This window comes from Seriola aureovittata, chromosome 13 (assembly GCF_021018895.1).
Source record: "Seriola aureovittata isolate HTS-2021-v1 ecotype China chromosome 13, ASM2101889v1, whole genome shotgun sequence".
Lineage (NCBI taxonomy): Eukaryota > Metazoa > Chordata > Actinopteri > Carangiformes > Carangidae > Seriola > Seriola aureovittata.
In genome coordinates this window covers 13,755,169-13,883,295 of record NC_079376.1, presented here as the reverse complement: position 1 = coordinate 13,883,295, position 128,127 = coordinate 13,755,169, and the positions used below count along the sequence as shown (strand labels likewise).

Genomic DNA, 128,127 nt, shown 5'->3' with positions numbered 1-128,127 from the left:
AAGTCATAGTATAGTAAGGCATAAAAAGTCAAAAAAACGACATAGTATAGTAAGGCATAAAAAGTAAAAAAAACAACATAGTATAGTAAGGCCCAAAAAGTCATAGTATAGTAAGGCATAAAAAGTCAAAAAAACGACATAGTATAGTAAGGCATAAAAACGACATAGTATAGTAAGGCCCAAAAAGTCATAGTATAGTAAGGCATAAAAAGCCAAAAAAAAGTAATGGAATAGTAAGGCATAAAAAGTCAAAAAAACGACAGAATAGTAAGGCATAAAAAGTCAAAAAAAGGTCATAGTATAGTACATTAACTTTTTTACATGCATATAACCATGACTTTAGAATATATTTTTTCTTTGATTGTATAAATTTGAAGGACTGGGAGATATTTAGGACACATGTGGAGGTCCTTGTTAGATTGATTGTTTATGTTTGCTATAAATATGGTGAAATCCCCATGGATGGAGAATGATCTCAGGAGCTCTGAAGAAGGAAGCGTAACAGCTAAGAGGCCCCACGGACGTGACGATCTCCATATCAACATCAGCTTGTCACACACATTGGAGAGCGAAAGACCAAACAAGCAGTCAGATTGCTGTTACTCAGAGAGAGACACCTTGGTGTGCCTTGTACCAGATCTGTCCTTCATGCATGAATAAAACCAGCCACATTGAATGGTTGACTTGTTGGTCTGATTGTGTTCACTTTTTAATCTTTCTATCATGAAATCAACTTTTCAATATGGCATAAAAAGTCGAAAAAAAGGACATAGTATAGTAAGGCATAAAAACGACATAGTATAGTAAGGCACAAAAATGACATGTTATATTAAGGCATAAAAAGTCAAAAAAACAACATGGTATGGTAAGGCATAAAAAGTCAAAAAAACGACATAGTATAATAAGGCATAAAAACGACATAGTACAGTAAGGCCCAAAAAGTCATAGTATAGTAAGGAATAAAAAGTCACAAAAACGTCATAGTATAGTGGGCATAAAAAGTCAAAAAAAGGTCATAGTATAGTAAGGCATAAAAACGACATAGTATAGTAAGGCCCAAAAAGTCACAAAAAAAGTTATAGTATAGTAAGACCCAAAAAGTCATAGTATAGTAAGCCATAAAAAGTCACAAAAAAGTCATAGTATAGTAAGGCATAAAAAGCCAAAAAAACAACATAGTATAGTAAGGCATAAAAAGCCAAAAAAACAACATAGTATAGTAAGGCATAAAAAGTAAAAAAAAACGAAATAGTATAGTAAGGCATAAAAAGTCAAAAAGACGACATAGTATAATAAGGCATAAAGAGCCAAAATAACAAGATAGTATAGTAAGGCATAAAAACGACATAGTATAGTAAGGCATAAAAAGTCACAAAAAAGTCATAGTATAGTAAGGCATAAAAAGTCACAAAAAAGTCATAGTATAGTAAGGCATAAAAAGTAAAAAAAACGACATAGTATAGTAAGGCATAAAAACGACATAGTATAGTAAGGCATAAAAAGTAAAAAAAACGACATAGTATAGTAAGGCATAAAAAGTCAAAAAAACGACATAGTATAATAAGGCATAAAAACGACATAGTATAGTAAGGCCCAAAAAGTCATAGTATAGTAAGGCATAAAAAGTCACAAAAAAGTCATAGTATAGTAAGGCATAAAAAGTCAAAAAAACAACATATTATAGTAAGGCACAAAAATGCCATAGTAAAGTAAGGCATAAAAAGTCACAAAAAAGTCATAGTATAGTAAGGCACAAAAATGCCATAGTAAAGTAAGGCATAAAAAGTCACAAAAACGTCATAGTATAGTAAGGCATAAAAAGCAAAAAAAAACGACATAGTATAGTATGGTATAAAAAGTAAAAAAAACGACATATTATAGTAAGGCACAAAAACGCCATAGTATAGTAAGGCATAAAAAGTCACAGAAACGTCATAGTATAGTAAGGCATGAAAACGACATAGTATAGTAAGGCATAAAAAGTCACAAAAAAGTCATAGTATAGTAAGACATAAAAAGTAAAAAAAACGTCATAGTATAGTAAGGTATAAAAAGTAAAAAAAACAACATAGTATAGTAAGGCATAAAAAGTCATAAAAACGACATATTATAGTAAGGCACAAAAACGCCATAGTATAGTAAGGCATAAAAAGTCAAAAAAACAACATATTATAGTAAGGCACAAAAATGCCATAGTATAGTAAGGCATAAAAAGTCACAGAAACGTCATAGTATAGTAAGGCATAAAAAGTCACAAAAACATCATAGTATAGTAAGGCATAAAAAGTAAAAAAAATGTCATAGTATAGTAAGGCATAAAAACGACATAGTATAGTAAGGCCCAAAAAGTCATAGTATAGTAAGGCATAAAAAGTCACAAAAAAGTCATAGTATAGTAAGGCCCAAAAAGTCATAGTATAGTAAGGCATAAAAAGTCACAGAAACGTCATAGTATAGTAAGGCATGAAAACGACATAGTATAGTAAGGCATAAAAAGTCACAAAAAAGTCATAGTATAGTAAGGCATAAAAAGTCACAGAAACGTCATAGTATAGTAAGGCATGAAAACGACATAGTATAGTAAGGCATAAAAAGTCACAAAAACGCCATAGTATAGTAAGGCATAAAAACGACATAGTATAGTAAGGCATAAAAAGTCACAAAAACGCCATAGTATAGTAAGGCATAAAAAGTCAAAAAAACAACATATTATAGTAAGGCACAAAAATGCCATAGTATAGTAAGGCATAAAAAGTCACAGAAACGTCATAGTATAGTAAGGCATAAAAAGTCACAAAAAAGTCATAGTATAGTAAGGCATAAAAAGTAAAAAAAATGTCATAGTATAGTAAGGCATAAAAACGACATAGTATAGTAAGGCCCAAAAAGTCATAGTATAGTAAGGCATAAAAAGTCACAAAAAAGTCATAGTATAGTAAGGCCCAAAAAGTCATAGTATAGTAAGGCATAAAAAGTCACAAAAAAGTCATAGTATAGTAAGGCCCAAAAAGTCATAGTATAGTAAGGCATAAAAAGTCACAGAAACGTCATAGTATATTAAGGCATGAAAACGACATAGTATAGTAAGGCATAAAAAGTCACAAAAAAGTCATAGTATAGTAAGGCATAAAAAGTCAAAAAAACGACATAGTATAGTACATTAACTTTTTTACATGCATATAACCTTGACTTTAGAATATATTTTTTCTTTGATCGTATATATTTGAAGGACTGGGAGATATTTAGGACACATGTGGAGGTCCTTGTTAGATTGATTGTTTATGTTTGCTATAAATATGGTGAGATCCCCACGGATAGAGAATGATCTCAGGAGCTCTGAAGAAGGAAGCGTAACAGCTAAGAGGCCCCACGGACGTGACGATCTCCATATCAACATCAGCTTGTCACACACATTGGAGAGCGAAAGACCAAACAAGCAGTCAGATTGCTGTTACTCAGAGAGAGACACCTTGGTGTGCCTTGTACCAGATCTGTCCTTCATGCATGAATAAAACCAGCCACATTGAATGGTTGACTTGTTGGTCTGATTGTGTTCACTTTTTAATCTTTCTATCATGAAATCACCTTTTCAATAGGGCATAAAAAGTCGAAAAAAAGGACATAGTATAGTAAGGAATAAAAACGACATAGTATAGTAAGGCACAAAAATGACATAGTATAGTAAGGCATAAAAAGTCAAAAAAACAACATAGTATAGTAAGGCCCAAAAAGTCATAGTATAGTAAGGCATAAAAAGCCAAAAAAACCAACATAGTATAGTAAGGCATAAAAACGACATAGTATAGTAAGGCATAAAAACAACATAGTATAGCAAGGCCCAAAAAGTCATAGTATAGTAAGGCATAAAAAGTCACAAAAAAGTCATAGTATAGTATGGCATAAAAAGCCAAAAAAACAACATAGTATAGTAAGGCATAAAAAGTAACAAAAAAGTAATGGAATAGTAAGGCATAAAAAGTCAAAAAAACAACATAGTATAGTAAGGCATAAAAAGTCAAAAAAACGACATAGTATAGTAAGGCATAAATAGTCAAAAAAACGACATAGTATAATAAGGCATAAAAACGACATAGTATAATAAGGCCCAAAAAGTCATAGTATAGTAAGGCATAAAAAGTCACAAAAAAGTCATAGTATAGTAAGGCATAAAAAGTAAAAAAAACAACATATTATAGTAAGGCACAAAAACGCCATAGTATAGTAAGGCATAAAAAGTCAAAAAAAAGTAATGGAATAGTAAGGCATAAAAAGTCAAAAAAACAACATAGTATAGTAAGGCATAAAAAGTCAAAAAAACGACATAGTATAGTAAGGCATAAATAGTCAAAAAAACGACATAGTATAATAAGGCATAAAAACGACATAGTATAATAAGGCCCAAAAAGTCATAGTATAGTAAGGCATAAAAAGTCACAAAAAAGTCATAGTATAGTAAGGCATAAAAAGTAAAAAAAACAACATATTATAGTAAGGCACAAAAACGCCATAGTATAGTAAGGCATAAAAAGTCAAAAAAACAACATAGTATAGTAAGGCCCAAAAAGTCATAGTATAGTAAGGCATAAAAAGCCAAAAAAACCAACATAGTATAGTAAGGCATAAAAAGTAAAAAAAACGACATAGTATAGTAAGGCCCAAAAAGTCATAGTATAGTAAGGCATAGAAAGTAAAAAAAACCAACATAGTATAGTAAGGCATAAAAACGACATAGTATAGTAAGGCATAAAAACAACATAGTATAGCAAGGCCCAAAAAGTCATAGTATAGTAAGGCATAAAAAGTCACAAAAAAGTCATAGTATAGTAAGGCATAAAAAGCCAAAAAAACAACATAGTATAGTAAGGCATAAAAAGTAACAAAAAAGTAATGGAATAGTAAGGCATAAATAGTCAAAAAAACAACATAGTATAGTGAGGCATGAAAAGTCAAAAAAAGGTCATAGTATAGTAAGGCATAAAAGGTAAAAAAAACGACATAGTATAGTAAGGCATAAAAACGACATAGTATAGTAAGGCATAAAAAGTCACAAAAAGTCATAGTATAGTAAGGCATAAAAAGCAAAAAAAACGACATAGTATAGTAAGGTATAAAAAGTCAAAAAAACGCATAGTATAGTAAGGCACAAAAACGCCATAGTATAGTGAGGCATAAAAAGTCACAAAAACGTCATAGTATATTAAGGCATAAAAAGTCACAAAAATGTCATAACATAGGAAGGCATAAAAACGACATAGTATAGTAAGGCACAAAAACGTCATAGTATATTAAGGCATAAAAAGTCACAAAAATGTCATAGTATAGGAAGGCATAAAAACGACATAGTATAGTAAGGCCCAAAAAGTCATAGTATAGTAAGGCATGAAAAGTCAAAAAAAGGTCATAGTATAGTAAGGCATAAAAAGTAAAAAAAACGACATAGTATAGTAAGGCCCAAAAAGTCATAGTATAGTAAGGCATAAAAAGCCAAAAAAACCAACATAGTATAGTAAGGCATAAAAACGACATAGTATAGTAAGGCATAAAAACAACATAGTATAGCAAGGCCCAAAAAGTCATAGTATAGTAAGGCATAAAAAGTCACAAAAAAGTCATAGTATAGTAAGGCATAAAAAGCCAAAAAAACAACATAGTATAGTAAGGCATAAAAAGTCAAAAAAACGACATAGTATAGTAAGGCATAGATAGTCAAAAAAACGACATAGTATAATAAGGCATAAAAACGACATAGTATAATAAGGCCCAAAAAGTCATAGTATAGTAAGGCATAAAAAGTCACAAAAAAGTCATAGTATAGTAAGGCATAAAAAGTAAAAAAAACAACATATTATAGTAAGGCCCAAAAAGTCATAGTATAGTAAGGCATAAAAAGCCAAAAAAACCAACATAGTATAGTAAGGCATAAAAAGTAAAAAAAACGACATAGTATAGTAAGGCCCAAAAAGTCATAGTATAGTAAGGCATGTAAAGTCAAAAAAAGGTCATAGTATAGTAAGGCATAAAAAGTAAAAAAAACGACATAGTATAGTAAGGCCCAAAAAGTCATAGTATAGTAAGGCATAAAAAGCCAAAAAAACCAACATAGTATAGTAAGGCATAAAAACGACATAGTATACTAAGGCATAAAAACAACATAGTATAGCAAGGCCCAAAAAGTCATAGTATAGTAAGGCATAAAAAGTCACAAAAAAGTCATAGTATAGTAAGGCATAAAAAGCCAAAAAAACAACATAGTATAGTAAGGCATAAAAAGTAACAAAAAAGTCATAGTATAGTAAGGCATAAAAAGCCAAAAAAACAACATAGTATAGTAAGGCATAAAAAGTAACAAAAAAGTAATGGAATAGTAAGGCATAAAAAGTCAAAAAAACAACATAGTATAGTAAGGCATGAAAAGTCAAAAAAAGGTCATAGTATAGTAAGGCATAAAAAGTAAAAAAAACGACATCGTATAGTAAGGCATAAAAACGACATAGTATAGTAAGGCATAAAAAGTCACAAAAAAGTCATAGTATAGTAAGGCATAAAAAGCAAAAAAACGACATAGTATAGTAAGGTATAAAAAGTCAAAAAAACGTATAGTATAGTAAGGCACAAAAACGCCATAGTATAGTGAGGCATAAAAAGTCACAAAAACGTCATAGTATATTAAGGCATAAAAAGTCACAAAAATGTCATAGTATAGGAAGGCATAAAAACGACATAGTATAGTAAGGCACAAAAACGTCATAGTATAGTAAAGCATAAAAAGTTAAAAAAAACGACATAGTATAGTAAGGCACAAAAACGTCATAGTATATTAAGGCATAAAAAGTCACAAAAATGTCACAGCATAGGAAGGCATAAATACGACATAGTATAGTAAGGCACAAAAACGTCATAGTATAGTAAGACATAAAAAGCAAAAAAAAAGACATACTATAGTAAGGCATAAAAACGTAATAGTATAGTAAAGCATAAAAAGTAAAAAAAAACGACATAGTATAGTAAGGCACAAAAACGTCATAGTATATTAAGGCATAAAAAGTCAGAAAAACTTCATAGTATAGTAAAGAATAAAAAGTAAAAAAAGACGACATACTATAGTAAGGCATAAAAACGTAATAGTATAGTAAAGCATAAAAACAACATAGTATAGTAAGGAACAAAAAAGTCATATTATAGTAAGGCATAAAAACAGCATAGTATAGTAATGCATAAAAAGTAAAAAAAAACAACATAGTATAGTAAAGCATAAAAACAACATATTATAGTAAGGCACAAAAACGTCATAGTATAGTAAGGCATAAAAAGACAAAAAAAACAACATAGTATAGTAAGGCATAAAAATTAAAAAAAAAAAGTCATACTATAGTAAGGCACAAAAACGTCATAGTATAGTAAGGCATAAAAAGTAAAAAAAAACGACATAGTATAGTAAAGCATAAAAACGTCATAGTATATTAAAGCATAAAAAGTCACAAAAATGTCATAGTATAGGAAGGCATAAAAACGACATAGTATAGTAAGGCACAAAAACATCATAGTATATTAAGGCATAAAAAGTCACAAAAATGTCATAGCATAGTAAGGCATAAAAACGACATAGTATAGTAAGGCATAAAAACGTAATAGTATAGTAAAGCATAAAAAGTTAAAAAAACTACATTCTATAGTAAGGAACAAAAAAGTCATACTATAGTAAGGCATAAAAACAGCATAGTATAGTAATGCATAAAAAGTAAAAAAAAAAGTCATAGCATAGGAAGGCATAAAAACGACATAGTATAGTAAGGCACAAAAACGTCATAGTATATCAAGGCATAAAAATTCACCAAAATATCATAATATAAGAAGGCATAAAAACGACATAGTATAGTAAGGCATAAAAAGTAAAAAAAAACAACATAGTACAGTAAAGCATAAAAACGACATAGTATAGTAAGGCATAAAAAGTAAAAAAACCAACATAGTATAGTAATGCATAAAAACGACATAGTATAGTAAGGCATAAAAACAACATAGTATAACAAGGCCCAAAAAGTCATAGTATAGTAAGGCATAAAAAGTCACAAAAAAGTCATAGTATAGTAAGGCATAAAAAGCCAAAAAAACAACATAGTATAGTAAGGCATAAAAAGTAACTAAAAAGTAATGGAATAGTAAGGCATAAAAAGTCAAAAAAACAACATAGTATAGTAAGGCATAAAAAGTCAAAAAAACGACATAGTATAGTAAGGCAAAAATAGTCAAAAAAACGACATAGTATAATAAGGCATAAAAACGACATAGTATAGTAAGGCCCAAAAAGTCATAGTATAGTAAGGCATAAAAAGTCACAAAAAAGTCATAGTATAGTAAGGCATAAAAAGTTAAAAAAACAACATATTATAGTAAGGCACAAAAACGCCATAGTATAGTAAGGCATAAAAAGTAAAAAAAACAACATAGTATAGTAAGGCCCAAAAAAGTCATAGTATAGTAAGGCATGAAAAGTCAAAAAAAGGTCATAGTATAGTAAGGCATAAAAAGTAAAAAAAACGACATCGTATAGTAAGGCATAAAAACGACATAGTATAGTAAGGCATAAAAAGACACAAAAAAGTCATAGTATAGTAAGGCATAAAAAGTAAAAAAAAGTCATAGTATAGTAAGGCATAAAAAGCAAAAAAAACGACATAGTATAGTAAGGTATAAAAAGTCAAAAAAACGTATAGTATAGTAAGGCACAAAAACGCCATAGTATAGTGAGGCATAAAAAGTCACAAAAACGTCATAGTATATTAAGGCATAAAAAGTCACAAAAATGTCATAGTATAGGAAGGCATAAAAACGACATAGTATAGTAAGGCACAAAAACGTCATAGTATAGTAAAGCATAAAAAGTTAAAAAAAACGACATAGTATAGTAAGGCACAAAAACGTCATAGTATATTAAGGCATAAAAAGTCACAAAAATGTCATAGCATAGGAAGGCATAAATACGACATAGTATAGTAAGGCACAAAAACGTCATAGTATAGTAAGACATAAAAAGTCACAAAAAAGTCATAGTATAGTAAGGCATAAAAAGCCAAAAAAACAACATAGTATAGTAAGGCATAAAAAGTAACAAAAAAGTAATGGAATAGTAAGGCATAAAAAGTCAAAAAAACAACATAGTATAGTAAGGCATAAAAAGTCAAAAAAACGACATAGTATAGTAAGGCAAAAATAGTCAAAAAAACGACATAGTATAATAAGGCATAAAAACGACATAGTATAGTAAGGCGCAAAAAGGCATAGTATAGTAAGGCATAAAAAGTCACAAAAAAGTCATAGTATAGTAAGGCATAAAAAGTAAAAAAAACAACATATTATAGTAAGGCACAAAAACGCCATAGTATAGTAAGGCATAAAAAGTCAAAAAAACCAACATAGTATAGTAAGGCCCAAAAAAGTCATAGTATAGTAAGGCATGAAAAGTCAAAAAAAGGTCATAGTATAGTAAGGCATAAAAAGTAAAAAAAAACGACATCGTATAGTAAGGCATAAAAACGACATAGTATAGTAAGGCATAAAAAGTCACAAAAAAGTCATAGTATAGTAAGGCATAAAAAGTCAAAAAAAGTCATAGTATAGTAAGGCATAAAAAGCAAAAAAAACGACATAGTATAGTAAGGTATAAAAAGTCAAAAAAACGTATAGTATAGTAAGGCACAAAAACGCCATAGTATAGTGAGGCATAAAAAGTCACAAAAACGTCATAGTATATTAAGGCATAAAAAGTCACAAAAATGTCATAGTATAGGAAGGCATAAAAACGACATAGTATAGTAAGTCACAAAAACGTCATAGTATAGTAAAGCATAAAAAGTTTAAAAAAACGACATAGTATAGTAAGGCACAAAAACGTCATAGTATATTAAGGCATAAAAAGTCACAAAAATGTCATAGCATAGGAAGGCATAAATACGACATAGTATAGTAAGGCACAAAAACGTCATAGTATACTAAGACATAAAAAGTAAAAAAAAAGACATACTATAGTAAGGCATAAAAACGTAATAGTATAGTAAAGCATAAAAAGTAAAAAAAAACGACATAGTATAGTAAGGCACAAAAACGTCATAGTATATTAAGGCATAAAAAGTCAGAAAAACTTCATAGTATAGTAAAGAATAAAAAGTAAAAAAAGACGACATACTATAGTAAGGCATAAAAACGTCATAGTATAGTAAAGCATAAAAACAACATAGTATAGTAAGGAACAAAAAAGTCATACTATAGTAAGGCATAAAAACAGCATAGTATAGTAATGCATAAAAAGTAAAAAAAAACAACATAGTATAGTAAAGCATAAAAACAACATATTATAGTAAGGCACAAAAACGTCATAGTATAGTAAGGCATAAAAAGACAAAAAAAACAACATAGTATAGTAAGGCATAAAAATTTTTAAAAAAAAAGTCATACTATAGTAAGGCACAAAAACGTCATAGTATAGTAAGGCATAAAAAGTAAAAAAAAAACAACATAGTATAGTAAGGCATAAAAAGTCACAAAAATGTCATAGTATAGGAAGGCATAAAAACGACATAGTATAGTAAGGCACAAAAACATCATAGTATATTAAGGCATAAAAAGTCACAAAAATGTCATAGCATAGTAAGGCATAAAAACGACATAGTATAGTAAGGCATAAAAACGTAATAGTATAGTAAAGCATAAAAAGTTAAAAAAACTACATTCTATAGTAAGGAACAAAAAAGTCATACTATAGTAAGGCATAAAAACAGCATAGTATAGTAATGCATAAAAAGTAAAAAAAAAAGTCATAGCATAGGAAGGCATAAAAACGACATAGTATAGTAAGGCATAAAAAGTAAAAAAAAACAACATAGTACAGTAAAGCATAAAAACGACATAGTATAGTAAGGCATAAAAAGTAAAAAAACCAACATAGTATAGTAATGCATAAAAACGACATAGTATAGTAAGGCATAAAAACAACATAGTATAACAAGGCCCAAAAAGTCATAGTATAGTAAGGCATAAAAAGTCACAAAAAAGTCATAGTATAGTAAGGCATAAAAAGCCAAAAAAACAACATAGTATAGTAAGGCATAAAAAGTAACAAAAAAGTAATGGAATAGTAAGGCATAAAAAGTCAAAAAAACAACATAGTATAGTAAGGCATAAAAAGTCAAAAAAACGACATAGTATAGTAAGGCAAAAATAGTCAAAAAAACGACATAGTATAATAAGGCATAAAAACGACATAGTATAGTAAGGCGCAAAAAGGCATAGTATAGTAAGGCATAAAAAGTCACAAAAAAGTCATAGTATAGTAAGGCATAAAAAGTAAAAAGAACAACATATTATAGTAAGGCACAAAAACGCCATAGTATAGTAAGGCATAAAAAGTCAAAAAAACAACATAGTATAGTAAGGCCCAAAAAAGTCATAGTATAGTAAGGCATGAAAAGTCAAAAAAAGGTCATAGTATAGTAAGGCATAAAAAGTAAAAAAAACGACATCGTATAGTAAGGCATAAAAACGACATAGTATAGTAAGGCATAAAAAGTCACAAAAAAGTCATAGTATAGTAAGGCATAAAAAGTCAAAAAAAGTCATAGTATAGTAAGGCATAAAAAGCAAAAAAAACGACATAGTATAGTAAGGTATAAAAAGTCAAAAAAACGTATAGTATAGTAAGGCACAAAAACGCCATAGTATAGTGAGGCATAAAAAGTCACAAAAACGTCATAGTATATTAAGGCATAAAAAGTCACAAAAATGTCATAGCATAGGAAGGCATAAATACGACATAGTATAGTAAGGCACAAAAACGTCATAGTATACTAAGACATAAAAAGTAAAAAAAAAGACATACTATAGTAAGGCATAAAAACGTAATAGTATAGTAAAGCATAAAAAGTAAAAAAAAACGACATAGTATAGTAAGGCACAAAAACGTCATAGTATATTAAGGCATAAAAAGTCAGAAAAACTTCATAGTATAGTAAAGAATAAAAAGTAAAAAAAGACGACATACTATAGTAAGGCATAAAAACGTAATAGTATAGTAAAGCATAAAAACAACATAGTATAGTAAGGAACAAAAAAGTCATACTATAGTAAGGCATAAAAACAGCATAGTATAGTAATGCATAAAAAGTAAAAAAAAACAACATAGTATAGTAAAGCATAAAAACAACATATTATAGTAAGGCACAAAAACGTCATAGTATAGTAAGGCATAAAAAGACAAAAAAAACAACATAGTATAGTAAGGCATAAAAATTAAAAAAAAAAAGTCATACTATAGTAAGGCACAAAAACGTCATAGTATAGTAAGGCATAAAAAGTAAAAAAAACGACATAGTATAGTAAAGCATAAAAACGTCATAGTATATTAAAGCATAAAAAGTCACAAAAATGTCATAGTATAGTAAGGCATAAAAACGTAATAGTATAGTAAAGCATAAAAAGTTAAAAAAACTACATTCTATAGTAAGGAACAAAAAAGTCATACTATAGTAAGGCATAAAAACAGCATAGTATAGTAATGCATAAAAAGTAAAAAAAAAAGTCATAGCATAGGAAGGCATAAAAACGACATAGTATAGTAAGGCACAAAAACGTCATAGTATATCAAGGCATAAAAATTCACCAAAATATCATAATATAAGAAGGCATAAAAACGACATAGTATAGTAAGGCATAAAAAGTAAAAAAAAACAACATAGTACAGTAAAGCATAAAAACGACATAGTATAGTAAGGCACAAAAACGTCATAGTATATCAAGGCATAAAAATTCACCAAAATATCATAATATAAGAAGGCATAAAAACGACATAGTATAGTAAGGCATAAAAAGTAAAAAAAAAACAACATAGTACAGTAAAGCATAAAAACGACATAGTATAGTAAGGCATAAAAAGTAAAAAAAACAACATAGTATAGTAAGGCATAAAAACGACATAGTATATTAAAGCATAAAAAGTCAAAAAAACAAAATAGTATAGTAAGGCACAAAAACGTCATAGTATAGTAAAGCATAAAAACGTCATAGTATAGTAAAGCATAAAAACGTCATAGTATATTAAAGCATAAAAAGTCAAAAAAACAAAATAGTATAGTAAGGCACAAAAACAAAAAAAACGACATAGTATAGTAAAGCATAAAAACGTCATAGTATATTAAAGCATAAAAAGTCAAAAAAACAAAATAGTATAGTAAGGCACAAAAACGTCTTAGTATAGTAAGGCATAAAAAGTTAAAAAAAAACGACTTAGTATAGTAAGGCACAAAAACATCATAGTATAGTAAAGCATAAAAACGTCATAGTATAGTAAAGCATAAAAACGTCATAGTATATTAAAGCATAAAAAGTCAAAAAAACAACATAGTATAGTAAGGCACAAAAACGTCATAGTATAGTAAGGCATAAAAAGTAAAAAAAACGACATATAATAGTAAGGCATAAAAACATTATAGTATATTAAGGCATAAAAAGTCACAAAAACGTCCTAGTATATAGTAAGGCATAAAAACGTCATAGTATAGTATGGTAAGAATGGTCATAGTATAGTAAGGCATAAAAAGTCACTAAAATTACATAGTACAGTAAGGCATTAAAGTAAAAAAATTTCAGTACAGTAGGGCATAAAAACGACATAGTATAGTAAGGCATAAAAAGTCACAGAAACGCCAGTATAGTAAGGCATAAAAAGTCAAAAAAACAACATAGTATAGTAAGGCATAAAAACGACAGTATAGTAAGGCAATAAAACGTCATAGTATAGTGAGGCATAAAACATTATAAAACGACACAGTATAGCAACGAATAAAAACATAGTTTAACCAGGCAATAAAACGTCATAGGCATAAAACATTATAAAACGACCCAGTATAGCAAGGAATAAAAACATAGTTTAACCAGGCAATAAAACGTCATAGTATATATAGTAAGGCATAAAAAGTCACAAAAACGTCATAGTATAACAAGGCATAAAAATGCCATAGTATATTAAGGCATAGAAAGTCATAAAAATGACATAATAAGTCATAAAATGTTGCAAAAATGTTGTAGTATAGTAGAATAGTGCAAGTCATTAACTTTTTTACATGCATATAACCTTGACTTTAGAATATATTTTTTCTTTGATTGTATATATTTGAAGGACTGGGAGATATTTAGGACACATGTGGAGGTCCTTGTTAGATTGATTGTTTATGTTTGCTATAAATATGGTGAGATCCCCACGGATGGAGAATGATCTCAGGAGCTCTGAAGAAGGAAGAGTAACAGCTAAGAGGCCCCACAGACGTGACAATCTCCATATCAACACCAGCTTGTCACACACATTTGAGAGTGAAAGACCAAACAAGCAGTCAAACTGTTGTTACTCAGAGAGAGACACCTTGGTGTGCCTTGTACCAGATCTGTCCATCATGCATGAATAAAAACAGCCACATTAAATGGTTGACTTGTTGGTCTGATTGTGTTCACTTTTTAATCTTTCTATCAAGAAATCATCTTTTCAATAGGGCATAAAAAGTCACAAAAACGACATAATATAGTCAGGGCATAAAAAGTGATAAAAACGACATAGTATAGTAAAGGCATAAAAACGTCAAAAAACGTCATAGTATATTAAGGCATAAAAACAAAAAAAAAAACAACATTTTATAGTAAGGCATAAAAAGTCACAAAAACATCATAGTATAGTAAGGCATAAAAGTAAAAAAAAAAAAACATAGTATAGTAAGGCATAAAAACAACATAGTATAGTAAGGCCCAAAAAGTCATAGTATAATAAGGCATAAAAAGTTTAAAAAACAACATAGTATAGTAAGGCATGAAAAGTAAAAAAAAACGTCATAGTATAGTAAGGCATAAAAAGTAAAAAAAACAACATAATATAGTAAGGCACAAAAACAACATAGTATAGTAAGGAATAAAAAGCCAAAAAAAGTCATAGTATTGTAAGGCGTAAAAATATTTTTAAAATGTCATCGTATAATAATGCATACATTGTCATAGTATAGTAAGGCATAAAAACATCATAGTATAATAAGGCATACAAACGTCAAAAACGTCATAGTATAGTAAGGCATAAAAATGTCAAAAACGTCATATTGTAGTAAAGCATAAAAACGTCAAATACGCCATAGTATAGTAATGCAGTATGGACCTCAGTGCAGATTCAGACACAGAAATAACCAGTGGCGTGGTAATTAAAGTTATTTAATGGCAACTGTTCAGTGAGTGAAGGAGAGTATTCTGGAGGAATGTTGAGGGGCGAGGGATCGACTTGTAGCAGTAGGAGCGTGGAGGTGAATGGCTGGCGTGGAGCAGGTGAGTCGTCGGAATGGGAGCGGCGTGGCTGGAAATTGCACCGGCGTTGAGTCATCCAAGACAACAAGAAGTTATTGATCAGAATTAGCATTAGATAGTTTAAGTAGCGTGGAGTGTTACCACTTACAAAGCGGAACAATCTGGCGACGAATGAGTGGAGAGCCGGGGTTCTTATACTGAGCTTGATGAGTAATGACAAACAGGTAAGCCAGGCAACCAGTGCTGCACTACGCCCCTACTAAGAAGTACACACATTCACACAAAAAGGGGCAAAGACACAGGGGAAGACATAAAACATAAAAACAACATAGTAAAGTTAGGCATAAAAAGTCATCAAATCGTCATAGTATGGTAAGACAGAAAAATGACATAGTATAGTGAGGCATAAGAAGTCATAAAAACAGCATAGTATAGTAAGGCATAAAAACGACATAGTATAGTAAGGCATAAAAAGTCACTGTATAGTAAGGCATAAAACATCACGGCATAGGCACAAAAAGTCAAAGCATAGTAGACATAAAAACAGCATAAAACATCATCGTATACTAAGGAATAAACAGTCATATCACATGTATGTATCTATTAAGGCAAGAATGTCAGGCACCGTTAACGACAGAAAAAATGTGTTTGAATGCGTTACAAGTGAAATACACGTATATTAAGATCTCGTTAATGAGATCTTTTGAAATACAAAAATTAGCGTTACTCGTCACGTGAGAACATGTCACGTGATCGCTGCGTCTACAAGCGCCTGCCCACCGGACACAGTAGCTAAGTTTACTGTAACAGCGGAGGACACGATGAACGCGCTGTGAGTGCTTTTAAATAACTATAAACTTGTATCGTCTCGTCTGAACATAGCCAGGAAACAAAGTAGTCAGATTACGGTAACCCTTTTAACGTTACCGCCGATAATGTAGCGTAATGTTTTTATTTTCACCGGTTGTGGTGACCTAGATAGAAAGCTGCTGCTAACATAGCAGGTTAAAGTCTTCAGGTTAAAGCTGCTGTAAATGACATTGACAAAACGTGTCTTTGTAAGTGTAGAGTAAACAGACCATGTTTTCTCTCTATGTGTGTGCTTTTAGAAATGCGTTTAATTTGACCTGCTAGGTCACATTGAGACTTTACTCATAACCCTGATATAACACACTGAAATGAAGATGTGTTTTGAATATTTCTGGCTATATTCATGTGTATATGAATCGTTGCATATGTAACTTTTGTCTCTTGTTTTGTTTTTCTTCCCAACAGACCGATCTTCTCCTTTCCTTTGTTGTTCAGCTCGTTGGTCTGGAGTGGATATCTGGAATATGACCAAGATGTCTTGTGAGCAAACATATATACACATCTCCACATGTCTTTGTTTAAAACCCCTTCTCATATCTTTAGCCAAGCCTTACTAACTTTTTATAGATACAGACAAGCCCCGACAAGTCAAAGATGCAGTATAGATCTATATGAGAGGAGAAATCCTTGAAGTCAACTCAAGGAGGTCTGCTCAGTTTTTATGTCTAGGATTTGTAATCCTAGAAAATTTGTGGTTGTTTTGGAGTTTTTGAAAACTTGTTAAGATCTCCTGAACTGCAGTACAGAGTGACACAAATTTTCACAAATAAGTTAACTAAAGTTTTGTCAAAATGTTTGAAAAGTTTGCATAAAGGTTAAGTTAACTGTAGAATCACAACAAAGTCATGATCCAATTTAAATTCTACAGGTTGGTCAGCAGCTAATAATCAGAAGCTATACAGACAAAGGATGGTTCAAACAGTGTTTGGTAACATGACACCTCTCTTGGTGAAAGGTCATGAAAGGTTTTTCCTTCTTTCTTCAGGATACCAGAAGACTGGACTCATGTTGGTCGGGTTGATCCTACAGAGGAGCTGGAGCTGACCTTTGCCCTGAAACAGCAGAATGTTTATCTGCTGGAGGAAAAACTCAGACTGGTGTCAGACCCTGACTCAGCACAGTATGGTAGGGCATGATCCGGTTACTGCTGGCTGACCTTAAGCAACCCTAAAAAAAAAAACAAAAACAAAAGAAAAATCGGCAAACACTTGTTAAGCTGAGGTGCTCATCACCTTGCCTTTTTTCTCCACTACGAACAGAGTGACAGAGGCCTGTTTTGTCCTCCACAGGTAAACACCTCACCCTGGAGGAAGTAGCCTCCCTGGTGCGTCCATCTGAACTGACCCACAAGGTGGTGCGTCACTGGCTGCAGAGTCATGGGATTACAAACTGCCTGACTGTTTGCACTGAGGATTTTTTACAGTGCACCATGACTGCAGAGTAAGCAATCTTGTTTGGCAACATTTTTTTTCTGCTTACTTAACAGTCAGTTTCACTTGCTCTTGACACAGTTACGACACAATGGGTGCTTTTTTCTGCTTCAGCTCCCTCTTTGTTTAAATCATGCGAAACCTTTGCTCTTGTCTTGTGAGGTAGTTCCTCTTTCTGTGGTTATTCGGTTGAAATCAAAATAACTTCTGCAATTCATGAATTTAGGCTAAGCTTGCTGGAATCTAAAAAAAACAACACCTTACCCAAAACCACAATCACTGTTAACACTATTTAACTTAGACAGCAGGGGTAAATTTAACTTACTTGGAGTTACATCAGTTTTGCATAGAAGCCAATGAGTTAAGACATTAAGGCTGTGATTGTCTTTGTTTGGATTGTGTGTTAAGGGTTGCAGAGACTCTGCTCCCAGGAAGCAGGTTTCACCGTTACATCAGAGATGGACAATCTCAAGTGAGGTCTTCAGCTCCGTACTCTGTTCATGATGATGTTCACCAGCACCTTGACTTTGGTGAGCGTAATTTCTTTTGCTGTAAAATGTTTATCTGTCATCTATAATCTGTATATTTATATGAGGATATTAAAGGCTAACATCACTGGATGAATACTGATTTTTCCTCTTTTTGTTTTTACACACAGTTGGAGGACTTCACCGCCTCCCTCCCAAAGGGCAAGACCTCAGTAAAGAGCTGAAGCAGTCGAAGGAAGGAGTGCACCTGGGAGTGACTCCTGCCATCTTGAGGACCCGCTATAACCTGACAGCAGCTGATGTGGGAACAGCTCAGAACAACAGCCAGGCTGTAGCTCAGGTGTGACCCTCTCTTAATCGTTATTAAGTGTTGTAAAACATTAGTTCAGACACTTCACACTCACAATAACTTGGTGTACTTCCTCACTTTAGTCTGTTTTTCTTTAATCTGTTTTCACTGTTAGTTCTTGGAGCAGTACTATCACCCGGCAGACCTGGCTGAGTTCATGAACATGTTTGGCGGGAGCTTCCAGCATCTGTCTCAGGTGGATCGAGTTGTAGGCACCCAGGGAGGAGGAAAGGCCGGTATTGAGGCCAGTCTCGATATAGAGTACATCATGAGCACAGGGGCAAACATCTCCACTTGGGTCTTCACCAACCCAGGTTTGTAGGAGAGAAAGAGTCCTTAGCTGCGTCTGTGTATTTGCGTATGTAATGGCATGGAGCTGTAAGTGAAGATATCAGGGTAAAGAAAAACATTTGCTATACATAAGTGTAGTTATGGCTTATTGTCACATTTCAGCCCTAAAAAACACACACACTCACATTTCCTCATTTTCCCTCAGGCCGCCATGAGTCCCAGGAGCCTTTCCTCCAGTGGATGCTTCTGCTCAGCAACATGTCTGACCTGCCTTGGGTTCACACGATCAGCTATGGCGATGATGAAGACAGCCTTTCTGCTGCCTACATGATGCGCATCAACACAGAGTTCATGAAGGCCGGCGTCAGGGGAATCTCTTTGCTCTTTGCTTCGGGTCAGTAATGTGCACTCGTAACACACAGAGACATTCAAGAACATTCACATTCAACACCCAATTCATGTCACTCCATCAAAACATGACTGTCAGTGCGCTAACAAAGCCTTCGTTTGTCTACAGATCAAGGACTGTTTGCTTTGAAAATGTGATTGTCACTTCAGAGTAACAATCACATTTTTGTGTGACATTTGTCATTCCTGTGACCTCTCACTTGTTTCTGCTTTAGTTTTTAATCATTGCAATACATATACAATACACCACCACTGATTTACAATAAAACACCCATAATGGCATGATGGCTTTGGAAAGACTTGTTTACATGTTTCCTTTTTCCATAACTTACAACAGTACTCAAACTACCAGTTGTCAGTAAGACATTCTACATGATAACCTGTTGCATCACTTTTTAATGTCTCTGATTTTGTTTCATGTTCAGGTGACAGTGGTGCTGGTTGTAAACATTTGGGTAAAGAACAAAACTCCTTCAGGCCCAGTTTCCCAGCCTCAAGGTAAAACATCTACAAACCTTTTTCTTCACTTCTGTGGCAAAGGACCTCTGCATGTGTTATCATATTGGTGATATCAGAATTTACAGGGACAGATGGATGTTACATACAAAATTTTAGAAAATGAAAAACTGAACAAATAATTTAGCCTGAAAATGTTTAAGAAAAGCACCAAACATCTAACATTGTCTTGTTCTCAGCCCATATGTTACTACAGTCGGAGGAACCTCATTCAAGAACCCATATAAGGTCACGTATGAAGTCACAGATTACATCAGTGGAGGAGGCTTCAGCAACATCTTCAAGATGCCTGACTACCAGGTAACAATAATATTAGATCATGAGCTTTTTCAATGCTCAGTTATCGCAGATGGTGTCATTTATCTTGTTTATTTGTGCTCCCACAGGTCAGTGCAGTGGAGGGGTATCTGAAGACTGTAGCAGCAACCCTTCCTCCTAAGTCATACTACAACGTCAGTGGCAGGGCTTACCCAGACATGGCAGCCCTGTCTGATAATTACTGGGTGGTCAGCAACAGAGTGCCCGTCCCCTGGGTGTCTGGGACCTCGGTAAAGTATACCAAACTCATAAGTCTCATAAGTTCAACATTACGTACATTCATTATACTGCATCACATCTCTCAACCGTTGATTGCCCGCTCCTCAGGCGTCAACCCCTGTGGTCGGAGGCATGCTGTCTCTAATCAATGATCATCGGCTGCTGAAGGGCCTGCCTGCCCTGGGCTTCCTCAACCCTCGCCTTTACAAGCTAAAGGGACAAGCCCTATTTGATGTGAGTCAAGTTGTTACTGTAGTAAAGAATATCTTTGTTTCAGTTAACACTTAAATTTAAGTTTTTAACATGAGCAATTTTATATTGTTTCCAACATTTTTGAGATTCAAGTTATTGCTTTGCTGAGATTTTTCTCTTCACTTGGAAGTTTCACCTGTGTTTTCAAAGTTTATGTACAATTGAAGATTACGTAATGTAAACCAAAGGAATTAAATTGTAGAACTTTAATCATTTAAATTTTAATAATCTGACCCTAATTCTCGAGAATTGTGTCACATTTTCTATGAAAAATACGAGACAGTAACACTACAGCAACAAGTGGCAGCAGCAAATTTCCTTATTCAGTGAGGCATTTTGTTAAAAGATGGATACCCTTTTGCTGTGCATTTCGTGGTCATGATCTGGCCTCTAAATGCTATGCATTCTTGTCTCCAGGTGACTGAAGGCTGTCACCTGGGCTGTCTGGACGAGCAGGTTCAGGGGAAAGGTTTCTGTGCTGCACCATCATGGGACCCTGTTACAGGCTGGGGGACACCAAACTACCCTGAACTACTGACTGCCCTGTTAGCTTAGTGAACACCTGCAGTTCACGAGAGCAGGTACTATACACACATCCAAACTCTAGACCAGGTGCCTGATGCCAAAGACTGGATGGTGTAATGGAGGGAAACTATGCCTACACTTCAGATTTATGCCTCTTTGTTTTTCTCTCATGTTCATTTGAGGTTGAAACGCTGCATTATTCCAATCCGCAGGAAGGTTTTTATCTGTTACCATCGCTACTTCTATCATTTTTAAGGATATACTACAACTTTATCGGCACATTTAATTTTCTTCAAAAGGCTCAAAACCTTTCTCGAATTTTTTTAGGTCATGGATGGTTGTAGTTTGGAATTTTTAACGCTACACTGCGGTTGCCTGTTTTTGCTGTTGAGTGCATTTTAACTGACCCAGATTTCTCTGTGAATCACTTGCAAGCAGCTGGATGTTTACACAAATCTTATGCTTTAAATTCATGCCACTAATTACACAGCGATGGGGACTTACTGGATACTAGATGCTATGCATAAAACCTAAATAAATCAACATAAAATAATGCTGAAACACACACCAATCTCCTTTTTTTAGATACTTAGGCCTATTTAAATATATTTTTTATATTAAGACAGTGTTATATATTAGATGTCATTCAAAAATCTATGTACTGGATACAACGATTTCACCAGATCAAGGGAATTTAGCATATTTAGCATAGCGCATTTGGTTTGTAGTTAAGATTGAAATGGCCATAATGGGTAATAATGTCTGTTTTTCCAAACTACTATTCAGGGATGAGCTAGATACAAATGTCATCATTTCATTTCATTTCATTTCATAACAAATAGATTGCATGCAATTCTAAAAATGTCACACTATTTGCAATCGAATGGGATCATACTTAATGGTTCATAAGATTTCTTTTTTAAAAACTTTGGTTTGTTGCTGTTTGCTTTACGGCTATGAACTAACCAAATTGCACTGTAATATGTGGGTTAAAATGATTCAGCAGTTCTACCCACCACCATTGTTGCACTTTTTTTTTTTTTCATTTAAATCTTTTAGCCATGTTAATCTTCAAATCAGATGTGTTTAATGTGAGAAAAACTGCCTGTGCTGTGTTATTTGTGAATTTATTAAAGCTGGACTTTTACTTGGAAATGTCCTTTTGATTGCTCAGGATTATCCTGAGCCATGTTTGTGAAAACTGATCTTGATGCTGCAGATTTTGTACCAAATGCCTGACGAATATGTTGTACAAAATATCTCTTTAATCAGATGGCCTTAAAAAGAAACCTTTAATTTACAATGCAAACTCATGTTCCCTCCAGTTTCTATTGTTTTATCTGTGGTGTACTATGTCAAGCAGAAAGGATGAGTTGACAATGTGTTCAATTTCATTGACAAACTGTATTCCAGCTGTAAGATGTTACTTTGAAGCTGCTAAATTCAAGTTTTAAAATGTGATAAAATGATCATTTATGAACATGCAGTATGCTGAAGAATTAAACAACCAGGATTTGTTTTACTTCCTTGTTCATTTTCCATTTTAACCGAAAGAGGAAATGAAAAGTATTTCACCAAACTGCTTGAAGCAACCTCAAATACTGGCGACACATGCTGTCAACATTTAACTGCAAATATGACCCTGAGCTTCAAGATGTCTACCTTTGAAACCGTATTTACATGGTCTTTCTGAAGTTATTTAATGCAGTTAATGACAAGAACAGACTCCATGGGCTCATGTTTCTTTAAAATGTTACATTCTTACTGGGTATAAATATAAAGCACTTCTGAAAAGGAAAATGACCTCACATCCCAGTAACAATAACACAGGATCTGGTAGTTACTTGAGTTGCTTTATCATTTACCGTCTTTGGAGGAGCTCCAGGATTTGTCTCTAAATAGCTGAATAATATTATGTGATTATGACAGGACAAATGACAGTTTTTGTGGTAGTGCAAGGGGAAAAAACATTTTTAATCAGTGATCACTATTGAAAATTACATGGCTATTATCTACACGATTCTGATATTGTGTTGTACAAAATGAAAATATGCAAAGACCACCCTATCCGCCCATGAAACACACTCACATGAAGGGGAAAACAAACTGAAACCTCTTCAAGAAGAGCTAAAGGGACAATCTTACTACATACATTACCACAGAGCTTATGTCAAAGAGTGTACAATATGCACACTTGGGGAGAAGTACAAAATTGAAAAGGTTTCATTGCTGAGGATTGATGCAAATTTGACTTACATTGCAAAAACTTTTTAACTGGCTGTGTCAAGGTATAAATAAGTTTTTAGGTGCAGATCCATGAATTAACATCTTCACAAGAAGAAACCATAAATTGTTCCATCCAGGTAGCGCTAAAGTTGGGTAGGAGGCCTGAGGGAGGTGGGGTTCTCACGAGTTCATTGTTCAAACCCTCCAGATGTATATCAAAAAAGTTTGAGAAAAGGTAATTTCTCTGTTTAAATCTTTATCTAGAGACGATACAAAGGGGACTTCTTATCTCACAACAAAGCAGGCCACGGGATATTAGTTTGTCTGTCAAGGAGCAGAGATACAGGTCAGATCCTCCGGTGTATGCTCACGTCGTCGCTGTTTGCCTGTTTCAGGGATGATTCACTGGTTGTTTTTGGCTTTGGCATGTGTGAGGATGTGAGACTTCAGGTTGGTTGACTGGGCAAATTTTTTGTTGCAGCCATCAAAGGGGCACACATATGGGCGGTCTCCAGTGTGAATACGCACATGTGTGCGCAGGTTAAAGTCCAGAGAGAACCGCTTGCCACAGCCCTCAAATGTGCACTGAAGATGAGAGAGAGTGAGTTAATACCGCTATGTGTCTCAGCTTTGCTCACAGATGAACTGCTATCATTTTTCAGTGGCAGCTATTTGAGATGGCAATAGCAAAGTCTGCATAACTGCTCTCTCTTTCTCTCTCTCTCTCTCTATATATATATATATATATATATATATATATATATATATACCTACATATACACCATATATATAGCTTAAGATGGTATTTGAGATGGCAAAAGCAGGGTTTGCATAGCTGCACTTATATACACACACATATCTTTATATATATGTATGTATGTAACTTAAGAAAGAATGAACTGACACGCAAAAAGTGAAGAAACTCACCTGGAAAGGTTTCTCTCCTGTGTGTACGAGTTGGTGCCTCTTCAGTTTTGAACTCTCCACGAAGGCTTTGCCACACTCTGCACAGACGTGCACACGAGGCCCGTGGGTATGCAAGTGTTTCCTCATTGCAGAGTTGTCCCTGAACATCTTGGTACATCCCTGAGAGGGAGAGAAACAAGATGAAGCGATTCCCTCGGGACATGTTCACTTGACAGTGTTGTTTTAACAACTGAATCATGTCAGTGTAAAGGGATGAAATGCTGTCTTCATCTACCTTTATCTCTAACAGTACTGTATATTCTGGAGTGATAAAAACAACACTGCACTCACTTTGTGTGGACAGGCTATCGTCCTGGGTGCATCGTCTTCTTTTACTTTTCTTGGCTTCATTCTGCAAAAGAAATATAACCAGTCACATCCCTGAAGACAGCTAACACAACTGACCACGTTCCACATTCCTGAATCAAACAAACATAGATTTTTTTACTATAAAAAAATCACTTAGTAAAAACCTGTACGTGAAATAGTCCAAGCCACACAGTCATTTGATTTCATGTTATGTTCAATACTGCATTTCACATGAAGACAGCTGAATTTGCAATGTTGCAGCATGTGCTGTTTTAACCATATGAAATGCATTACTTTTACACAGTTTTTAATAATGCTGTCATTACTGGCTTTAAGTGAAGCAGACTGTATGAACACAATTTTTTTTAATCATGGTTTGCTATCATTTCGCTTGGGTGAACATAATAATATTATCACTTACCGTGCAAACTCTGCCAGCTGTTTGGGGTCTGATAGGTCGATGCCTGGGATTCCTCCTGGAGGAAGCTTCTTCCCTGTCATGTACTCTGAATAATCTGGAGGTGAGTTTTCTCCTGTGATTTGCTCCTCGTGGTCTATGTCCTTCTTGTCATCTGAATGAAAGGGACAGATCAGTACCATAATGGGGAAAGAACTTATTAAAGGCATTTAGAGCTAAAGCTTTGTCACATGTCAACCAGTAGTTCCTTTCACCCTATGCAGTTACTAACATACTACTAATTAAAAAAAAGACAGAAAACCTTTTTTGATAGATAGGTCAGTTTTATGATGTAATAAGATTACTCCATCTCAAAGTTGAATAGTCCTCAATAGTAACCAGGCAATATCAGTCAAACACTGTAAACAGTTTCCCTATAAACCTGCAGTACACTGGCTGCATTAGCTACGTAAAACATATTTTTTAAAGTCTGTTTTCAAAACACGTTCTTTCCACATCCAGCAAATGTGTCATGATGCTTTGCAACATGAATAATGGGGCAAATACAGTATATTTCATAAATTTTAAATACCGAGTGAGAAAAGGGTTAAGTGTTCAATATTTTGTCTCCCAGTAAATTATTAACTTTTATTTTGTTCATGAGGCTGAAATGATGCATGAAGAATCATGCTGCCATGTTTACAAACATGCCCGGTTCTCAAATATCCACAAATATAAGTTACAAATATCCCAAACGGACAATGACAATGGAAATAATATATAGAAGTTGATATTACTTTCTTTAATGAACTCGTCACATTTTAAAATTATACAATGTTTTATAAAGCCAGGGTAAAAAAGCACTTCGAGTATACCACGTCTAATTAAACCTATGACTGATACATAGCACTAGCAATGAGTGGAACTACAACTTTTAAAGCAGTTCGCTTGCGTTAATTAAACTTATTAAACCATATTTCATGCGGTGCGTTTAAAGCCTGAGAAATGTAAAGTATGAGGGGTTCCTGAAGGCACCACTTCCACTGTTACAGTTGAACTGAACTGCGCCACAGCGGCCTAGCGGAGCCAGCTGCACTCGCTCCCACTCTCGCCGCCATCTTCGTCGGCCAAATAAACGCCATTTTTTCGGGCCGCCATACTTTCTAGACCGGGGAAATATGGCGGCGCCCATCGACACATAAAACATGGCTTCCCATAAAAACAAAAACATTTCAAATGGGGTTTATGTGGCTCAAAGTTGGGAAATACTTCCCACTTTAGCGGAGGACAAGGCCTCAACTCGGCCCCGTCACAAGGCACACACGCTGAGAACAAAGCGAAGGGCCAGCTTGCAGGAATTCAAGTGAACTTACCCGATGCCCACATAGTGACTGAAAACTCCCCCTCCAAAGTCTTTATCTGGACCTGCTTCTGTTCCCATTTTCGGCCCATCTCTCCCCCGCTCAGGTAGCTCTTTTTGCCGGCTTTCTTTCCGCTTCCAGCCTTCTTCATCCGGCCTGTCGATGAGCTTTTCCCAGCGACAGTAACCAGAGTCTGTTCGATATAGTCCTCCTCCACGGCGGGCACTGGGATGAGGATTTGGTCCTCGAAACCGTCATCTGTGTGCAGTTCAGAGTCATCCTCGCCCACCACCTCTTCTCTTGTTTGCACCAATATCACCTCCTGGTGCGGGTGAATCGAGTTCGGATCATCCGTGTCAAGAGGCTGTAAAGCGATCATAGGCTGGTGTTCACCGTCGTCTCCAACAACTGTTGTCTCGATTGTCTCTACTTCGATTTCGTGCAGTTCCACTATTTCGGCTGGCATTTCTGACCCATCCGTTTCTATGTACAGGGTGTCCCCCGATGCCATGCTAAATTTTGTATTTCCTCCTACTTAATGTGCTATTAATTCCCACTCTAGCTCTCCCTTCTGTCTACTCTGAGCCTTCCTCCTCCCTCTCCGACAACAACTCTACCCTAGTGTACTCTCGTCGCCACAATGCTCTAGTTATGAAGTCTCGCGTGATTTAGACCAAAAAGTCCTGCTAAATTATGGATTTCAAACATTACCTGCATCAGAAGTGAAATGATTGTAAATGTATTTGTTATTAATTATTCATGAGGAAAAGAAAATGTTCTTATGGTCATATAAATCATAATATGTACTAATACTTCAAAATAATGTCTGACAACAAGATAATCTAAATGTGGACCAACTACTGTATCTGAGTCTTTCACCAACATTCCAGCTTCTTTATTAGATTCATGACTATGTCATTGGAAATGAAAGTTGTTTATTATGAGTTTTTATTACTAAATAAGACGCCTATTTTTATTTATTTTATTTTTTTTAATTTGATTAATCAATCGTTTGGTCTATAACATGTCAATAAATGGTGAAAAAAAGCCCGGAAAATTGAATAATTAATTGCTTGGCATTTTTATAATAATAATAATAATAATAGTAATAATATTAAACTTTATTAATATAGCACTGTAAAAAAAGCAGTTACAAAGTGCTTCACAATTAGCTTGAAAAATGAAAAAATAATTGATGATCCAGACAGATGTATATGTATATATCAATACTAACTGCTAGATTTAAGAATACAAATTACTACACTCACACACTACACTTGCCTAAGCTTACTGTGTAGACACCAAACATTTGTGAATAATAAACCAACTTTTAAATTTGGATGCTGCTACTATATGGTAGTGATGGCAGGAACTTCACTGTATTTGTGGTTCTCAAGAATGGAATTATAATATTACCGTTCTGCTATGGTTTCATTTATAATAATACCACTGATGGCAACACATATGTTTAACATACAGTGAAAATACATTATTATAGAATGCTGATAAGCAACCTTACAAGAAGCTGGTCTTGTCAATAAACAAATTGTAGAGAAAGTTGTTTGGATTGTTCTTTAGATTTTTAAAATATTCTTATTACAATATCAGCTAGAATTCGCAGTCCTGTAAATATAAACATATTATGGGATCATTGCAGTAGTTTCTCGTGAAATAATGTCAAGATGCAATAGTTCGCATGTTGGAGAACATACACTGGACAGGTGCACAGCCGACTTTGTCCCGCCCTCTGCTTGGGGGTGGGACTTATGGCAGGCCGTTTTAACATTTACCTTCACCCTGCAACCCAGTGTGAGTGGGTGTGCCCCGATACCGTGAAGCTTTGATGACACACATACATAACGCCACTTGGCCAGTCGCCTGATACACACAGAAGAAAGCCATGGGGAAGACAGGTGGAAGAGGCGACTTTGAATGGGTCTACAATGACCAGCCGCACACTTCAAGAAGAAAAGAAATACTGGGTAAGAAATTATAGAAAACAAAACAGCTGTGTCAACACTGAGAAATTTGCTGAGTAATAAGTCTGGTTAGTTTGTGGAATAAGTTAAAGCGTGCGTTTTTTTCTGACTATAAATGGTAGCCGGTTAAACCTGTTTACTAGCTGTTGCTTAACAAACCATGTCAACAATGGATGCAGGGCAAGTGTAGAAACTCAAACCCCCCTTAAGTTAACAGATTGTGGTGTAATTCTCTTACATATAAATGGAAGTTACACTGTATATTTAATACAAGTAGAAATATTATTTTAAAATTGCTGATTTTTAAGGTCAAGAAATGAACGATGTGATTTAATTTGTAATTCAGTGCACATGGATGTCAAAGAGAAAAGTTAAGTATAAATTCCATTAAATTCAAGACACATTTTTCAAGCATGTGTGTTGCTCCCTGTCACAGTTGACTCAAGACTTTGTGGCTACATTATCTACATTATTTTCATTTTGTCAGCAGAAGTCACTTGTTCTTAGAAGAGGGAGTGTAGCTACCAGCAGCAAAGGCAGGTGACAGACTTTGTCATTCCAGGGAGACCTCCCTCCCAATGTCAGAGCAAAAGCCATGGTGTAGATACTCAGATAGCTATGAAAGTAATTCCATATTTCAGTCTCAGTCTTGATCTTAACCTGAAAATTATTTAGTTGTGCTCCAAGAAAGTCACAGAAGACATTAACCTTTTCTTTTTGTGTAAACCTAGGTACCTCTCTGTCATCTTTTTCTCTGACCTGCATTGATAGCAGGTGCAGTTGACAATGCCTCTGGGCTTGCTAGGTAACAAGACACAGTCCCAGCTCCTGACAAACACAGATACAATGCTATGCGTGAAGTGTGAAGAGAGGCTTTGTTAGGTGATCTGGGAGGATCCATGAAAGAATAATCCTCATTCACTATACCACCTTAAACCACATCTCCCATCATTAGTATATTCATGCAAGTGAATATATAGATAGTGTATTCAGCCTATGATCCTTCATGTTTTCCTGTTTTTTCAAGGGTATGAAATCTGTATCACCAACCTCTTTGATTATATACCTGATCATGTAATTCAATTAACAAACACTTTAGCTTAAAACGCTCTAAACCTGTCGATGTATATTTGATCCTGGCTTTGTCCAACAGTCGCATGATTGCTCTGGTGTGAAAGAAGCATCCAGACGGTGATGGGTTGTTTGACGCCACAAGCTTTAAATTATTAAAGCGTTTTGTTTTAATTATCCTCTGTCCTGCCCTGAGGGGATAGACAGAGGGATGTGAATGTCAGAGGTCACTGTACCTCACTTCCTTTCTCATTTTGTGGGTTATTTTGATTTGAAAGTGGTTTTATGAACTGAATGGCTTGTTGGTTGAGGAGTCAGTCTGTAGGTGAAGTACACTCAACTCTCATGTTAAACTTTATACCATTCTTCATCTTAAAAGGAAATTGGCACATGCTGTCTCTTCTGAGGTCACAGAAATGAGTGATAACTGTGACACTGCGTGGTGATCGATTATTTTTAGCAGCTCTAGAGAACTGTATTTTTGAACAATGCATGATTTGTCACTTTGACTCATAACGTGCTGCTGAATCGCAGATAATTTTTAGCTGGAACTTGAGGCTGAAACCTTATAGCTACAGTAAATGAAATGACTTGTTATCTCTGTGACACAGTGAAGCTGAAGCATGTTGCTGTAGCTTTAAGCAGTTTAAACAACTTCTTTTATAATGTCTGGTTATTGATTTAACTTTATGCCCTGTGGGTGGGCTACAACACCAGCACCTGAGAAACATATTGCCTATACACATGGCTACAAAACACATTGTAGGCGAGTTCAAATAATACTGCAGATTAAAAAAAAAAGAACATGTACTTAAGATAAGATTGGAACAACATATTGATAAATTATTGTTTTAAAATTAGTCACCTTGGGGAAGCAGCAGTAAGTTTTCTTGGCTAAACTTTAACTGAATAAAGAGGGTGTAGTCGGTACAGGGGAAAGCTACATCATCATCACTGAATCCAGGCTCCAGGCAACCTTTATGTAAGCCCAGTTTGCATACGGGTGTTACACAAGTCAGCTGAAAGTAAAGAGGCAAGCTTATATTTGCATGTACTATCACCTGATGGTGGATGGCTATCTTTCCTCTGGTGCATGATGGGGTATGCTCCTGCAGCATGCATCCTGAATTTTGGATGGATGTAAAGTTAGCTACAAGGTGTGGTCAGTTTAACAAATCACAGCTTGTATGTCTTAATTAGTAGATAATGGTTTAAAGGTCATACAAACCCAACCTAGTTCTTCATGTAGCATTGAATGTTTTTGAACCACTCCTTTGTATCTCCTTGAGTTTCATGTCCCTCAGCAAAACAACACCTCTGCCAATTAAAGATGACTTTTGTCAGCAGGCTCTTCCCAGGAGAGGTGCTGGTACCTTACAACACGCTTGACTGTGTTCTTTGGGATACACAATATCGGATCACAGCATGACACATTGATATGTATAAGATCAATCTTTGATAAAATGACAGTGAATTATTCCCGGTAAACAACCTTCTCTGCTGGATTCATTACAGATATTTAACTTTCTTTACATCATCATTATTTAAAAAATGAAATGAATCCGTTACCCTTTTCTGTCCTTATCTACCATTTCCATTCACTACTTTCTTTTTTCATTTGCTTCCTTTTACTGTTTTCTGGTTTTCAACTTTACCTTTTTGTTTTTTTCTGAACCTTTAACCCTTTCTCCGACTCCTTTTCCACAATCTTCTCATATCTGACCATGTCCCTTTTTATTCCTCTTTCTACCTGGCTCTCTCCTCAGCCAAATATCCAGAAATCAAGTCTCTGATGGGTCCAGACCCCCAGCTGAAGTGGGTGGTATCAGGCATGGTGTTAACCCAGCTTCTGGCGTGCTACCTGGTCCATGACCTCTCCTGGAAGTGGATCTTCTTTTGGGCTTACGCCTTCGGAGGCTGCATCAACCACTCCCTGACTCTGGCTATCCACGACATCTCTCACAACGTGGCCTTTGGCAACAAGCTGGCAAAGTGGAACCGCTGGTTTGCCATGTGGGCCAACCTGCCCATCGGGCTGCCCTACTCCGCCTCTTTCAAGAAGTACCACATCGACCACCATCGGTATCTGGGAGGTGACCAGCTGGATGTTGACATCCCTACAGACTTTGAGGGATGGTTCTTCTGCACCCCTGCCAGGAAAGTCCTGTGGCTCTTCCTCCAGCCGCTTTTCTATGCCCTGCGCCCTTTGGTGGTTAATCCTAAACCAGTGTGTCAGCTGGAGATCCAGAACGCAGTAGTTCAGCTCACAGTAGATTTAATTATCTACTATCTATGGGGGCTGAAGCCCATTGTCTACCTCATTGCAGGATCTATCCTGTGTATGGGACTGCATCCTATCTCTGGACATTTCATAGCTGAGCATTACATGTTCCTGAAGGGACACGAGACATATTCTTACTATGGACCACTTAACCGGATCACCTTCAATGTCGGGTATCACATGGAGCACCATGACTTCCCCAGCATACCTGGCAGTAAACTACCTCAGGTGAGACTGTGTTACTGTGGGAAACCATAACTACATTTCCAACAGGTAATCTCTGGACTGGAGTTGTTTTTTGTGACACTATTATTAGTGCAGTGGTAGAGAATGAGGACAGTTACAACACTTGCATCTCCTCCAGGTGTCGGCAGATAAGAAAGACCTTTCTTGTCTTTCAGAATCTAAACAAAATGGTATTAGCAAATGCCACACGTCACATTTTTTTCTATCAACTGCAAATATTTATCAGATGAAAGACTTGTAACTGATTAACTGCTGCCTCCCTAACACCACGAGAGCATGAATAGATTCAAAGTGAGACACCTGTCTTATAACTGGCAATGACTAATGAAACTAATCCAATTTGTTTGGAAATTCTTTAGTTTATGAACCATTTTTGCTGTTAACAGAGGGAATGTTTCCCTCTGTGGTTTGAAAAATCTGCTTCTGAACTATAAAACGTTATATTTTATTTTTAAATGACACTCTGGTTACTGCTATTTTGACCAAAAGAAATTGGATTTGTGAGTAGATGTCATGCAATGTGTTGTCTTGCTCTTGTTCAACAAAGCAGTGAAATGTCTGCTTCTATCAGCCTTTGTGTTTGTATCTGATTACCCTAGTGAAATGAAGGTGTCATGTTGGATTAGACCTCTGTCTGTACAGAGGTGCTTCTGGCACTTTACATCTGCAATTTAGATATATCTATGTATTTCTGATTTGCATACTTATTCTTTTATAAGCTCTCATTCTCAGTAATAAATTGTTTTTGTATTTGGTTGTTGTTGACAGGTCAAGCAAATCGCAGCAGAGTATTATGACTCCCTGCCTCAACACACGTCCTGGACCCGGGTATTATGGGACTTTGTGTTCGATGACAGCATCGGCCCCTACGCCAGAATCAAACGGGAGTACAAGCTAAGCAAGCAGGAATAGATCTGTGACTGATTATACTTCCCATGAAACAGGAATGTGAATTTAAGTTGTTAAAAATCTATGGACCTCAATGAAATATTCTCCAGTTTAAACGTTTTGTTTTTCCGTATAGTGCAGTTGTCACTGTATGTGCACTTTCTAACACGTTGGACATTTTCATCTTAAATTAGTCCTGTCCTTGAATAACTATTTGTAAAATTAATGCGCACATTATCACCTGCATACATACAGTTTATGGAAATGCAAATTCAGGTTGTCAGCATGTACAGCTAGATGGGTTCCTTACCCCATTATTTATTCATGTTTCTATTCCTGCTATAAACAAATGGCCCGCAGTCATGACAGTGATGACAATGACATTGTCTTGGACCCAGAAGACAAGAAGACACCAAGTGATGATAATAGTATAAAAGTATTCAATATAAACATCCTCATTTCTTAGGGTCACATGCATTCTCATGAGGTATTACAGAGCTGTCGTTACCTCTGCTTGATTGCGCTCCTGCCTATGAGCATTACATCAGGTCTCCTTAAGAATTTCCAAAGGTGAAAATCAAGAAACACAATGTCTCTCGGATTACCCAATACAATTTCACATCCACCGCACAGAACAGTGCTGAAGTGGAAAATGAGCATTGAAACTTACCTTTCAGTAAGAAGAGCCTTTTCTTCAGCGCTGCCCCATTCTGCTTGTTCGCAGCTCCACCCTGCTGTTAACAGTTTGATTATATCTACAGGGAATGGATAAAAATAACAGAAACAACGTACAAGGCAAAAAAAAAGTCGTTTTTAGAAAATTTAAGTTTGATGAGGTTTAAACGTGTCAGGGCTGCTGAAAAGACCTGGTGGTATTTTTTCAGGCTGTAGTTTGTAATGTTCATGAAATATAACATAGTCTGTGTTGCTGAGGTTCTTCTTGTATTCCACTTTCACGCTTTGATCATGCAGTTTTTCTGTATTTGGTCAGTATCTTCTTGAGTTTAGAGATTGCCACCATTAACTGAGGCAGCAACTCCTGACAAGCCAACAAGTGAGACTTGTTGAGCCGAGTACCAAACTTTTTTCATGCTGTCTGAATTGATGATGCATCCAGCACAAAATACAAAATTATATGTAATGAGATGAGAGGGAAAAAACCCCTCTTAAATTACAAAGTCCAAACACAAGAAAACACCATTAGCAAAAAAAATTGTGGTCACAAGTAGACCCTGACCTTCACTCACTGAAAGTGTCTTAACAATATAAACTACAGCAAATCAACACTTCTGACTTATGAATAAAAACATAACGTGCTTCACTGATTTAGTATTTACTATAGGGCTACTGTATTGTAAGTTGTTTGTTATTTTGTCCACCCACTGTAAATACAACTTAATTTTTATGTTATGATTGATAACCATGATCTCTGTTGTTTCTATTTAAAAGATAGTAAAAGATCTTTATAAACAATACGAGCTTGTGGTTGATTTGTCATTTCCCGTCTGTCTTTCAGTAACAAGATGTGACCCTTTTTTATTTAAACATGTACTATATGCTCTGCAGGTGAAAACGATTTAAACCTTCTCACACCCACACCCACACACACAGCAGGATTTTGCGTAGATGGTTGACACGTCTGTTGTTTTTTTGTTTGAATCAATTTACTTCCAGCTTTTAAATCAGAACGTAGTTGAGAGCGGACAGAGTGGATAGAATGCAACATCCGATATTCAACCAAACCCTTCCTGCAAAGACACGTTTATCTACCATCACATAGGCCTACCCTTCACTTTCTGCACATTCTTATCTAGGTATATTTTGCATATTGCCAGACAACCCCCTTTATTTTTTTCCCACATTGCTACCATTATCAAGTTCAACATCTCGTATATAGACAGGGGAATCTTCATGGAAACAAACCACTATAATAAATGTACCACCGTTTTTATTTTTTTCAATTTTATTTTATTTTTTTTCAAACCAAATGAAAAACTAATTCATAGAGATGGGGGTTTCATGCATACTTGTTAGGTTCACAAAGCATAGGATGACTAGAGATAGTACTACATTGTTTTATATCTAGGTAAAACCAGGTGGCACATTTACAGTTATCGGCCTGTTTTGTGAATGATCCCCAAGTTTCAATGATCTCACACATCTGAACAGGTAGACAGAAATGTGTACCTCGGTCACACTGGAGTTGTAGAGCAAGAGTGTGTTATTTGAGTATATGCCAAAAAATCTTTTTGCTCATTTGTAATGCATTATGCTTTGTATGTGGAGGAAAGAGGTAATTTAAGTGGCTAATTGTAGTTCAAACATTAACATGTTTTCCATCATCTCTGGAGAGAAAAGGTTAGACACACAACACCAGTATGAACAAGGTCATAAAAAGCCTGTTTTTTTGTTTTTTTCCCCTTTTTTTAAATATGCCAGTTGAGGGCACGTGAGTCTGCAGCACCATTTTGCCCATATTGTGCTTGTTATTGTCAAATAGTTAGGGATAAACTAAACAAGAAATAATAATAGAAAATATAAAAGGCTGACATAAATGGTGTGCAAGATTCCTTTCTCCTTCTATAATATCAATAAAATACTCATTGTCATCAACAGCATCATCATTATCACCACAGTTTTTAAATAATAAAACAGTAAAAACTTAGAAAACAAAAATATTTTCTTCTTATGACTTGGACTGAACAGAGAACAAAGAGTTGCAACACTGGGCTGACTGAGTCTATAGGTGCACAGAGAGGACCACAACACCAAACTCAGCACGAATGTTCGTCCATCCCTCAATTCATCTTCCAGTTCATCTTTCATCCTCTGTTTAGTTCAGCAGTCCTTCAATTATTCTTTATCCATCCATTTCTTCTGCCTTTCTTTCTCATGAATCCCTTCTCTCTCATCTCTGTTTTTTTTTTTTTTTTTTAACTTCCATTTTCGCTGTCCAGCAGACTCAAATGTTGGCACAACATCTCTGCAACTCGCATCATCACAGAAACATTGAGAGAACATTCCTTGGTCCTCGTGTCTGTGCATCTGCATCTGTATGTCCATCCTCCTCCAGCTCCTCCTCTCGCTCTCCTCCTACTGTTGCTCAGATGAGATTAGGATGTACTGATTCTGCCGATTTCTTGTCTGATGGCTGCAAGAACAGAACGCAGCATGTAAAGAGACAGAGGCTTTCTGCAGCAAAAGGGCTTTGCACTCATGCTGGACCAGGTGTTTAATTTGTTCATATTAAAGGTCTCAGCTAGCTTTTTAGTGTTAGAATGAGTATAGAAAGATTTTGAGCTGTAAAAACTAGTGTGTGGAAAAGATGAAAGATTAAACATGCTGTGTGCCACAGGCTACTGCAATGAACTGTATAAAAACTGCACTGCTTACCATTAATGATTTCGTCCTTCACCTTATGCAACTCACGTACAACTTCATCCAAAATTTCCTGCAGGACAAGATCTGCTTGTGAGTTTCTTTTCAGCATCACAGGGTGTGTAAAATCATTAAAACCCGTAAACACGTTAAAACACAGTGGAGAACTGTACCAACCTGTTTCATCCTGTCAAACTCTGTGTCTGATTCACTAGTGCTGCCGATGGGTCTCACTCTGCAACACAAAGAGGATGTCATTTGGTAGAGTACAAGACTGCATAATTTAAGGGTGGGGCACTGTTGTTAAACCAAAGTTCTGACTCTTCTTCTTATATCAATATTTAATTTCTGTAACATTTCCTAGTGTTTGTAGTGCAAAAGATAAGATTTATTCTGAAATGTCTTCTGAAATCCCCATTGTTACTGCCAGAGGTTTCACATCTGTGTTTCATATTCAGGTCACATTCCTCCTCCTCTTATCTGCAGACCTGGACACCAGTGAGGACTTTTCTGCAGAGTTGGATCGCTCCCATGGCTTCTTCACAGCATCTAGAGAGGGGGAAAGAATAAATGACCTAAAATGAAATAACTCTGCAACAGTGGGCTATAAAGCAGAGCAGGAGATCTCTTAAGGCATGCGGTTTCATAATGCATTAGGTGCGTTATACAATGATGTGGGTAGAAGAGTGGTCTTTACCTGTCGAGTTCTGCTGACCGGGCCCCCGACCACTGGAGTCATCCTGCAGGAAAGAGAAAAAAAGGGATGATCACACGACTGTCAACCTGCTTTGCTGTAAGTTTCCAGGTTAAATTTCAAATGGCATGGAAATACACAGATTTGCTTTCTTGCCAAGAGTTGGGTGAGAACGTTGACACCACTCTGATGTCTATACATATACATACACATATAAATATAAACGCATCACCAAACCCCCCCCCCACGTAAAGCCACAACTTGTCGTTAGCTAGCTAGCCGTTTCCCCCCACAAGCTAAGCTAACCGTCTCCTGTCTCCAGCTTCATATTTTACAGACAGACATGAGAGTGGTTGTTCTTCTCATCCAGCTCTCCACAATAAGTTAAATTAATTAACTGTCCAACTATTGTTTTGAGGCAAAAACTTACTTCATCAGGTTTCTCTGAGGCTTTCCGTCTGTGAGAGGGTGGAAATGAGAATGTGAGCATACAGTAAGACAAATATAAAAATAATTCAGTAACTAGTATGGAAAGATTGTGACCAGGATAAAATATTAGCACAAGAACTTATTTCCCTTTTAAGATAAACATTTACTGCAAGGCAAACAGAACCAGTAAGACAAGATTAAAATGTCGGTATAATATGTGATAGAGTGGCTGATAGAATAGGGTGTGTGTGTGTGTGTGTGTTTGTTTAGCTGTTAACCTGCGAGCTAGTAAGGCATTCATCTCCTGCATCAGCCCCTCCCCTCCACCACCACTGCCACCACTAGACCGGTTGGAGTCACTTTTGCCACCAGACCCGGGCGGACTGCTCTCATCCTGAGGAACACATTATAAAATGAGTATGAGCTCATGGCTCCGTGGCTCTTTAGACTGAGAGGACTCGTTGTGCAACAAATACAACGTGGCTTCAGTGATTAAATACTGATAAACTGATAAAACCAGAAGGACTTGATCTACACCTCCTGAGGTTCAACCAGGGAGGCTCACCCTATGTACTTTACGTAGTTTGGCTCCGGCCAACGCCGCAGCCAGTCCTGAGGGTTGGTGCTGGATCCCAGGCGGTCCCCCAGGAGGCCCTCCACCAGTGGGCAGTGGAGGGGGCATGGGTGGGGGCACTGCCATTGGGGGTGGTGGACCTGGTGGTGGTGGTGGGGCTGGAGGACCAGCCATGGGTGGTGGAGCTGCAGCTGGAGGAGGTGCCACAGAAAGCATAGATGGGTGACCTGCAGAGACAGGGGGGCCTGGGAGGGGCAGAATTAGAGATCAGTTAATGGCCGTATCAGTTTGTTGATCTTTGCCCCCATTTGGAAGATTGACTGAGCACCATCTCAGGAATGATATGCTGCCCACTCTCACTGTGTAACAAACACCTAACAACTGCTAAGTGCAAGGCAGCTGGCCACTGGGCAGCACTAATGAAGCAACTGGAAATGATTTGCACATCAGAGGGATTCGCTGGGAGAAAGACATTGGCTGTTTGGTAAAGTGTCAAGTTGGGAAACTGCTCAGGTGTTACAGTTTTCAGATTTCATACTTTACTGGCAGCCACTGGTTTCATTTTGTTTAAAATAAGACTTAAAACTCATTTGAGTTGGGTAATCCATCATAGTGGCATTTATTAATTTTTCTGTACAAGTATTCATATTTTTGTTGAAGCTATCTTATCATCTCATGGTAATTTAGTTGCAGTTTTCAAAACTACTGAAACTGTAGTTCAGTAAGTGCATGTGGGAAATATCTGAGACAGTTTAAAGCGACACTGCTGCAGCATGCATATGATCCTTTTCACTATGTCTAGGAAAAGGAAAACTAAGGCTGTATCGGAAAACTTTAAATGTGCCTTCAGATTAAGATAAGATTTAATTTGAGCTTGTTTACACCCATTTCAAATGAACATATTTTACATAATTACTCATCTTGGAGGACTTGAGTATTTTGGAAAAGTTAGCATAGACGTAAATCATCGTATTTAATAGTTATTTGAAAATTCTTTGCTTTTCATTCCTGGCTCTAGTCTACCAGTCTTGCTATCTTCTGCATCTTCTCTAGTTCTCTCTCTCCCTCAGCGCTGCACTGCAGCCTTCATCACTCCCTGCTTGTTTCAACAGCGTTTCGTCTTCAGTCTGGTGTTTTCACAAACTTAACACCTGTTGAGTTGGAATAACTTCAGCTGACTGACTTGACAGCAAGAATATTTAACCACTTGGTCATAAAAATTCCTTGGCTGCATTGCTCGTATGTTTAAGATGGGAAGACATTTTGACATGTCACAGTAGAAAAATCACAGGTGTAAACAAGATTTGAACAATGTCTGAATTCCATTTAGCTGCTTCAGTTTCACAGTCCTGTCATTGTACAGGGTGTGCAATGTCAAGTAAAGCAAATTAACTCAAACATGTCATGCAACAACTTTTTTGCTGCTTGATACAAATGGAAAACTTGCACGGTTCTCATTTTATATATCGGATACAACATAATCCACTCTGATTTAAGAGTTCTTGGACACAGAGTTTGTTGCATTCCATTGTATGGAATTATTTAGGCTCTAGAAAGGGGCATTTTAACTCCTGTATTTTATTCATATTGCAATATACAGTATATCACAGAAAAAAATATTGCAGTCAGTCAGTCATTCAGTCAGTTTTTTCTAAAATCGTGTAGACCGAGCTTACTGGGATGCCTCATCAGAACTGGGCCATTGTTCTTATTAGTAAACTGTGTTTTTCTACTATGCCAAGTGACAAGCCTCCTGTCCTGCTGCATTGTGCAAAAATTTGAGAACTTTGTATAAAAAGGTGAACGAGTTCTTCACTGCTGAAAGAGTTTCTTGTTTGATTTACAGCTTGTGCACAACCACGTTATTCTGGCCTGGATTAGACCTTCCATTAGACTGAAGTTGTTTGGAGTGACTATACTGGGAATTACATCATGCCATAAAACCGTTGTCTCACCCTATAGGTGCAACAGAGTGGGGCAGATCAAGCAGAGTATGTGCAAACCCTTACACTCCTGGGAAGAGATGTGCATATGACATATGTGCCTTTTTCTTCTTCTGCTGTACCAATATGGGTATGGTACATTCCTTAGAGTGAATGCACATGACCCACCTTACACACACACACACACACACACACACACACACACACACACACACACACACACGCACACACACACGCACACAAACACACACTATGTACATTTAACATCCCTCTGCTGAGAGACTACCTCCTCCTCTCTCCTCCTAATACTTACTGCTGTTCACCATGGGGCCCTGCTGGGGGATGGGGGAGGGGGTCTTCTTGGGCGAGCCCCCGTCAGACATTGCAGTGTAAGAGGGGGGTGAGGAGGAGGAAGAGGAAGTGGTGGTGAGGGGCTGGGCCTGTTGGTGGTACACCTGCTGCTGTTGTTGCTGATGGTGCTGAGGGTGGAAGGTGGATGGGTAATGGGGCTGGTGGCTGGGGGCGGGGCCTGGGGCTATGTGACCTATCAGAGGAGGCAGGGGGACGGCCTCACAGAGCTGAGGGGTGAGTGGCAGGTGCTGAGAATGAGGAGAGTAGGAGTCGTCTGGCTGGCCGTTGGAGTGAGGGTGGGGCTGATGCTGGGGGTACTGGTGAGGAATGGTCATGGCGCTCGGGTCAAGAGGTGGGGGCTTCATCCTAGTGCTCAGAGGTGGGAGGGGGTGGGCCATTGGGAGGATGGGCTGTGGGGGCAAACCCTGCTTCACAGGCATGGCCATCATGACTGGAGGGGAGGAGGAGGGGGGCAACTGAGCGTACATTTGCTGCATATGAGAGGCGGACCAGGTGCCGTGTTTAGGGGGGAGCATGATGTCTTGATGCTGCTGTTGTTGTTGAAGGTGTAGGTGGCGGGCTGCTGTGGGAGGAGACAAGGGGATCTGACGGACCTGTCGGCCCTGGGTGGTCACTCCTGCCTGGACTGGGGAAAAGGCTGAGGCGAGCGAGGTGGAGAGCTGGGAGGAGAGCTGGGCCTTGTCCCTAGCTGCCCCTGCCTCTTTCTCCTGAGAGGGAGAGGAGGAGGCGGAGGAGGGAGGAGAGGAGGAGGCCACGCGGACGTAGGAGGGTGGCAGTGTGCTAGCTCTGTACTGTCTGTACTCAGGAGGAGTGTCTGGGTGGATGGGAGGGGTGGAGACTTTATATTGGAGAGTGGAAACGACTGTGACGGGCAGAGAGAGAAAAGACAGAGAGAGGAGAGAGAGGAAGAGGAGATGCAGACGAAGAGGAGGACGAAGGAGGGCAACAAACAAAGGAAAACAGAAAAGAGAAAAACGTGAGAAGAATGAAAAGCAACCAACTGAGCAACCAAGCAAGTAAAGATGAGAAAATCAGGAGCAATCCAAAAACGGAAAGCCAATAGCAAATAAGAAAGAATCAAAATATCATAAAAAGAACAAGCAGCAGAATGCAACATGACTGAGCCATGATCAGAAAGCATATGGCATTTCCCCCCAACAGTAGCTGGAAGAAAGAGATGGCAGTAGAGCATGTTGCGGGGACAGGGGGGTGGGGGGTGGGGGGTACTGATATCGCCACTGACAGCAGGGACAAAGGAGGATGTTTAAGTCTGTGTGTGTATTTACGAGGCAGCCTTGAACATTTATATGTGTGCATGGATAAAAAAGCATAAGGGCGTAAAGACTGGGGAGTAGTGGTTGAAACTAAAGCGGGAAACACTACAACAAACAACACCGGGGAAGCCTATTTACCTGCTGTAGCAGGGTTTGGAATCTCTGGTATTTATTAATGATCACCTGCTTGCTTTGGCAAAGTAGAGTGTACTTTGCCTGACTCAACACTGATAACTCATAAAAAACAAAAAACAAAAACAAAAACAAAAACAGACAAAGCCGAGCAAATATCCATCTGCTCCCCGCCAAAGTTGTTTACTGACAGCTGGAATGTGCTGCAAGGTTTTGTGTTGACCGTTTTGTCTAAAATGTTTGTGCAGCTAGGAGCATTCGCTATGCAGCCTTCAATTCATTTTGGTCTCCGGAGCAGCGTGTGTGTAAGAGAGAGGGTCAGATAGTGCGTGTGTGTGTGAGCGTGTGTGTGTGTTTATATAGCTGGGTGTGGGCACATTTGTTTAAGCCTCACCTGATCCCGACGTCCGTCGCTCCCTCTCCTTGTGTGCCTGCATCTGATGTTGCTCCATCATCCTATGAATCGCAAGGATGTCACTGCTCGTAAAACCTGCAGCTTTTAAGTATTAAGTCTTTACAAATCAAGCCCAATGTGTAGTGGTATCACTGGTAAACTGACCAGAACACTGAAGGTTGCAATGTCCTAAAATTAAGTTATGGAGAGGTTTCTCTGTATTATGGTGCGACTAAATTAGAAGTATGAGAATAAATTAGCAGCAAAGATGATCATGAAGCTTTATCTCATCTAACAAGTATTGTATTTATAGCTAAAGCCTGGTAGAGCTTATTCCTATCATATAAATGAGCCACATCATTGTACTAGACGACATGTTTCCATGTGCACTTTTAAATCTACCACTGTCTGTAAATACATACCAGAGCAGCAAATGTGTATAAATCCACCTATTTACCAGAACTGGGTTCATCTGCTCTATCGACAGTAAAAAAAACAACTTTATGCTTTTAAATATTTTGTTCCACATGCTTGTGTTTTGATTTTCTGACTGCTTCGTTTATGGTCTTGTATCCGGCAGAGCGGATCGCAATTGTACCTCCTCTGTGCCTCACTTTCCTCTGAGGAGGGCCCATTTTGGCGCTGGACAACTGGACCTGCAAGACACAAGGGGAGAAAAAAAAAAATCAGCCGCATAAAAACTGCTTTTCCTCTTTCCCCCCCATGTTTTTGTCCTTTTTTTAATGCAACTTTTGTTCTGCTGTAATTGCCCCAGACTGTTGAAACGTGTATTTGTTTCCTAAATAGTTCCTCATAGTATTCAGAGCGGGTCTAAACAAAAAAACAAACCTGCTTACCCTGAATTAAAAGTTGTTTTTATTTAAAATATGTTTGTGCAACACCAGTAATTACAATTTCATCTGCAAACAAGTCCTAAAAATTATAATCACGTTAAACAAAACACACCCAGTAGTGAGTGCAGGAAGAGAAGCTGTGTTTACTAAATGAGCACACAGCAGCAGGCATCATGTGAGGATGTGAGGTACTGTGACTTTGTCCCCGGGAGCCAACAAGCTGTTTATAATGTAATTTGCTCAACATGTTGCCAGCCACAGGAATTTCAACTGTAAACCACAACAGGAAAGGAACCGGAGAGAGTGGAATAAACAGCAGCACTGACAATTTCACAGAAAAACATCTAAATATAAAATAGCTCCTCAAGCAAACAAATGAAAAGATATTGAACATATTCTAATGGGGTTAAGAGTACATGAATATATGGGAGTGGTGTGAGCCTTCAAAGCCTGTCAATAAAAGATCATTCTTCAGTGTTTAAGTCACTATGTCAACAGTGTTTAATGACGTTACCTCCACACAGGCAACAGGTTAACAGCTGGTGCTGAATGTTAAATAATCAACATCAGTCACATGATCATCTCAGTTTAGCACCTGGCTTGTTGACCAACTACAGTCAGTCTTCAGACAACCCCCCCCCCCCCCACAACAATTCTGGGGTGGCTATTAACAGGAAGCATCAGGGAGAGCACTTATCACATATCACCAGAATACCAGTCATTAAACTTCAGCGCCCACTGTGACATCAAGAACACCCATGGGTGATATTTCCGTTCCCTGTGTCTGGAGCATGGGGTGGCGGGCGGGCGGGCGGGGCAGTGGGGGCTGTCAATATGAGGCAGAGCTGCAGTTTGAAAAGCACAGAGGACTGAAAGTGATGATTTTAACTACATTGCATTGATTTATTTAATTTTTTAAACCAAATTGAACATATGGTTTTCACTTGAGTCTTTTGTATGAAATGTGTCCTTCTGACTGTCAGCTAGAGCTTAGAGCTTTCCATTAAAATATTATGCTATTACCTGAAATGCTTATTTCCTCTTATTTACTTACTATTATGTGCCATCAAACTTCAAATCAAATCAGACAACCCCACTTTTTCTGATGACACCTTTCTTACAAAAGTGTTTTGCAGGTGACTGACATGCTAATAATAAGAAAATTGTTATATTATGCATTATATTAACTGTAATTTTGTTTCTCCATATTACTATTTTTCTACTGTCATTTCTTCCAAATGCACATATCGCATTTTTGTCTGTCGAGGAAGAGGGATCACTCCTGTGTTACTCTTCCTGAGGTTTCCTTTCATTTTTTCCTCTCCATAAAACTGACTTGACTTGGTGATTACTGTCATCTGGCAGTAAGTTAATGCGCTTGGAAAAAGCAGCTTTCACTTGCTGAAAATGACACACCTCACCTTCTTTCGTTGTGCTGCAGAGTAAAGAAGCGACGCCTTGAAGATGTCTTGTTTCCCTCGCTCCCTCACACTCCCTTGAACTCTGCTTGTTAGCTCATGGCAATTATGTGCTCTGCTGGCAAAGCTGCAGATTAAATTTAGCAAATATTCTGAGAGTTAAAAACAAAGAAACTCTCTCTCTCGCTCGCTCTCTGCAAGAAGACAGGATACGGAGGTAATAAACCAGTTTGCTTTGATCCGGCCTAATTAGGCATTTTAGAGCTGCACTGCTGATATAGAATAGGATGCTAAGAGGAAGTTGACGGTGACAGTAGAAATACCACCTGACAACATTTTCTTGCAGATACTTAATGTCTATATCAAGCTACAGATACCTTGAAAATATTAGATGCTACATCCACCTGCTGCGTATCTGCTCCACCTTCCAACAAGTGCAGTATGTATCCTCTCACATTAGACTTCAGGGATTCAGTCTTTCAACATAACCTGAGGCTTTTCATCATCACTTTACTTCACATCTTAATGAGGCAGATGTAAAGGAAACAATTATCACCCTGCGTTTTGCATGTGTATCCATGCATATGCATATGCATTTCCCCTGCTAACATGGCGCATGGTATATAGCTCTGGCTGTTGCCACGGTGAAGGTCAAGGAAGAACAGTAAGCCCTGGGGATGAGAGGGCCTGATCAGACTTGAAAGCATTTTATTTGGAGCTCAGGAGACCATTGTGAGTGTGAGTGTGTGTGTGTGTGTATGTGAGATGTCTTAATGTGATCAAAGAAAAAAATCTATTTGTTTTCCTGATTTTACTCTGCCATTCTTTCACTACATTAAAAGATCATGAATAACAAACATCTGCCTCCATAAAAGTATCAGCAAAGAGACTGAAACAGACAGAAGGACACAATCGATTCACTGCCTTCACCTTAAAATGACCCGCCTCTAAGTCTTTTATTAGACTTTTATTATGGTTTGCACTCTTCTGTATCATCCCCTGATGTTTTTCCAAAATTGGTAATGGGGCCTTCCAGTTTAGGATTATAGTTTACTACTTCACATCATTTAAGTCTCCTAGTCTGAACAGATAGCTGTTGAGCTGTACAAAACATTTTCAGGCTGTCCTCCCTTCCTGGCAGATTTGTGCAATAAACTCTTACAAAAAATAAAAAACATGTTCTCTACCTTGCTGTTTGGGGTGAGTAGAAGGAAAAGCAACTTAGATGTCCTTAGGTTGCCACTTATGATTATTTCCATTATTGATCAAACCGCTGATTATTTTTTTCAAGAGTTCAAGTTTCACAGTTTTTGCTTGCTACTGAAACAATTTATTCATTTATCAAACTAGTTGTAGATTATTTTTCTGCTGATCAACTAAACATCTAATTAATTAATTTAGTAATAATTTCAGCTCTGTGATGTTTATAATGTCATTCCCAGCAATGACTGATATGCAGTGCTTTGGCAGACTAACAGCAGCAACAAAGCAAAGTAACAAACTGTCTTAGTGAGGAAATGGCTGAAGCTCAGCTTCCCTCCATGTGCCAAGCAGTCTGTTACCATGGAAAACATGCATGGCCAGTGGACATATTTCTCTACAGCACAACACTTACTGAGGATGATGATGGCTGAAGAAACCCGTCTGAGGACACCAGGTGAAATCTCTGGAGTCAACATAGTGAGAAACTTCACTTAACTGCCCAGTGTACTAGAGAGCAAATAAGACTTCTTTCAACAAGAAACAGCGTAAACAACATGGTAGAGTGAGTAAGGAGGTGTTTACCATGAACAGAGACACTTTTGCCTGGCATGAGGAGCCCCATGATCCCACATCCAAATGCACCCAAAAAAAGGAGGGCTGCCATGTGAGCACAGTGGGGTACGACATTAAGGCTCCATATGGGATATTTTAGCCGCCAATAGGAGAGTCACAAGGATGAGATGGGATGACACCGCAGTTAAACACTCACAGATATTCTCACACACGACTTATAAGTAGCTTGTAACCAGAGCTGGTCAGAAGCTATTTGGTAAACTAAGAGTAGGTGTGAGTTAGACTTCAAGTACACTTCAGGACTCCAACAGAATTTATTCACTGTTCAAGTGGGAAAAATCATAAAGAACTGCACCTCTGCTGACCTGAACACACGTCTCTAACAATGCTGCTTCCCTGCTATACAGAGTTATTATGTTTCACTTTGAAAACCTGTGGTGAATAACGCAACAGTAACGCTTTAAATAGGGCTAATGTGAGGTAACCGCAACATCCCTGGTTTGATTCCAGCTGCAGACATTTGATGCATGTCAAACATCCCTCTCTCTCTCTCTCTCTCTCTCTCTTTCTCTCTCTCTTTCTCTCTCTCTCTCTCTCTACTCATTCCCTATTCTGTCTCTAAACTCAATCAGCTGTCCAGTAAAGGTGAAAATACAAAGAAAAAAAAATCTTTAAATGAGGATAATATAACACATTCCCAGTCAGCAACCAACCACTCCTGATATTGTTGTTATTGTTTGGTTTACTGAGCAGAGTGTAGCTGCAGTACATGTTATCAACCAGCAGAGGGTAGTACAGCTTAGTTTAGTGGTTACACTTCATAGGCTTTGAATTCTGCGTCTGACTAAATGTGAACATATAGTATAATCAACAATTCACATTATTGTTTATTGCTTGAATGTCTTCTCATTCATGTTCAACATACTTCTGCTGTAGTTATTACAGTTTACATCCTGTTTAAAACAGTACGGTTTGATCAGAAAATATCAGTTAAACTGTGTCCACGTAGTCACACTTATCTGGATTGTTTAATTGTGGTTACCTGACATTCTTTTGAGAGCAAAATAAGATTTAAATTGATCACAGATGACAACCGAAGACAGTCTGTTGTAATTTGAACTGAAATCCGTTTAAAGCTCCGACTGGAAAACATCAGCAGGTTTCCAACTCAAGCTAACGATTGAAAAACTTCCATCCCCCATTTCTCTGTGGAGACGAACTGTTCAACGTGACTCACTGAAACATTCAGAAAATGTCTTAGAATTACCCGATGGCCTGCCAAGAAGTCAAATACAAATCAAGACATCAATGCCTGGAGCAAAATGGTGAGTGAATTTTTAATAGGATAGATTAAAATAATAATAAGATGCATTTATTCCACATATCATGAATCCTTACCTCCGCTGTCAGGTGAGCTGAGGACATTGAGGGCGAACAACATGGCGTTGGAGAAGGTGGTGGCCTCCTCCTTACTGGCAAAGTTCAGCCCATAGACTTGGCGAGCGTCACGCCACTGATGGAAGGTTGGAGTGGCCTGATTGTATTTCAGGCCTTTCACTATGGAGTAGTTGATCACCACCTTCAATGGAAGAAAGAAAAACAAAGCTGTGAATTAAAATGTTATGTAGATTTGATAATGTGAAAATCACAAAGGAAGACATGGCGGTTAAGTATGGACAACTGTTGATCAAGTATTTCACCCCAGTGTTCATCAACAGCTGGTGTTGAAGGAGTGGAAAGAGATTCTTGCTCATTTTCTCCCCCACATTTTACCAGCTGCTTGGGGATTTGACTCCAGCGTCCCTCTGCTTCACTGCACGATTTTCTAACCTCTACAGAACCAGCAAATGTACAATAAGGACAAACTCAAGCTACAATAATGGTATTATTTTCTTGTTGCTTGTGGATAAATGACAAAAGTGTCGACTTTGAAAGTGAGAGATTTTTTCAGATGTCTCAACCATGAACAACTGGCATCATGTTTTGGAGTCGAACCAAGTCCATCAAAGAGACAGGGTTTACTCTAAGATCGTCATGTCGCATCATATTTGACTAAATTCAAGACATAAGATGAAGAAACACATTTCTGTAGTTAAAAACCCCTAAAAAGACATGAACTATAATATAATATATACCTCAAAAAAGTTTGCATTTTGAGCAAAGACACAGCTGTTAATTTGTCTCATTGTCTTATTTCTAATGCTGCCTTCATGTCATATCGGAGCTATCATAATTACGAGTTCTTGATGATGCTCTCAAGTTAACAAGGGAATCTTCGCCATCTCCAACATCCATCTCATGCGACATGAACGTGGCATAAGCACCAGGTGTGTGACAGTCCTCAAAAGTCATTATGGGAAATGTAGGAAGTCCCTTAGTGAAGAGGATCAGACAGGCAGGCGGTGTGAGAGAAGCATAGTATGGACAGTTAACTATAGTAATGCTTTATCACAGAATTCATCGATCCTGGAGACTATAAAGCATCACAGATGTGTGATCTGTGAACATGTGTCTGATGGAGGAGTAAGGAGATTATACGAGGACTGCTATATATAAATTTGGAGATCCAGATTTCTGAGGTCTTTAGAAATGTTCACCAATGTGTGTAATCCCGACTATGTCCTTGCGTCCCTCACCTGCTGGTCCTGCAGTTTGACGCCCACCACTCTGAAGGTGTTGTTGGCAGTGTTGTGGTAGATGTTGATGCGGCTGAAGCCCTGCTGCCCAGGCTTGATGGGCACCCACTTCTTACTGGCGTCATCGTAAACCATCACAGAGGCCCGCGCCTGGCAGATACTCTGTTCACTGGAGACAGAAAGAAGGAAAGAGAAAGTACATGTTAACGTTTGATGGGGAGACGGATATAGAGAAGCCAGTCAATGTAGTTCTTTCATGTGTCACATATGGGAATTTAGTGGTTAGTAACAAATAATTTTGTCTTCATTCAACACCCTATTTCATGTGTCTTAGCCAAAGAAGATGCAAAACAGTAGTTGTGTGCAGAGTCCTATATTTAGACCTGGTGCCAGATAACAGATTCAGTGAAGAAAAAAAAATCGAAAATATCTAGACAGTCGATCAAAGCTCCTACAACTCTGAGTGAAAAGAAAGAAGCAACGTTCAGACCTCACCCTTTGCCGCAGAAGCCCAGATTTCAAAACCCAGAGAAGCCCGAAAGCTCAACCTCAGTATATCATGTTTTAGATTCTGAAAAAGGAATAATGACAGAAGCCCTTCACAAGAAACCAAGTCGAGCGATGAAAGCTAATGGAACAGAAAATAACTGGAAAGTGGGCAGGACTGGGCTCTCTAAATGGTAGAGGATACTGGATCATACAGATGCTTCACTGCACTGTTACTTCTCATACTGTTAAATGTGATGGTGGTCAATAAATTAAAACCAATAAAAACAGAGTTACTGTGTAATTATCTGTTTAGCTGAGTGGTCTTTGGGGAGCCACACCTTTCTGCAGTTACCACTACACGCTGCCACTGCAGGAATCTGACAGCTTGTGCATACTGAGGAGACCGTGGGTTGCCATTTTTAAAAGCTATAAACAAGACCTCAAACTAAAACTCAACGCTGGTAAATTCCCCTTTTCCCCCGTGGTCTTTACTGTGGTGTGGTTGCATCATTATAGCACACGAAGAAACGTGTATAGGCATCAGTGCAGAAGGGTGTGTGTGATGTGTTGGCTAATGATACAGTGTGCTAAAAACGCAAGTGTTTGATCAGGAAGCGTATCGCCAGCTGGAGACTCGTTTGGAAACAAGCAAGTGAAAAGTTACACATCACGCACGTGCACGCCACATGAATTAACCACAAAAAAAAAAACACATTTGGCTCGTGTGGCTTCATCACATCACAAATCACATCACAAAATGACCAAGAGATACAGCTTGAGCTTATAAAAGTTTAGAACGAGCCATATGTGTTATGTGTGACAACTGTTGTAACCTTAGTGCCATATGTGCCTGAAGGTGTTAAAATAGCCTCAGTACAGAAACACATGACAAGAGGTGGAGAGGTGACGTTAACCAGCAGAACATGCGAAGTGACTAAATGCTTCTCTAATTTTCACTTTCAACACCTCAGAGACCGACTCTCTGGCACATTAGCGGTCTGAAGGTGTGAGGGCCAAGAAAAGCAAACCAAGGAGCATTGATGATGTGCTCGCTGACTGTCAGTGCATTAACTGCCATAATATCAAGGAGCATTGACTGTCAGTGCATTAACTGCCATAATATCTGTAATAGTTCATACGTAGACAACATGAAAAGAAAGTAAAAGCACAAGTAAACAGAGTCATCTGGAAAAACAGCCGGAGTATAAGAGTGCATCTGCACAAAATCTTTTAGGGCTGCAACTTCAAATGACTTTTATTATCTGCCACTTATTTTCTTGATTAACAATTGATCATTTAATCTACGAAATGCCAGAAAGTAGTGAAAAACACTCGTCACAGTCTCACACCCCAAGTGGCATCTTCCAACGTTCTTGATTTGTCTGATAAACATTTAAACAGATATTTAATTTACTATCAAACATAACAAAGAAAAGCAGCAAATCCTTAAATTTAAGAAGCTGTAACTCACTGTCACTTGACATTTTTGCTCTAAAAATATTTAAAAATTAACCAATTATTAAAATAGCTGTCGATTAATTTTCCTTTGACTGACTAACCCATAAATCAACTTCTTATTGCAGCTTCAAAATTTACAATTTCAAATTACTGTTCCAGTTTTCTTGAGATTTGATACATTTTCAATAAAGATATTGAGTGCACAAGAATCGCCTTAAGTCACATTTTAGATCCATTATTACATCAAATTTTACAGAATAATAATTGAGACTTTAGATTGATACACAGGAGATTGGCCTGAGCCAAACAAAGTAAGAAAGTGAGTATGAAAAAAGTTAGAAAAAATGCCAGGAACGTAAAGTGTGAGGAATTGTTGCATTATCTAGACTACTGGAAAAAGCCTGAAATGAATGAGATTACACCGTGTATTTCTATACCGCTAGCAATTTAGCACAATTACATTAACAACAAAAATGGCAGGAGGAAGCAGATATATAAATTGGCCGATACATGAGGTTGGACTGTGACTTACTTCCAAGGCCCTGAGGACGCTAGTAACATTTAAATGCCAACATGTGACCCCCCCACCCCCTTCGATGTGCAGCTCTGTAGGAGGAACACAGCATGACACCTGAGAGACCCCCCCCCCCGGACTGCACCAACACATGGTTACATTTCAGTTGCACTTCATCGTTGCATCTCCATCTTCTCCAATTGAAAGCTTTTTATTAAAGATGAGGCTTTAAGGGAGTGACGCAGACTCGTCCTGTTGGTTTTTGATCATTTCAAGTACTCACTCTTGCAAAATAATAATGTGCATTTTGGTTGAATTTCTGTAACCCATCAATTCGACAAAATAACTGAATATCAAACATACTTTCATTTTCAGGCTTTTATCTAAAAATCATTGTTTCACACGACAGCTGTATATGGATGTTTACTTCCATGCAACAATATTAGAAAGTCTTAGTATAAACTGCACAGTGACAGTACGTCACATCGTTCCAAAGGGAGAAGCGTTTAAAGCCTGTTTGACAGATGAATTTCACCAACAACTCCCACGATTACAACCACCCTTCCTCTGTCAAACATCCATTACTCCGCACTGCACAACTGCTGTCGAGTTAACCAGCAGCAACATCCTATCGAAGATATCAAAACACAAATTATTCACAACAATTTTGCAACTTGACTAGTTAGTCAAACCACAGAATGACACAGAGATGACTTGGCTCAGTCTCATGTTTGGATGTTGCAAGCAGGCAGAAGTAAAACAAAAGTGTGATGCTGGAAGCTGCAGGACAAACAGGAACTTCAAAATCAAACAGGAAACACATTTGTCATTAACACAAACAGATCTGGATGTGAAGTTCCTCAAATACATTCAAATATAGCACAGGATCCAAACCGGACGACTCACTCCAAGTAAAATCTGAAATTCCATCTGATGGCTCTGATACAGATGCAAAAAATTCAACCGTAACCTTGTGTAAATGTCATCTTACTGCTTATATATCAAAATGAAGAAAAACAAACAAAAAATTGTCCTTTTCAGTGGAAAATAATAATGAATTTCATCACTGATAAGACAGGGGGGAGGACAGAGCAGAGTGAAAAGTTCATTGCCTCTAAATCTGGGGAGAAGCTCCTCTGCTACATGCAAAACCATGAGGGATAACTGCAGACATCATGTTTCTTACATCTCTAAATAAGTTAAACAGACTCTCTAATCACATAACAGACACTTCTCTCCACTTCAGAGACCCGGCAGACCACCAGATTCTCACTGGGAAAAGAAGGGGGGGAGGTGGCTGCATCTCTGTGTTGGATCCTCTTACAAAAACAGGCCCTATTTCTGGAGCAGTTTGGGCCAGAGGGATGGAGTGCCTCGAGCCTGATGCTGACGGTTTCAGTTCTCTTCAAGCAGTCAGAAATAAAGAGGACGTCTCGTCTACTCTTTCTTACAACACATTGCTCAGTCAACACATCATGAGATGATGAGCAAAAAAAAAAAAAAAGGCAAAAGAGGAAGATGATCTGACTTAGAAAGTTTTTGTTCATTAGTTTCTTTGATTGAGCACTTAACTAGACCTTCACAGAGCAGCTCAGCTAATTAAAAAACAAAAACAAAAACAAAGGTGACAGTGTGCTAAATGCTTGTGTGTGTGATGTCGTTACTGAGGGAGGCGGCTTCTCTCTACATCACATGACAGAGATAAGGCACAGTAAGGCACATGATAGCTGCTTAACATCACAGCTGCTTCTACCAACAGGAAAATCCAGAGGCCTTTTTCTGCTCAAATGCTTGTTACTTGATGGATTTTCAGCCATAAAAAAAAAGTGTGACCGAGTAGAAAGATGAGGAGCGGCAAAGAACACAGGCTGACTGTGTTTGTGTTGAACGCAGCGCAGGCGATGTGGCATAATCTGAAAAAAAGGTCAGCTTGTTGAAAATGACAATCAGTGACATTAAAGTAACACGATGAATCAAACTGCACGGTGTTCAGAGCAGGAAAACGCAAAACAGGAAGAACTGAAGGTCAAACTGAAGCAATAGTAAACATTATTTTATAGTTTATTTGAATTAAAAAGAATAAAAATTTCAGAGTCAAAGTTAATGAGCAAGATCTTATGTAGCTAATTGGCACTTCAGCTCCTCCTACACTGATAAAGAGTCAAATAAAATAAGAGGATGTCAGTGGAAGACCATACAGAAATTCACCCCTGTTCTGATCATTTCAATAAACACAATATTACACAACATTATTATTGCTAACATGTTAGCAAACAGTTGCTATCATGGAGCAACATCAGCATTCATTTGGAGTTGTGTTTCTGGCCACTCAGTGAACAGTCCATACTCCTTTTATCTCTGTATCAGGATATTTCTGACTGATCATTTGGGCAGTTTCCCACTTTCGCTCCAGTCCTCTGAGGGTTTAAGCCTGCTGGTATTTTCCCTCCTGTGTATTCTACATACTACATCTTTAAAAATGCATAAGCAATTATCTACTACCAGCTCATGAATAAAAAAATAAATACTTTACGTTTCTGACACTGCATTGACAGGGTAATGAGACGAGCACAAATATTAAAAGTGTTGTTTTGAAGGCCTGTCGCCCAAAACTAATTTTTTGCCATTAGCTGACAATATATTTGTGTTGGTGAAGTGAAAACACATGTACTCTGAATGTGAAGTACTAGTCTGGTTCTTTCTTGGAAAAAAGGATCAACTTGACTTGATTTGGCCAACAGCCCCTGTCTGAGCACTTCATCTTGTTTTTGCTGGACTAAGAAGATTTCTCAGTGAAGGCTGAATAAAATTCCCCTCAAAAAGGCAGCCTGGAAAGGGTGAGAAGAAAAAAGACAAAGAGTACAGAGCCCAGGGTGAGAAAGAGATGAATAGACGGCAAAGAGAAAAACAAGAGCAGAGAGGATATGAAGGCTTCTGCTGAGCGCTTCCTCATGTCAAATAAGCCTCATAGGCGAGTGCTGAAAAGGAGGCCACATTCCCAGGCTTTTGAATTAAGTAAGGCACTTCCCAGCACACATGGTTAGACATATGTGCCCCCCACCCCCTCCTCCAAACAAATCCTATACATGCACACTTTGAGTGTCATGGCTGTGTTTTTTCCTTCCAGATGAGTCCATTAGCAGAAATTTCAGTGCTGGAAGAAATTACGCCTGAATCTGTCCCAGTCCAGAAAACAACAGCGTACACATGATGGGTTGTGTGTCCATATCAGGAACTTCATAGGTTTGTGTGAGATTCAGCAGCTTCATGATTAGATCACTGGATGTATTTAGGCTGGGAAAGTGTGTCCTTGGCATACTGTGGGAGTAGGTCGGGTGGTGGGGTGTACGAGGCGTTCTCTCTGGGTCGCACCCGAGGGCAGAGCTTCTGTTATCATGGCAATTAACTTTTGTTGCTGGGGTAATTGTTTCATCCTGCTGGTTCACAGTGGAAGGCACCCGAACAGACCCGAACAAATGATGAGTCATTCAACACAGCCCCGCACGGCCGGCTCATGGCAGCAGCTCAGATTTGTCAGGCCTTTGTTTGTGTCATGAAACTAAATGTTAAAAACACGACCAAAGGCTGAAGCTTCACACAAGTACGCCGTCAGCAGAGACACAGTCCTGATGAACCATGGATACAAAAGCAGTGTGGCACTGTATTACACGTCAAAGCTACAAGGAGTTCTCGAGAAAGTTGAGTTTTTGGAGAGTTTCCTTGAATAGTGCAGTTAGCCTGGCTTAGTTCAACTACAGGATGTTTATGTGGTCATGTAGCAGCTCCACTCAAACATCATGAACTACTTTCCAAAGATGGATGGCTGACTGAATAAACTACACATTGCCATTTCTTTAGTATTTTCTGGGGAATTTTATGGCTTTATTAGAGCTTTGACAGAGAATGATGCAATAAAAGGTCACCAACTGACTCGAACTGGAAACATTCATTCTTCACGACCTGAACCTGTAGGCCTATTAATAGTTGACAATTGTTCATTACTAAAGCTATAAGCTATCAAAAGTCCCGTCCATTTCCTGCTTGAACCTGCACAGCAGCAGTAAAGTTCAGTAAAGTTACTGTTGTGATAACTATTTTTCAAGAATGAATGCACGGATGATTACTTTTAGGATAATTAAGGATTGGGATAATTTAGGATAATTAGTTATCATGACAAGCTGCGTTTTTCTACTACAGCTGCTGCTTTATCCAACAGACACCCAGCTAAACTAGGTTAATCTAACAGCTTCATTTACAAACTTCATAAAAGCAGAAAAGAAGCTTTCCTGAGTTCATTTGGCGCTGCAGGATCTGAGTGAGAAAATACAGGTGGTGACCAGACTCAGGGCTGTCTCTCTGCCCCCAGTCTTTCATGTCTCTGTTAATGCTCAACTGGATCATAAAGGCTAAACTGATGCCTAAAATAATGAAAGGAGACCAGACAGCTTAATGGATGCAAACAGAAAATCCAAATCATTACCCGATTGTTTGCAGCATCTTAGAGGCGCAGCAGTTGATCTGCACAGCTGGTTACGACATGATTTATCCAATTAATCAGTTCATTTCATGCTAATTAACTACCATGAAAAATCGTCACCTCCTGTACAACGAAGACCAGCTGTGAGAGAAGAAAGCATCCAGAGAGGCTTCCTGTGCAGTAGGACTGATAATTACGCTGTTTTATGCATATCAGGTTGGTGCTGTATGCTAATGTGGGTGTACAGTCAGTGTCAGGGAGGGTTTATAAATCAATTCAGGGGATGTCTAATAAATAATCTTCTGGTAGACAGGGTTTAACTCAGTAGAGGAATATGCTGCTCTAACTATGTCTCGTCTTGAGTGGTGAGAGACTCCAAGCTATGTCTACACCAACTTAATACATTTAAATCTGTAAAATAAGCATGTTCTAAATTATCCATCCTGTTTGTGTTTATGCTGGACAGAAGGAGAGGTGTGGACAGGCCAAATAACCCACCAGACAACTGTGAAATATAAAACACAGTTACATTCAAACGCTACTTCAACTCTGCCCCGTGTTGTGATGTGCTGCGACTCTTCTTTCAAACAGGAACAGAAATACATAATTATACACCCACACACAGTACATTATGGTACCCATACTGTGCATACACCCAAAATAACAGTCGCTGATATTTTTAGTGAGGGCCAGCTTAGGGCAACAGAAACAGACACACACAGATTGGTTACTGCGTATGGATTCAGTTAGTTGTCTGTTATTATTATGCTCACCATGAGGATTAAAGCCTCCAGGGTTCACTAGGTATTTTGGGGCAGGGCACAGCCACCGCCCGTGTATAGCATGAGTGGGAGTGTATATATATTTACAGTATGGATGGCTGTGTGTTCGAGTGGGTGTGGGGGTCCAGCTGACAAGAAGGAAGAGGTCTGTCTGACTGACTGGATTACAGACAGGGCCTGGCAGGCAGCTCATTACCTCACTGCAGTCTTAAATCTAAATTAACCAGGACTTAACTCTCGTACAAGACCTCTAATCTGCTCCACGGGGGAAAGTACTGTTCACGGGCACACGGAGGGAAAGAGGCCTGCGGGAACTAAAAACAGCACACATCAACTTTATAGTTGAGAAACAGTGTGAAGCCTGGTGATTTGTAAGTGAGCAAACGAAGCACAGCTAGCTTATCTGAAAGAAACAGCGAGATATGTGATGGATGCCAGATTTCAGGGATTGTAGAAATGTTGCCACAGGTGATGTAACACTGCTGCTGTACTTCTATATGGTATACAGTAATTGAAAAGTGTCAAATAAAGCCATATAGATGTTGAAGTCCTCTTGTTCTGTACATTTTTTTTATGCGTGTCAAGTGAGTTTTGGTATAGGTTTGGTCAGTCCACCTATTTGACCCAGAAATATCTCAACAACTATAGAGTACTATTCTTAATGTTCCCCTCAGGATGAAGTGTAAAAACTAAACTGGTGAGCCCTCAACATTTTTTCTAGCCTCAACATCTGGTAAAAAGTCCAATCAGTCTCAGCTGTACTGTTGCCAAGCTAGCTTTAGCATTTTGCTAAAAAAAAAAAAAAACCACTGCTGTGCCAAAGTACAGCATTATAGAGCTGATAGCACGATAGCCGTGTTAAAACAAAGACCTTGAAGTGTCACTAGCTGCATTTAAAAAGGTGACCCTCAAAGACTTCCTGTGGCGTTCAATGTGATGGGTTATTTAGCCGTGCCAAATGCAATTTAATCTGCTATTTATATATTGAGATAGCTACTTGTAACCTAGAAGATGATCTTAAATAAGTAATATTATTATGCTTTCATCAACTCAGCTTTTTAAAACCTACAGTTACATTTTGGGAAATACAACTTATTTGCTTTCTTGCAGAGGGTTAGACGAGAAGCTTGATACCGTAATTCTTTCTTTGTCTATATGATAAATATCTAGAGCTGGAAACAGCAGGGAACAGCTAACCAGGCTCTGTCTGCAGTAAACAGAATCTGTCTACCAGCAGCTCCAAAGCTCACTAATTAACGTGTTGTATCATTTCTTTAATCTGTACAAAGAAACTGGGGTGTAAAAACGAGTTCATAGTTTTATGGTGGGGGTGGGGACTAATTCTTGATCGCAGTGGCGGAGCCAGACAATTTTCATAGCTGTGGTCAGGTTGAGGCCATTACTCACTTAAGGGTGGCACAGGAATTAGACTCTTATTCAGTTTTTTCTGCGAGGTATGGCACTGTACTGAGGTTATTTTGTGGTCAGAAAATGAAAGTGTGTATCCAAAATAAGCCCCTGATAGTTTGTGAATGTGCACACAATAAGAGACAAACAGTGCCATTTTCTTTTCTTCTTTTTATTATTTCTATTAATAACATTATTTGCAGCTTTCAGTGTTTTTGTGGCCTGTACATGAACCTTTGCTTTGCAGAGTTTGGTTCCTTTGTTCCTGTTCTTACTTTCATCTAATACATTTTAGCGTTGCCGTTTACAGAGCCACCCCGCCGACCACAGGGCGGGCCGTGTCACAACAAATCGGACTTAACAACATGTAAACACCAGTGATCCAGCTGGCCAAAGCTGCTGTACCATGCATCAAACTTAATTATGATTGACAGCTACCCAGCACCACAGTGGGATCATCATAGCATTATCCATCATTAATTAATATTCATGACATAGCCTGTCAAACGTTATACAACAACAAATCAGCCATAAACATGAACATACAGTCAGAATGCAGTTCACTCACCCTCAAAGGCAAAACCACTTACTGCATGTTAAATACAGTATCAACTCACACTGCAGATTTTCAGCTGCCAATACTCAATAAAAAGATGCAGGGTTGCACTTTTTCCTGAAACTGCACCAAAGGCCTATTTTTCTGTCATATTCAGCCAAACTCAACTTTGTATTCCTCCTGTATGTATGACTATGTATGAGAGCTGCTCTGAAGCATATTACTACTGAACACAGAATATGGTTTCATCGTAATCGTGATTAAGACCACAAAAATGAGGATTTGAAGACTTTAAAACTAAGCTTACATGGCATAAAAATATCTCCTTCTCCTCCACTAATGCATCACAGTGCCACTAACAACAAGACTGTTATACTGGCACAGAGCAACTCACATTCTCATAATCTATAGTGTCAAAGCCTCAGTGTCCCCGATCCATAATGTTGTCCAGATTGTGACCACTGGACCATAGTGTGTTTAGCTAACCCCTGCCCTGCTGATACACAAAGTACAGTGCAATAGTGCAGAATGGGCTACAATTAAGCCCCAAATGGGGGATAGAGAGAGAGAGAGAGAGAGAGAGAGACAGAGAGAGAGAGAGAGAGAGAGAGAGAGAGAGAGAGAGAGAGAGAGAGAGAGAGAGAGCGCTGAGTACTACGGTCTTAATGGCATTAATGCAAACCACATTAATGTGCTTATGTTCTTAGCTAAATGTCCCGGTTGTTGTGTGCAAAAAGCTGAGTCTCAAGCCATGATGTATCAGTTTGCTGCGCTGCTACTTTTAATTCACACACAGCACAGTGGCAGTGAATGCATGAATTATATTCTGTATTTTCTTAACTGTGTTATTTGTATGTGTTGCAGTTCCCTGCACTGTACGTAGGAATTACGTGTTAATGGCTCTGTGCTCCGCTGGCACCAAAATAACTACTAACTAACTAATAACTAAGAATGTGAAAATTGTTCATTTCATTCAACAAACTCGCATGAAACATGAAAGGTCAGCCATATCCATATTGCTTAATATCATCATTCTGATTCTCCATATCATAATTATACTACTGTAACTTGTTTCCACTCTGAATGAGGGCAATTTTTTCAGTATATGCAATTTCATATTGCAGTATTGTCATATAGTAACAGTTTGTCAAATGTATGTTTATGAATGAAATAACCAGACAGGAATGTCTGTTAAATAAATATCAAATCAAGAAAGTGAATTATATTGAGGCAAAAATCATATAAAATCCAGTCGTGTATATCCAAAAACGTTAATGTGTGTGTTCCACAGAACATCAAATATGTTTCATCACTTCTATCATTGCAAGGTATTGTTATTATTGCCCACTCTTAGTCTGTGTATATGGCATCTATTGCATGTCTGTCCATCCTTCTGCTGCTGCTGCTCCTGTTTTTTCTAATCCAAAGCAATATATCCCATTAATAATTCTTGTTCTATTCTTTGAAAAAAAAAAAGAGCTATATATATATATATATATGAAGAATTAATAAGGATTATTTCTAAAATCTACAAAACAATTGAACGCTATATTTAAATTTAGTGTAATTGATTGTATCTGATGGGCAAACAGGTCTTGTGTCCCTCATACTGAATGGTCCAGGTCAGTTTTAAGCAGCAGCTGTACACACTGTAGACATAAAACCTCATTGTCCTTTATTAGGTAGGTAGGTAGGTATTGTTATTATTGCCCACTCTTAGTCTGTGTATATGGCATCTATTGCATGTCTGTCCATCCTTCTGCTGCTGCTGCTCCTGTTTTTTCTAATCCAAAGCAATATATCCCATTAATAATTCTTGTTCTATTCTTTGAAAAAAAAAAAGAGCTATATATATATATATATATATGAAGAATTAATAAGGATTATTTCTAAAATCTACAAAACAATTGAACGCTATATTTAAATTTAGTGTAATTGATTGTATCTGATGGGCAAACAGGTCTTGTGTCCCTCATACTGAATGGTCCAGGTCAGTTTTAAGCAGCAGCTGTACACACTGTAGACATAAAACCTCATTGTCCTTTATTTTTAAATCAACCCCCCCCCCCCCCCCCCGCCCCCCCTTTTCTTCTTCCTCGCCCTCATGATAAGACAGCCAACCGAGCTGTTTGATCCTACACTTCTCATCTGGGACAACAGCAGTGACAAAACCTCCCTATCCTCTCTCTCTCTCTCTCTCCATCTTCCCTTCCCTCTAGCCTCCATCATCCCCTCTGCCAGCAGAAGATAGAGAGAGAAAAAGAGAAGGGCACTGGCCCAGAAGGTTGCCGTTTTAGCCAGAAGCCATGCTGTCTTCAATACTTGTGTGAATTAAACATGTATGGAGCCCTTACAGAGCCCTGCTATTCTGAGACGCCCTATGCGAGGCTGCCGAGTGTTTAGAATAAAGAAGACGCTCGCTGTAGTGTTCACACTGTGGCCTGCATCTCTTCTGGCAGCATCGCTGGCTTTTACTGAAAAGATGCGACCAGGCAGGAGAGAAAAGGAAAAAAATACAAAAAAATAAAATAAAAAAAGGATCATTCAAACAGATCAGAGTCAAAACTTCTTCAAGACACTTTTATCCACTACATAATAAGGAAGTGCTGTTTTGTTTGCAGTTTTGTGCCAAATCAAATTATTTGCACAATAACTAATCCAAGTCCAATCCTCAATTCTGTGTCTATATGAGAGTTTGTTGAAGCCAGATTAAGATTACAGATTAGTATTTTAGCTCTGATTAAAAATACAGCAGGGATAGATTTGCCTGTCTGTGCTGCTGGAGTATCACAACACTTTCTCTGCACACAATAATCGAGACCCGGTTGACCGGACTACCACACATCAAGTGCACAAAATCTGTAACACGACAATCACCCAAAAATGTTTTAATTTCTCTCTGCTTTCAGTTTACTTCCTTTGCCTTTGACATTGAACTTCTATCATTCATCACTGACATGTATTTGAAGTAAAAATGATCTCACACACACACACACACACACACACACTGCCAAACAAAGTGTCGGTACAAACCTGGCAGCGATGTGGCTGTAAAACAATCCTGAGTCACTGACACTCTGAGGGAGGCAGTAACGCAGCACTTGGAGCCGATGTATGTCCATTTTGGTCAAGAGAAAAAGCAACAACAGCAGCAGCAGCAGCAGCAGCAGTTTATGACACAAACTCCCTCCTGTGCTGCTCCATTACCTTAAAACAGTTGCTCATTAAAAGCAGTTTAATCCTTCTGCTGAGAGCCTGTGACATAAACTACAAAGAGTGACTGCTGAACAAAAAAAAAAAAAAACCCCACAAAACATCCACCTAAAAATGAAACGAGATTTAAAAACATCCACCGGCTCTGCATCCACTGTGATGATCTGTCCAGCAACAAAGAGATGACTGACGGACAGACTGGCAGAGATGAAGTCATTGATCAGCCTGCTGTCTGACCGCATAACAGATGAGCATGTGCTTATGTGTGTGTGTGTGTGTGTGTGTGTGTGTCACTGAACCCCTGTCCTATTGTCATACTGTTAACCCAAGGGAGATTACCTCATATCCGTCTCAACCAGCTTCAACCCCCCCCCCCACACACACACTACAGTTTAGTGAGTGTATTTACATGGATGTGTCTGGGGTGGGGTGTTGTTGGGGTTGCTGCTGTTAACCCCCCCCCCCCCAAATCCAGCCTGCTGTTGCCATAGCCACCCAGCATTAGGCAGAGGCTGAATGAACAACCAGCGGTCCATACTGTGGTCAGCACCGATTGACTCAGGTGCCCTCTGCCTCAGAGGACAAATGTAGCGGGTGAATCTACACCAACATGTACAACACACACTGACTGGAAGAGGTGTGCGTGCTGAATGTCCATTAACACCCACTGAGTAATTGACTGACTTTAACGCTCAATCAGAATTTGACGCACACCAGGGGCACTCTGCCAGTCATCATTCTGCCTGATCGTTGGTTTGGGTGGGGTGATGGTGGTGGGGGGGTGTATTTAAACTACAGCTAGACCGATACAGCGGCTGATATTAGCTGACAGCAAATACTGTATATTGGGATTGGTGAATATATCAGCTGATAAGTGACAAGAAACTGCAATACAGAAACGCCACAATATGTTTGTGGTATTTTAGAGACGGTGTCTCCCATAGTGACAAGTTTATATGGGTTATAAATTCAGCATAGTATGAATCTTAGTCACAGTTCTTAAAAGAAAATATAAAGGGATCTACTAAGGGATCTGTATCTATATTGATTATGTAAAAAAAAATTATAATTGGCCAATATATTGTTATTGGATTCTTTATGCTCCCAAATAACAGCATTGTTCATGGGTCAGGCTATTATCAAATCATGCATTGAATACACACGTGAAGAGTAACATACACACATTTTCTCTTTCTCACATGCACACACACGCAAAATCTCAGGACTGACAGTACTCCAGTGAGAGTACGACAGCATATTAGTCTTTGAACTTTGACCTCTCTGATCCTCTGGCCTCCGCTCTAATAGCTGACCTCATATGCCGCTCTGACAGCAAACTGCACAAACGACACAGACTCAAACCGCCGGAGGGGGGTGGCGGTGTCGGTGGTGGTGGTGGGGGACGACGACTGGGTACTGGGCATCAGAAAATGCCACTTGTGATTGGTTAAACAAGGGTCACAGTCCGCAGGGATTGGCTGAGCCGGAGCACCAGTCTACAGCAATTCTTTTTTTTTTTTTTTTTTCGGGGCTCTCGGTGACGCCTGTGCCAAGCAGAATTACCCTTGGCTCGTCTGTGGCTCAGAGTGTCCAGCTGGAACTGCAGGACACTTCAGTGACAGGCCGGGCAAATGTTAACTAGCTCTATCTGTGACGGGAGAGGCCGTGTTGTGCCCTGAGGAGGGAACACCGTCTGCGCACTAACATTTGTGTAAGGACTACAGGCAACGGTAAACCGCTCCAGGGCAAGTGATCACATTCAGCATCTAACATGTGGTGGTAAAATGTGGATGTGACTCCTCTGTTTTCTCCATAACCCAGGGCAGCGAGTGATGCTTGCAAAAGACCTAAATGGTATGTTATAAGTAGTATGCTTAAAATTCATTGTTATTATGAGGCCTGTAATAAAATAATGGATAGACATTGGTATGAAAAACAAAATATATACAATAACAGAGGAAATGAAAATACTAAAAATTTGATTTTCAAAGATATAACTGACTTTTTTTGTTCCTGAGGAGGTCCTAAGAAATATTCCACTCTTTGTGAAAATACACACCAGTCCCAATGGAAGCTAGTCAAATGGTCTTGATGTTTTTTCTGGCTCTGATGGTGTTTTGTGTCAGCTGTTGAGATACCAAACACATACACATACACACAGCACTGCAACAGCACTGCATGTCTGAAATTTTTCTCAGAAAGACTTTACAGAACATTAGCTTGTGTTACGAACCAAACACATTTTCTCAGATATATTCTAAATATTCGGTTCTTGTGTGTCTGGCTGTTAAATGATTGACTTCGTCCATGAACTTTTGACACACAGAAAAGCTCATTCCTAGCGTGACTGCATTAGTTCAATTCCTCAATATTGACATTGTGATGGTATGTCGGGGCCCATTGTGTTCTGAGCAGGTAACACTTACTACAAACCTCCTGCTCTCTAGAAAGAAAAAGAAAGTTTGTCAGTGAAAGAACCAAAAAAAAACAAAACCAAAAAAAACCAAACCCTTCAAACCTACATCAGGTCACATTATAAGGTTTTGCATTACTTTCCTATAATATGTCATCTTCAAAATATTAATACTAATGTGGTTATGATGGCTCAGTAGATATTTATTGTTCATTACAGTCTATTAGCAATGCAACCTTTGTCTCATATCACAATATTAGTTATATATTGCTTTATAGCATCGTTTTATTGAATAACAGTATGAAGGACGGTTGATTAGAAAAGACTGTCTTAATACAAGGAGATTATTTATTTATTCATTGCATGTCTACAGCAAGCAGCAATCAGCATACTGACCCCCATAATGACATCACTTATTCATTACGTACCTCGATAGACGCCAGTTGGCCCTCCGGCTAATTGTCACATATAGTACAGTATGGATAGCAACCCCCCACTTCAACGCCACCCCTCCCCCACCTCTTCTGTCACTAATCCTGATCCTTAAAGGGAAACACTGCTTCCGTTTGGAGAAAATACTTCCTCGGATGTGTACATCAGACACATACAGACGAAAGACTGAACATCAGCCTGTTCATATCTGATATCATTCTGTGATTTCAGTCAGTGCAGAATTATACAAACCTGTAGCCTTAATATAGATAGATAGATAGATAGATAGATTTTTATTTATTTTATATATGAGCAGTGCCTCGTAAATAATGAACATACTGTGAGGGAGAAGCAGAGCGGTTTTCCCTCCGATGCACTGTACTTTACAGTAGATTACTGGAGTGCATGTGGTCAAGCGTAAACCTCTGATGTTATCCATTCTGCCCCACATCTGTATTTGAGCTTCAACGAATCACCATACCCCGCTGTAATCTGTCAGGGCCATATTATACAGAGACCCCTCTATCCTTGTATCATCTGGCTTTTGATAGTCCCACTCATTCAGCCATTCAGAGATTAACACTCCCTATCCCTTTCTTCCTGTCCTTCTCACACACACACATGTATACACACACAAATACACACACACACACACACACACGCAACGAGTCAGATGGGATCAATCTTGTGAACGAGCCAGAGCAGCTGAGCGGACACACCGACAGACACAGAGAAACTCATTCCTTCTTCCCAGGGAAAAAAACCCCCAAAAAAACAACCAATGACAGATTGCTAAAGGGTAACCAATCAGGCTAACAGCTGGCTACGGAGAAAAAACGCAGACAGACGAGTGGAAAGAACAAGACAGACAGACAAGAGAAAGTCAGCAACTCCTGGAGGAGACTTTCCTCTCCCGTTTTTTTTTCCTCGCTTTCTCTCCAACTCAAGCCAGTTGCATTATTCAGCAGCACGTAGAGCTGGAACAACATGGCTGAGAGGTACACACACACAGAGAAACACAGCCTTTCTTGCAGATAAACAGTCCTACAAATGCTGTTTGAAGAACCACAGATTCTGCGGTCTGAAAGCTGAGCCAGGCTTTAAACAGAAACACTAGAGAGGGAAGGAGCAACACCATCGCCGCACACTCCGAAGACACTTTTACTCACACAAGCCCAGAGCACAAAAACTGAGACAGACAGAGAGAGAGAGAGGTGACGATGAGGAGCCTTACCCGAAATCGTCCAGGGAATACATGTCGCTGGAGAAGACGGCACGGTCCTCAAGCAAAGGATGAAAGCAGGTATAAAGGGGAGAGATTATGGAGGAGAGGGGGAAGTGTCAGCCTGAGAGGAGAGTGCGGTACACATGCTGGCCAACGCTGAAGCGAACGCAAACCTTTCCCCCCCCTTGTTCACATCCTGTTTGAAAGAGCCGCTACGCCAAGACAGCAGACATACAGTTAGACTGAGACACAGAGAGAGTAGGAGGGAAGGAGTGAGCCAGAGAGATGAGGAGTGTTGCAAAAGAGTAAGGGAATGTGTGAGAGAGAGAGAGAGAGAGACAGAGAGAGAGAGAGAGAACATGTGACCAGTGCAGACCAGTCACCTCTCTCTGCTTCAAGGATTTCAGTGCTGTCTTTTAACCTCAGAGGAATCATTTCCACTGGATGGAAATTACATGTTAGACTTTATGGGAAACAGGAGTGTTTCTACACCCGCCTTTCTTCAGCGTTTAAAATTCTGAAAAGCTTTTAATACATTTTACAGTAACTGAATGTTTTTTTAAAAAAAAAAAAGAAAAAAAAAAAAGCATGTCAGCCACAACCTTTAATCACCAATTAACTGGAGTGGGAAAAAAAACAGAAACACACCAGTTCATTAATTTAGAAACACACACGCAAACATTCCAGTTTAAAATCAGGCACACTGCAGGAACAGATGTAATGATTCGTTTTATATTCTAGCAACAAAGGTTTCATTCATCTGGTGCAGCATTTGTGGTTTCCTTGTGGCTTTATCAGAATTTGCCACTCGGATGGTCCATCTGGCCGAAGCAAACTTAGACTATTAAGCTTCTTTGGCACAGCGAGCTGAGGTGTGGGAAACAAACAAAGAGCGATCTAGTCCACGAAAAGATTAGGAGGCTTTGTGGGTTTTGAAAACAGTGAGAACTATGCGACAGAGCCCGGGTCTAAGGGTTTGTATGATATGGGCTACAGGAGTATGACGGCTTGTAAAGCTGCAGGAGCTAATGTATGTGATTGGCAAGGGTTAGAAGTAATAACTAGTGAGCTGACTCAGAGAGACAGGACATGTAGAACAATTCGAAAGCCTGAGAGAAATGAGCTCGCTGAGCTGTGAATGTTTTTTTTGCAATATGTGGTGGGGACATCTGATATGGACTGTTTGAACTCCATCAAGCCAAGATTCATCATCAAATCTCCAGTGACACAAAGCCTATGTGTGATGCATGTGATGTGCCAGGGAAGGGAAGGGAAGGAGCAGTCTATTCTATACTTCACATGTTAAAAAAAAAAGCAAACAGAATTTTTAATTTTATTTTTTCTGCTTTATTATCCTGGTAATCTCCATGTGACCCTTCAAATTAATCTCTGGACCACTTGAAGGGCCTGACCCAGTTGGGAAACACTGATCTAGAGAAATATGCACATATGAACTCTATAGTCTCTATTAATATTAAGTAATCACATGATCTTACTGTATTTTACCAGTCAGTTACTGCTGACACCTACAGGAGGCAGACAAAATAATGTCAGCACTTCTTAAAAAGAAACTAAATTCCTGTTGAAGCACTCGTACAAAGGAGAGTGATCTCAGGGTGCATGACAATAAGCAGTGTTTGCCAACCAATAGAACATTTCTGTATATTTTTCATATAACTCATATAACGTTTGTTCCTGCAGGGTGTCTATGTTTGACATATGTTGGCATGATTTTAAAGAAAGTCAAATGTTTGACCAGTGCACCTGCACTTTGAAATCGCAGATGTTTTGTACTATGTGTTGCTCCGTGATCCTTCTCACTTTGCTTTGACAGTGTGGATTACAAGACCTTTTACTACTGAGAAATGTTGCTAATTTGGATCCAATCTAAAAAAGGCAGCCCATGTTTCCTTAGGACTGTGTCAGAAACTTCAATACCTTTTTGGTGCTAGATGAGATGTGTTTGAAATCAGTCATGTACCAAATGCAGGCGAGCAGATGAACAATTCTGATCAGTTATCCTTTGATCCGATTGATTCTGATTTAAAAGTTCTTGTACGGCTGCTTATGTTGAGACGACATTTAAGATTTGACAATTGTGGTTTCTTTTGTTAAATGAATAAATAAAAACAAAGAGTTTATTTAAAAAAAAAACATAAAAGAATATTTGTTTTGGTATTTCTACCAAACCTATGTAGTTAAAGGTCTCCCTGAAATCCAGACTGAACTATTATATTTTCTGTGTCAATGAAAGCCTGCAGGATTTGAGTGCTGGAGTTGTGGTGACGCTGGCTCACGTGGAGCTGCTCTCTGATCAGCAGCAGCCTGCAGTAAGATGCATAACTCAGCGTTTTACCTTCCACTGGCTGCACTCGCTCATTCTACCTTTCCTACCATGAGTCACCACAACAAGCGCTGCAGAAATCGTCTTGCATTAATAGAAAAGGATGGATACCTCGCTTTTTTGCCCTCTTCCACTCTTTCTCTTTCAAACCACTTTACCTCTATCTCACATGCACGCGCGCACACACACACACACCCACACACACAAGCATCCAAAAGTGACCAGTATGCAACCAACCAAATTGCAGCAAACACTGACAGCATAGAAGAGCCATCGCATAATAAAACCAGTAACATTCCCAGGCTAAAAATAACACATCAGTCACATCTGTGCACACACACACACACACACACCTACACACACTCATGTGCACATACATAAATGCATGTGCACCCTTACATAAATGCTGCAATGGAGGCAGTGATGCTGAACAAATCATCTCATTGAATTAAACCTTTTTTTTTTATTTACTACGCAAAATGAAAAGCGAGGTCACCTTGTTGTTGCTTTGTGGAGATTTAAGACTTCCCTTCTGGGCTTGAGTCAAAGACCAGATCTGCCTCTGGCAAAAACATACATGCACAGGACGGGACACAAGCAGCACAGATTTACAGAAAAGAGGAAACGGGACGTTCATCCAACTGGACTGGAAGATATGAATCTTACATGTTGACCGTCTGAGAGCGAAATAGTTCTGCTGCCGGCTTTGAGTTGAACGAGGTTACAGGAAAGGGCTGAATTATCTGGATCGAGACACATGATGAAAAAACAGCAGCACTTCTCACAAGATATCCAGATGTGAGAGCACCTATGTTTATTCTGTTTTATCACTTCTTTCTTATTTCCTTTCTCTCTCCATCTCCTTTTGCTCACTGAAGGGCTACACACACCCAGACAGTCTCACACTCTCACACACACACGTAGTCAAACACCGGTAGCTACAGCAAAAGCAGGGAGAGTGCACTGTATCTCAGCAGAGCTGTCAGAGTAAATCTGAAGCCATAAAACAGAATGGTGCAGGCTGCAGCTATGGAGACACAGAGGAGTCAAACTACAGGCAGCACAGGGAAAATATAAAAAGGACTGTTTCATAAATAGAGCAGAATAGAGAGACAGTGCTGCTGGGCCTCAGTGCATTCTGCATTCCAACATAAGCAGGGAAAGGGCTTAAAATACCTCCCACAAGCTGGGATATATAGAATGGACATTTCTATCATTACACACATTTTCTATAGGCCGAATGTGCATGTGTCGATCCGTCATGGAGTATAGGCTTATGTAGGTGTGTGTATGAGGAGGGGGGGTTGGGGGTCTGATAACCTGCCTGGCAACCACCAGAATAAACACCCTCCTCTTGTTGCGATGGTTATAGGCGCCCTCACTTATCCAATTTCCCCCCCTGCAGCCACTCACACACCGCTGCATCAGTCCCGTTCAACGTTAAGCAGCATTTTATTTCACCAGGTGGCCTGCGCCGTATTACTTATGTACAGAAATACATGATGCTGTCGTTTCCATGACAACTTTGGTCTGGATTAAACCCTGCATTCAATGCAATGTGCGGGCGGGTCCGGCGGTGACAATAGAGCGGGTGGGGGTGGGGGGGACAGCAGAACTGATATAAAAGCCTTGTATTTCATGACTGTGAAGCGAATGGTAAAGGAAGCCTATATGAAGCTGAGGCCCGGTGGGTGGGCCCCTGGATGCTCAACATGCCGTCCTTACAAGGGGGAAAAATGAGCCTTAAGGTGTCTAAGCAGATGCAATTCTTCAATCTAATAATAGCCTTTGTATGCTCTGATAAGAAAAATGAATAAATGAAGGTGCAGGCTGGAGGCAGAGGGCTGACTGTCGGTGCGCATCTGTCATGACGCGTCAAACCGAGCGCATGGTGCTGGCCGCCGCTTACCTCATTTTCTCGTCTTTTATTCAATCGGAGCTGATGGCACTGATGAGGCTGATGAAATGGACCACCAGTCCGCCTTTGTGTCTTTGTAGACAGTATCCGGGGAGGCTTGAATCAGCCCCACCAGCCTCCCTCCACCTCGTGTCCCTTGTGTGCGTCTGTGGAAATATTATCACAGGCTGACGATGATGAGTCGTGTGGCAAGGAACGCTAAGCGAAAACCCGAGCAGCGTTTTCTCCCATCGGCTTTGTGCTCCGTTGTCCCTGCTCTCCACGCGCGCCGCTGCGTTTCCTTAAGTCCATGTTCAGCCGGGGTTCGTGCTCGGTAGAAGACGGTAAACGGTGGTCGTCTGCCGCCGCCTCCCTCATGCCATATTTTCTTCCCATTCGGAGTGTTTTGGTGAGGTGGAGAGATTTGGGGGAAAACACTAATACGGCGTGCGAAGGAAGAGGAGGAGGGGGAGTAGACCGGCTCAATGCTGCCCACCTGCGGGGAAGACGCGTACATGCAGCCCAGTGACCCCCCCCCCACCCCCCACCCCGAGATCGCAAGGCATACAAATAGCCTACTCCTATATAATGCTCAACAGAAGCTGCTACTCTATGACGCTCAAAAATGTGTTTTTACCTCTCATTTTGTAAAGGAGTACAAACCTTGAACAAAGTGCATTATATTTACACTTGTCAGTGACTTTGATGACACTTCAACTTAAAACAGACAGACATACAATATCAAAAAATAAACATGTCATAAACTGGGAAATATAAGACACAGCATCATAGGAATTTCATGTTGCATTTACTTTCAGACAAATGTTAAGTGTCCAATGGAAGGCTATTCTGCAGCCCCAAGTGTTTAGTGGTCAGACAAATCATGTTACATTCACTCTGTAGAGTGGTGACTTTATATCACTGCTGTTAGATGTCAGTGGTTTTCCTGATAAAGACAACTCCAACAATCAGTCACCCGTCTGGATTTCAAAACAACACCAACATGCCTCATATCAGTGGCAGTTATGGTCACACTAAAAAAAATCAGCTTAACCCTGTTAAATGATCACTTTAAAGGAATTATAGTTATTCATGCATGTGAGTAATTTTGGCTTGCTGTTAACCATAAGATGTGACATGGTGTGACATGCTATGAACCGTACCATAGATCTGACCGGATGGTACATAGCTTGGAAAGTTGAGAGAGCAGACATTGGTTTTTGAAGAACTCCAGTAAGTGCTAAATGGTAATTTACTTGATAGACCTGCTGTGTGTTTATCAGGTTGAAGCAGTGCAATATAGGAAAAAAAAACCCACCTCAAGAGGGTTCAGTTCAGTTAAATATCTTGCCAGTGACTGATGGTGCACACCTGAAGAGCACATCAGACATAAACAGTTACAGTGTAATGGTCTCATCTTTCTCCTTCATAAACTGATCTGGGTGCAACGAACTGTAAGGAGATAACAGGTTTGAAAAGGCTTCACATCATCGAAAAACCCAGTACATGCTTGATTTTGATTCTCCTTGCACCTCGAGGCAAAGGAAACAAACAACGACTCATTCCAAAAAAAAAACTGGAAACAGTTTCAAACACCACATATTAACCCACATTTTGCTCATATCTGTGTCAAGCCTCTCTGTATATTTACACGTCTGGGACAAACTGGGGTTTTATTATGGGGGGAAAAAACTCAAAGGAACTGATGTCAGCAGTGATGGATTTGAAACATGGTCAATAAATAATAGGAAAAGCGTCTTTTTTTGAAAGACCTGGAAGCACAAACATTTAGAAAATGTTCAGACAATTTTGCTGAAAATGGTTAAAATCCTAATTTTGAATCCAGACAATGTAACTTTTCATCACCCTGCATGATATAATTGTTCCAAATGATGGTTAACATCCCACCTGACTGGAAAGAACCATGCAGTGTGTCTCCTGTTCAACTATATTATTCTCCTTGCACCAAATTCAGAATCAGCCCTGACTTTATATGTAGTTCTAATACACAATTAGTCGATGCAAATAAATCAGTAATGGCTGAATAAAATACCTGGTATCTGATGGTTGACGCCTCTCGGAATATTTTAGTGAGATGTTTTTAGGGTGGCCAGAGACTCGCTCTGATATGTCAATGTTAATAACAGGGAAGGGTCCTGCTTCACTAGGGCTTTCCTGAGTTGTTAAATACAAAACAAAAGAAAGTTTTACAATTAGAAAATCACTATCTTCTTTCTTTCCGTACACAGTTTTTGTCCCAGCGCTCTTGGATCTCCAGCTCGATGATATTCAGTCTGGAACAGGCAGCGAAGCAAACCTATTCAGTCCGTCATCTGTGGCAGGAGCGTGCACGATACAAAAACAGTGAAAGCCAAACTGTACAAATGCAGTCAGAAAGTCAGAGCCTTTGGTTCTGTTTCGTTGGATTTGATCCGTTTGATTTGCTTCGTGTCATGTCATTGGTGACTAGGCTACAGTGCGTGTGTGTGTGTGTGTGTGAGAGAGAGAGAGAGATTTCTTTTTTTTCTTTTTCTTTTTTTTTTACATGTAGTGTGAATAAAGGAAATGGAGAAATATTCAGGATTTTTGTATTTCAAGCAATCGCACATTACACCTCTACCAGTTCATCTCATTTTGGGATGTGAGAGCAGATCAGGAAGGAAACCTCAGGACGCAAGTTCCTCTGCTGTCACCTCACTTCAGTTCAGTCAGATCCACGTCTTTTTAGCATCTGAGTTAATTTAAGTTTGGTTCGGTTCAGTTTAGTGCAGTTCAGTTCAGTTCAGCTCAGTTCAACTGGGTTTCAGACCCCCAGCAGCAGTTTAATTGACAGTATCTGTTTCGGTTTGCCAGCTCAGACTATCCTCCACTGCATCACGCTCATGTCCTTCCCTCCAGTCGACACCAGGTAGCTGTCGTCGTACAGGAAGGTTACATTGGTCACGTGACTGCTGTGGCCGCTGTAAACATGGCTGGGAGCCTGAAAAGAAAAGAAGACGTTTTACAAGAACTTAAGTTTCCTTCTTAATATTACTGAGATGTATATTATACATGACAGTATATGAAAGCATATCTTACCCTGAACTGTGAACAGGGGTACGAGAAGAGATGGACCTTCCCAAAGTCGTCTCCAGTAACCAGGAGGCTCCTGTCACCGGACCTACAGACGGCGTTGATGTCGGTGCCATCTGAGCCGTCGGGCCACAAGCCTGAGGAGGAGAGGGCAGCAGAATCTCCTGTTTAGTGCTGTCGCATGAACATTAAAATATGCAGAGAGAGAGAGAGAGAGAGAGAGAGAGGGGGAGGGAGCTCTCCCTTACCAAAAACCTGGAAGCCCAGAGTGCAGGTGTATGTGGCCCACTCGATATCCCTGGTGGTCTCCACGCTGACCACCTGCTTGCACACTGATGGGATCCCTGGGGAAACACACACACACACACACACACACACACACACACACACACACACACACACACACACACACACACACACACACAAACACACACACACACACACACACACACACACACACACACACACACACACACACACACACACACACACACACACACAAACCAGATGCACACAATGTTTTAGCATACCTTAGCATCAGGGGTACTGTGACTTAAAGCCCCTGAAAACATGTGCCTTTAAATTCAACACCGCTGTGTGCCATGGTTAATATCCTGCAGGTCCATCACACACTGAGTCTTTTTGACATGTTTTTAATAGCTTTGCAACATTTGCTTCACAGCAAGAATCAGCTCAGTCAAATCAACATGTCAGCTCCATATCATCCCTGAAATTGAAAAAATCCGCACTTAATGGGATATTTCTTGCGGAGCAGAAAACCGTTCATCTACACATCAAAACATGTTGATGTTCATAGTTTTTTTTTTTGTGATTCAGGGTTAGTTTTTCCACTGACAGTTAGTTAGTTAGGTTTTTGCACGTCATATAGTTTCGACACTGCTGGCATAAAGTATACTGAACATAAACAACAAAAAATTAAAAATAATTAAAAAAAAAAAAAAGGACAAAGAAATCAGCTGATGCAGAAATGTTTTGTATTGTTGTCATGTACTCTTATCTGTCATGTTACTCAAACATAGACCAATAAATATGAGGATGGTGGTGATCATACTTACAGTACAGTATCTCATAGTCTCCTGAATTTGATACCAGATACTGGGAGTCCATTGACCAGTCCAAATGGGTGATGAAACTAGAGTGGCCCTGAGATAATATATAATAGGACCAGGTTAGACAATGTCTCCTCATAGAAACACAACAACACACTTCACAGCATTGCTGCAGTGGAGGCAATATGGTTTTTCAAGCACCACAAATAATCCTAGATATTCTGATCCAATTTGATACAGCAACCCTTAGTCATTGTGTTTACATAGACACAGCACCGTGTGACTCAGCTCGCTGTCATTTATCATTTTAAAGCTTCTCTATCAACACACGGTGAGGACAAAGTGTACAGAGCCGAGGCCCAAATATAGAGCCGAGGAGGGAACTAAATATAAAGTTGATGTGGGGAGAAACTAAAAATAAAGAAACCATGGATGAGGGGGGGGGAATATAAATACAGGTGCTCACCGAACACTTCCCCACTCGGCTGTACTTCCTCCCATTTTCTGCCACAGCGTAGATATAGATGTAGTTGTCGTGGGAACCGATGGCCAGGAAGTTACCATCTAAATGAAATAAAAGAAGACCGGAGGATCATTGGTATCAAAATAAAATGCAATGTTAAAGTTTGCAGATGTTCATTTATTATTTAGAATGATCTGGATTATTAATATGAATGGGTTAGGCTGCAGTTGTAGAAGTCGATAACTTATTTTAATTTGTTTTTAATGTTGGACAAACACATTTCTTCACACTCAGGATAAAGGGTTACAGTGTGATGTCATCTTAGGGGGAGGAGAAATGCTAACATTTGATATTAAAGGTAACCCTGAGATTCAAGTTTGGGTCCTGAAGCTACTTTTAGTAGAACGTCAGTACTCTTAGTGGAAAATCTCCTCATGTAAAGGAAGACTTTGTGTAACCTACATTGTATGTTTTATGCTTTTAGGAATATTATTCTCAAAAATTGAAATTATTATTTGATTTGACTGAGAGACCAACACTCTGCATGCTCAGGAGAAACACACTGTCAGCTGTTATCAACATACCTGGCCCGTAGCGCATAACAGACAGCTGTTCATTCCCATCTGTGTGCACCGTGACTAAATCCTTAGAGTCAGTGTCCAGCACCAGCCACCTGCAGGATCAGTGACAGACTGCTGAAGAATCTCAATCTCAATCTCAATCTCATCCTCATCTGATTAATAATCATCAAAATCTGATCTTAAAACTTTGGCAACGACTGTTTTCTCACAACTTTTCTTTTGCTGAAGCAGTCAGGCACTGCTGTAACTCGTTAGAGATCGAATAGCCAATAAGAGCTGTTCAGTGATGGGATCTGTACCTGCCAATTTGGGTTCCTATGGCAACCACAGCTCCGGTTGGGTGGAAGCCTGCTGATTGGACAGCATCCTGTCAGAACCAAAAAGCACAGTAGGGGATGTTTAATGCCAAACAGGAGAAATAGAAAATGATGCTCATGGTGTAACACTGCTTTGGCTGGAAAACTGGACGTAAAAACACATTTTTTTATTCTACATGTAAAATTCCTGAAGCTTTTCAAGGTCATCAGCACTGACTAAGTAGTTACCAATCCACTTGCAGTAGCATTATATTTGTTGGGCACTGTGTAGTTCCCATGACTGACCCCAGGGGGGCAGTGTTGACTAATAATACCTCCATGCTTTTGGTCCAGATGAGCTGATGGGTGCTGGAGTCCCACAGGCTGACCTGCCTGTCATATCCACAGGTGAGGAACTGAGGCTTCCAGGGATGGACAGCCAGACCCCACAACTCGTCAGTATGACCCTGGAGAGGAGAGGAGAGTTTTTCTTTAATATTTCTTCTTACAATTCTATTAATTCTCATTCTGCTAAGACATCGCAGACTTTAAAATGCAAACTTTACTTTGTCCAGAACCAAAAAGATCAGTAAAGCCTGGACAACATCGTAGCAGAGCTGCAGCAATTAGTGGTTTAATGGATCAGTCAAGACACAGAAACCTAATTATTATAATTGATAATTGATTTGCTGCTTTTCTTTGTGTTATTTATTTGTACAAATGAAAATGTGTGTGTTGTGAACTATTGGCCAAACAAAATGAGATATTTGAAAATAAAAATGACAGAAATAGCTTTGAGTTGCAGCCCTTCACTGTAGACCAGCTGTAGGGGTAGTGCACTAGACTGTTGCATCTACCTGTGTAATAGGCATGAATTCTCCATCCAAGCTGCCTTGCAAAACAAAGTTCTTGGTGGTCCCGATGAGCACAGTCTCCCCTCTGCCCTCTGCTATGGTCCTGATGGGACCAAACAACTCAGGCACCTGTGGAGAAAAAATATAATAGCCACCCGTTCACCTGAACATCTGCCATAAAATATCAACTTATCTTTTAATTCATAATCTGGTCCCCTCTGAGAAAAATAAGACATGAGTGATCCATAATTCTCATCAACATAAATATCCATGAATTTCACTGAAAGCGCAAAATCATTTCATCCTCTGTAATATTTATGATGTGGTGCAGTGTTCAGAATGCAAAGTCTGCCGCCTCAGGCAGGGGGGCAAATATAAGAGACCGAGACTGACTTCAAAAGAAGGAGCTGGATATGCAGTTTAACATTTTAATAATCCATATTTACAGAATGAGGTTATATCTGATCAGATCATTAGGATGCTGTGGAGCCTTAGAGCACGCCTTCAAAAATGATGTGTCATTTATAAACTTAATTTGTATTGTCAGCTTTGATATTTTTCTGCTCTTAACTTTTGTTGAACTTTTTTTCTCACCTCCACCATTTGTATCTGTTGGTAGCCGTTGTCCCAAGAAATGAGCCTGCGGTCTTTACCTCCGGACACCAACGTGCCGTTCCTCAGCATGCACACAGCAAAGATGCTGCCCTCGTGAGCTCCTTGGATGACGTGGCTGATACGATTAGTGCCTGCGTGACAGAGATGGGATGAGATGGATGAGACGGTTCGGTCGGACACAAAGGTCAGCTGCTTGACGAGGGCAGATTAACCGTCGTCTGTCAGACGACCAGACGGAGTGATCGATAGATAGAAAATCAGAGACGGAGAGATGGTGGCGCTGGAGAGGGAGGGTGAGAGGTGCAGTTCTTCTTTTGAATGCTTCCTCACAAGATCCAGCTCTTGTTCTATCCTTGGTGTGACCCCGTCCTCATCCCTGATCTCCTGACAGCCCCAGCACAATGAGACATCTTTGAGCTTCTGACCACAAACATATTTTTTATAGATTCTTTTTCATTTGGCTCTTTTTGAGGTTTTGTCACTTTGACGTCCTCTCATTCCACGAGTCAGGTGGAAGCACACTTCTTTTTTTTTTTAGATATTTTTTAACCCGTGGAAACCCTTATAAACCCTCTGTTTCTTTGTATGTCTCCACTAAAACTTGCCGGTGAACCTCTGTGAGCGTCTGCCGAACAGACAAATCATTTGTGTCAGTCACTGATCTGAAGAAGGTTATCACGCATTCATCTTATCACGTCTTGATTACTGCAACTCCCTGTATACATGTCTCTCTCAAAAATCTCTTTGTTCCCTGCAACTCATACAAAATGCTGCAGCTAGACTCGAAACTGGTTTCAAAAAATGTGATAATATTACACCCATTTTAGCCTCCATCAACTGGCTACCTGTGTCTGTAAGGATCAATTTTGAAATACTTTTTATCACTTTTAAGGCTCTGTCCGGTTTGGCACCTTCAAATATCTCAGAACTGCTCTATCCTTATAACCAAACGCACTGTCCGAGATCCTCAATCCCAAAGTCTCGGCTAAACACCAAAGCTGTATTTGCTGTTCGAGCCCCCAGACTCGCCTGCCCGAGGAGATCAGGTGAGCTGAATCGATGCCCCAGTCTAAAAAACACAAGACTTGTATAATTCTTGATTTCAATGCTTTTAGCCTTGGTTTCTACTTTTGGTTTTATTTTCTTAAGTCTGCTTTATTGATTTCATTGTTTTAACAGGTATTTGTAATTCTCCCTGTTATACCTGCCTTGCTAATTTGCCTCTCTTCTCTGTGTCTTGTATTGTTTTGTTTTTGTGTCAGTACAGCACTTTGTAACTGTTTTGAAAAAGCGCTATATAAATAAAGTTATTATCATTATTATTATTATTATTATTATTATTATTATTATTAACACTGTGGCAATGACTTTGTGTGAGGAACACTGTATACCTTTTCCCCACACCAGGATGTTCCCACTGGAATCTCCAGTTATAGCGTCTCCATTTTCTGCGAAGGTCACGCACAACACAAACTTGGGCTTCTCCTGTTTCTGCAAGACCAGAACACACATGTTATTTAATCTTTGCTATTAGACTACCATTCATTTTCTATGTACAGTTACACATGGACATCACATCACAGGTTGTCACGATTGAATTTGTCCCTTTACGTCAAACTTTAATGCTTAACGGTGTGGTCCTAACATGTGAGAAAGATTCTTGTTGCCCTACCTCAAACAGTCCCTGCTTCTTGACCAGCATGCCTTTCTCCAGGTTCCAGAAATAGAGATGTGACTTGCCGCAGGTGACGACGATGTTGCTGTCTGTCGGGTGGAAGTCCGCAGCGAACACCGACTCGTTGGAGCACTAAACCGAGGCACGTAAAAAACAAGAGACGCGTTTGGTTGACGAAGAGAAAGAGGTTGGAAGTGTTTGTACACTCGCACATTAGAAAAACACTCGTACCTTGACCTCGGCCAGTCTGTCCTCTCTCTGCCAGTCCCACACAGACAGGACGTGATCGTTGGAGTCGTCTACGACACACAGTGTGTTTCCTCCGTTCTGACGTACAGAGTAAGACACAATGCTTAACATAGCAAGAGTCAAAAGTTTAAGTCACTATGTCAAACATGAGCTTTAAAGTCTTTGCTAAAGGTGTCAGAGGACTGTCCTTACCGACTTGGAGAAAGACAAACACACCAAGGCTCGGTCAAAGAAGCCTGTACCCAGAACATGGAGGGTGTTGAGGCTGACAGAGTCCCACACACGAACGTGAGGAGCCAGCTGCTGCCAGGAACAACACACACACACACACACACACACACACACACACACACACACACACACACACACACACACACACACACACACAGGGGCACAACAAAAGGAGAGATATATCATCAGCATGATGCGATGTAAGGCTTATAAATTACTGAAGCGCAAACTGAATTCAGGGAGTGTGTAAGTGAGCGCAGAGTGAACCTGTTTCACTTTCTCAGCCTGTTTATTCAGCAGATTTGCCTGAACCAGCTCAGTGAACATCACCGCTCACAGAAAATAGCAAAAACATAACTCCTCCCTGAGATAATAAATCAGACGCTGAAAGTTTAAGTGATAAAATATCAATAAGAGATCTCACTTACTTTTCCATCTGAAGAGGTTCCCGCCACCTGCCCGGTTGCTATGGTGATTTTGTCAGGGTGGACAGCCAGGCTGGTGAAGAGAAAGACGTGAGAAACAGACATGAAAACATTTAAAAGCCTTTTTCGACATCAAAAGGAGCATTTGAATAAAGATGAGCAACGTGCTGGCAGAACATGAAAGCCAGTGTCTGGTGAGTGAGCTTTCTAAAGCTCTGAATATGATATTCACTGCAGCTACCACACGCTGTCTGTACTAATGTGTAGGGGAAATGAAACAGTTTAAGATAAATTCATCCCCTTTTGGGTATAGCAACACTCGTAGGACGTGTAAAGCTCCAACACTCTGCCTTCAAAGGAGTGAGAATCTGTCGGCAACACATCCTTTGTACTGCAATCCAAAGTGATGATTGATAACTTGAATGTTTATTAACCTCAGAGTGTGATGACAGTTGCTCTCAGTGCACTGCGCACTTCCCTTCAAATAGACGTTTGATGTTTGTGCGCAAAAACTTGCTCAGAAAACTTGAGTACACCTGTTTGCCTGTTACTTCCCTCATTATAGTTTTTTTTTTTCTGCAAGAATAACCAGGAAGACTATGAGGAATACGGAAAAGAAAAGCTGTGAATGACGTACACAGCCTGTGAGGATTGTAGAAATGGAGAAAATATCAACTCTGACAGGGGAAAGAGATGAAAGGTTTGGTGTGGACTGCAGCAGCGTGCCCATCAGTTTTGTGCGTCTCTTACCATTTGATGTCGTCTGTGTGTCCAGTGTAGTGTCTCTGCAGCCGCTCGTCCACATTGAACAGGACGACCACCGAGGCGATGAAATACACCGTCTCTCCGGTGGGCAGCAGGTAAAGGTTGGAGCGACAGTCACGACCGCGGTAACCGTAGCTGTAGCGAAGGTCAAGGAATTAAAGTAAAAGTAATATCCAAAGAAGACCTCGTACAATGAATCCATCAAAAGAAAATTAATCAGCAGTCATTCGACTATTCCATTCAATAATTGATTTGTTGTTTTTCAAAACAAACAAATCAATTTTTTGCAAACTGTCAAACCTTCCCTTGTTCCAGCCTCTCACTCGTAAACATTTGTGGTTATTTTTTTAGGTCTTCTGTGAGAGCAGACTGAATACCTCTGGCTTTTGGACAAGAAATTTGCAGCCTGAGTTTTAGGACCTGACTAATCAAGACTAATTAGTAATGGAAATAACTGCAGCCCGATACTATGGGTGAAAAACTTAAGGACCTATTTTGCCCACAGTTGAACCAGCAGGTGTAATGTTTGGAGAAAGAGACACATATTCGTTTCTACTCTGTCTCTGTGTGTCTATGTGTGTGCATGTGTGTGTGTGTGTGCATGTGTGTGTGTGTGTGTGTGTGTGTGTGTGTGTGTGTGTGTGTGTGTGTGTGTGTGTGTGTGTGTGTTTGCCTCCTCAGATTTAATCATTTCTTTGTTTCCCTTACAGCTTTTTCCCTTTGGGTTTCTGCTGGATCGAACAACACACTACATTCATTCTTTCAACAACAAATTTAAGGAAGGGATAAAACCCACACATGAAACAAAATAAAAATAAAACAGCACAAGAGAAGCTGCTGACTTTATGCAGATTATTACTGACTGCAGGCTGCAGAGCCATGAGCCCGGGGTCTGACTGCAGCAGCGCTCCATGGTGAAAATGAATATCTGAGACATCACATCCGCAGCTTCCTTACCTCTTACCGACAGCACAGGCCAACCTGGATTTTATTTTCTGCAGAAGACTACTTTCTCAAAACTTTCCAAATCAGAAGAAGGATAATATTCTACCTTTTTATTACAGCTAAAAAAACAAACAAAAAAAAAAAGACATGAGGTGGTATCACCCAGTGGATGTTGACTTCCCTGTCTCCGTCTGCTGCAGTAAAAGGATACACCCAGTCCAGTTTGAGTTTGTTGCTGGGCAGCTCGCCTCTGGCCTCCAGGCAGTAGCCCTCCACCTGGTCTTTGGGCATGAACATGGTGATGGGACGACCCTTCAAATACATTTTCACATAACCTTCCTCTAGAAAAAGCAAAGAAAATGGTCAATGAGATGATATACGTGTAGAAAAACAAAAACATATATATGGTTGGAGTGTCAGTTTTTATTGTGTCACATTTGTAAACACTAGAGCGTAACACAATGTGCTATTATGATGCAAATATAAGGGTGACAATGTTGAATGCATGACAAGATTAGAGGATAATGGAGTGAAATGAGATGATGTGATATTTTTTTTTTCTACTGTGATAAAGACTCAATTAAGGACAACAAATGACAGAATTTGCAAACACAAACAAATTAGCTTTTTAACTGACTTTATTAGTCATTTTAAACACATTTGTATGACAACAAAGAGTGCAAAATGAACTGCAAACACTTTGTTAAAAACTCCCACAACTCATAAATATTCAGCTCACAGCAGAGGTTAACCAACATAAAATGCGGACACAAGCAGAGCAAATGGAAATGTTATGAAACAAAAAAACAAACAAACAAAAAAACAACAACAAAAAAACAGATCCAAGCTTAGAAAATGGGATAATGAGAAATCCTCATCAGTTTAAAACATGCTAACACTGCAAATAAATCGTGCAGAAAACACCAAGGGAACCAAAACAAACAAAATGAACCTTTTTTTTCAAAACTCATTAGAAGAGAAGAATATGATTGTAAAGGACTTTATTACTTGCTTGCTTGTCCATTACCTGCTTTACTTTTTTATTAGGTGATGCTGAAAACCTGTGATCTCTCTGAAACGTCCTGGTATGAGGGGACATGTGGGGGGCAACAGAGGTGTGACATAACATCTACTTTTCACCTCCTTTTTCTGTACTGACCGGCTCCAGCTGAGCATGTTATAGTTTGCTCGCTGAAATAAACTAGCGATGTGACTAGTAACAAATCTGGAAGTACTGGCTGGGGGATTTAATGGGGCTGCGGTAGCTGGGTGTATCAAGAGGAGAATATGAAGACAAACTCCCTGACTTCCTCAACTGGAGGTTAAAGCTCGGGGTCTTTCTGACCGGTGGCACCTTGGTGGCGCCACCCTTTCTGGCCACGCTGGCCCTGATGTTTTCTGAGGTTTGTTGGGGGCTGGCAGCCGAACGGGCTGTCACAGCTGAAGCCGCGGGGCTGCCGCTGGTCCCCTTCTGTTTGGCAGAGCGGCTGAGGTAAATCTGTACTGTGACTATAATGTAGATGGGGAAAAGAGCAGATGATGGGGAGGGGTGGTGGAGGTTGTCAGGGCCAGTTGGGTGGAAGGGGACAAGAAGGATCAAGAAACGTAAAGGGTGGAGGGGGTTGGTAGAATAAGTTAGACAGATGTAATGGCTGTTTTTTGTGTCATATTTACTTAAAGACACAAACTATTAAAAGGAAACTAGGGGAAATTATAAACCACCAGCATGTTGCTTATTATCAAACAGAGATTCACTGGGGTCTTATTATAAAGTAGTGTTTGGTTTTATTTTCTTTGAAGTACCACTAAGTAAGATCTGGTCTAAACTAGTGGTTCCCGACCTGGGGTTCAGGATCCATGCAAGGGGCCAGGAAATAATTAATGGGGCAGGAAAGAAGAAGAATAAGGTTCTACTGTAGATTATTATTATTATTAAATTCTTTTTTTTTTTTTTTTGTGTTACAATTTTTTTTTTTACTGGTCTGTAACTTCCAAGTAAAGTAAAGTTTCCTGGAAAGAAGAATGTCATTTGGGCAATAAAGAATCCAACATATATGGAGAATAAAGTTTCCAGCAATAAAGAACTACTGAATAATTACAGTATTTACACGGGTTTGAATAAAGAAAGTTTCAACTTTCTCTAACTTCCTAGAAGATTATTAGAAATTTCTGAGCAAATACTGAATATTTTTTTTTACCTCTTCTTTATTCAGATAAAACAATCTGAGACACTGAGGGGAAAAGATCTTACTTTGGCTTAACTTGTTCTTAACACACAGAGGTAAGCGGCCTGTTACGAGGGGATGTGATTCATTTCAAAATGCTGAGGTTGTCTTAAAAATGGTTGTTTAAAGAGTTGATGATCCTGTAACAAGACTAGGTAAACAGCAATATTCAGGGAAGAAACGAACGGGGCTTTAATGCCAGTCTTTTTTAAATTCTTGTCAGCTTTGTGAATACTTTGCTGAAGGGGACTAAGCCTACACACAAACAGACGACACTTCAAGCTGCGTGAGAAAACTACAAGCAGTAAAATCAAACAGACTTCAATAGGAACTACCTCCAAAAAGAGACTGAATGTGTTTGTAATGCAAATATTCATTTTGAGGGCAGGAAGATAATAAGAGCTGTGGCACATCTACTTGCTCTGAACTGCAGCGTGGAATCTCAGAAGAGAGGATTTAAAGAGTTCGCAGAAAAACTCAAAGCGACTGTGAGGAAGAGAGTGTCAGAAATCTTTGTGTTGTTACTATGGTGACAAAGATTAAATGCCTACGAGCGAAAGTGAGGCTGTGAGCAAACAGACACACGTCTGGTGGAGCTGCAGCTTCTCCTGCAGTCGAACAACAAGTGTGGAGACACACAAGTGAACTGCAAACACTGCAATCACACTGATGCAGCGTTCAGTGGAGGTTAGGGAGGGTGTTTGCGTGTGTGTGTTAGTTAATTCAGTCTCAAAACAATTAAAGGGATAACTCACACACACACACACACACTTTGTCGACCCACTCCTGCCCCTGTCTGGACAGCTCTCTGATCATTGCATTGAAAGGGAATCACAAAAAAATAAATAATTTGAAAAAAACCCAAGATATGAATTAAAATTTTAAAATAATAGCCCTGATTTGCTCCTCTGCTTCTGCAGTACAGTTCAGAGCAGAGGTGATCCATTTACACGGATCAAAACGAATCATCTGCATTGTTCAGAGAGCTGTGGAGGCCGGGGGGGGGGGGTATTGGGGGAGTGGGCGGGGTGGGGGGAAGCCTACCTTTGCAGTGGGTCACACGTCGCATCCCTTGTAAAGGTCACAGAGAGAGAGACACAAGTACCAGGTGAGGGGTGGCATTGCTTCCTCACTTCCTGGTCTGTCCTAATATGAGTGCATTCGCACTTTCTGGTGTTACTGAACAGCAGCGTCTGTCCTGGACACTCTTAATGAATCGATGCTCGTTTCCTCGTTGATGGTGTCCCACCCTCTGCTCTTACGTGGTGAGTAGATTATTACATTTATCTGTCTAATTAGCTTTTTGTTGTCTTTGTTTATCCCTCTTTGAAGAAAAGAAAATGATCAGAGTGACAATGTACCTTTTCAAGTTTTTGGAAAATATTCCAGCATCTTTTAATCTCTTAACTTTTGTTTTCTTAACGACATGAGAGTCTGCCAAAGCACATAAACCTGCTTGCACTGGCTCACCGTAAAGTTGGTTGACTCAAATGAATCACTTTGCATTAAATCTCCTCATGTATTGCAGCTAAGCATAATATTGGCAGAAGTAACTGTTGCAATTATCAAGTGTATTGGTTAATTGTCACCCAGTGGTAGTTTATGTCCATGATACTGCCCCGAGGCTGTTTTGCAGGACATTATTGGTCTATAATTAATTCAAATGTCCATTAATTGCCGTACAGCAGAAACAATTATCCCTGTAGCACAGTTGCTCCTAATAGTCAGCATCCTCTGCCAGATAGCAGCGGCCTTCAAGATAATATTTAAATTTGACTGTCACAATGACTTGATGATATGTGATTTATTACCGGGGATATGGACTGACTTAACAATTCTACCTCATAATCTGATTGGTACAGTTTGAAAACAAACAAAGAGCATATATTAGTTTTATATGTGGATCACATTTGCTAGAGTTGGACGTCAAACTCAAAAAAATAAAAAAGCCTGAACCAAGGAAATCTGGAGCCAGGTGTTCGAACCAAATGAAAAACAGCAGTTCAATTTACACAAAAATCAATAGCATGCTGGAGATGGAAATTCTGATCGATTCTCATCTCATTTCATATTCAGTCCCTCTGTCTTGTTACCATGTGTTTCCTGCTTCTCATTTACACAATAAAGTGTGTAGGAGTTGGTTCAGTTGTCGGGTGCATGGTTCTGGAAACATTATAACCTCACAATTAATGGGCGGCTCATTCTCTGCCTTTTTCAGAAGCCTTTAGTTCTTTCTTTTGTTTGTCTCGTTGCTTGAAAAACAGATAAGAAACATAAATAAAACGGTCCTGGCTAGGTTGCAGAGTGCTGTGTTCAGGTGTCAGTGCTTAGAGGGAAATTCTGAATTATTGTACGATTGTAGCCATTATGACTAAGGATCAAGTCAACTTTACACTCAAAACCTCAGGAAATGTGGACTCCAAAGAAGGACTGTCCATATATTGGGAGAAGCAATGTGAGCTTCCTAAAGCTTTCCAAATACGTTTCAAATAATTTCAGTCGCTAGCATCTGAATCTGCATCTACACAGCAGAGCTGCCACAATGTTGAGAAAATATAGGACTTAGCCTTTACTTGAATTTAACGAGAAAAAATAACTTTGCAACCAGAAGTTGAACTTAAACAATGCAGTAAGAGTGTATGAAAAAGAAAAAGACGAACAGACATTTGGATGTGAAGGTGCGGTAATGGATGAGGTGGGCTGGTTACTGGTTAAAGAATGGATCATGGAGAGGATGAATGTTTGACCCTGATATTCAAGAAGTCCTGAGCTGTTCTCTGTGTGCAGGAAACAGTTCAAGGCACTAACTCAAACTATAATTGACAACATGTATTTCCCTTCATCATTTTGGGAATATACAAAAGGTTCATAAATAATTCTTCATTTTTGACAGTATTTCCTCGACACAGAGAACCACTGAGCATCTGGTGTGATGGCTCTCAGTGGGTTGTATCATAGCATGGAAACTATCACAGCTGTCAGGCTACAGAGCCATAAAGGAGCCTCTGGGTCTTACCTGCATTGAACACTGGATCCCTCTGTTTGCTGCAAAGTGAATGAGTAAACACACAGCTGTCAATCAGCAAACCACATCTGCTGTATGTCATTGATTTGAAAGTGCTTTTTAAGGAGAGCAGTGTGTTATTTAGAAAAAACTAATAAAAACACACAGTGCTATCTTGTTTGGACAGTGTCAGTGACACATACAATATGCATGTGTGCACTGAATGGGAAACCAATTCCATTATGTCCATGTTACCTGTCACTTCTTTTGCCGCTGGAATTGCTGCCGGTGGATCCGGCGCGAGTTCGGTTGCCCTTGGAGTCGCCTGAATCTTTCCGTGTAAGAGTTCCCACATGTTCATTTGAGTTGGCTCTCCTCACAGTGCTGTGGTGAGGAGGAAGGTGGACAGAGAGGAGGTGTGGGGGGGAGAACAAGAAATGGGTCATAAAACTACTTGACGCTGCTTTCCTAAAAAAGCCCTCTGATAAAAGTTTTCATCCAAGAAACAGCTTTTGAAAGCACATATTTATTTGATGATTCAGCTCAGATCTGTCTAAATATTACATAGCATTTTCAAGAGAACTCTTAAGCTGTGTGACTCTGTACAGCAGTGTCAGAGAAATGTGGATATTTGCTATTTCCTCACACTTTCACTCTGTTTACTCCCCTGTGGTGGTTACAACTACAGCATCAGTGCAGACCTGTGCAGATCTGCATATTGGTGGTGCAGACAGCCTGCCTATTCACAACAATGAAAAGGCCCCATCAGCAATCCAATGGCCAGTAGGCAAAGTCACCTAATCCACCCTATGGGAGAAAAGTCTATTCAAATCCTGAAACTGGCTGGTGGCTGTTATCCCTTCTGGAGAGCCTGCATGTGTTTGTTCAGTAAAGAGCAGAACAGAATAAAAAAAGAGAGTGAGAGAGACTGTTGTTTGCTGTGTTATCCCATGAGGAATCATAGTAATTGGGCCACAGGGCATTGGGGAACGCTGTTGTGTGTGTGCCAACACTGATGGGATTGTGACCAATCTGCAGTTTAGACTAATCCCAGATCGAGACAGTGAACAACACAAATACTGCTGCAAAGATCGATGATTTACACAACATAAAGTGAATGTTACAGATGAGATAAATGGTGATAAGAACATGAAAGATATCACTATTTTCATGTAGTTTGGTGACTGATTTACAATCGTAACTGAAGATGATGGTTAACATGCATCATGACTGCGATGCGGCGGTGATGTTATATCGTGACCAGTGACATACTGTAACTTGGTGACGCTCTCACCTCAGGGGCAGATAGAGAATTCTGGTAGAGCGAGACAGAGAGGACAAACTGGACAGACTGGCGGGACATCACACAGTAGATGGACAGGACATAAACAGGATATAACGTCATAGTGGAAAGGACATGTTATCAGAGAGGGACAATACAAGAGAACGGACATGCAGACAGGAAAGGTGGGAAAGACAGACGACACAACCCGCAAAGATAAACAGGGGAGACACCTAAATTCAAAACCAAACATTTAGGAAAGCAGCAAGAAAACATATTAGCTTCATTTAGCAGAGCCTGGCTGCCACTGAGGACAGAGGTCATGTGCTCTGTGAGCAGCCGGCGGAGATTTAAAACACATACAGAATGGGTATTTTATTGGCTGAATTAAATGTTTTTAAATTCGATAACCCGTTATAGGCCAAATAAACAGATAAAATAATGAAGAATACAGTAGTTCTCCACTTGGATTTGTTCCAGGCTTTGAAACAGCACTACAGCATTTAGACATACTGTACATGGAGGAAACTCTAAAGAAAACTGAGATGAAATTCAGATCTTTTCAGAGGAAATTTTTTGCTGGGGGGGGCTATGACCTCAGTACTTCTTCTTTATGGAGAATTCAATGGTCATTGTGTACTAGTTCAAAGTTCAAGAAACAACAAAGTAGAAAGAGTCAGCTAAGCTTGAAACCAGTCAGAGAAATACAAGCCAACTCCAAGTACAACAAGGAAATACATCAAACCAAATCACATTTCCTGCACCAGTACTGTCCTGCCTGATGTTTGTCTCTATCCACCAGCCTCGTACTGGTTATCAATCTGCAGAGCCATTTCTTTACCGTCCTCTCCAGTAAATCTCAAGGTGAGAGTCAGTGAGCACTGAGAAAGTATCATCTCTCACTGTCTTAAAATATCCCCAAATGAGAAATGAAAGTACACACATGGAAAAACAAGGAAACAACACCTCAGGAGAGTTAACATCTGTTTGGACTGGAGCTGGTCCCCGCTGTCTGCTGAGCTTCATCTGATTATGGTAATGTCATCCAGACATGGGAAAAAGGCTATTGTTCCCCTGACAGACAAGATTGATAACCTGTGCTTCACATTCATGTGTAAACACACACACACACACACACACACACACAGAGACACACACACGGCATGGAAGCAGAGGTGGCGATGACAATACTATGTCTCTGTTTATCAGCCTTGTTTAATGTCAGTGGCTTTGGCTGATAAAAAGCCTGAAATGTGACGGTTTATGGCTGAAGTTGTCTGACATGGCAAAGACAAAACAAACGTCTCCAGACAAATGAAATGCCTGGAAAGAAAACAACCTGGTCTCCTCTGAAATTGGCAGAAAGGACTCAACTTCAACTTGCACACCAAATTATTTCACTTACAATGTTTTATTTTTTAGTTTCCTCACCTCTTGCTGGCTGGTGCGCTGGTGTCCTTCCTGGATCCAGATCCAGACGGGGAGGGCAGAGTGCCGCTGCCTTTCTTTGGTAGGATGGTCCCGTTGTTTACTGTGGGCCGTAACGGCAGGGTGGCAATCATTGGCCTGGCTGGAAGAAAAAGGACAACAGCAGGGCATGTTGAGAAAAAAAAAGAAAAAAAAAGCTCGATACTGGCCTGGGATCAGCATCGGCTGCTGTAGTGACAGTAACATCTGAGCATGCTGGTCAGGGAGGTTGCATTCCTTGGTGTATAATATAATTGTGATAATAAATGAGATGAAGTAATAATCTATAAAATTGTATTTAGACACGCTGTGGTGTCCCAGGAGGGTAGGTGTAGTGCAAAGCCTCCCAGCATGCACTGGTTCATGTGCTGTTATTTCAGTCAGTATAATAAGGAAATCTGGTTTTACTGAGAGTGTTGTGGTGTGCAGGTTTAGTTACACAGTACACAGATGATCTGTTGTGCTGTTGAGCTAATGAAGCGCACTGTTGCACTGGAAACTTTGAGTCAGGGGGAATTATGGCCAAAAAATTGAAAATGTGATGAGTATCACAAAAATCACATAAGAAACACAAGTTTTGTTTCAGCTTTCTCCACCTTCAGTCGTAACAAATTTGTATTTATCACTGTGTCCAGTCCATTTGACTGTGATTATAATGATACTGATGATAATACCAAACTAAATTTGAGCCTTAACAGTTTGTATTTGTTGCTGATATACTGTATTTAGTGTGACGCACATATACAATACTCCCTCTGCGATGCTATCATGCTCTTCAGTGAGGGTTCAAAGAGATACACACATACATAACAGACATAATAACAAACATACACATATACACTGTCTGTAGAGTCTGTGATCCAAATCTGAATTAACATAATTTAAGGGTTTTAATTTTGTTTTTTTTCTCCCTTTGTTGAGAATATTGTTCGTCTTCTTCAATTAATATTTTTATATAGATGCTTCATGTTCACATATCATTTGTAGGAGGTGGTGCGACAACACAAAAGGTGCATGCACACACGCACACACACACACACACACACACACACACATACACACACAAAGACACACCACACATGCCAGTTAGGCAAGCCCAGAATAACAAATCCAAGCTGCAGCTTTATCTGCAGTGATAAATATTTAATAGACATCGTTTCATCCGACACACACACACACACACACACACACACACACACACACACACACACACACACACACACACACACACACACACACACACACACACAAAACACACATTTTGCTCTGTAATCTTTCATGTAGCAATTACACAGCAGGGGCAAACCTAGGTTGTAATTTTGTTAGCATGTTAAAGAAGATGAATGTGTGTGTTTCTGTGTGTCCATGACTGTCTTTATGCAAACTGCGTGCATGTATTAAGCTTTCCGAAGCAGATCATTGTGCCTCAGCAGAGGCGAGCAGGCTGCTGGCTCCCTGCAGCTCAAAGTGGAGAACAATAAGGGAAAGCAGCTCAGAGTCTGAGTCATCATCATCCAGCTCCCAAATCAAACTGAAACTCCATCCACCCAGAGTCACTCCGGAGACTGAGTCTGGCAGCCGCACAGATTCTTAATCTGTTTCTGTTTCATCACTCAAATGCACGTTTGTGCATAAAACCCTGCATAAAGTGCAAATGATTTCACATGCAGACTTCATCAGCTTCTAGGGGTGAAGATACTCTTTGAAAGACAGCGTGTATCAAACACACCTCAGCTGCAAATCGACCCATTACACACAACACAACATGGGAAAAACCTATCATCATTCCATCTATGGTGTTCAGCTCTATCTTATTCTGTGATGATGTGCTGCTTTTTAACTTTTGTTAGGTCCCTTTCCTACATTTATCACAGTGACTTCACCCTCCGTCCTCTGGTTTCAACTCTAACTTAAAGAAATATTTTGACACTTTGGGGAAATTGCTAACTCGCTTTTTCTTGCCAAGAGTTAGATGAGAGGATCGAAACCACCACACCATTTCTGTCTGTTCAATATAAAACTTGTAACTTCCAGTCCAAGGCTACAGTTTATGGTGGATTGTGTTGCATCTTTAGGTGTTTCTGGTATTATGTCCATGTGACCTCAAATGATATTTTTTTTCATTAGGAATAAAACAAAAGCAACAGCTCATTATTTATTAGGGGGAATTGTCCTTAAACAGAAATGTTGCACACAGACACTAACACAGAACATGCGCTTAGCAACTTATTCCCACAATTGATAATTTAATATTATCATAGAGTTCTTGGACTCAAAAACACTTAAAAGAAGTATGTTGAGTGCTTCCCTCGGGTTAATAATATTATTTCTATCTACTCAGATCACAGTGCATTGACCTCAGGCAGTGCAGTACTGACAGTAACAGTCTGTTTCCTGGTGAAATACTAAACTATAAACAACACAGTACTAGCAGGCAGTGACTGAAATGTATTTGCTTGTACAAACGACAGCAGGCCTGGTTAGTGCAGAGAGACTATACACAGTCGGCCTACCTGGCTTCCCAACATTGCTGTCTGCTGAGGGAGACTTTCTCATCAAAGCAGGGTCTATACATGTAACATACAATACATTTAACGACACGACACAGTCCAGGAGAAGAAAGGACAGGAGATCGACAACTAGTGAGCCAGAGAAAAAGGAACAAAACAGGATTTGAAGGAGACATCATCTAGAGAGAGAGGACAGTGGGAAAGGACAGAAAGGATGCCTACCAAAAACGGGTGCGCTAGCCAGCGTGCGTGTGTTTTAAATGTTAAAAGAAGTGTGACACCAGAGAACCTCTTGGCCTTCTTCTTCATACCCCAGATGTACTGGCTCTTAAACTCATCACAAAACACAAGCACCTGTGCTGTGTGTTACCTTTGGTGGGTCCTCTGCGTGACCCCATGGCCTGCTGCTCCTCGGACAGGTTGAGCCTGCGGACCACGTCGGCCAGAGCCGACTTCAGCAGCTGAATCTCGTCCTCCTGCATCTGGACCCTCTGCTCCAGGGAGGCGATGCGGTCGGTCACCTCCATACTGCTGGCTGCTGACGCACTGTCATCTGAGGAGACACAGAGAGCTGATGTCAGTGACGTGGATTAGGGATACGGTGGCCTGCTGAGTCAGTTAGTGCTGATATCAGTCTGTTAGTTCTCTTTCATTGTGCCAAAGTAGATGACAATTTTCATTTACGGCAGGATGAGATGCTAATACAACCGTGGCCAATTTATTAGATACACCTGGATGAAACTAATCCAGTGTAATCCAACAACACCAAAAACTGCAGCCTCCAAAATGACCATAAAGTTGAATCAATACCTCTGTAAACATTATAACCTTCTTGAAGGACAGTTTGACATTTTCTTCCTAGCTTTCTTGCCAAGAGTTAGATGAAAAGATCAATACCGCACTCAAGTCTAGAGCCAGGAGATGGTTATCTTAGCTTAGCATCAAGACAGGAAACAGGACTGGAAACATATTAAACAAAGCAGATATGAGGTGTTAATAACTGAGCTTTACAGGTGCGGGTGGGTGGACTGTATTATCTATCGCATCCTTGCTTGTTTGCAAATTTACAAATAGAAAATGCATAGACAGCATTTTTAAAAATCTATTTCTGATCTTTTAATAGCTGAGAATATGTGAGTATGTGAGCGGTGGTTTGTTGTTATTATAGTTTACAGTTACAAAATTTACTGTCACTTATATTTACTGTTACTATAATTTCTGATAGAAGTTTATTTTTCATAATTTCCTTTGTCAAGATTGTTTTCTTCTTCAAATTATGGAGATAAGAAAAGGCTGAGTCCGACAGAGGTTTCACTGAAAGAAAATGAGACAGACAGAGAAAAGGCAGGACTGGAATACAAGGAGCAAACTCTTTATCCTTTCATACATTCAGACTCTGAATGTATGAAAGGACGTCTGAATGTCTTGTCTTTGAAGCCTTCGCCTTGTGCGATTCAAAGAGCTCACTGCTTTTCTAGTAAACCCCTTCATTCATGAGCCTGTCTTTAATGTCTGTCTGTCTGTTCTTTGAGTTTAAACTAACTTAACACATTATTATCACCCCTCCACCTGACACCCCGATAGAGGCCAAGCGCCGGCCACCAGGGTCCACTTCATTAATAATAACACACATTTATAGACACACAGACACACACACACCCACACACAGGGTCTCCTCCATTAAGACTTTGATGTCACAGGGGTTTGATGAAATATTAATGTAAATCACTGCTGTGTTTTCCCTGCAGACTTGTAATAACAGTCTGATGCATTATGCATTAGAGAGCAGGCATCTGGTGATTAGACAGATCTGCACTGTGCGTTCCCTCTGTGAATCTGCGTTAAACCCTGACTGCCTGGTAACACTATTGAAATCTGAGGAAGCTCTTGACTTCAGTAAATAACATTCTCAAACAATCAAGTGCAATAATGTCTGGAACACTCTGAAATGTGTCTGAATTCAGATGAAGTGATGTGATGAGTTTGACTCTCTTACATAAACAAAAACCGCTCAGGGGATCCAGGACCTCCCTGACCAGAGCTTCTCTCCAAATATTTGCTTGTAGAGAAAATTAAATAGTCCATTCAGTGATTGCTGCAATAACATACACTTGGAACACAAGACATTAAATTACTCAAAACACAATTTTCCTCTCTGCAATTACCAAATTTTTTAACAAATGATTTTCCAACGGAAAAAACAAATGTGTTTTTCAATATCTTGATATCATGGGAGAAGTCAAAAACTGACGTGTGTTGGTGTAACTGGACTAATGATTAATATACAAGGGATTAATCATTGTTGGTAATAAAAAAACAATTTCAACCAATCAAAACCAATATGTTTTGGCTGCAAGAATCTCAATTGAACATATTCAGGTGGAAAAACACCATTAAATACAGTCAGACTTCCATTTCCAACCAGATGTAGCTACTTAAATCATGAAACTCTTACAATTTAATTCTTGATATCTAAATAATTAGTGACATCATATGATACTTGAGTCTGGGTCATTGCCACACTTGATCAGATATACTTTTTATGCATCACAACAAGTATTCTGAAGTATAAAATCCCATGAGATCCAGTAAAGTCATTTTCATTTAATTAGCAGAACGTGCCAGAAAAGCAATTTTACAGATTTGTTTATGAGTGGACAAATTCCATTAGTGAACAAAATCCTGCGCCTGTTAGCTGGTTATGAATTGTTTAGTCAGGGAGACCCTGCATGAGACAGGATGGTAAATTGGTGCATTAAGCCCCACATTGGGAGGCTTGAGGCCTATAACAGAAAATGGAAATTAACTGATTCAGAATGGCTGAATCAATCAATTTCAATTGGTACAGACACACAGCAGCTAAGTAACAAAAGCGTCCTCCAGTGTCCTGTTTTCTTTTAGTCACTGTCACAGGCATCGCTGCTGCCTTGTCATTAATAGTTTGGACACATAAGAAAAGACTCAAACACTGCTTCACATTGAAACAAGACAGATGAAGATCTACTATCATGCTAGTATCTCTGTGACACTGTACTAAGACACCAGAGTGCTTTGAGCTAAACGCTAACACCAGCATGCTAATATGCTCACAACGACAATGCTAACATGTTGATGATTAGCAGGTATAAACGACAAATCCCCCAAACGAAATGACAAAAATACGTCATTTGTCCTTCTAGAGTGACGCAACAGTATTTTCTGATTTGTTGCACCCATCAGCAGGATGACATCATCTGTCTGTTCCCTCCGAGCTTTGGTTAGATTTAGGCACAAAATGAGTTGGTTAGGTTTAGGGAGACGTGATTGGGGTTAAAATTACAATTTCATCAATGAAGTCATTGGACCTTCATCGTCATTGAGGTCCTGTATTTAAGTTGTTTTGGGGCACTTGCCAAAATGACTCATTTTGTCACTTTTCTTGGGTGGACAGTCGTGGTGTCATGTTTGCCATGTTCACCATCTGAGTTTAGTGTGTACAAAGAACAGCTGAGGCTGAGGGGAAGTATTGGGTGTACTAAAATTTTGAGCTGATGATTTGACTACATGTAGGGTCACAGAGTTATTAAAATTTATCTTGAGGGCGACATTTCAGCTAAAACCACAACATCCTGGTGACGTTAGAGGAAAAATCACAGGATCGTCAGTGGGCTCAATCGTGTCTAACTTCATGGTAATCCAATAGTTGTTGAGATATTTCAGTTTGGACCAAAGTGGTGGACTGACCAACACTGCCGTCCATAACCGTCCCTGCTCTGCCTGTGTGAATAAAAAAAAAAAAAGTGCTGAAAATCATTTGCAGGGTGGAATTAGACTTCAAGGTTCCCAAGGTGTGACAGGCTGCAGTTTTATGATAGCAATACCTCTATTGCACTTCATGTATGCACTGTCTAATATTTTCATCTGCCCACCAAGTGAGGATCCCATAATGAAAACCCCCCATCTGGAGAAATGGAGTCAGATGAAAACTGCAGGTGCACAATCTAATACATTAGACTCCCAGCAGCGACCTTACAAGCACAATGAGAAATATGTCTGCCTCGGTTAATACACTCATACGTTCACTTACAGACTGATTTCTCCTCAAAGGAAATGCTTTCTTGTTTCATAACACACGACGCCAATCTTACTTCTTCATCTGAACATACACTGACAAAGCATATTCCAGATATGAAACTGGATCTTAATATCTTTCTGCTCACCTGAGACGCTTTCCTTGTTCATATTCACATGCGAACGTGTGTCACAGAGTGAATATCCAGAGATAAAGCTTCTATTATCTGTTCAGCATCTGTTGTGGGTCTGCTCCCAACACTGACACAATGACAGCATGATACCATCAGCCGTTGAAATACAATGACTGGCTGTCACGGCCGCGATTCCCCCGGCCCTGCGCTAACATCCTCCGTCTGTCACCCTGCTCCCCGGCTGAAACCTCTGGGGCAAGTCAGCGCCCCAATAACACCACGTTCACAGGCAGGGCTAAAATCAGAAAAAAAGTCGGTGAAGCTTCAGTTTGGTGTTTGTTTTCATACAGAAAATGTGTGTCGATGGTGTCGGTGTGAATTCGGCTAAATTTGCTCCTGATGCGACTGCACTCTCGGGGGTTTAGGTCACATGCTGTCTGTCCAGAGAGGCTGTATCAGTGAGATGTCAATCTTCATTCAACAACAAATCCATCACCCCATGTGTCCTCCTGTTTCTCTTTTATCCCCGCAAAAGTAGATCATTGCACCCCACCGACCCCCCCACCCCCACCGCGACACCCCCCCACCCCGCTCCAGTGCGCTGTTCACACCTGTCAGCCGGCTGCTTAAATTACTTCATTTCTGTCAGTCTTCCTCAGCATCCGCCTGACTTTCTTTTTCTGTCCCCGTTTCATTATTTGGTCAATATGTGGCTGGGTCACAAATCCTGGACGGGTTAACTGAGTCCATCTATCTGCTAACCCTAATGCATCGTGACACGCTGCTCCCTATTACCTTCCTCTGCAAGGCAATGTCATTCTGTCTCCTTAAGTGCTTGTCCATCACTTCAGCCACAGGGACTCCAAGAAGAGCAAACAGAAAACAGGCTCTCTGCAGTTCATTTTTCCTGCTGTAAAATAACCACACCCATCCCCTGCTTTCATCTCCACCTTATTTCTGAGTCATTTACTGACCTCAGTGTCATCAATAATGAACACTGGAGGGTGGGTACATCAGCCCCCCCACCCCCCCCCACCCCCCCCACTCACCCACCCACTCTCATCAGCCACAAAGATCAATGCACTGAAGGAGTAAAAACACTAAAACAGTGCAGGGGAAATGCTTTTGATCAACACAGAAGGAGCTCGCTCACATTTCTAGCAATGCACAAGCGACCTCATGTATAAAATATCTCCTGCAGCATCCCCGTGCTGATCTGAGCCTGCCTGGCTTTTTTAGCTGACTCACTCCCTCACTCCGGAAGCACTGGCACAGACTTATGTAAGGATGCGCACACGTACGAGGGATAAAAGAGAAATTACGTTAACGTGGTTCCTTCTGAGGAGATGCCATGAAACCAGCTGTCTCGCCATGTGCTCGAGTATCCCCGCACACTTTGACAACAATCCACTGACAAGCCACGGTGACTGATGTCTATTTTCTTTTCACTCAGCGGTGCAGAGGAGCCAAACAATAAAGCTAAATTGACTTGATGGAAAGTTCAGCTGCCAGGTTAAACTGCGCCACAATGGGAGGTTTTGAAAAACCACAGCCAGTGTTTGCAGAGAGCCAAGAGATCAAAGAAGCAAGAGGCTGCAGGAAACGGCCTGTCACAACATTATGACAACCATTCCTGTTTTCCAGAGACAAAAAGCTAGTGCTGATATCATCACTGCTGGCACATCTATCTACCAACTGGTTGTAGATCGCACAGTCCCGTTTCAGCAGCACCTTGCCAACCGATTTTAATTTCATAACATGACTGCACACGGCCAGGTGGTGCGCTGCCATAGTGCCTGTTCAGCTGCTGCAGACTGTGCCTTCAGGAAAGCCATTTCTCCCAAGACCAATGAGTCACACTTATTAAACAACCTGACTTCAGTCTGCTGCTGGCTTCACTAATGGAAGTTTGGCCCTAATCATAATCAAGTGGCACACAGGATTACATTTTCTTTTTTTTTTTTTTGCCATGAAGTGATTTAGTGATTTAGAGACAGACAGGCGAGAAAACTGCGAGAGTGAAAGAAGGTGCAGGTTTTTTTTTTCTGATATAATGCACAGTACGAGACAAGAAAAATGTCATGCTTGAAATTGCAGCATTTAGAAATGACAGTCTGTCCCGGCTATGACTGAAATCATCCATCAGGTGCATGTCAGCAGAATGAAAAATTGCAAAAACAATTGAGTTAGAAATTGGACATAGAAAAGAAAAAAGAGAGGAATCGAGGAGAAAGAGAAAAAGTTACTTAAAGTGTCATCAATCCTGTGTGTCACCTGCGGTGAGCAGTGAACAGGCTGACGGAGGTGTATTAGCTAATCAACTGGCCAGATTAGAGAGACAGACTCTTGGTTTAAAAGCTGCCCCTCGTGGCTCCTGCTGGACCGGGGCTTAGGAGCTATAAATAGACAGAGGTGGATCAGGGAAGGGGAAGCCCTCACACATGACCTGAGTGGAGATTAAAGGGGAAAAAACTGTGCTGGGAGTGGGAGACAAACATGGCAGTGAGAGCTTGTTTTCATGTCAAAACAGCAGTCACAAAAAGACTGATCGAGGGATAAAAGAGAGAAAGATGGTGCTGTGAATGTGTGGTCATAAAGAGTGTGTGCGTGGGTCATAGATGAGCATCGATGAGAGGCCCAGCAACCCCCACAAGAGATCCTACTGCCCTTGTACGAACATGTTAAACCCTTCCTTCCTCCCATCACTTACATCCTTCCTGGGGTCAAACTCAGGTCAAATGGGAACCAGCCCCCCCCCGCCCTGTCACAGAGCCTGACATATCCACACACACACACACACACACACACACACACACACACACACACACACACACACACACACACACACACCAAATGGAAACACACATACACGAACAGAGTTGCTGGAGCCAATGATGTATGGAAGCAGAACCTGGTTGGTTTTTTTTTCCAGCTGCAGGCTGAGTGCACGATCAGATGGTGCAACAAACACCATCTGTATTTATGTCTGCTTCCTAAGGGACCGTGCACAAATTATAAGAAGGGGAGGGAAGGTCAGAAAAGGGGGAGGTTTTAGCATTCCCTCAAAGGAATAATAACAATCAAATAAATATATAAAGAAATTAATCAAATCGTCACAAATGATCATTCTAGTGTGCACAGTGGATCATGAAGGGATTTATTTCTCCCATCAGTCTAAATGTTGTTTATGTAAATCTAACGTGTCATATAAAGTTGACCTATATTAAAATTCAAGTTCAGATTTTTGTTAAGTTTGCATAAATTTGGAGATCGCTAATTCCACCTTTAACTTGCACGTCAAGATGGGGGGCAAAAAAAAAAAGGGGAGATTCAATTTCCTGAAGTTCCTGAAGCCATTCTGAGACAGAGAGAGAAATCCGAAAACCAAAAAGAAAAGAGGTAAGAGATTAAAAAAGAAAAGAAAGTAGGAAGACATGGCCCATTGAGGCAGAATAACTCCTTCTTAACTCTGACACATACTGTATATACACCAATACTGCAACACCCTGCTATACAAAACACACACACACACAAACTCCCCACTACACACACTCTGTCAAAGAGCAAGTGTTCATGGTGTGGTGGAGGGATTATGCTGGATATGTGGAGCAGATCTTGCTCAATGCTAGTGATCCCTAAACTCAGGGGGTTTGGGCTTAGCAGTGAGCTGGATTTGTATTCTCTCTCTCTCTCACACTTTCTGTCTCTAACCTCTTTCACCTCTCTCTATTTGTCTGCCTCGCTCTCTCTCGTGCAACTGTGGCGGGGTGAAGTCATGAAACAAGATTAGAAACGAATCAACTGTGAGAGGGAAAAAAAGTGAGACTAGATTTATTGTCTTTCCCTAATATTTATCCTCGTCTAAGTTGCCAATCTAATGTAAGAGATTACCCTTTAGTGGCAGACTGTTCAGAATGAGACTTCAGAGTGTGAGATATGTAGAGCATAAATATGCTAAGCTGAAACTAGAAAGTATTCTTGTAGAGCTGTGCAGTGTGCAGACAGAAAATCGACGTGATCGCTGCGTCAGCTAATGCAGGAATCAGGAGCTTGGTCGTCTGTGAGTCCAACACAGAAACATCTTCCAGCAGCTAATACGAGCGTGATGCCTCAGCGTGAGAGGAGTAGGAGACCAGAACTGTGTTCACACATTGACTGACAGCCGTGAGCTCCCACCCCTGACTTTGAATGGGAATGGGAATTTCTCTGCTGTGCTGCAAGGCTGTTCAATGAGTCTCACCCACAGAAGCCTTTGACAGCACCTCTCCACATGAGGATATGTTTTGGAGCAGATTTCAACTAAAAAATATTCAACAATGCAGCGTTTAATTCTGTGACTACCTGTGTATGGAGTAGTTTTCATTGTTGTCTCTCCTACAATTTAAAAATTCAAAGATACAACTGTGTTGTTGTTGTTAGACTCTAAATCCCTGATTCTTGTACTTGTTGGTTAAAATAACAAGCTGAATTGTAACGAAACAGCTACACGGTTTGTGCTTTATTCCCCCTTCCCTGCATGAAGAAAAGGTCAAAACCTTTAAGAGCCTTTATATAACTTGCATTCAGCAGTTGCTAAGACAGATGCACCGTGGGACAAAGGTATGAAGAAAGTATGAAGACAGGTTGGGATAGTTGGAGAGTATTGAGAGACAGTCTAAAACACTGTTGCTTTTAGTCTTTTCATGGGCCTATGTTCACAAGAGAGACATGCTGCTGACCTTTTCCTGTCAGATGATGTCAAATATGTTATGTACACTATCTATACCTGTAGAACCTTTCTAAGTCCTGACCCATCTCTTAGCTACTGCTGCTTTCCTCCTAGCAACAAAAATAACTCAGGGACGCAGTTGTGACAGCAGCAATTTTGATCACAAAACCAGTGATTTAGAAGCTCTTATCAAGTCGCAACAAAAGCATGCTTAACTTTATATGACCTCTCAGCCTGAATTCAAGCAAGTGAGTGAAAGTAATAAACTGATTAAGAAAGACATCCCTCTTATTGCTGTGACTTTTAGGGAAGAGAACAGAAGCACTAAGTCATGCTTGGCAGCGCCTCCAGTCTCTGACACAAGCCTCTTTCTCAGTCTCAACCTTTCTCCACATAAAACAGGGCTTTGTCCCTCAGTAACAAACAACCAGGAAGGAACAGGAGGCGGGACGCTTGTTCCATCCAACATGTGTGTGTGTTTGTTTGTTTGTGTGTGTGTGTGTGTGTGTGTGTGTGTGTGTGTGTGTGCGTGCGCGCGCGCACTGGTGTTGTTTCATCCAGTAACAGTGTTGTTATGGGAAACCAGATTTCCATTTTGGTGTGAGAATGGTCTCACACGCATACAGAGTCACTGTGCGCCAGAGACTGAACATGGGCCAAATGTATATATCTGCCATCTGGAGGGGAGAGAACATACAGTGGCACGGTTGGCAGCAGACAAGATCATTGCACAACAAGACTGAAGAGAGGTGTTTCACTTTTGGTCTGCTTCTATTCTTGAATCCTACCCTCCAATGCACTGCTACATGTCCGTGATGTGCAGTGCAGTTACTATTTGGTTCTACTAAACCAGCCATGTCTGCTCCTACATGCAGTCTATTTTCACAAGCATAGCTTTGACATTTCCCTGAAACACACCTGAGACGGCTGCATCCAGCTATGTTTAGCTATAAAGCTCATTACATTTATTTTGCTCACTGTGATCACAGTGCACTGTTGCTGAGGACAGGCATCAATCTGAGCAGACTGCAAGCGGGGATGGATTACTGAACAGGCCTACTGTACTACAGCCGACAGTTTGAAGTGAATTCTTGTTGAAATGTCAACGAACCAACTACAAAGACAATTAACAATGACATAGAGAGAGAAACAGCTACAATGAGAAAAAAAAACAAGAAGACACAAAACAATGACAAAGAGACACAAAACACAGGCAACGGTACACAAAACTCTTTCAGTCTGGGGGTCTTGCTCCTGCGTAGGAGATGTGCGGGGCCTTTCAGATGGCTGCTGGGCCCAGGGGCCCTTTGTCTCATAATCTGTCCATGTGTACAAAGGACATCTGATTAGACAAACGTGCAATTCACTGGGCTTGGAGTGGGTTTTGATTGTAAGGCTGGAAAAAAAACTGTAACGTTTTCTTCATGAATTTGAGAAGAGAGGTGGTCCTTGCTGTAACAGTTGTGCTTTATATCAGTTCTGGCTGATTTAGGTGGATCTGTGCAGCACCTCTGAAAGTCTTGTCATCATTTAAATTCTTCCCATAGCTCACTGATTGGACCAGTCACCCTTTATGCAGTTGCTGGGCTTAATAACAACACTGGACTGTCAAAGGAGATCACATTTTCCTTTACCCATCACTGAAACTGACAAAGTGACAATAACAGAGGGGAAAACAAACCGAATAATCATATCCATCCTCTTTCCTCTCATCTCTGCACCTGTGTTTTTAATGAAATTTCTAATGGGATTCTCCTCTTTTCCTTCTCCATCTGTTACAGACAGGCTGAATGCAAGCACACACACACACACACACACACACACACACACACACACACACACACACACACACACACACACACACACACACACACACACACACACACACACACACACACACACACACACACACACAGAGCTGGGGCTTCCCGCTTGGGTCTTCCATTAACAACAGATGTAAGAGACCAATTAGGGTGCTGAGCAGCCTGTGGGAGCTGCACCACGGGCACCAAGAGGTTAATTATATCTGTTCACATCACAACTGGACATATGAAATCTTGGCCAGGGTTTCGAGATGAGGAGCAACCAAACCGATGGGCCACAACTTTAGGCCCACTGGAGACAATACGCTGATGAAGATAATTACCATAAATATAATCGAGCTGACGCTCAACTTGTCACAGTAATTGAATTTATCTTTAATTAATACTAAACGGTTTGCTGACGTACTGTGAGATTAAAAAGGGATCTTTATGCATCTGCACACATGAATGCGGGAATACATACCTGTGTGCACTCAGATGATTTCTGCTGGAAACCATTTGCATCCTAATTTTAGACACATTTGAATAAGTGAGCGTTTTGGAGCATCTTCATATGTAAAAATCCACAATTCCATCCCTCTTTTCTTGTCTTGATTGGACAGAATAGCTTTAGTGACAGCATCAGGAAACAAGCAAAGACTAAAAATAATTTAGTAAATAATTTAATAAATCTCTTTGGGATTCTGCTGACTTGTGTGATTTATTACTAGTCACCCTCCCCCGCAGGTAGAACTGAACACTCTGCTGAGCACATTTAATGTTACCATGCAGAGTGGAAGCATCCGACTTTCCTCTGGAGCACAAGATTCTTTTTCTGGCTCTTTCATGGTATTTTTACGCATTCATGACATCCAGTTCAAAGACTCATGCAGCCTGCGTGTCTCCTCTCCTGACCTTGTGATAGTATGCGCACACACACACACACACACACACACACACACACACACACACACACACAGACACATATAGTGAACTTGAAGATGGACACACATAGCCTGACGGTGCCTCTCTCTTTCATGTTTGACTGCCAGAAGCATGAGTTACACACACATACATACACACGCAGAGTCAGTGTATATATTTAGCACAGGAACTCACACACACTCCAGTTTTACATGCCTGATTGTTTTAGTGGGTCATGGCATGAGGCTGTGTGAATGTGTGTTAGTGGAGAAAAAGACATGCAGGACAGGGTGAGGGAGAGGGAGAGAGAGAGAGAGAGAGAGAGAGAGAGATACTCGGTTCAACAACAAATGGTATCCTCTGCCTGCTGGCTCACTGAGACTCTGTTTCCATGAGCACACTGACTCCTAACCTTGCCCCTGAATAAAATGCAAAACAAAACACAGTGTGCAGAGATCAAACCATCTCCCAGATCATGTGTCTGGAGAAGAGAAAGAAAGTGGCTCATTTAAATATCATGATACTGGTGCTGGAGTATGGATAAACAAACCATATTTGATATATTGTGATATCAATATTGTATTTTGCTATAAGAAGGGGAAAAAGCGACATCATTTTGTTTTTAAAAAGCTCAAATGTCATGACTAGGGCTGCAACTAAAGATTATTTTTATTATCGATTACTCTGATAGTTATTTTCTCAATTAATCCATTCATTGTTTGGTCTGTAAAATGTCAGAAAAGAGTGTAAAATTAGCATGAAATGTCTAGAAACTTCGACAAACACAACAAGCAAACCCTCACAATTAAGAGGCTGAGAACTGGGAAATATTCTGGAAAAATTGATTCTGGTTAAACTTTTGGTGCAACAAAATGCGACCAGAGATAAGTTGCTGTTGTAAAAGTTGTTTACAACACCACTGTGCTGTGTTTTGCCATTTAATAAGCCTTTAAACACATAAATCTCTTCCTCCAACTGGACTTTCCAGGCTGTGTTTGTGAAACAACACACAACAAACCCCTGTGCTGTTCAAGTTCAAAGCAGGTCTTTTTTTTGTGTGTATGTTAGGATTACATTTTATCGACTGTATGCTTTTGTATATGTGTGTGTGCGTGTGTGTGTGTGAGCGCGGCCTAATCGATTAATCGACTGGTCATTTCAGCTCTAATCATGACTCAACTTTACATTTCATTTGTACAAAAAATACATCCACAGCTGCTTCTAAACTGACTCTCTGGTTGAATATCTTTAGGTTTTGCACTGTTTTTCACAAGACAATTTATTGATTCGATGAGAAAACAATAGGCAGATTAATTGATAAGGAAAATATTTGCTGGTTGCAGCCCTAATACATTGCACATATAATCATATTTTGTCAAGGAAGCAGATTATGAAGATGAAAATTGTTTAAAATGTTCACTCAATTTCACTTGCATGTTGTCAGAAATGATACTCTACAACACACTGCACGACACAGATACAGTCTTATCGTCTCAGAAATGCCCAGTAGAAAAATTCATTAGGGGGAGAGCAGGATGTCAGGGTCGAGCCTGGCACCACATGGACACCAGACTCTTGTGGTGACGTAGGTGGCATCGCTTCTCAGCTGGCAACGAGGGAGCCACAGATCTGCTGGCTCGGACCGAACTCAAACACACACAGCTTGACTCTCCTGCAGCACAATCTGCCGCTTTAGACGACGCACCACAGAGCAGGAGAGGCAGCCTCCGTAGCCCGCTGCAGACACTTAATACAGCTGTAGCATGTACATGTCTGATCAGCACACACTGTCACTCTGTGCAAATGTTCGCAGTTAATGGCTCACTATTCTGCATAATGAAAGCGAAAGTGCGGGGCGAAAGCCTTATCAGGAGAGCAGGGGGAAAAAGTGAGGGAGATAAGGAGTGGGGGGGAGAAGGGGGGATGGGGGGGCAGCATGACTCGTGACTTGAGAAGCTCAAACCGCCCTGCTCAAAATATCTGGAGATAAAAAAAAAGAAATTAAAAATTAAAAAAACTGAAAGCAGAAAAAGCACTCTGAGATCCACTTGGGGCATTCACTCGAGATCAAACAAAGCCCGGGAGAGAAGGAGAGAGAAAATGTAACAGAAAAGGTTTGAGACAGAGGGAAAGTAAAGCAAGGTGAAGGACAGAAAGAGTCTGAGTTTTAGACGATGAAGAAATCCAGCGACGCTGAGGAAGATGAAAAGAACTGAGAGAGTGGTGTGTGCTCACTCTGACACAGCTAAAGGAAATCAATGTGAGCCTTTAAGTGAAGCAGCAGCAGTGGATGAGTTATCCCATTCAGATCAATATGTATCATACTGCTGCTCTGACACATGTTACAGTTACAGATGAATATGGGCAGAGACACACACCATTTCTTGATATCCCCCTCCCTAACTGTTTCACCATTGACATTTTTTTGCGCAGTTTTACATGAGGGGTGGACATATCAGAGTGCAGGGCAGCTCGTCTTTATGAGGCATTGATGGATAAGGCCAGAGAGTCAGAGAAAAAGAAGAATGAAGAAAGTGAGATGTGGCTTAGTAGGAGGAAATAAGGTCATGGAGTAGATATTTTCAGTACATTTTCAAGCTGGGAAAGCCCTCCACAGAGGGGCATAACACAAAAATACTTCTCACTGTTTGAGGCAAAATTGGACCAAAACAAAGGTTTGATCATCACTATTTGAACTAGTGTTTCAGTACAGCTTCTAGATATAGGAAAACAAAAGTCAGTGAACCCTCCTCCTCCTCCTCCTCCTCCCACTCCCTGTCATCCTTTCTTGGCTACTGCGGTTGGTTACGCGAGCGAGACTTTAATCCTAATCCCTCTACACGTGCCATCATCAATCAGGGTTGGGATGGAGATACCTACAGATGCACAGCCAAGAACGGGGCAGAGACTGGATGGAGTCTTGTCACCTCTACTGTGAATCAAAACACCTCCAACAAACATCAAACGAGCCTCCGTCTTTATTAATTTCCCTCTACGCCCCACGTGTCCGTCCCATCCATCTGCACGCCGTCTTCTCTCTGTCTCTACTTTTTGGTGGGAAAGATTTTCTGATTAAGTCAACATTTGGTTTTTCAAATTAAAATTCCTTTCCTGTTTTTTTTTTTTTGCTCCTGTCCTCCATCTACCCCCGTTTCCCTCTTCACCCTGCCCCCTCTGAGATCTTGCTGGCATGTTTTGGTGGCACGGTGCGGTTGCTGGTGGGGTGAGGGCAGTGTCACTGTGCCCGTGGCTGCACAGCACGAGTGTGGAGCAGGAAGATAAAGGGACGTTTGATCCAAATCTGAGCAGACATCATTATCTCAAAAAGGTAAATGAAGGAATCACACGAGCGAACGCAGGAGAATGGATTTGATGGGGAGGCCGGGCACTGTGAGATGAACATGAGTGGGTGATCATCAGTGTTAAAGTGCTGTAAGTGAGCCGGATTTACTTATTAACAGATTTACTTATTAACACATCAGGAGCTTTTGGTGCATCAGGAGCTAATGAACAAGGAATCACATTCACTCATGTTTTTGCTCTAATGGCTGTGCAAGTCTTAGCTACACATCTCCCAAGCTCAACATGACTGCCAATTATTGTTCAAAGCAGAGCCTTTTAAGCGTGTTTCAACTAATTTTCTACCTTCTATTCTTCCATTCTTTTCTGTGTGAAAACCTTCAGAGATTTTCATGGCTAGGTTCACATTTATTTTTTTAAGTCTACCTTAAAAACAATACTCACATACCCAAATGCACATGCTATGTGTTAGTGGATGCTGTAATTGTTCCTACTGGCCACAGAGATCCCTTCTTAAAGCACTTTCAATGTAAATGATGGATGACGGAGAAGAGAGACAAATACATTCTGTATGGGCATGTCAGAACTGTTTTGAGATTGACTTGAAAAAATTTGAACCCACTTGAAAACTTGGGTAATCTTGAGTGAGATCGGAGCTGAAACGATGTCGACTGACAGAAATTTAATCTGCAACAACGTCGATAATCAGGATTGATGCATTGTTTATTTATCAAGCAGAACTGCCAAACATTCACTCCTTCCACGACCTCAAGCATCTAATTTCTATCATTGTTTTCTATCATTTGTTTGGATTTAGCACATGAAGTCCGAAAAAACAAGCCACCTCAGAGTTTGGGAAACGTTGATGGGTAGTTTTCGCTACTTTCTGACATTTATAAACTAAACAAATGTATCGATTAATCAAGTAATTAATTGATAGATTATTAAAAATGCACAACAATCCATAAAAGTGAACAATTCGTGAAATTCCTTCGATAAAATATTTGCGAAGGGAGGCCTAAAACTTTTGGGAGGTGCATTCAGGGACACTCCAACATCTGCCAACTGAAATTCAACATCCTAAAAGCATTACTGTTGTAATACAAATTCAAAGGTGGAGGATGAACAATAAGCAGACAGGAAAATGTAGAAAGAAAAGTTGCAATTCTTTTGTAAGTTAATTTTCAAATGGCTTTGGAAACTGGTCTGGCAAAGTTTAGACAGAAAAAACAGGCAAAAGCCCTGGGATTAGCTTTTAAAGTGATGATAACATCAAATGCTCACTTTCTTCTCCTTAAAATGGAAACAACACTGCCAATCTGATATCATGACTTCAGTAAATTCTATAAAAACAAGAGCAATCTTATTACCAGCTGCACAACACAAAGTAATTCAATCAAATCTGTCCTCTCCTCCAGACCCAGCTGATTCCAAATGTGAAAAAGCTTCTCTCCAGGATTCACTTCCCTCATCAGCTGTAATCACTGTGTGTGTCCTAGTGTGTAATGGGGCTAATTTTCAGTTAGCCTGAGCTAGCCCCGACCTCCTGAGGACAAAGCATTGCAGCCCCGCGCAGGTTTCTGCAGTTTAGCTGACCTAGTCTCTGAACATTAGTCTGGTTGGATGCTCCACAACACACGGGCTGAGAGAGGGAATGAATGACATCATTGACTTTTGCTTTGAGTGGATCTGGGTTCAGCTGGACGACAGCAGCAGAGGAGTATGAAGTCACTCTGGCCTACAGGCCCAACACACATACAAACACACGCATACACACTGGTCCTGCGCATGTGTGAGCACACTCCCACTGACATACACACATCAGCCACACACACACAAACACACACATACACAGACACACACACATACACACACACTAGGCTCACCCAATTAAGTAGTCTGTTGGAACAGGGAACAAGGCACAGCTCCCTTGCCGTGAAGTGAAGTCTGTGTTGGATGTGTGTGAGTGTGTGTGTGAAGTAAAGAAAGAAAGAAAGAGAAAGAGAGAGAAAGCAGAGGGTTGGAGGTTGGAAAATCCCTGGCAACAGCCCCTGAGCAGCATGTCTTATTTCATCCACTTTCTCGCAGAGAGGAAACATGACATTGCAAGGGATTACAAACAACCTTGCAGTGTCAGACAAATCACAGACTCTCCCTCTGCTCACAGTCATGACATCCTAAAAAAGTAAATAAAAAAGACATCTTAGAGAAGAGTTAAATAAATCTAAGTAGACAAAGCGTAGCTTGGATTCTGTTTGGAAAAAAAAAAGAAAAAAGGACAAGACCAAATTTGAAAAAGAGCCTAAATCTCCCTCGCCATATTTCACTGCTTTGACAGCAAGCTCCCGTCACCTGTCATCAAACCACTGAGCCTGGGGGGCAACACATACAGTAAATGCTGAAAAAGCTGTACCTGCCACGACGCTATAATTAGCAAGAGTTTTAAAGGTCAGTCATTTCCTCAGAGGAAGCCGTAGCGCCTCTATTACTGTACAGCCACCTCTACACCTGTTTTTCAGGTCAATCCGACCGACCCACCTCAGGTGTTATCATTGGCACCGTCAGCACGTTGCTCATCACAAAGGCGCATACACACCTTTCTCTTCCCTCAGTTATTTTGGGTTATCAGAAATCAGCAACTATTTTTTCTAACATGAAAACCATGGAATGGATTCAATCTGATGCCCCACCTTTGTTACTTATTCCTGTTTCCTTACGCTGCGTACCATCAAAAATGAAGCAGATGTACCATTTCTAATTTGTCATTTATGGACTTCATGCACCAAGGGAAGCTGTGCAGAAAAACCTCTTTTCTTTATAGACGTCATTCATCTTTATATGATCTATATCTCAACTACAAGCTTCTCTAACTCATCTGTTTCCCTTCGTCTGCATCTCCTCCTTTGTGGCTGCTATAAATTTAATGAGAGAAATCCATGAGGGATAAAAAGCTTTTAACTGGATTCCTCACATCAGTGATTCATGAAAGTAGAAGAAGTACCCATGTATCCATGGCAGGAGATACCTCTGTGCAATTCCACATGCATGATTTGCGCTGTTAGAGAATAATACCACTGCCATCCCATCAAGCACTAGCAGAGTGCTTACACAGCACAGTAAATAATATTGATTTTTTCATTATCCACCAATGGCAATTACGTTACTCTATGCTTTAACAATGACAGTTTACTCTCACTAACCAGCACCACACAGTCACTGCGACTGCTATACCTACACAATGAAAAATCCTAAATGTACAATAAACACAATGCAGATGGCAAACTGAGGCGGACAGGAGCAGACTCTTTTAGGGGAGTTCCACCCTGCGCATGATACACATTTCATTTTCTCTTTAGTTAACTGGTTGAGCGGAGCTCAACTACGACCTGGTTTAAACTCCCTCTGCCACAGTAATCTCTGTTAGGGACACAGGTTATTGTGTAGGAGATAATCCCCTTTGTTTGGCGGGCTCACTAACTGTCAGCATGCCAGCACTCAACTGGGCAACATTCAGTTCAAAACAATACATTCTTTCAAAGAAAATGTCCAGGACGTGTTGAACTGGGAAACAAGAATGTGTTAATGCAGAATATTATCAAGGTGGGACCTTTTTGAAATTGTAGTTAAGTCTGAGTTTTTAATTTAAAGTAGTGAATCACACATAAAGATTTGCTTTTTTTTAAGAGGAAACTTGAGCATCTTGGACATAAGTCCTAAACTGATGTCATTCTGATGTGTCATGCTGCTTCCCCTCTTCCCTGAGTCACCGTCTCCCACCCATAACATTAGCAGCCTGAAGTATGGTGTCTCCCCCCTGCCAGCAAATATATTACATTAGGATACCGCGCAGAACATGAGCAATACAGTGCGCTGTTCTGTCATTCTTCTTTAGTCTCGTTCAGCCAACTGATCGCAATCAACCAACGCGGGAGAAATATATTCATAACATATCCCTTCCTCACATCAAGCAGAGCCAGAGTAATCAGGGCAGCACTGTGAGAAAAGGATTGCTCCTCATCCTCCCTCCTTCTTCTGGCTGTCATGCTCTGTTGACATTATTCTGGCACTGATTCCAGAAACTTCCTTTTTGGCTACAGGGTGTTTTTTTCTGTCCTCTGGAATAAAGGCTTTACCTTAAATATTCAAATCTTCTACATTGGATAAAGAGCAGCCTGGTTGTGTGAGGGAAAATGTTAAAGTCATGAACAACAGCATAAAGGTTGAGCTCATTTCACCAAAGCCCTGAGAGCTGGAGCCAAAATAGCTCATGCCTGCAACACAGACACACAGACACACTAACACAACGCGACACACAACTCTGCTTGGTGTCAAGTTGAGCCAGTCAGCTGATGACATGTCAAGTCCAGAGAAACAACATGCAGGCAGCGGGGGGAAGAGAGGGATGGGTGGGTGGGGGGGTGGAGAGACAGATTAGTTAGTTTTACCGTTGCAGAACTGTAGCAGTGATGAGGTGTCATACAAGCTGCTGTAGCTGGAAAACCCGTCCTCCATTCTCAACCTCTGCTCCGCTCCTCTGCGCTCCCTCTGTTATCCACCACTCCTTCGCTCTCTCCTCTGTCGCTCTCTCTCTCTCTTTCGCCCTCTCTCTCTCTCTCTCTCTCTCTGGTCTCTCTCTGGTGACTCCCCTCCGTTAGTTTATCGTTCACTTGGTGTCCAAGGCGCTCCCTCCATTCACTCTGCACGGGTCAGGCTCCCTGGGTGAGTTACCATGGCAACCCATTCACTCCGATTATGTCATGTGAACTCCAACCCCTCTTCTTTTCCTCCACTTATTCCTTCCCCCCCTGACTCCAAAAAAAAAAAAAGAAAAGAAAAAGGAAAGGAAAGGAAAAAGTCGTGAACTACAGCAGAAAGAAAAACACTCCCTGCTGAAGAATGACTGCACCGGACCACCGGAGACACACACAGACGAGGAGTTAAGAGGCTGCTGGTGGTTTTGTTTTCCCCCGAGCTTGTCCTCTCCTCCCTCTTTTCCCCTCCCTCTCTTCTCCTCTTGTCCTTCCTCTGTCTTCAGCAGAGGCAGCTGTGTGTCGTTAGCTCTCACTGATCTCCAGTAGAAAAACAGCTTTAAGAGGGCTTGAGCTGAGAGCACAGGGAGGCTCTGGCATAGGCAGTTACTCTGTGTGTGTGTGTGTGAGTGTGTAAGTGTGTGTCTGTGTGTGAGTGTGTATCAGGGGCTGTGTGTGGGTGAGTGTTTAGATAATGCTTGGGACAGCCCAGCCTTCCCCTGTCACACAGCGTGGACGAGTCAGAGCGCAGGGGGGCCGGGCCTGTCAGAGGGATCCTCCTCCTTTTGGTTGGTGAGAGAGCAGAGGAACAGATTAGGGGAAGAGAGGGAGGAGAGAAAAAGAGAGGAGAAGAAAAGGGAGGAGAGGGGGGGGCAGGAGAGAGGAAGAGATGAGAGACGGAGAGGTGAGGATAAGATAGAGAATCAGAGAAAAGGAAATGGACAAAAAAGGAAAGGAGAAAGGTGAAGGAAGAGGAAAGAAGAGGGGAGCAGAGGAGAGGATAAGGTAAGGAGGAGAGAAGAGGAAAAAAAGATGAGGATGAGAGATGAGGAGAGGAGACAAAGTAGGGAAGGAAGAAGAAAGGAGAGAATGAAAAGAGAGCAGAGAGGGAGAGGGGAGAGGAGAGGAGAAAAGAGAGGAGAGGACAAGGTATGGGTAGAGGAGGAGAAGTGAGGAGAGGAGAAAAGGGAAGAGAAGAAGGAGGAGAGGTTATGAGAGGAGAAAAGAGAAGAGAGGACAGCAGAAGAGAGAAGGGGAGGGGAGAAAGGATGAAAAGAGAAGAGGTGAGGAGGGGAGGAAAGAAGGGAGGAGAGAGGTAGGAGAGGAGAGGAGAGCAGTTGCCACTGTATACTACAGCACACACACACAGGCCTTCGTATGTAATGGTATGGAGTCACACGGGGACACAACCATAACAAACTAGCGCCACATCTTTCCTGCAGCTGCCACCAAACGTTCGGTGCATACAGCCAGAGGAGCTCGACTGTGGCTAAACATGATTATCATTCTGTCCTCTGTCTGTCTTATCTGGCCCAGTGCAGACTGCACAGAGACCGAGGGATCCTTAAAACAAGGACAAGAGGGGGAGAGAACGAAGGGGAGACTATAGGGGATTGATGAAAGAGAGAAATAAATGGGATAGAGGGGGAGGGGATGGAGGAGAAAAAGAAAGAGAGAGTGCTTGAGGAGGGTGAGGGGTATAGCAAGAAGGCTCAAATTAAAAAGTGAACAGGGTGGGAGTTTAGTGAGCGGAGAAAGGGGGATATCCCATGGAATAAAAGGGGCAAACTGAGTGCTTCTTAATTCTGACTGGGGGTTTTGTGTATACATGCGAGGTGGTGGTGGTGGTGGGGTGCTCTTTGCATTATTTATAATTCAAGCTTGCAGGGAAAAATAATAAGCCTAAAGAAGACAGAGTCTGTGGCCTATATTCATGTCGGAAACGCTCCCGCCTTTCTTCTTAGATCACAAGACGGAGCCGACAAAAATTACACAAAGGCTGGGACGCTTTAAAGGCGGCAGTGGGAGAGACCGTGAAAGGATACATTTGTTTCTCTCACTGTTTTTATAGTAACCCAGCAGAGGCGATATAATCTGTCCGCATGATGCTCTTTCTGTGCAGGTATCTGTCAGAATATCTAGAGTCATTTTTTGTTCAAACGTGGACCCCGGCTAGATTTGACCTTTAACAGGAGGATGAAAGGGGCGCAGTAAAGCAACCTTTTTAATGGTAGATGAGTAAAGCCTTGATCCGTTTATGGTTCAATGTCGCCTCCGTGTTGTTGACCTCACAGCTCCAGCCCCTCACTCTCCCTCCTCAGGAAAACACAGCACTCTGCTTCACTTATTACACAATAACATCAAGCCAGCAATAGATCTACCGAGCTCAGCAGCAGCACACGGGATTATGTGAGAAAACAAGGTGCTCATTGTGACGCACTGGGAGGTCAATGTTGCATTTGCACACTGCAACACTTGTTTTGTGAGATCGCAGGGATATTACAATTTCAAAAAGCTCATAAAGTAAGATTAAGTGTTGACCTTTACACCATTTGTCCACATCAGTCTTTGTCTGCATCTAGAGTTCATACTCTTACAACCGGAACGTGTAAAAATGCACCAAAGTATTTGCATTTATATGAAACCTCAGATGTTCCATAAAACCACAAAACGGCCACCATATCCAGTGTTTTGATTCAGATACAGAGAGGAATTTCACGCTGCTCCAGGCCCAGAGTACAAGCAACACACACTGTAAACATCCTTTGTGTTTTGTTCTGAAGACGACAGTCAGTGTGGTGTTTTGTCTAAGGGCCTCAGATTACTGTAAAGCTCATTCTGGGTGCAGATTTGGGATCTAGATTAGGGACAGGTCTGGTTTTTGTGTGTGTCTGCCTGTCTGTGCATATGCTCACGCGAGAAGAGGCAGCTAAATCTGGGGTATATTCCCTCCAAAATCCCCCCCCCCCCATGGGTCTCTAAAAACCCCACCTACCACCCAGCGGGTGGCAGGTGGTGGAACCGCTGCCGCTCCACCCCTCCTCGCTCCACACCTCCCCATTGTTCCCCCCATTCATACCACTCATCAGTGAATCCAGAGGGTGCACAAGACACACACGCATAAACAACGCTCTAATAGTCAGATATTTTTGTACAACCTGCGGGGTCCGAGTACGTGGTTAGCCATCTCACTATAAAACATCTGGCAGGGGCTAACTGTCTTGCCAGATAGCACTTTAACAAGACTTGGCATCAGACCTCCTTTGCTTTCTCACCTGCCCTGCTGACTCTGTTTTTACAGCTTTTGTTTTTTGGAGGCACTTCAAGGTTGTACTCAAACTGAGTGGGTTGTTCATTTCTTTCTCTTTTTTTCCAGACAGAAACTGCTGACATTGTTTTATCCACAGATGATCAGTCAGTCTGTCAGTGGGCCAGGATTATACACAATCAAATCCAGAGCTGAGGAGGAGGAGGAAACAAGGTCAATCCTCTGTATGATCCAGCCACCATCTGTGTGCCTGTCCCGGTTATTGGGCTGCTTTGTGCTTTACACCAAATTAATCCAACCTGCGGTCCAACCTGATTCATATAAACACTGAATCTGGACAAGGCCTATAGGGACACATACAATATTTTATAGTCAGTCAAGCAGGTCCGACTGTATACACACATTAATGGCAATGTTTTTAGGCTTCTGTGCGAAGGTGTGGTTAAACATTACAATATGGTAGTTACACAGTAGACAACTTTATCAAATAAGCTTATCAAGGGCTTCTTAACTGTCCTTATCATGAAAAAAGGGAAATGAGTAAAGGCACACCAGAGACTCAAAAATAACATTAAGATTGTTCATTTTTCACTGAGGGGAACTTGAAAAATGAGAATTGAATGTGTTAAATCTAAAATGCAAATGTAGTAGCAGGTAGCAAAGGTCGCCCAATATGAGCCTGTGCCAAAGCAGAGTATGAGCCAACAGGAAAGAGAGAGAGAGAGAGAGAGAGAAAGAAAACCCTCACCATGAAACAAGTGTTATTCATTTATTTCCCTGGTGATAACATTCACAAAGAGTTCATGAGATTAACAGTCTAGTCATTAATGCCAACTCATTGTCTTCCAGTGCGAGCAACAGGGAAAGACTGGAGGGCTGATTTTAATTTTAGACCCAGTAATCTTGTTGTAGCCATGCTCGCTGTATAGCTCTATAACCTGTCCAGACTGAAATATCTCAAAAGCTATTATATTGACTACCATGAAATTTTTCGTGGTCTCCAGAGGATGAATCCTTATGACTTCTGTCATGCACTGATTTTGTCTCAGTGCCACCAGCAGGATGACATTTGTAGTATTAAATGAAAACTTTTGACAGCTATTGGAAGAACTGCCCTGAAATTTGGTTCATTACTTTGGCTTTTGAAATACCTGCTAAACTAATTACATTTCTATCATCCTCTGCATTTGTGTTTAATGCCAATTAGAAAAATTTAGCATGCTAGTGCGCTAACTAAGATGGTGAAAATAGTAAACTTGACACCTACTGAGCATCTTAGCGGTGTTATTTTGAGCATGTTATCATGCTAATGTTAGCATTTAGCTCAGAGCTGTGACTGAGTGCAGACTCACAAAGCTCCTAGTGTGGTGTAAATGCTAGTCTCGTTCTTTTGTAGACACTAAACAGAAGAAAAACACTACATTTTCAATGTTTTATCTATTGTATATTCATATAAACTTACTCTATTTTTTTAATTTGCAATGAGTATTTACATTACTTGACTAAAATTTCACCATAAGAAACATTATCATTTTATCTTTTTGTATCTAATCTTACCTTAGGGTTTGGTCAATAAAACCAAGATCAACTCTCAAAGTGTGACAGTGTGACATCTCATAACAGTATCAGAGACCAGACAAGCAGAGGATGTAATACTGTTCATGACTGACAGGTTGAGACTTTTTAATAACTCTCTGGATGGGAGAGCAGAGATAGAGGAACAGAGACACAGATTGAATGTGAGAGGGCAGAGTAAATCAGCTGAGTGACTGCTGAAAACACATTATTTCCCACCTGCTGGAGAAAATAACCTGTCATTTTTAATACTTAGCAGTGTTGACGTCAGAGTCCAGATTAAAACACATTTTATGACTCTGAATTATGAACTTCGGTACCTTCATGATATAATTAGCTTGAGTGAAAGTAAAGATCCAGGTCTGACTATAGCCCAACACTAATTAGAAGAAAACTGACAAGCCGCTGTCTGCTGTGTGTGTGAAAGAGAGACAAATAGTTTAGTTTAACCCGGGCATGATCGACTTGAATCCATAAAGAATAGCCTTTGTTGAAATTTTTTGTCATCATGAATTATGTGGTGGAAATGTGACCTAGTTTCAATGGGGGGAGAATCCAGCAGAGTGATAACGTTTTATTTACAGCTCTGCATAATAAAAAAGCACTTGGGGCTGCATCAGGCAGGACTCTCACGGTAAAATAAATTCTGAATTCAAACCCACAGTATGACACATGCTCTGTGGCTCATCATTACTAAATAAGAGTCTACAACCATGCTAGTGGTTATGAGGCTGTAGGGACAGTAGTGAGCTAAATGCTAACTTTAGCATGCTAACATTCTCATAATGAGTATGCTAATGTGTTAAGCATGTATAATGTTTACAATGTTCGCCATCTTCGTTTAGCGTGTTAGCATGCTAACATTATCTGATTAGCACTAGACAGGCATCAGCTGAGACTGATCTGAACATTGGTTTTGCAGGTGTTAAATTATAAACCAAATTACTGATATCATGATGGCTCTAGATGAAAACTCAGGGGAACACCACAGTTATTTCAATTCATCCTGAGTACATGAATGTACCAAAGTTAACGTCAATCCATACAATAATTGTCAATTACCATAAATGTCAACCTCATGGTGGCACTAAAGGAAAAGCTAGAGAATCAATAAAATCATCAGGATTCATCTTCTGGGGATCATAAATGTTTGACATTTCAGTCTGGACCAAAGTGGTGGACTAACAGATCAATACTACCATCCATAGAGCTATAAGCATGGCTACAAATATTAAATTCATATTGTATGCAAATGTGTATCAATACTTTACTGAGCCATCTGCTGCACCAAAGTCTTATTTTTAAAACTGAATATTTCAGCAGACGTTTCCAACAGAAGCAGGTGACTAACATAGATTGTTTATCATATTTTTTGTGCGTTTGATTTATTATCAGTGCACAGAAACAAGGCCACAAGATAAAAGTAAATGGCAGCTACACACTGCCCTGCACTGGTGTGGGCCACACAAGTGGCAGCAATGCCAAATAATGATGTTATCATTCAGGAAAACTGGGTCACCACTTGTGTTTTTAGTGCAGTCTTTTGGACATGGTCTCTAATAGCATTATGCATGTAGAAATCCACTGCCAGACTCTGTAATATCTACAAAGGCCCACATTTACCCACATTTAAGAGTTTTAGAGAAAGAGGGAGTCGTGGGAATGTACTGCATTTTGCAAATGTCACAGTACAGCTAATTTAATGATTAAATTAAACCATATTTTTTAGGTTTTAAGAGCAATACTGACCTTTACTGTATCTGTAAAATTCATCTGATTAATGCTTAATCAGTACTTAAAGAGTTAAAATGAAACAGTAAATACAGGCCCTGACGTGGTGCTGCAGCTACAGTCACTGTAAGATAAAAAAGACGACGCTTACTGGATTAAAGGTGAATGATAGTGAAAGTGTTTGGTGGCTCAGGCATGAAACAACAAATCCTGTCCCCTGTTAAGTCTCTATGGATGCTGCGTCAGAGACAGACTTTATGGGAGAGGGACAGTAAAGGCACGCAAGCGTAGAAGAGGAGAATCTGCTTTCGGTCTGTAAATAGCTCCTAATCCTGAGGCTGTAGAGCAGCGTTACAGCTCCTGCTCCAGCTCCTCTTCCCTGTGTAGTGGTATATATGACCCTGCCAATCACAGGGTAAACATAGTCTGCTCTCCTTATAGCACAGGTTAATTGGTGACACCCTATCTGGATTGTACAACGTTAAAACTTAGTATCATCTAACTTTCAGTTGAGTTTTACATTTAGTTTGTTAAAATTTGAAGCTTTAAAACCATAAAGTGACTCAGCAGTTTTTAAGCCACAGCTTAACTCGGCAGATTGGCAATTTTTTTATTCCCCACAGAGTTTTTGATTTATGCACAACATAAGGTCTGTGGTAAACCGAACAGAATTTTACAATTTGTTGTTTGACAAATTATACCTCTTAATTTTAAGGCTTTACTTTACTGCACATTTTAAACAGTCCAATATTGACTCCCAGCATTGAGTGACTCTCATTGGCAGCTATGTCATCATAGCCACTTACAATAACTGTAAGAACCCCAAACACCCAACCCCCATCCTGTGTCTTCAGTAGAGCGAGTAGAGAAGTGTAAAATTCTACTGACATGCTGAAGTTCAGTAAAGTGGTGGAGTTATTCAGGTCCTTTATTTCAGTATAAATAGCAAAAAATTACTTACTAATATCAAAAGTAAAAGTATTCATTGTGCAGAAAAATGGCAACTCGGGGTGTTATATTGTTATATATTATATTACTGTATGTGTTGTCGGTATGTATATTTCAGTGTAGTTGGTGAAGTTGGAGTTAATTATATAGCTTCTGTGTATACTGCTGGCAAATTGCATGCATCATATTTTATGAGGTCATCATTGAGTTTGTGTGTAAAATGTTATTTTTGTGGGTAGCTGTCACACAGATGAAGTGGAGTAAAAGTACTATGTTACTACTCAGTATAAAATGTAATTATTCAAGTAAAGTACAAGTAGCCCAAAAATGTGAACTTAAGTACAGCAGGCTACAGGAGCAAATGTAGCCTATTTCACCACTGGCTGAGAATCATGGACAATGAACACAGTGTGAAATAAAGCTTATGTGAGAAGCTGCAGTTCAAAAAGTAAATCTGGCTAACAGTCTCAAAGTGAAAAAAGTTTCAGTGAATTCTCTACCTAATGCAGAACTCCTAAAAAGGTGAACCCTTAATCCAAATGTAAACTGAAGCTCAGCCCCAGTGGTTTGTATACAATATATGACCCAGTGTGAAGAGAAGATTCTTCCACAACCAACTCTCTTATTTCAAGCAGCTCTTCAGCCATACAATACGCTTCAGAGATTAAAGTTTTATCTTTTATTGACCATAACAATACCCCTGTCTCTGCTGAGATTGCACATTAGGTCCCTCATTGAGTCTCTGTCTAGAGTCAAGTCAAGTCACTTTTATTCATGTACCCCAAAATCATACATCTGCCTCAAAGGGCTTCAAAATCTGTGCAGCATATAACATCCTCTATATTTAGACCCTCAATTCAGCTTAGGAAAAACTCCTTTAAATCCTTCCTTAAAGAGGAAGAAAGGGGAACAAAGTGAAAAAGGAGGGCTCCATCTTCCAGGAGAGAGTGGGCAGACATGCAAAATTGATATTGTGCATGTGCAGAGAACAGGATTAGATTTTCAGTGAGCACACAGGCAGACACTCTGAGGGGACCGACAAGCAGATGGTCGCACAGAGAGTATCGTTCTGAACAAAAAGTATGACATTCATAACATCATGACACCGTACCAAATCATATTGTGAATATTACTTGAGCCTTCAATGCTTCTGTGTCAACCTTTGGTACCTCTTCCTAGCCTTCTTTCCTCCCTGCCTGACCTCCTCGCCTTCACACTAATGATGCCATAGAAGTGGGGGAGAAGGGTTATAAACCACACTGAGTTCTAATCTATATGTTAATGAGGCATAACTTGGAAACAGAAGTAGACCAGGATTGGTTTAATTCAGTGGACTGCAGTCTATGGGAATCTTCCAAATGTGACTGGTTGTTGAGTATGACCACTGAAAAGCAGCAAACAGCACCTTGCAGGTCAGTACAATACATTGTAATTCGTCAACCTCCTACCTCCTACGACTCTGAAAATGATCCATTCATCTAAAGGACGGCGATCTACACTTTGAAAATCCAAGAGTGCTGTGGTGTGTAATACAGACACACACACACTAACTGTGCATCGCAGAGTGTGCTGTGTGTTCTCTCAAGCGTCCACAACATTAATCACATTTGACTTGGCCGCTGAAACATCCATGTACACCCTTCCCCCCCGTTTCCTGAACAACCAAGAACTCTGGCTCTTCTCTTTCTCTCTGTGGAAGCAACATGCAACATATATGTGTTGTGAACACACCCAAAACTGACATGGCCAAGGGTGAAAACACATTCCCCATCTGCACACAGTGTTATCTTTTACTCACTTTTCATGCACCACCGCCCACAGCTTTACACTATAAATTCTCTTTTGTCTATTACATTGATAAGCTTTCCATTTCATGTTATTCTTTTTATCTTTACTTCATTTTTCCTACATCAAATGATTTTCCCTCTCGCACGTGCCGGTCTCTCCTCTCCTGCTCCTTTCAAAGTCAAAGCAACTCAGACCTTCAATCGATACAGCCTAAAATAAACTCTGCTGAGGAAATCTGCCGTCTGCTGCTGCAGAGTTGACTCTAATGCATATGTTGTGGCAGTAACGCTCCTCTCTTAACGCCTAAAACGTACACACACAGAAAAAAACTCTCTGTGCTGAATCCTGTGTGACAAATGACCCATTTTCAGCCAGTTTGTTAGCAAGAGAAATAGGTTTGACATCAGCGAAGCTACTTGTCCTCATATCCGGGGCACAGATGGAGTGCTGACGTCAGCGGGCCATGACACTTTCTTCATCTCTCATCTGCATTTTTGAGCACGCTCACTCCAGCATGCCCACGCACACACGCACACATGCACACACGCACATGTCTCATTGCACAGCATCTGTATCGCAGGCGATGGAAACTGGATGCTGATGGTTTTTCTGTCACATAAAGACTTGTCAGATTCCACTGATGCCCCAATAAGTCTCAGTTATATGAGACACACAGCAGCCAGTGCTGCTTTTCATTTTTCACCAAACTGATCTGCTTGGAGACAGCCACCGCCTCACCACTCGCCCCTTCATCCTCCCTATCTGTCCATGTCTCCTTCTCATTTCCCACTCACCCACTCTCTTTTGTCAAATCTAATTTTCTTCGCTTTACACCTTATCTCCTTTTGTATCACCGGCCCATTTTTTTCCCCCAATTTAACTTCCCACTTTTATGACATTCTGCTTTTCCTTCACTCAGTAATCAGTACCAGCATCCATAAAATATACTAATACTGTCACCTGCAGGACATTTGTCGAACTGCAACAGTGTATTTTGTCCTCTCCATGTCAGTGCTGTGTGTATATCAAAATAAAAGTCCACTCTGGAACTTACACAATAAAGTCTAACCCACCCTGACTATCAGGACCTAGTTATATTTGGTAATTCCGCATATTTATTTAATCATAGATCCTACAATTACAAAGCAGTAACAATCTGAAAATAACCCATTAAGATAAAATAACTTCTAAAACATCAGTACATTATTTGCACTTAGACATTCTTTGACAACCGTATACAGGGTGTCGACAACAGTTTGGGCTGAAATGTGTTTTTGTGTATTGCTCAATGAAACCACTGAAACTAAAGCTAAAAACTTCCCTGACTCTAGCTACTAGGCCACATTTCCAAACTGTTTATTTCTACAAGTGCTGTTTTGTTCAGTTGATTGGGCTCAGCATATAAACCTCTTGTTAACCTCTTCAATGCCACAGATCCGTTGCGCTGCTGTAACATTGCTGGGCTGGACTCAGATTAAAAGATCTCAAGGTTTCCAAATATACCAAATGCTTGAATAGAAGTAATAAGGCTTCCTCTCATTGAAAATATTGCACAAGGCATAAATTTGCGCAGCATAAAATTGACACCTTTCCTTTGAATTTTTTACTAAACAAGCAGACACAAAACATAAACTAAAAATATTATCACTTGTGTGTAAAAAATACTTTCAACCTGTCACTATAAAGCTACATAAGGGGGGCATTTTAATAATATTTAGTAATATTGGGTTTGAGTGGTTGATAAGTTTGTCTTATCAGCTGATGGAGCAAATAAGGCCAGGAGGTGACTTGAGGATGTTTCAGTGTGTCAGTCAAAGAATCACAGTGATTCAGCTTATCAAATTTGATGCCATTTCCTGGCAAATGCATTGGGGAATGATATGATGTGATAATGGAGGTGTGGTCAGACAGTGGTCAGCTGCCTATCTAATGCAATTACCACAAACTCGGTGGTTGTCGCCAAGGCTGCGGTTTATGTAACTGACAACATCAAACAGTTCTCATACCGCTCAGTGATGTTCAATTACACTGAAGAGGGAACCATGCATGGATTGAGCCAGAGAGGAAACAGGAAAAAGAGGGGATAAAAGGACATGGAGGGAAGATAAAGAGGAGGAGGAGGTGGAGGGAAAGGGGGTAAGAGAATGAAACACGAGTGAGTGAGTGAGTGAGTGAAAGAACAAGACAAGGGGAAGGTTTCTATTTATAACTGATTGTTTCTGTTACTCTGTCAGCTGGGTGGTAGTAATGCCTCAGCTCCTCTGTCAGCTTGGCTGCACTTGAGGGAAATGACCCTTCACTTAATGCTTTGCTCCCACAAACACACACATATACGGGCACTCAGACATGCACACTCAGACACCTGCACGTACACACAACACACCTGTGTAGCATTTGACTTCGGCCTGGTCTTCTCTCTCTACTGTCTATCTCTTCTCTTTCATTCTCTACATATCCCTGATTAAAACTTCTGCAAAGTCATTCTGCATTATTTTGATGAAACCTGAAGGAAATCGCTCCAAGTTTCCATATAAGGGCCCAAACTGAACCGGCTCCTCTTTGGGGCTGAATGCTTGCTGGGTGAGCTGTCCCAGTGGAGGGCTTAGACTAAAACAGGATGGGCTGAGAAAGACCCCCGCCCTCAAACATACACACAGTGACAGAAAACACACACACACACACACACACACATATGCAGACTTAGAAATCCAAACAATTTACAGACACGCATGCAAACATATGCACCTCATATATCTCTTTTGAACATGGTCGCATGCACACTTTCCGAGTCATGCAGACTCTGTTTTGTCTTACCCATTTGTAGCCCCTCACAGTCAGACATGGCCGCAGAGTGAGGAGGATCAGGACAGTGTCTTCTCTTGTTGGCCGAGTCTCTGCAGTCTGTTGCCTCTGTAACTTGGTCAAACTCTCTGTTTTAGCCTCTTAGCTGTTAGCCTCTCCCTCTCTGTTTAGCTTTCTTACTTTACTCTCTATCTCCTTGTCGCACCCCCCCCCCCCTCTCAACAATCTGACCAGTGGCCAGTAGATATGCCAGTCAAACATCACACACTGTACTATTGGATACTAAATTTGTAACGAACGGTTCTCACTTGGGATACTGTTTCCCTTAGATATAGCAGGCGTTTTTTTGGATTTGATTTCATACACTTTCTCACACATATCTCACTGTTAAAATCCAATAAAAGAAAGAACATTAGTTTTTTCAGGCTTTCCCCTCACAAACTCACCGTGAAAGTTTCAGAATCACAGTTATTTTCCAGTAAACTTTTCTCCTTATCCCTTGAGCCGCCTGTAACAGAAAACACAGAAAGTTCCAGTAAACGTTTTATCCCTAGAGAGACAGGTTGGCCAAAACCTGGCACTGCAACCAAGAAGTTCGTTTTTTTTTCCCTTTTTTTTTTTTTTTGGCAGTAGTAGCTTTTGTTTCCTGTGAGGGGCGCTAGTGTCTCATTGAACAGTATAGCTCCCTTATGCTAGGAGAAATTCTTTGTTGTCTCCAGCTCCTCAAGTGTCCTGGTTACCAAGACATATCCAGGGTCAAGTAACTCTGTTCTCAGGACTGTAACTTCTGACAGCTAAACTCAATCTCAGTGTTCTGTTTTATTTCCTATAAATAATTCAGGAGCCATGTTTATGAGCAGTTGCAGAAGAGCTCAGGCAGACAGCCAGGCAAGCAGAGTTACAGAGATTAAGTTCTTTCTTTTGCAGAGAGACGTGAAGTTAAGAGGCAACATAAAGGGAAAAACAGGGAAATCAAAGATCACAGTCAGCTTTGTCTCTCCTTCTAAATCCTTTCACAGCAGAGGAGACAAAGAAAAGTGCTCACCAGGCACTTCATAATGCTGTGCAGGTCACTGGCCCACTTGAGTGCAAAAATGTTCCTCAGAACATACTTTACGCTGTGCAGCTTTGATTAAGCTCACCGCCGACCTTTCCACACACTCATTCCTGCATTACTTTTCAGCTTACTCAGCTGACCCTTTGTCACTTGACTGAGAGGATTATCACGAGGGAAGGGTCCAGCATGTGACTAAGTGGGGTCAGATGGTAGAGTTGTCCAGCCGTGCCAATGTCACAGAGGTTAGGATTTAGTGTTAGGGGACCAGGGTTATCTTGAGATTTGAGAGAGAGCACAAGGGGATGAGATGTAGAGGGGTTTCCTGCTCCATTATCTGTTCTCCAGACCTGTCAGTGCCCCCCCCCCCCCCCCCCCCCCCCCACACACACACACACACACACACACACACAACCCACCCACTCCAAACCTAACACAGCACCCCAGCCTTTACACCCAGGACCAGCTTTGATGTTTGATCTCCAACTCTTATTTGCGGAGGAGCTTGAAGGCCCTTTTGCAAACGTAACCTAAGCCTTCACCCCAAAGAGACCTCTCGACCCTGCTCGCTCTGGTAAACAGAAAGTGGACCATCCACCACTGTGACTGTTTTTACACACTGGTGATCACATGCAATTACTTCAGCTGAGGTAATATACTCCAGAATGGTGCACCAATTATGCTTAATTAGATTGTAAAGTAGCTTAATACGGGTTTTCAGTATTTGCAGTGGTTATAAACATTGCAAAGTTTACATGAACACAAGAAATTGAGGTAGGTATGAGGAGAAGTCAGGCTGAAGTAGGAAATCTATGAACATTTTTTAATGCCCACTGCAATAACCTGGTTACTGTAAAACATCTGCTAATAAGATTTTGCTTCTATCTGATACACTTTTTAGTAATATAAGAATGATATTATGGCACCCATTTGCTAATGTACACAATCTTTGTAAATAAGAATGACATTTGTCAACAGTCATTGTTGACACGTTGATCTTAATTAAGTATAACAGATAAAGCTTTTGTCTTTATGTAAATCCGGGAAAACATTGAGGGCAAGCCCTCGTTTTCAGTGGTTCCCTGTTACAACAAAGAAAGCACAAAAAAATTGGTATATAATATAAATTGGTACTGGAGTGATAAGGCACTGACAGCAGAACAATCAAGAGCAATTAAGAGCCATCAAGTTGTAGTGAAAAGTAATTGAATATTGAACAGTAAAAATCAAATTAGATAAAACAATTATAGTAAAAACAATAGGACATTCTTGTGGACTGGAGGACTAGGTGCATAGACATTGGGAAGTCATTCTGATGATTGATTACTGTGTATGTATAAGAAAGGCATAAAGGAGATTTGTGAGAAATGGATTAATAAATAAAAAGATAGTGATGTTAGGATCCTGTAGATTTTAGAAGATTGACAAAGTGGGAGACTGTATTTATCATAGACCCAAAAGTACAATGATAAACAACATAGAAAAAACAATAGAAATGTTCATAGTCTACAATATAGAAAAACAAAGTTTGTTTGATTCCGTATAATTAATAAATGTGATCTTTGGCTTTTGTTGACATCATACCATATTAGGAATGTCATTTTAGTAGTCCTGAAATCTGTGGTCATGACATCGTGAGAATTCTCAATGCCATCTTCAATATGGGTTATGCCATTATGCTCAAACAACTTCCATATTCTGTAAAACAGGTCGTGTAGCTTCCGGGTCAGGTCCTCAGCATGAACGACGTTGATTATGGCGCTGTTTTACACAGTAAAATACTGAAAGCAACAGAGGCTGCTAACACAGTGTACTAACACATGCAGCCATGCAACACTAACAGACATGCACGTGTGTGTGCGCGCGCGCGAGCGTACACTTACCTCCATACAGTCAGTGTACAAGCAGTATTTTAAACTAACAAGGTGACACACCCATGACGTGAAATTATTAATTAAAAAGTCAACGCTATATTTTAACAGAGTAGTGATTGACTGCAGCATGCTAATGTTGTGAGCAGCACCCAGCGGAAGTTATGAGCTGTTGCTACGTTAGCATAAAACAAGCTAACGTTAGCCTCTGTGAATGTGTGTGTGTGGAGCCTTGCACAACAGATGCCAGCTGTTGCAATTCACAAACAATAACGGTAACATTTCAGGACATGTTGACTACATGTTGTTTATATGAAGTTTACAACTGAAACTCACTCACTTTGAGTTCTGTGTACAGATCCGGATTACTGTCTTTGAGCTGCTTAGATAAGGTTGAGATGTTTCCTCCGGTGGAACCGTTTGTATTCTGGCTTTTGGTCGTCTCTAACTTGTCCCTGATGATCTGCGTCACATACAAAATATCTCCATACACCAGTCACGGTGTTTTTCCCCTGACAAGTCGCCGCTGAGCCGGACCTTTGCTGCACCTGCACTTGTTGCTGTCATTCCACGTGTTGTTATTGTTTTCTGTGCCTGCCTTCTTCCTCTCTTTGAGTTTGAAGATAGACCAGAACAGTTGTAGTGTTATTATACTACTCTCCTTAGTCCTGGAAGAATCTCATATCTAGTACCTACAACATCTACAATACCTTCTGTTCTTATGGTACCGTAGAACAAACAAGTACCGTCACATTTTCAGAACTTTGGCATCAACTTGGTTCAGGTATATCGGTTCTAGTGACATCCCTAAAGGCCTACCATTAAAGATGCAGATGGATATCATCTCTCACACACTTTATATGGATAAGAGTTATTTACCTGCCAACATAACTTGCCCAAAGGTACAAGATCATGTTGTCAGCGTATTAATACTACCATTCAGCAATAAGACAATATTATCTGCAAAGATGCTGAATAAAATGGGACCTAACATGTATCCCTGTGGAACACATTTGAACAAATACAGAGGACAAATGTAATTTGCATACATAACCCTATTTCTTATATGCATCAAAATGAAATATGTCTATTTAGCAGTTGTTTATGGTCAGCTGTGTTAGACACTTTTTAAACATCAAAGACGAGGATACAGGGTCTTTTAGAGAGCAGAACTAACATCAGAGAAGTACAATTAAGTGCGCCATGATATGTCTTGAAACCAGATGGATAGATAGTTTATCTCTCGCCATTACTGTCTGTGTCTCACCCAGTCTCAGACTTCTGGCTAAACCACTCGCTCTTTCTACCAAGATGTTTTTCTTTCCTTCCCCTCCCCTGCGTCAGTCCCGTTGTTTGTCTACTTCAGTCTCAGTCTCTCTACAAGCAGCTATCACTGTCACTCAGTTTATATCTGCTCAGTGCACTAGTCTATATTTCTGACATCAGGTTACTAACCTGTAAGATAATTATTTTACCTATGTAAAAACTGTCACTTTGTCTTGTCTCCAAGTGTGTTTACTACTGTCTCTGCTTAATTAGATGTGGTTAATGTGAGTAGTTGATTAAATATGGATTTATTAATATTCATTAATAAAATGTATAGAAAAAATAAAATGAATGTTTTTTATCTTACATATCTTATTATTTCATGCTTTATATCAGTGGAAACATTAATTCACTGTAGAATATGTTTTGTTCATTTTTTATGAAATGGTGTGTAATTTTCGTGTGTTGTTGTGTCACTGTGCTGTGTGTTAGACTAGACTGTAAGACTAGTGTTACTTATGGTTTAAAAGCCTTGTATTGCTAAACTACTAATAGACAAATACATTAAAAAAGAGAGAATAATGAAATTGTATCCCTTTAATGATCATTTCATAGAATTTTGAAAAAACTTTTTAAAACGCATTAAATTCTAATTGTAATCAATTATTTTTGAGAAGTGACAATTGAATTGATTAATTATACTTAATCAATTATCTAATCAAGTGGCTCTCCTCACTCTCCACATGAGACTGTTAATCTGTTACCAATTTAGCTTCAGCTTAATGTTTAAGATGATTTAAAAACCTGTGTTTTCTGTAAACAACCAAGGCAATGTAGGCTACTATTGTCACAT

General features: G+C 40.0%; 5 protein-coding genes across 15 annotated transcripts; 2 read left to right on the top strand and 3 right to left on the bottom strand.

Annotated features, from left to right (window-relative positions):
* Positions 1–16,077: 16,077 nt before the first annotated feature.
* On the top strand, positions 16,078–22,512 carry tpp1 (tripeptidyl peptidase I). The gene is made up of 13 exons (XM_056393139.1): positions 16,078–16,156; positions 16,600–16,674; positions 17,180–17,319; positions 17,484–17,634; positions 18,033–18,154; positions 18,283–18,452; positions 18,577–18,775; positions 18,958–19,146; positions 19,586–19,658; positions 19,856–19,976; positions 20,063–20,224; positions 20,322–20,447; positions 20,883–22,512. Exons 1-13 carry the CDS (start codon positions 16,146–16,148, stop codon positions 21,018–21,020), a joined length of 1,677 nt encoding a protein of 558 aa, XP_056249114.1. The 5' UTR covers positions 16,078–16,145; the 3' UTR covers positions 21,021–22,512.
* Positions 22,513–22,943: 431 nt separating this feature from the next.
* yy1a (YY1 transcription factor a) lies at positions 22,944–26,875 on the bottom strand. Its single transcript, XM_056393140.1, has 5 exons — positions 26,262–26,875; positions 24,913–25,063; positions 24,474–24,534; positions 24,144–24,302; positions 22,944–23,801 (listed from the first exon to the last, which is right to left on the bottom strand). Exons 1-5 carry the CDS (start codon positions 26,758–26,760, stop codon positions 23,619–23,621), a joined length of 1,053 nt encoding a protein of 350 aa, XP_056249115.1. The 5' UTR covers positions 26,761–26,875; the 3' UTR covers positions 22,944–23,618.
* Positions 26,876–27,918: 1,043 nt separating this feature from the next.
* Positions 27,919–34,187, top strand: degs2 (delta(4)-desaturase, sphingolipid 2). Its single transcript, XM_056393107.1, has 3 exons — positions 27,919–28,231; positions 31,066–31,808; positions 32,595–34,187. The coding sequence occupies exons 1-3, from the start codon at positions 28,150–28,152 to the stop codon at positions 32,736–32,738; spliced, it is 969 nt and encodes a 322-aa protein (XP_056249082.1). The 5' UTR covers positions 27,919–28,149; the 3' UTR covers positions 32,739–34,187.
* Positions 34,188–35,114: 927 nt separating this feature from the next.
* On the bottom strand, positions 35,115–70,277 carry evla (Enah/Vasp-like a). 5 transcript variants are annotated; one of them, XM_056393103.1, is made up of 14 exons: positions 69,808–70,277; positions 48,589–48,757; positions 47,351–47,531; positions 42,503–42,560; positions 41,905–41,966; positions 40,046–40,966; positions 37,781–38,034; positions 37,494–37,609; positions 37,217–37,244; positions 36,790–36,832; positions 36,581–36,641; positions 36,270–36,327; positions 36,108–36,165; positions 35,115–35,865 (listed from the first exon to the last, which is right to left on the bottom strand). In XM_056393103.1, the coding sequence occupies exons 1-14, from the start codon at positions 69,810–69,812 to the stop codon at positions 35,828–35,830; spliced, it is 2,052 nt and encodes a 683-aa protein (XP_056249078.1). In that variant the 5' UTR covers positions 69,813–70,277; the 3' UTR covers positions 35,115–35,827. The 5 variants fall into 5 exon arrangements, with proteins under 5 accessions (XP_056249078.1, XP_056249077.1, XP_056249076.1 ...); XM_056393102.1 differs by lacking the exon at positions 69,808–70,277 and adding an exon at positions 65,564–65,865; XM_056393101.1 differs by lacking the exon at positions 69,808–70,277 and adding an exon at positions 61,305–61,750.
* A 309-nt stretch (positions 70,278–70,586) lies between these two features.
* eml1 (EMAP like 1) lies at positions 70,587–123,661 on the bottom strand. 7 transcript variants are annotated; one of them, XM_056393009.1, is made up of 25 exons: positions 123,530–123,661; positions 123,096–123,191; positions 91,895–92,077; positions 88,979–89,117; positions 87,560–87,616; positions 86,521–86,649; positions 86,278–86,306; positions 84,306–84,332; positions 81,248–81,377; positions 80,077–80,226; positions 79,330–79,399; positions 78,863–78,973; positions 78,653–78,748; positions 78,419–78,553; positions 78,138–78,237; positions 76,726–76,877; positions 76,135–76,260; positions 75,613–75,744; positions 75,281–75,348; positions 74,985–75,073; positions 74,404–74,501; positions 73,944–74,031; positions 73,116–73,211; positions 72,874–73,004; positions 70,587–72,775 (listed from the first exon to the last, which is right to left on the bottom strand). In XM_056393009.1, the coding sequence occupies exons 2-25, from the start codon at positions 123,121–123,123 to the stop codon at positions 72,650–72,652; spliced, it is 2,490 nt and encodes an 829-aa protein (XP_056248984.1). In that variant the 5' UTR covers positions 123,124–123,191; positions 123,530–123,661; the 3' UTR covers positions 70,587–72,649. The 7 variants fall into 7 exon arrangements, with proteins under 7 accessions (XP_056248984.1, XP_056248987.1, XP_056248981.1 ...); XM_056393012.1 differs by lacking the exon at positions 123,096–123,191 and having other exon boundaries at positions 123,530–123,602; XM_056393006.1 differs by lacking the exons at positions 123,096–123,191; positions 123,530–123,661 and adding an exon at positions 110,888–111,625.
* Between the last annotated feature and the right edge of the window lie 4,466 nt (positions 123,662–128,127).

What these genes read in the sequence shown, in the direction of transcription:
- tpp1 (XM_056393139.1), top strand. An exon ending in TCACCAGCACCTTGACTTTG is followed by an intron (nt 18,155 to 18,282) that starts GTGAGCGTAATT and finishes TTTTACACACAG; the next exon opens with TTGGAGGACTTCACCGCCTC. An exon ending in ACAGCCAGGCTGTAGCTCAG is followed by an intron (nt 18,453 to 18,576) that starts GTGTGACCCTCT and finishes TTTCACTGTTAG; the next exon opens with TTCTTGGAGCAGTACTATCA.
- yy1a (XM_056393140.1), bottom strand. Translation starts at nt 26,760, where the DNA reads ATGGCATCGGGGGACACCCTGTACATAGAAACGGATGGGTCAGAAATG. An exon ending in CAGCTGGCAGAGTTTGCACG is followed by an intron (nt 24,535 to 24,912) that starts GTAAGTGATAAT and finishes TTTCTTTTGCAG; the next exon opens with AATGAAGCCAAGAAAAGTAA. An exon ending in CAGGAGAGAAACCTTTCCAG is followed by an intron (nt 23,802 to 24,143) that starts GTGAGTTTCTTC and finishes TCTCATCTTCAG; the next exon opens with TGCACATTTGAGGGCTGTGG.
- degs2 (XM_056393107.1), top strand. Translation starts at nt 28,150, where the DNA reads ATGGGGAAGACAGGTGGAAGAGGCGACTTTGAATGGGTCTACAATGAC. An exon ending in AAGAAGAAAAGAAATACTGG is followed by an intron (nt 28,232 to 31,065) that starts GTAAGAAATTAT and finishes CTCTCTCCTCAG; the next exon opens with CCAAATATCCAGAAATCAAG. An exon ending in CTGGCAGTAAACTACCTCAG is followed by an intron (nt 31,809 to 32,594) that starts GTGAGACTGTGT and finishes TGTTGTTGACAG; the next exon opens with GTCAAGCAAATCGCAGCAGA.
- evla (XM_056393101.1), bottom strand. Translation starts at nt 61,393, where the DNA reads ATGGACATACATCGGCTCCAAGTGCTGCGTTACTGCCTCCCTCAGAGT. An exon ending in AACTACGTAAAGTACATAGG is followed by an intron (nt 37,610 to 37,780) that starts GTGAGCCTCCCT and finishes TGTGTTCCTCAG; the next exon opens with GATGAGAGCAGTCCGCCCGG. An exon ending in AAGTCCTCACTGGTGTCCAG is followed by an intron (nt 36,328 to 36,580) that starts GTCTGCAGATAA and finishes TTTGTGTTGCAG; the next exon opens with AGTGAGACCCATCGGCAGCA.
- eml1 (XM_056393006.1), bottom strand. Translation starts at nt 110,954, where the DNA reads ATGGAGGACGGGTTTTCCAGCTACAGCAGCTTGTATGACACCTCATCA. An exon ending in GTTTGTCTTTCTCCAAGTCG is followed by an intron (nt 78,749 to 78,862) that starts GTAAGGACAGTC and finishes TCTGTACGTCAG; the next exon opens with AACGGAGGAAACACACTGTG. An exon ending in AACAGATACAAATGGTGGAG is followed by an intron (nt 76,261 to 76,725) that starts GTGAGAAAAAAA and finishes TTTTCTCCACAG; the next exon opens with GTGCCTGAGTTGTTTGGTCC.